General features: G+C 43.2%; 1 protein-coding gene across 2 annotated transcripts; it reads right to left on the reverse strand.

Annotated features, from left to right (window-relative positions):
* Window positions 1-7,095: 7,095 nt before the first annotated feature.
* Window positions 7,096-93,540, reverse strand: EFR3A (EFR3 homolog A). Of its 2 annotated transcripts, XM_075270094.1 has the most exons (25): window positions 93,427-93,540; window positions 90,289-90,350; window positions 67,323-67,399; window positions 65,688-65,815; window positions 63,766-63,916; window positions 60,086-60,207; window positions 59,613-59,762; window positions 53,491-53,631; window positions 46,896-46,974; window positions 44,118-44,253; window positions 39,785-39,949; window positions 33,325-33,436; window positions 28,748-28,799; window positions 26,616-26,788; window positions 23,567-23,642; window positions 22,827-22,988; window positions 22,225-22,356; window positions 22,079-22,146; window positions 15,332-15,459; window positions 13,290-13,331; window positions 12,080-12,168; window positions 11,272-11,317; window positions 9,765-9,868; window positions 9,250-9,299; window positions 7,096-8,315 (listed from the first exon to the last, which is right to left on the reverse strand). In XM_075270094.1, the coding sequence occupies exons 2-25, from the start codon at window positions 90,296-90,298 to the stop codon at window positions 8,210-8,212; spliced, it is 2,499 nt and encodes an 832-aa protein (XP_075126195.1). In that variant the 5' UTR covers window positions 90,299-90,350; window positions 93,427-93,540; the 3' UTR covers window positions 7,096-8,209. The 2 variants fall into 2 exon arrangements, with proteins under 2 accessions (XP_075126195.1, XP_075126196.1); XM_075270095.1 differs by lacking the exon at window positions 13,290-13,331.
* Between the last annotated feature and the right edge of the window lie 50,639 nt (window positions 93,541-144,179).

Here is a 144,179-nt window from a genome sequence, read left to right on the forward strand (position 1 = left end):
CTATTCTATTTTATCTATGTGGTTGGATTCAGGTGACCCCTAATCTAACCATCTATCTGTGTGGTTGTGTTCAGATGTTGGATTCGGGTGACAGACTCCCTTAAAGGCAAGAGTCGTGGGATCTAAAGTCTCCATTTTGTATATGAAAAATTTAATAGGCTATAGGTTCTTAGCTCTTATGTCTGGATGTAAACATGTCCTTGGTCGTAGCAAGTTCAATCTTACAGGTACATGTGTAGATCCAGATCACCAGCCACGTCAATGTCCACATATATATCTACTACTGAAACAAGTGTAATAAGGTGGAGGCCTAGGGGAGTTGAGGAAGAATAACAAACACTTACACTCACCTCTCCTGGGAATCTTTGCGGCATCCGGCAGCCCTATGTCTGACGTCACACGTCCTGGGATCACAGATGAGGCCAGAAGAGGACTTTGGGGATCACCGGATGCTGCAAAGAGTTAATTGGGAGGCTCTATAGGTTTTCCTAGGGGACAGTTTTAAGCAGGGTTGTATCCCCTAGTGCAAAACTCAGCTTGGTCTACATCCGATCCAACTTCTACTCACAGCCACATCCCTTCCATACAGTAACAGAATTTACATTTCCCCTTTCTCCTCCATCTGGCCCAGACCACCATGATGACTCGTCCACAACATGTCTGTCCACACAAGCTTCCCATCATTCCCTTTGTCTACCAGTGGCCCCCCACTTATTTGTCACAGCCTCCCCACACGGATTCCCTCACCTAGATGTTGACCAACTCCTACTTTTGCCATTAATGGGTTACTTTTCACCTTTAAGACTGTGGGTCGTGTCACAAATCTCATCTATTATCACTAGTGGATAGAATGAGGACTATAGAGGCGTTAGCTTTTATTGTAATCCTGTCCACCTTGTCTACCTAGTAAACGAGTTTTAGTAACCAGTGAAAGTTGCAGGATTTTTTGGCAAATCGTTAAAAATTGTTACAATATGTTTAACATAAGAAATGGGTCATTTTCTGATAAGAAATTCCCTTCAATAAGTCGACATTAAGTTACAGTGGGACTAGAGAGTATTTTTCCTCTGGATAGGAGCTGATTTACATACTTTTATTCCCATGGGGCACGGTATAACTCTATACACCCGTCGGATCTCGAAGCGCTAGGACGCCTGAAATAATTATTTTTAGAAAATTATTATTCAAAACAGAACACTTAGTCTTGTTGTCCTCCTCACCGCAACATATGGCGAGATGTCAGACATCAACCCAGCTCAGCACTGACAGACCTTGCAGGGCCCCGGGGAAGCCTGACAGATTTCAGTATGAGGGGTGAATATTAATGAATGTAACACAGGTAACTCTATTAGCTTCCAGGAACTGAATTTTGTACAATTCAAGAGTTAGATCCTATGATGTCTTTTAATGACTAGTAAACATGTGATTCCGGTTTTGCTATGTAAATTGTTCGTACCGTAGGCAGCCGTAGGCTCAAGTGACAAAACGTGTGATAAAAGGGGTCTTCCAAATAAAGTCAACAAATTACAGAACTGGTTTGGTGCATTTGTTTCTGATAGACGTTAACGTACATGAGAAAAAAGTGTGAAAAATTAAAGTACACCCAAGTAGAGGATTTGGTAGTTTGCAGGTCTGAAGCGTACAGGTGTCTGTTAATAACCAATGCCAAAGAGGAAAGACATCAGCAATGATCATAGAGAAGCAAATGCTGATTTTCATCAATCTGGGAAGGGAGATTAATCAGCAATAGAAAGCATTCAAGACAGTGGACAATCTTCCCAGGACTCTCAAGGACAGACCATGCAATGCTCAGAGAAAAGGCAAAAAAAAACAAAAAAAAAACCCCAGTGAATCTCAGACTCTACAGGCCTCAGAGCTGGTTCACACTAACGTATGTATTCCGTCCGGGGAGAGTCCACATGGAGAGTGCAACTTGCAAAGTTGTATCTGAACAAACCTCAAGACTTCTGGAACAATGTCCTTTGGACAGACGAGACCAAAGTGTAGATGTTTCGCCATAATGCACAGCGCCAACATTTGGCAAAAATCTAACCCTTTGTAGCCTCTGTCAGGCACGGTGATGGAGAGGGGATAATTTGGGCTGGTTGTGCACCTTACAGTTTTAGTTGACCATGAACTCCTGTATACTGTCGTCAATTAGAATATAATTTGAGGCCAACTATTTTGGCCGAAACTGGGTCAAGTAACAGGACGACAATCCCAAACCCAGGAGAAAATTTACAATATGGCTGAAAGAGAAAAGAACTAAGGTGTCGTAATGACCCGGTTACATTCCAAAATTCAACCCAATGAAAAGGCTGTGGCCTGTCCAACGCAACACTGTAAAGAAGAACGGACCAGTGAGAAATTGATAAACTCTTCTAGAAAACCATTACTTCAAGTCATTGCTGTAAAGATGGTTGTACAAGCTATTGAGTCATGGGGTGCACTTATGGTTCGCTCCCATTCATGAGGGGCAGCTTCAGACCCTTGTGATCATTGGAAGTTCAAGTTGACGGACCCCCAGATATCATCAATCGGCAGATTATTGGGGAAATCCACATGTGACACATCCACAACAGCTTGTGGGTGTCTTCACGTTGGTCCTGACTGGCCCCAGGAACGTCATCAGGGCAAAAAAGACTCCCAAGTCGCTGCCATAGTCTTCTTCCCATTGATTTTGTGTACATCCGGCCGGTTGAGCGTCAGACAGTAAATGAGAGCACAATAAGGAGCGGAGGCGGAGGTCTCCATTGTTTCATTGCTTTAATGCAGGTTACACAGTGAATTCATGTCATGACTTTCATATTCTAGAAAACATATAGACTCTTATAAAAGCAGCACAGCAACGGCAAGAACTCGACGGCGTCGTCTAACATCGATCATACAACGATTCATCTCAATCGATGTACAAAAATTACAGAAGAAGAAACGGGGCCTCAGAATTAAAGGAGAACTCAACCTAAAGCCTCAAATCTAGGATTCAATTTTAAGGAATTCCACCTTAAAGGGATCTTCTGGACACAGTTTTTGTCTGGAATAGTGGGAATCTTTGACCCTTAGAGACCCTACTGTGGCAGTAACCCCCCTTAGGCCCCATGGGCCGTAATCGCAGCGCTAAAGCGGCGTGAACGCATTGCGGTTCTTTCCACAGCGTTTTTAAGAGAAAGTTCACAGAGTTTTCCTCCGCGGACTTTCTCTTACCATTATATCTACGGGGAAGCCGCTGTCGTTTCCGTAGATATAATTGACATGCTGCGATTTGCAAAGTCGCAACGGCTTTGCAAATCGCAGCGTGTCCGCGCTGCGATCTTTTCCGCAAAGTGGGGATGAGATTCGCATGAATCCCTTCCACTTTGCCTGCACTGTACAGCGCCGAGATTTTTCCCGCAGTGTCTCTGCTGCGGGCAAATCGCGACGTTTACGTCCCGTGGGGCAGACAATAGCTCTAGGAAGGGGTCAGTGGGGATGCGAGGAACTCCCAGGATGCCATCTTAAAGTTGTCCTTCTGCCATATTAAGGTAAGTTCACACGGGGGGGGGGGGGACGGTACAATGGATTTTGGCACTGAGAGTGACGCGGCTCCCCGCGGCACTCTCGGGTCAAAACCCGACTGCTACGACTGTCGCGGCTTCCGACAGTCATGGCTTCCCCCTCCGGAGTAGGTTCAAATGAATGGACCTACTCTGGAGGTTGTTGCCGCCAGACGGACGTTACGGCTCAATGACGTGACGTGGATTACGCGCCATAATCCGCCCCCTTAGTGCCCGTGTGAACGAGCCCTAAATGGTATCACTGGGCAGAGTCTGAGAAAGACCCTCTTTGGGAGATTTCGACTTTTGACAGTGTTTTACACCCTAATACAAAGCGCCAAATCCCCTACAAATTAACATGACATTATAGCAGTTTAGCGCCACCACTAGAGGGAGCTCAGCGCATACTGACCATATATTGAACGCAATAAATAAAAAATAAAATAAAAATGTATGCATTAGGCTCCTGGGCTCCCTCTGGTGGTAGCAGAATCAAAACCCCCTATAAAATGCACAGAATTTTCGACCTAAACTGGACAAGTGTGGAGTGTCACTTTCAGGTCGGTTCCCTTCAGGCTTGTGGTAGAGGTCTTCTATAATTGAGCTTCAACAAAATAAATAAGAAAAAAAATACAAGGCCACAGGGGAAATATAACAGATATAAAATGTACATGACAAGAACTTCTAGTACTCCAGCAGTGAACAATAAGACAATAAGACGCAATCTGTCTACTTGGCAGTAAGCAACAGGACGGACTATTCCGCAGAGACCCCAATGGCCTGCATTACGCTGCGCAGTTATAAACTCGCGGCTGTAAAGTCGGAGCTCAGTGCAGCCGCTTGGTATTGCTAGTAGGAGGTCAAGCTTCAGCTTAGAATATCACGAAATTGTGTAAATGGTTAATACCCCTTACGGTTTTTGTTTTTACGGAAATTGCTCCCGTCACCGGACCTGTCCCCGTGGTCTCCATTGAAGTGATTTTTGATTGTCTATAGTCTACAGGGAAAATGAGACATTTCTATGGCAGCTAAAGGATCTGATTGTACAAACATCACAATAATGGAGAGTCTGTGGGCAGGTCCAGCAAGGACTCCAATTTATATGCTAGAAACCACCCGGAGATCCATATAGACTGGGGGGTTAGTGCCCGAAATGACTGTGCCACAAAAACCAAACATTTATACTTTCCTGCAAACCGGCGGACATCGCCGGTGCTCTCGGCGCATGCGCAGTTCTTCACCGGAGCCGGGAACACAAATCCCTGCTTCGCTATACATGTACCTGAAGTCCGGCGCATGCGCACTTAAGCAGAGGTGTAAGACTTTGGCGTCGGTGAAGAACTGCGCGGCGCAGGGAGTATAAAGGGTTTCAGCGGGATGGCTTTACAGAAGACCAATTTTGGACACTAAAGCCCTGGTCTTTAAGGACTTGTGGGTGGTTAAGTCTCCCAAATCCCCTTAAAAGGTCGCCTTTAAGTTAGTTCTTATCCTCCATGTGATATAAGGAAACCATTTTTTTTAATTTTTAGGTTGGAATCAGCTACATGCTACCTCACCTACTACAGTGTGGACCCCATGATGGAAAGGGTTAACACCTCATGACATTACATTAGGGATTCCATTAATATTGGGATCCCATCACCGGTGCGGGAGGATGAAGGGGCTTGGGGTAGTTTACTCATGTTTGGATGGCTGAATTTGAAGGGAGGGGTTAAGTTTAGGGGGCAGGGCTTAGAATGTTTGTTCTAGTACAGAAGTGGGGGGAGGCTCCTGCTGCAGCCGGGGGATAATGGCTGATCTCCTTGCACAAAACTATATACCTATATAGTATCAATGCCTATCGTGGCAAATCTCCTTATAGGCAATCAAGATGCCATGAAACAAAATGGCCTTCTCCATCCCACGACCTCCATTCTAGAACTAGGCCGATATTGGTTTACGGGTGAAGCGGCTCCTTGGCGTGACATAAATATATGTAACTTTATTCATAGAGAAATATCATATACAAAATAGAATTAACCCTTCCAGAAGAGCTAGAATCCATTTATAGAGTTTACGTCTAAACTTTACATGTAAAAAATAAACGTTCTAGTGGCGGCATTGCGATGCGCATGACGCGGCGGGGGAAGGGGGACAGCGCAGATTTATACTAAAGTGCAATAAAGCCCACAAGATGGCTGCCTACGTAGTCTACAGATACAGTGTGACGCCAGCTATATACACCTCTTGAAGAAGCACAGTGGTACGGTTTTCTTTTCACTGCATGTACTACACGGACATCCATATGCTAACCATCGGCCATAAAAACCTAAACCTTGGACCACCCTTTTAAACGCAAAGCTTTCCGCCCTAAGACGACAGGACTAGCGCCCGTAAAACAATAGATATTTTATTTAACAATATCATTTTATGAAATATGTAAATGACAAAGAGCTAAAAACACATGAACCACAAAAACAAAAAACCCAAAAAGTTACCGGAAAAAAAATAAAAATAAATGGTCAGAACTCAACGACAAATATTTGGTAAAGCCAAGGTACATAATTGTGCCATTTCAAGACATGGGGTTCACATACTTAATTTTTTTAACAGTCTGTAAAGACTTTGGTTTGGGGTGGGGGGGGGGGGTTAAATTAAAAAAGTTTGAAGATGAACATGAAGACGTTGTGATCCCTTGACCTCGCTTGAGAGGATAGAAGACAAAAACAAGTGCAAAAAATGGAATCTAACCCATAACCTGCTACAAAAGCAACACAAAAATGTAAAAAATCCCCCAAAAATGTGTATTAAAGCCGAGGAGGCAACCTAGACGCTCCCAGCGTGCCCGACCATTGTGACATTCGGAGAGCCATAAGAAGCCTTATACAAGTGTATGGAATAAGAAGAAGATCAGGAACAGAATATTCGCTCTTTACCTTGGCAAAAATGTTGAAATGATAAATTTTTTTATATATATTTTTTTTTTACTAAACCGTGCCTCATTTACATAATTTCCGGGACGCTGTGGCATTGGGTTACCACATACACCCTGGAAAAAATAAAATAAAAAAATAAAAAAAAAAAGCTTAAAAAAAAAAAGCTTATTAAAAAAAAAAAAAAAAAAGGGGAAAAGAAAATGTTAAACTAATTTTTGTAGGTTTAACTGCGGAAAACTCTACGGCCTGGAATAACGTCATCTGGCCCGAAGAGCAAGTATTTTCCCGACAGGAAAGGTCAACACCTCAAACCCGTATTGTGGGTGAGGCCAAATGTGCACATTCTGTCAATGGGGGAGGGAGGTAAGTGGCTGCCAGATACCCAGTGCCAATAATACACTGGGAACAAAAAGGACCCAACTGGATCAAATCCAATTGGTCTGATCAGTGTTTCCTGCTATCAGATATTCAGAAGGTCAGGTTCTTCTCCATGGCCATTTCAGAAGAGTAACAGGAAGTAGCATTTTGTACCAGTCAAGAGACACCACCCACTTAGCCGGCGGACCACAACTTTCATAGCCATGTGCCCAATTCTCTTCTGCTAGTCAAGGCCTGTAGGAAAGACCCTAACCCATTTGAACACCATGACATAACAGGAAGCTGTGCCTCATACCTGCCCCCATGACCCACCCCCTCAGACAGTAGACCACGCCCTTCATGGCCAGCTTCCTGTTACTCTTCTTCTAGCCCCACCCATGAGGCTTGAAGGAAAGTAATCCATGTGACTGGCGGGCGTGACAGTAAGCTCTGCCTGGTTCCTGTCACATGACCCACCCCCTCAGACAGCAGACCACGCCCTTCATGGCAAGCTTCCTGTTACTCTTCTTCTAGCCCCACCCATGAGGCTTGAAGGAAAGTAATCCATGTGACTGGCGGGCGTGACAGTAAGCTCTGCCTGGTTCCTGTCACATGACCCACCCCCTCAGACAGCAGACCATGCCCTTCATGGCAAGCTTCCTGTTACTCTTCTTCTAGCCCCGCCCATGAGGCTTGAAGGAAAGTAATCCCTGTGACTGGCGGGTGTGACAGGAAGCTCTGCCTAGTTCCTGTCCCATGACCCAACCCTGTCAACCAGCTGACCACAATACTCATGGCCAGCCCTGTCCTTAATAAGTGGACTTATGGGGGGAGCAGAATTCAGAGTCAAAATGTAACAGACAACCTAGGGGTGGAAACTTATCTCTTACCCATAGGAGCCATTATAATTTTGTTGAGGTGAGTGAGCAACCACTTTAAACTTCTGGTACAAGACCCAGCTGTGGCGTAACGGAAGGGAACCTTTACGGTTTAAAAGGAATCAAAGGCTACAGTGGGACGCCATCTTGTCAAGAAACAAGTAGAATGTTAAAGCTCCCAACCCACCAAGGCGGCAGAGGCTGGCACTAGAGGGGTAGATGGGCGGCGCTCGCTGCACCCCTGCTGTATTTCCTTCACTTAACCCCAATGACCCTTTGACAGTTTTAACACACATAAAAATAAAAAACTGAATCGCTCTCGGAGAACAGGTAAAAATTTTGGTATTTATAGGAAAAAGTTCAAATCTATGAGCTATTCCGATCCGCGTCCTTTGGCTACGTCACACAGTATGAAGCTTCTCCCTCATTGGTTCTTACAGCGCTGAATCTGAATACTGTAAAGCAACACAAATCCTAAAATACCATACAATACAGATGTCTGGATGGATGGAGCAGGATCTGTAGTTTAGTAGACACAGAGGTCAGGAAATTTCATCTCGTATACCGGGACGGACTGGTACTGGGCGTGTCCGGCTGTGATGGTGATTGTCCCAGATGGGCTAGGGGGCGGCCTGAAATACAGAAATACAACGTAACAGTTTATGGGACCATCTAATACCTTCTGTTCTTCTTGAACGCCGTCAGTATTGTGCAAGATAAAGGGGATACAATACTTACTTTTCCAGGGTTCAATTACAGGCAACCCCTGGATTTCAGGCTTGGATTGATGCTTGGGTTCACAAAGTGGCCCCGGCCTCCCCCCTCCTCTCCTGAGCTATATGGGTTGGCTGAATACATCATTACAATAGTAAGGCCTGCTGCATTAATAAAGGGAACTAGTAGTGAACACGGGAATGGAAATGGAGAGACTCCGGGATCGGGTGCTGGGTCTGACCACACAACCCATGGTCAGTACTAGCCTTGTATTAATGGACAGTTAAAGGGATTCTCCAGCATGTATAAAAGGTATCAACACAAAACACTTCCTAATACGTATCCTATTGAAATACAACACTGTTTACCCGATTTATTTTCAGGCCATTGACCTCAGCTGTGACATTTTGTTTGCAAGCTCTACCCCTCCCTATGAGCAGTGCAGACAGCAACGTCGGATGTGGTAGTGATTTATTATCTGTGATTTCATTTCAGGGGAGAGTGGAGAAGGCAGGGGTGCACAGAGAGTGAATCATGGGAAATGAAGGTTTGTCCACATATTCACTGCTTGTAAAGAGCAGCAAGTAAAATAAAAGGTGCACAAGGGAATAATGAGGATTTAGCACTGCCTTGGATGTATTTGCAGATCATTTTCGGAAGCTGGATAACCCCTTTAAGTGTTTCCAATGAGAATTGTGTAATACTTCATTTCACCTGCGGAGGTGCTGCATTGATATGGAACGCTTGCTGCCAGGTCACCCTTCCTGTTACAGCTGATCGCTGAGGGTCTTGGCAGTGGATTATCCCATGACCAGTTTATTGCTTTAGCGGGCCAGAATGTTGTATCATTACCTGATGGTCAGCTCCAGGATCTGCGCCAGTTTATCATGCAGCAGGTTAGCCTGGAAATAGGGAAAGAAATAGAGAATGAGAACCTGGACGTGTCATCCATCAGCCCTAGATGTCCTATTGTCCTGTAGTCTATCACTTAGGGGGTCTTCCACTGTGAATGTGGGAAGGTCGGGGAGGGATAAAGGAATTATCTGCAGCAGGTTCATGGTGGGAAATATTGTCAATGTTTAAGATTACACAGAAAAACCTTCAATGACTTTGTTCCCATCTTCTATTACAAACAAAAAATGGGGAGCCCCCCCCCCCCCCAAACCTCCTGTCCATGATCCAGGAGCTCGGCTTGGCCCATCACTGTCCTGACTTTATCGTCATTAGCTCCCTCTAGTGGTCAGAGATTAAACACTTTTACTATATGTCTATGTTAAGGAGGCCGAAGCTTTGTAGGGAATAATTTGTAGATAATTTAGGACCAATCTTAAAGTGATCGGTACAGATGATAAAACACAACGGCTCACTTTAGATTCGCACTGTGCAGCGATCTCCTCGAATGGCGCCTTCTGGAACTTCTCTATGACCTGTCGTCTCTTCTCTTTCTCCTGCTCTTCCATGCCGGTGTTGTCTGTTTGTGGGAAGGAGACCAAGAATACTCGCATTACAATGTTTTTAAAACTTTCATTTTGCATGCTTAGCAGAGGCTTACAACATTTTTTGGCTGACTTTTACATTACTTTATCGATGGGGCTATTCTATGAAGAGTCTGCTTGTGGAGATGCACATTCAGAGCTCAGTGGGCGTTCCTTATTATTATTATTTTGCACGTTCAGAGCTCAGCTGTATGCTTTGTGACTTTTGGTACAAAATGCAGCTCAAAAAGCTTTGCAGGGATATATAACCTGCTGCATGAAAATAACAAGGGAAATAATACATGGCTGCCCGAAAATGCCTCCTGCACATAAAGAAATGCGCTGCAGAAACTCCAGTCCATATAATGGGCAGATTTCCTGTCCTGAATCCAATCTGGGGATCCTAGGGTCCAGGCATCATAGTGACCTGGTGGTGCCCCTGCCTGGCTTGGACCTACAGTCCCATACTATATACAGACAGGACAGGACAGCCATGAAGAGGCCGAAACTCCTAGCAACATGTATAATAATCTATGTGTCTAGGTCTTCACACTGTATTCGGGCCAAAAAATCTGGGTAATGTAGGGACTTTCCAGACCATAATTCCCTGTGTGCAGAATGCTTAAGACGACCACATACAGGACAGTGCAAAAGTGTTAGGCAGGTGTGGGAAAATGCTGCAAAAAATGCTTTCAGAAATAGAAGGGTTAATAGTTTTTTTATGTAAAAAAAAAATAAAATAAATGAATGAAGAAAAGAGAAATGTAAATCCCATCAACATTCGATGTGACCTTTGCCCTCCATCAGTTCTTCTCGGCACTTGCAGTCAGTTTTTGGCAGGACTGGGCAGGGAGGTTGTTCCCGCCGCCATCTTGGAGGACTAAGCCCAGATCTTCTATGGATGTTGCTTGCTCCAATCCGTCTGTCTCTTCATGTCATCCCAGACAGACTGGAGGATGATGAGATCATGGCTATATCTGTGTGGGCCGGCTCATCACTTCCTGGACTCCGCCTCCAAAGGGCAAAGGTTACACCAAATATTGATGGGATTTACATTTTTCTTTTCTTCATCTTCCTTCCTTCCAAACTGGCAGTATAGCCCTAATGGTCTGTAGAATGGAAACTTCTAGAACTACATTTTCACCATCTCTGCTTGCTGGACTTGTTGCAAGACAATCTCGGATAACATTATTGTATCTGTACTGTGCACGGTGACAAGCCCTGCACCTGTGTGTGCACTACAAGACCAAGGTTTTATCTCTAGTAAAAAAAAAATGAACTTCTTATAGAATGACAGCAAGCAGAGATCATGGAAAAAAAACATGAAGAATCGATACAGAAAGAATACTGGGCCATTGAAGGAGGAGGAGGAGACAGGACAGAAGACGTCGCTTCTCACCAATCGCCTTTTTCAGGGACTCGAATGTGATCTCCTCAGTGTTGACCTGAAATACAAAGAAACACATTGGACCGGTAAGAATGGTTCAGCCTCTACTGCTATGAATGTGGCCCTTATAGGGCGTCCAGCACCACCACCGCTTACTGGAGGGCTGGTGTGTGCCAGTGTACATATATTTTACTAGACGGCTCAAAGTGCCAATGGTGACTTTCTGCATTTGTCAGCGTACTACTACTCCCAGACTGCACAGCCACTAGGTTACCTTTGCATGCATGCCATGCAGTCCTTGCTCCTCCATATTATGAGTGCACACTCCCTGTCTGCTGCTGCAGTCACCCATAGGGCTGGCACAGTCTCATTTTTGGCTATTGAAAGGGTCACTCCTTACTGGGCCTATCCCACCTTCACTAGTCATTGCCCGAGCAATAGGGTTCTAGGTGCTAGACATGCCGTAAGGTGTCCTGTTATCTCACCTGCTGTCCTTGAATCTGAACCTCCATGCCTGCCCTGACCATCTGGTAACTAGCCCCCGGCCACCATACCTGACCAGTGAACCCCGCCACCTCCTAGACACTGGGCCAAAACCAGGAACACCTCACCCAGTGATGTCCTGATCCCTTTACAGTGGTTGAAAGGGGTTTTCCGTATCCAAATCAGATTTATGATGTGTCCGAAGGTTCAGTATGAGATCTGTGGGGGCAGGAGTGAGGGGGAAGGTCTGACAACCGCCCTTGCTACAGTGTGTGTGCAGCATCACTCCTTCAAGTAATAAGAACTGCTCAAGAAGAACAGAAGACAGACAACGCACCTTGTCCTCGGTGTTGCTTCCGTTCAAGATGTCCACTTGGATAGAGATGGTGTCCACAATGCTCTTCCTTCTAGAGAGGCGATCTTCATCTATTAAGACAGAATCTATTGAGAAAGTGCTGAGACCCCGGGATTTGTCCCTAAGATCCTGAGGAGTTCCCGGCCCTGTCCTAATCTGGAGGGTCTCATTGCTCTCTGAAAGTAGCGGGGTGTCTCAGGGGTAAGATTGTCCCATAAATCTTCACATTCTCTCTAGATTATACTGCCTGGAGAGTCTGTGGTTCTATAATACACAAGTAACACTGGGTTGGCACTAGCGCTGGTTCTCCATTGTTCGGGTCCATCGGGGAAGCTGAACAATGGAGAGATGGACCACTAATACAGCGGTTACCCATGGGGCCCTGCAGGTCATATTGACTATAATGGGGTAAGTCAGGTGTCAGCTGTTTTGAAATGGAACGTGGTGGAGAAAAAAAAAAAACAAGTCCTCCACCATGGACCTCCATCAATTTTTGACGGCTTACAGCATTGGATTGACGAGGAAGAGTCTGGTGACAATTGGACTACACCAATCCCACACCCCGGACTGAAGAGGGTTGACCCAAACCCCTGGAGGCCAGTCTACAATAGGCTGACCACCGAAGGTCCAGCTTCTCCAACATTTGTCGATCATCTGCAAATGCCAAGGGAGACTATCTTGCCGTATATGCCAAAAATATCTGCAGAGCGCCCCGTACTGTGAATTCTGCGACCGAATCAGCCAAAGAAGCCAGAACCTAAAAATCTGCACCCAATTCTACCATGTGCACATACCCTTACACAGCGCCATTCGATTTAATGGCAAACCATGAAATGTATGCATGGTCCGGGTCCAAGATCTGCTGGTCTAGAAACATGGCACCCAACCCGGTTCACAGAAGGGTCCTTCGGATGAGATCCCTCTGTGATACTCAAACTCAAAACATGAAGTAAGTTTTGCACTAGTCACTGTACACACTACCGCTATCTCTAGGTTATAGACACGAATACAGTCTAAGAGTCTCCGGTTATTAGCAAGGACGTAGCTAGAGAACTAGAGAGACTAGAGAACTACACGGACGCCGAGGTCACACTACACAAGCCAGCAGCTAACACATAGTATATCTTATACAGGTTCCGGGAGGGGTAGATCACTACGTTAGGTCAGTCTAGGGGGGCTCAGCCAGCTTTACCTTTTGGACTTCTACGTAATTTTTTGACTGATGGGAAGAGGGCTACATTGAGAAGAGAAAATGGTTGGCTTTTGTTTGCTGTCAGATAGATTAGGTGGGTTAATGGCTGCGGGTTCACGGTGGAGGCCATGGTCCAAGTAGGGATGGAGATGGAGGTGGTGACTGTGACGACAACTCAGCTCTGACGTGTTTTCCTGACTCCATCTGATGACATGCGTGCTTTATGTATGACATCACTCAGGACCTACAGATTATGGCGGTAGCTTCCCGGCTGGTCCATGGCCTCCACAGTGGAGCGCAGCTATACAGTACATGATGATACCAACAAAGCACAGCCATTAACACAAGATAGTATATACATAGAGACATTGCTGTATTCACTGTCCTCATATGGAATACCCACAGGATTTGCCATAGATATACCACCTAGTTCCAAAATGGCGGTCCCCGTGATGCCCGTAGAGGAGACAACTCTATGACTTCTGAATGAGTGGAATGGTGGCCATGCAGGTGTCACCCAGCATACATGTCGCAGTACAGAGCTGCACACAAGCACCCGGTATACCATGCATCATCTGTTCTCAATAGAGAGAATGGAACAGAAAACAGCGCCATTCTCTGAGTAGTGGCCGGTCCAGGTACTGCAGATCAGCTCTCATGCACTTAAATAGGACGTACCCTGCAGTAACGCGGTTCAGTCACTACCCAAAGAACAGCGCTGTCTGCTTCCTGCTCCATTCTCTGTGCTGATTACTAGGGGTCAGACCTCACCAATCTGATATTAGTGACTTATCTTTAGGAGGGATTATTAATATTTTTAGCCCCTTTAAGTAGCAATTTTTTTTTAATTTTTTTTTTTAAATCCTCAATTTCTATAAATTCCAGGTGCCCATTATATCTCTTGCCTATGGGATGTGCAGTGGATAATCCGTCCTATGCTAACGGTTGCAGATATCTAGAGCTCAGGGCGCAGGGCTCCGGGGATGGCCGCTTGTTGTCACATTGTACATTTAGCTGGAAGGTGTCCCCTCCCTGGAGAGACACTGTATTCCTATATATATATATATATATATATATATATATATATATATATATATATATATATATATCCGTCCCTGCCGATGACATTGCCATAGCAATAAGGAGGTGGAATGACACGAGTGTGAGGGAAATGCTAAAATCAGGATTCACACAAAGACTCGCTTTTGTATATGGAAATATCAGTGTTGCAGTTCGGAGACGTGATTCCCTTTTGTTGTCTCTGGTGGAGCAAGCGATGAATTCAGAGTCACGGCCAAAAATACGACAGGAAAGAGACACTTATAGAGTATAGTATTAACCCTAGCCGTGCCTGGTCAGGGCACGTTCACACGGTGTCATTTGGCGCCGATTCTACGGTGGATTACGTCTCATAGTCGCCGCTGGAGTCCGCCCAGAATCTACTAATGCCCATTGTTCTCAAATCAGGATCTAATGTAAAAGATGTGGCGGAAATGCGGAGCGCCAAAAAATGGAGAGGAACATAAGATGGAGGACAGTCTCAAATTCCTGTTCACTTGGCGCCGTGTGAACAAACCCTTCATCGGCACAAGAATATAAAGATTTAGATTTATTATAATTAAATAATAATAATATAAAAAAAATAATAAATAATAGCAAATAATAGCAAATAATAATAATAATAATAATAATAATAATAATAATAATAATAAAATAAATAATAAAAATTAACAAAAACCAACAAATTAATAAATAATAATCTAATTAATTAATAATAAAAAAATAAATAATAAAAATGTATAACAAATAATTATTAACAACAAATTAATAACAAATAATAATCTAATAAATAATAAATTTATAACAAATAATAATAATAATAATAATAATAATAATAATAATAATAATAATAATAATATAAATAAAAAAATAATTATAAATAATAACAACAATAAAACGATAAAACACTATAATACATAAGCACCACCTCACATGGTATACGGACAGAGCTCTAGAGACAAGCATAGGAGTGGAGCACTCACCTGTCACCTGCGGCACATACGGCACTGACAACCGCTCCACGCTGTAACCGCTGCCCCCGAGGGACTCCGCTATTTTATTTGTCAGGAAGAAGACGTTCTTATCGTGCTTCTCTAAGGATTTCGGAAGACTGAATGGAAAAATGAGAGTTATATCAAATCTGTGTTATGTTAGAGGAGTCCGTAACAGCACAACGCTTTTAGGTCACGACTATCAGACACCATATAACGGTATGCACAGATACACACTTACGGTATGTGTCTACAGATGTGTCCTCCTTCACCTTAGCTCGAATTTGGTTAAGGCAGGGGTGGGCAATTAATTTTCCCATGGGGCCGCATAAGAAATTGAAACTATTCTAGAGGGCCATGTGCGCTGTGGCAAATTTAGCCCCACCCACTTGTACATTGACTCCACCCATTCTCAATCATCTTTTCATGTGCCCCCCACACAGTATAATCCTCCTACAGTCACCCGCATATTATATGTCCCCACATTATAATGTTCCCTTCCAACTGCCCCACAGTATTAAGTCCCTCTCCTGGTGTCCTAGTTTAAACTGGGGGCAACTAGAGGGGACATGAAACTGGGGCAGCTGAAAGCAGACATTAAACCGTAGGGGCAGCTGGAGGGGGACATTAAACTGGGGGCAACTAGAGTCAGACAGGTCCCCCTCCAGCTACCTCCATAATTTAATGCCCCCTCGTCCCCAGTTTAATGTCCCCCCAGTTTAAGTGCCCCCTTCATCTACCCCCAGTTTCATGTTCCCCCTCCATCTCTGCCCCAGTATAATATTTCCTCTTCCATCTCTGCCTCTAGGTTACTGAGACACAGACAGACACACACAGACACTCTCTACCCTGCATCTCACATCCCCTCCCTCCACTCTCATTACCTTAGGACACACACCACACGTCTCCATCTTGTTGCACTGTCCTGCTGGCACTAAGACACGCCTCCCTAGACACGCCTCCCTAGTCAAGCTATGCGACCCGGACTAAATGAGTCAGAGGGCCGGATATGGCCCACAGTCCTGTTTTCAAAACCATTGCAAGGCTGCAACTCACATCACCACCACTGGGTGGCAGCAAAGAGACATATATCGTATAGACATCTCCTGACTGAGTACTGCAAAATCATGTTGTTTTGACTGATCATCTCAAGACACACATATACGACGGACATATATTTGTATAAAGACTTATATCTAAAGATGGGCAAACCTCAAAAGGTTTGTTCTGTCCTGTGTTTGGGTGAACTGAACTCCCAGTTATTATACGTTGGGGTGTTCCTTCTGGCAGTATCTGGCGCTCTTCTCTGCGGTCATATATCCTGGGTCACTGATGAGGTATGTGGATGGACCTCAGAGGATGACATGACATCATGACTTTGGCATATCCATGTCACCGAAGAGGTCCAATGACAGACCCTGGGCAGATTTGCCATAGACGAGCACCAGATGGCAGCTCTGGCAATCTTCTGTGATGTCTCTGCCCGGAGGAGGAGGAAAACACGAAACACCATATACTGTAAGGAGGCCCAAAGAGGTGCAGGAAGAAGAGTATAAATGGATTTTATTTTAGTAATCTCCCCCTGTCTCAGACACTAGAGTACAACAAATTATGGATGGTGGTCATTTTAGACAAATTCCATTTTGTTCGGTGTTGTTAAAGGGATTCTATCATTAAAATCATATTTTTTCTCGATCACACGTAGGAATAGCCTTAAGAAATACAACACAACAAAAGCGGAAATTGAGCAACAACAGTCATTCTCCATCACCAGAAAGAAAATCCGACGAGGTACTAGGGGAAAACAAAAACATAAACCCTTCAGAAATAGACCCGGTCAGTCCCACCAGGAAAAAGAACAAGGGCTCCCTAAATGTATTTTCAACCTCTCCAAATATGTCCTCAGCCATGCCGAAATAGATCTCTTATCCAAAGGCCTCTCTTTCTGTCCATCACAAGCACCAAATGAGGCCGATTTATTTGTAGATCTCAATGCTTTTGCACGCAAATTAACTTTGAAGAGGCATTTCTCTATAACTAATCTGGGCAAATCTCAGAATTTGGTAAAAGATATTAATCGGGGAGATATTCTTCTATCCTCAACAAATACTGAAACCAAACCTCCTGTTATCCATACTGAGTTGAAACCAAAATCCAAGTTTCATCCTATCCATCATCGTGGTAATAACATAGAAACCTTTTACTCTATGGTAGCAGCAGATTTTAGGAAACTAAACAATAGTGAACAACCTTATCAAAAAAATCTCACACCTTCAGAAAGGCAAGCATGTAGAGCACTAATATATAATACTGAGCTAATTATACGGTCGGCAGACAAAGGGGGAGGGGTGGTTGTTCAGGATAGAGAAGATTATCTTAGTGAAGCTGAACGTATATTGTCAGATGTAAACTATTATTCTCCTCTTGCTGAGGATCCCTCAGCAAGACATACAGAGGAATATAGATCTCTCATCCAACAGGCCTATTCACAAGGCATACTAACAGATAATGAAAGAACCTTCTTAGATGTAAAGAACTCAACACCTGCACTTTTTTACCACCTTCCTAAAGTGCACAAGAGCATAATAAACCCGCCGGGTAGGCCTATCATATCAGGTCTGAATGCCTTGACCCGGAATCTCTCACATTATGTTGATTTGTTATTACAACCATATGTAGTGAATTTACCTTCATATTTAAAAGATTCAGCAATGTTAATCCGAGAATTACTTCCTTTGGAATGGAAAGAATCCTATAGATGGGCAGTTTTAGATGTCACCAGTTTATACAGTAATATATCTCATGACTTGGGTTTGACAGCAATTAATACCATTCTGAAATCTGATGATTTGCTCCCACCTATACAAAGAGAATTCATACTAAACAGCATTGAATTTATCTTGAAACGGAATGTTTTTGAATTCAACGGAAAACTCTTTATACAAAACAAAGGTACTGCGATGGGGACAAGGATGGCCCCCAGTTACGCTAACCTTTTCATGGGCATTTTTGAAAAAGAATGGATATATGGTAGCCATCGTTGGTCTAACAATCTAGTTTATTTTAAAAGATATATTGACGATCTTATCTTTATTTGGGATGGCCCGGCAGTATCCTTCGATTTATTTACCCAACATTTGAATTCTAATACCTATGGCATCCATCTATCAGGGAAATCGGACTCAAAATCAATTGAATTTTTGGATCTAGTACTAACAGGTGAAGAGGGTAAGATCTATACAAAAACACTTTTTAAGACTGTGGATTGTAATAGTCTGCTAGACTTCCATAGTCTTCACTATAGAAAGTGGAAGCAAAATGTTCCCTATGGACAGTTTTGCCGTATACGGCGAAACTGTACAAGGGATACAGATTTCCAACTTCAAAGCAACATTCTCACAGGGAGATTCCGAGAAAAAGGGTACCCTGTTAAAATGATTGAAGCTGCATACCATAGAGCAAGCGGACTCAACCAACAGGAATGTCTTGCTCCAAGACAATCCGTGAAAACTAATGAGTATGAACTGAATTTCATAACGGCCTTTAGTTCATCTCATCAACAGATCAAAGATATTATTATGAGACATTGGCCAGTCCTACAGAATGACCCTTTTCTTAAAAAGGTTCTTCCTATAAGACCCAAATTCACCTTTAGAAGGGCACGAATGCTCAAAAGTATTCTAGCGCCCAGTAAATTACGGTCATCCAATACAACCTCCGTAACAACGAATACCTCCTCCGGAGGGAGTTTCCGTTGTAACCGTAATAGATGCAAGTGCTGCAGATCAATTAGAAATAAAGTATGTGAGATTAGTAGCTTCACTACCAACGAAATTTTTAGATTAAAATACCATCTTGATTGTACTTCGTCATTTGTAATATATTTATTGGAATGCCCGTGTGGCCTCCAATATATAGGCAGAACATCTAGACAATTAAGCGAGCGTATCAACAAGCATCGCTCGAATGTCACAAACGGTTACATGAAACATAGTGTGTCGCGACATGCAGCTGAACATCACAACAAAAGCTTCAGCGGATTTTTGGTAACACCAATTGACTGGGTTCCCCCGGGTAATAGTGATAGACTGAGTAAGCTAAATAAAAAAAGAGATGTTCTGGATGTTTAAATTTAATACATTACATCCAGCGGGCCTAAATATCGCAACTGAGGATGTAAACAGATGAGTTACCTTGTATAATCCTTTTGGTCATTCTTAATGTATACTGTTAACTAAAAGGTGTATTTTTAGGGAAGGGCCTATATAATTGGTTGAAATGCATGTTTTAAACTATTTAAATTATTCAATTTATTTTTCATTTTTAATTTGTATAATAGTCAGATAGAAATTTAATGTACCAATATCGAGTATATCATGAACATGGTGGGCTATATTTATATATATATATATTTTTAGGAATGTAATCATATAGATTTTTATGTTTTCTAATTAGAATCATTTTCTAAACTTTTATGTTACGTCCTAGGCAAATATCATCACTATGAATTCTTTTAGATGACTCGTATAGCAGATTGTCCTTTTACGCATGCGCAGAAGTTCATGCGTTCCAGGTTGAACCGCATGACTTCATTTTATTTTATTTTTTATTCACATTTGCATACTTAGCTATACGACTCTTGATAGGTCGTACCACCGTTTTTTCTTAGCCCGTACTGTTGGTTTCTCTGGTGCGGGCGGAGTGCCCGTGCTCTTGTGGTGATAGAATATTCCGCCGAAAAAATTTGCACAAAGGCTCGTAACATCTAGCTAATGAGCATGCGTTCCAGCTTGGACCGCATCTTTTTCCTCCGGAAGTGGCACATGGAGCGGTACGGTTAAATAGGCCGAGGCGCTCCGGATAGAGTTTATTTCTTCCTAGCTTGAGTGAAGCTCGATTAGTGAAGGTAAGACAATATTATTGCTGGAATCTTGTTCTAATGAAATATAATAGTCACTGAACATATGGGATGTTAAGGATCTATAGTTATCTCGAGTATGAATAATATGATCAATATATAATAGTTTGTCTATGACTAATGATGTGTAATACATCACCTGAGCTTAATTCAGAATTCATATAATATACCTTGGATTTGTTTATAGGTTCTGGGTTTATAGGTAAATGATTTTCTTGCCTAATAACGTCGTGGTCTGTTGTTTTTTTCTTTGACAAGCTAATCTGTTTTTTAAATTATGTCTTTGTATATTCATGTTTTTTATACATATACTATATTTATTGTTTTTAACTAGTTACGCACTTGATAAAGGGTTCCGACCCGAAACGCGGCAACTGTTTTTGCGTTGTGCAATCTTCTTTTTGAATAAATTCCTTTGGACCTGAGAGCGCCGTCCCTTTGTTCTTCCATTGGTGCATCCTCCTGGTTTTTGACCAGTGTTATAGAGACGTGCTGCCACTCTCACTCTGACGAAGCCTAATATTGCTGAAAACGGAGTTGTGAACGGAGTCACAACCCGATCAGGTGAGAGGCCACCAGGTCCTGAGTTCTTTTCATAAACACCAGATAATTCATCTATATATTTATAATAGACCATCTACACTATAAGTGTGCTCGGTATCTCTCTATTCTCTAGCCTTAAGAAAGGCTATTCATCTCCTACCTTTAGAGGTCTTCTCTGCCCCACTGTTCGGTATAAATCCCGGTTTTCGTCTGTATGCAAATGAGTTCTCTCGCAGCACTGGGGGCGTCCTCAATGCTGCGAGAGAACTCTCCAGCGCCGCCTCCATCTTTTTCTGGAATGACCTCTCTGTGTGTCTTCTTCCGAAGATGGGTTCAAACTTCTAGGCCTCGGGCACATCGGACTGTGCATGCCCGGGCCACAAGAAAATGGTTGATTACTTACTATGTAAGCGGCCATTTTTCTTGTGGCCATGGGCATGCACAGTTGGCTCTGCCCAAGGCCTGATGGCAGGGCCGACTGCGCATGCCTACAAGACTGAAACCCAGGACGGAGGAAGACGCAGGGAGAGGGTGTTCCAGAAGAAGATGGAGGCGGCGCTGCAGATTTCTCTCGCAGCATTGGGGACGCCCCCAGTGCTGTTAGAGCGCTGGGAACCGCCCCCAGTGCTGCAAGAGAACTCATTTGCATACAGACAAAAACTGAGTTTTTTCTACCGAACAGCGGCACGAAGAAGACATCTAAAGGTAGGAGAAGAATAGACTTTTTTAAAGCTGTTCCTACAAGTGATGGAGGAAAAAAATGTCATTTTAACTACGGTATCATTTGGAATTTTCTTGTCAAACCCAACTCGGTCCGAGTCGATTCGCCCATCTCTACATATTTCCTAGAACTATCTCCACCATCAGGATATTCCTCCTCGCTCCTCCGGGATCCTCGCTAGTATTATTGATTATATTTCTACGTTTCTTCCTCCATTATGGATTTCTATACCAGGAATCACGGCCGACTCTCAGAACGGTCTCTCGTCTCCTTAAAGTAGCCCCTTCTTGGAATCGGCAGGTGGGGATATCAGATTATAGTGAGGAGACACGGCCTTCACTTTTGAGAACCTCAAGTAGTCTGTAGGTTCAAGACTGTCTTCACACCTTATTAAGTGAAGAGAGTCTAAATCTGTATGGAACGTCTTTGTTATTTAACTCCTTCACCACCATGTTTGCCCTTAAAGGGGTTGTGACAAGCAGTCGTGATAAGTTATAAGTTGGACTTTTAGGACTACGGTGCCTTCTGCCAGATAGTGACGGAGTCGCCATATTACCTGCATTTATCTCTAAATATGACTTCTGGCAAGAAATAAGGTGCGTCCATGTTCCTGGTTTCTATGACCTAAGAGGTAAAATACAGATGTTTTATTTCACATTCCCTTCATCCCGTGTACTAACGTCGTAGGTGTCAGAACGTTACCTTGCTGACATGCTGGCAAAACGCGGGAACGGCTATCATTTGGCTGAGGAAGTTGAGATACGCTGCGACCAGGGCCATGATGCTGCAACGGCTGAACATCTGCAGGTTGTCTTCGTTTGTGATCGCCATGTCCTAGGGGAAGAAGTTTCTGAGACTTGATATGGGTTTTATGTGCAGCTTTGCAGGGTGTCACTTATACAGGGTACTCAGTATGCTCCTTAGCACCCCCAAGTGGTAGCTGCAGGCGGCAGAATTTTATTATTTAGCTATGTTGATGGAGGGGATTTGGAGCTCTGTATCAAAAATGTATCTCTGAGCAATGTAAGGAAGGAATGGATAGACAAAAACTATGGACCTAGTTCCAGTTAAAGGGGTTGTCTGGTCCCAAATAGATTTTTCACAAGCCATCAGTGTGTGATCTGCAGGAGTCTGACACCTGGACATCACTCTGATCGGAATCAGCCTGTACACGTTGCCCATTCACTAGCAACTTGCAACAGCTGATCTGTGTGGGTTCCGAATGTCATCACACACTGATGACCTATACCATATATAGGTCAATCTGGACTGGAAAAAAACACAAAATAAAACCTATAACTCACCTGCAATGCAATGGCCACCCGTATGAGGTCGATCACCACTTCTTCATTGGCCAGCTCGATGGTCACCAGGGCCAGGGCTGTATAGAGAAGCTCATAGTTCTTATGGACGTTGTCCTCTTCCTTACAGCCCAGATATATGTGGCGGTATAGCTGCTGGCCATGCTGCGCACAAACAGATCGACATGTTAATACGTCCAAGGCTACATAGGAAGACATCATAAAATAAGAGACATATCTGATCTCCAGTCGTGACGTCTGAATCTCAAGCTATGCTGCAGTAATAGGAGGAGCGCGGCAGCAACGACCGCCATGCGGCAGAGGATCAAGGGAATTGCAGAGTCACTTGGATAGCATCGGCACTGCCCGTCCACTGCACAACACATGGGCGTGTGTGGTCCCGGTGTCCATGTGGATAAGTCATCAGGATCATCATCCTTTAATCTGTGACTTATTGTTATTGATTTTTTGCATTTTTTGTGTGCCCCCTCTAAGTAGACCTTTGGGGGCGCTGCGTCACGGTGACTCCCATGTGATCAGGAGAGCAGGGTTAGTAATAAATGGCCCCTGTCTCCTCTATAGGAGCTCTGCCCCCCCAGTTCTGCAGCTGCCTTATACAGCAAGGGTGCACAGGTCCTTGGATCCCTTAAAGGGGATGTTTTTTTTTAAATTTAGGCTCCACCAAAGCGAGACAGACTTCAGTTCTAGGGTCCCTATGCAGTTTTTGTAGGCGTATCGCTCACCTTTTTCACAAAGTTCACATCCTGTCTGCTGATCTTCTCGCGTTTAATCTTAAGGTCGGCAACATCTGGGATTATTCTGCAAGTGTAAAAAAATATAGAAAAATTAAAAAAGCAAATCAATAAATGAAAGTGATTCAATAGCTGGCACCTCCACACCCTTAAAGGGGTTCTACCATTAAAATCATTTATTTTCTCGTTGACACGTAGGAATAGCAGGCGGTCAAACTTCTTAGGCCTCGGGCAGAGCAGACTATGCATGTCCGCGGCCACAAGAAAAATGGCCGCTTACACAGTAAGTAAGCGGCCATTTTCTTGTGGCCCGGTGGGCATGCGCAGTTGGCTCTGCCTGAGGGCTAGAAGTTTGACGGGCTGCGCCGGAAGACGACGTCCCTGAAGAAGGTGGAGGCGGCGCTGGAGAGTTCTCTCACAGCATTGGGGACGCCCCAGTGCTTTTTGAGTGCTGAGGCCCGCCCCCAGTGCTGCGAGAGAACTCATTTACATACTGATGAAAACTGGGATTTATACCATACGGTGGCGCGGAGAAGACATCTAAGGGTAGGAGATGAATAGCCATGTGTCAACGAGAAAAAAATAGATTTTAATGGTAGAATCCCTTTAAAGGGCTTGTCCAGGAAATAAAGAACTGTGGCAGTAGACCGCAGATGGTGAAGCACAAACCCCATACTCTCCTATTCCCAGTGCTATGGTATCTCCCAAGACATGACTCCTCCGATTGGTCTCAAAGGACACATACGGTGAGGACTTCCACAAGGACAAGTCCTTAGGCGCCGCTGGTCTGGTCCAGTGAAGGGAGGGGGACACCAGAGAACCGGGGACAGAATAGCAGGAGTTTTCTTTTATGTTTCCCCTTCCCCGGCTTCCTGCCCCAGTTCTTTATTTCCTGGACAACCCCTTTAACCAAACCCGAATTTCTCATGAAACCAATTCAATACAACACGGTGAAAGGCTTGCAAAATTCATGCTAGGTTGCAATACACAATGCAGCCACAGGGTGGCCACACCTAGCATACACGATTGGATATCCTATATAGCATAGGCAGCCCATCACACTGTGACCTAATATCACAGAAAGCCGCTCATCCTGGGCCACAGCGCTACTAACAAAGGTGCAGACTCGCCGCCGGGGTTTGTAGCTGAGCTCATCAGTAATTCATGGCGCCCGGAGAACATGAAGTTCTGCGTCTCAGGGGGAGTCACCAGCCCCCTATAAAATATTAGCTGGTAATTATAACCATGTTTAGTAATTACGCTGCATTTTCAATCTTCAGGGATGAAGCTGTCACCATAATTATAAGCCGCGTTTCCATCGCTGAGTATTCGCGGGGCGAAGCATTTCTCATGAAATAAAAATACAATTATGTCCTTAATTAAGTCAATAATGGAAGCGAAAAAAGCGTCTGCGGCAAAATGAAATATTCAGGGGGGGCCGGAAATAAAAAGCGTTCCTGGTCTGTAAAGTACAAGACGGCGATGGGTGTAAGGGTCTGCGGGGAGGCTGCAGGATGGGTGAGTGTCATCCAAAGGATAGAGGGGAACCTGCTCGTGGTAGGGGTCCGACTACTGCCTGGGGAACAACTGCTGGGACCCCCATAGGACATGGGAACAGGGATCCTGGAGCTGTGCGAGTGTATACGGACAGATGACGTTCTGTACTTCCTCGGGGTCCTGCATTCTGTGGGGGTCCCAGCAGTCAGACCCCCCCTTGTCCCTATCCTATGCACAAGATATACACTCACCGGCCACTTTATTAGGTACACCTGTCCAACTGCTCGTTAACACTTAATTTCTAATCAGCCAATCACATGGCGGCAACTCAGTGCATTTAGGCATGTAGACATGGTCAAGACAATCTCCTGCAGTTCAAACCGAGCATCAGTATGGGGAAGAAAGGTGATTTGAGTGCCTTTGAACGTGGCATGGTTGTTGGTGCCAGAAGGGCTGGTCTGAGTATTTCAGAAACTGCTGATCTACTGGGATTTTCACGCACAACCATCTCTAGGGTTTACAGAGAATGGTCCGAAAAAGAAAAAACATCCAGTGAGCGGCAGTTCTGTGGGCGGAAATGCGTTGTTGATGCCAGAGGTCAGAGGAGACTGGCCAGACTGGTTCGAGCTGATAGAAAGGCAACAGTGACTCAAATAGCCACCCGTTACAACCAAGGTAGCCAGAAGAGCATCTCTGAACGCCGCACAGTACCTCGAACTTTGAGGCAGATGGGCTACAGCAGCAGAAGACCACACCGGGTGCCACTCCTTTCAGCTAAGAACAGGAAACTGAGGCTACAATTTGCACAAGCTCATCGAAATTGGACAATTGAAGATTGGAAAAACGTTGCCTGGTCTGATGAGTCTCGATTTCTGCTGCGACATTCGGATGGTAGGGTCAGAATTTGGCGTCAACAACATGAAAGCATGGATCCATCCTGCCTTGTATCGGTAACGGTTCAGGCTGGTGGTGGTGGTGTCATGGTGTGGGGAATATTTTCTTGGCACTCTTTGGGCCCCTTGGTACCAATTGAGCATCGTTGCAACGCCAAAGCCTACCTGAGTATTGTTGCTGACCATGTCCATCCCTTTATGACCACAATGTACCCAACATCTGATGGCTACTTTCAGCAGGATAATGCAATGCCATGTCATAAAGCTGGAATCATCTCAGACTGGTTTCTTGAACATGACAATGAGTTCACTGTACTCCAATGGCCTCCACAGTCACCAGATCTCAATCCAATAGAGGAGCATCTTTGGGATGTGGTGGAACGGGAGATTCGCATCATGGATGTGCAGCCGACAAATCTGCGACTGCAACTGTGTGATGCCATCATGTCAATATGGACCAAAATCTCTGAGGAATGCTTCCAGCACCTTGTTGTATCTATGCCACGAAGAATTGAGGCAGTTCTGAAGGCAAAAGGGGGTCCAACCCGTTACTAGCATGGTGTACCTAATAAAGTGGCCGGTGAGTGTAAGTGCTAGTAGGAATATCCCCGCAGGCAGAAGGTTACGTACGTCACTGTGCAGACAAGTACCTGATGCCGCGCAGTTTCGCTCTGTTGTCATGGCGATCTATAAGGTTGTGCAATATTTCAAGAACGAGCTGACGCAGCTCCGAGTCCTCCATGAGGGAGGGAGACAGGAGGGGATCCAAGAACGGGGGAGGAAGGGCGGCTGCGATGGTCTTTGCCTTGTAACCTGAAGTCACCTGGAAAGGAAAAAAAGCAAGAAAGTTACAAAAACGAAGAAGGACGGGATTAGGGGATTAGCTATAAACCTGCGAGTGCGCACCTGGCACGTTCCAAGGAGCGGACAGGGACATCAATGCTTACAAAGGGTAAGCTGCAAGTGTCATGGATAGGAAGGATGGACAGAAGGAAGACTTATAGCGTTTGACGTGTATGCAGGGCCGGCGTCAGCGCACAGCATAGTCGGGCAAGTGCCGGGGCCCACAGAGCCTCTAGGGGCCCCCGGCACTTTCCTGCCCCAGCACTTGCCTGTCCCGATTTCAGCACATCGGCGTCCGACGGATGCCGATGTGCTGAATACATAGACGATTAAAGCAGGAACTGTGAGCGCAGCTCCTGCTTTAAAGTTGCGGCCCGGCTTGCGTGTGTAGGCGCGATGATGTCATCACATCGCGCTTACACACGCACGCCGGGCCGCGGCTTTAAAGCAGGAGCTGCGCTCACAGTTCCTGCTTTAATCGCTATGTGACTGGAGTGAGAGAGCGGAGAGAGGAGCGTCGGGGGAACGATGGAAGGTGAGTGTGAGTGTTTGTTTTGTATTATGTTAAGGTGGAACATAATGAAGGGGGCCCATGAAACTGGGGGGCAAATGAAGGGGAGGGAACGGCATGACACTGGGGAAGATGAAGGGGGTGGGGGGAGAACGGCATGACACTGGGGCAGATGAAGGGGGGGAGAACGGCATGACACTGGGGCAGATGAAGGGGGGAGAACGGCATGAAACTGGGGACAGAGATGGAGGGGGCCCAATGAAACTGGGGGGGCAAATGAAGGGGAGGGGGGGAACGGCATGACACTGGGGAAGATGAAGGGGGTGGGGGGAGAACGGCATGACACTGGGGCAGATGAAGGGGGGGAGAACGGCATGACACTGGGGCAGATGAAGGGGGGAGAACGGCATGAAACTGGGGACAGAGAAGGAGGGGGCCCAATGAAACTGGGGGGCAAATGAAGGGGAGGGGGGGAACGGCATGACACTGGAGAAGATGAAGGGGGTGGGGGGAGAACGGCATGACACTGGGGACAGAGATGGAGGGGGCCTAATGAAACTGGGGGGGGGGGCAAATGAAGGGGAGGGGGGAACGGCATGACACTGGGGCAGATGAAGGGGGGGAGAACGGCATGACACTGGGGCAGATGAAGGGGGGAAAACGGCATGAAACTGGGGACAGAGAAGGAGGAGGGCCCAATGAAACTGGGGGTCAAATGAAGGGGAGGGGGGGAATGGCATGACACTGGGGACAGAGATGGAGGGGGCCCAATGAAACTGGGGGGGCAAATGAAGGGGAGGGGGAATGGCATGACACTGGGGACAGAGATGGAGGGGGCCCAATGAAACTGGGGGGGCAAATGAAGGGGAGGGGGGAATGGCATGACACTGGGGCAGATGGGGGGGGTGGAACAGCATGACACTGGGGCAGAGACGGGGGACGTGAAACTGTGGGCAGATGAAGGGGGAGAATGTGATGAAACTGGGGACAGAGATGGAGGGGGGGACATGAAACTGGGGGCAGAGGAAGGGTGTATATGAAACATATATATATATATATGAACATATATATGAGAGATGGAGGGGGGCATATCATTTACGGGTGACTGTAGGAGGAGCCAAATTTGCCGCTGCGCGCAGAGCGCGCCGCACATTTTTCCCCTCTTTCTATTCTTTAAAAGTTGGGAGGTATGACGTTGGTGACGTCACTCGCTTCATCTGCCACGCACAGTGTCTCGACTCCCCCGCCTCCTTTACAAGGGGCCCCACTGAGGCTCTGTCGCCCAAGGGCGCATAAAAACCTGGAGCCGGCCCTGCGTGTATGTATTGGTTTCTGCAGATCAGCGGGGACGCCTAGGACCCTCGCTGACCAGAGAAAGCCTCGGCTTCGCGGTTGCAAATCACGGCCGGTGGATTTAGGGGCACGTACCATCAGTAGGGATCGCAGCAGCATGATCTGGATTCTCTTTGTTCCCAAATCCCTACAAGAAAAAACAAAACATCACAAGTGAAGGAAGACGACAATAGAAATCCGGAGAAGGCTCATCATAAAGGCGGAATCTTCCGGGCGCATCACTATAGGTGGGCTTACCTGCCACCAAACGAGACCCCAAGGACTATTATACCCCATTATCACCCACCCAACGCCCGCCCATACCCACAGGTACCACACAAGAACGAAGACACCCCAAGGACTATTGTACCCCCCACCCTATTCCCTTGAATGAGTCGAGTCCCAGTGGTCGGACCCCCAGCAATATAACACCTACCCCCATCGTGTGTATAGAGGACAAGCGTCTGTCATGGCGCAAACCCTTAAAGGGTCAATAGGAGGTTTAGGATAGGAATAGGAATCAATAGGAATAGAGGAAAAATCCTAATCCCGGATTATCAGATAGTATGGAATAGCGGAAATACCTAAACCCGGATTATCAGATAGTATGGAATAGAGGACAAATCCTAATCCCAGATTTTCAGATAGTATGGAATAGAAGAAAAATCCTAATCCCGGATTATCAGATACTATGGAATAGAGGAAAACCCTAATCCTGGATTATCAGATAGTATGGAATAGAAGAAAAATCCTAATCCCGGATTATCAGATACTATGGAATAGAGGAAAACCCTAATCCTGGATTATCAGATAGTATGGAATAGAAGAAAAAACCTAATCCCGGATTATCAGATAGTATGGAATAGAGGACAAACCCTAATCCTGGATTATCAAATAATATGGTAGAGGAAAAATCCTAATCTTGAATTACAAAATAGGCTTACCTGCCACCAAACGAGACCCCAAGGACTATTATACCCCATTATCACCCACCCAACGCCCGCCCATACCCACAGGTCCCAAACAAGAACGAAGACACCCCAAGGACTATTTTACCCCCCGCCCCAGTGATCAGACCCCCAGCAATATAACACCTACCCCCATCGTATGTATAGAGGACAAGCGTCTGTCATGGCGCAAACCCTTAAAGGGTCAATTAGAGGTTTGCTGTATTTAAAGGGGTTTTCTGGGACTTTCCCGTTGATGGGGGTGGGGTCCAACACCCAGGATCCGCACCGATCAGCTGAATAGAGCTGAGCTGCAATACCAAGCCCAACCACTAGGCTACGTATAGCGCTGTAGTTGGTAGTAAATCACGAGGGCGCTGTGCTCACCCAACTGCTGCCGCCTCTTCACGCAGCTGATGGGTGAGGGGCCGGAGTGTCAGACCCCGCCCATGACATATGGCCGGGCCCTATAGGCGGAGTCATTTTACATTCTGGAATATTCTCTAGAATCGCTGCGCGCTCCGTTCCTCTTCCTGTGCTCTCTCGCAGCGCTCTCTGACCCGTCCCCCGGAGCGAGGCGCCGCAGCAGCTGAGGGGAGACTTTCCCTCCCCAACAATGACCGTTTCCTCGGCACTGGTTTGGAGAATTCTGTGTTACCGTGGTAACTCGTGACTGTTGTCATGGTAACAGACAGCGGTATATTCTACTTCTCATCGGCGGATTCTTTACCGCTGACTCCCCCCCCTCCCCCCCCCCTCCCCCCACATTCTGTACGGAGAAAAGTCAGGCAGCAAGGAGTTTGCGTCCGTGCGGCGTGAAGGACAACGCGGCGCAACCCGAGGAGGCCAAGTCCGTCTCGCTGTCTGATGTTATCGCCGTGCAGGTAGATCGGGCGCGTGTACTGACAAGACGTAGCGTGTGCGGCGAGACCGCGCAAGAGAGAGAATATAAGAACAGTCGCCTCAATCTCCGCAACGTCACCAGGGAGGCGAGACCAAAAAGATGGAGGCAACTCCTACTATGAGAATACAGCATGGAGGACAAAGCCTAATACCGAATTATCAGATCGTATGGAATAGAAGAAAAATCCTAATCCCAGATTATAGGATAGTATGGAATAGAGGATAAACCATAATCCCAGATTATCAGATAGTATGGAATAGAGGAAATCCCTAATCCCAGATTATCAGATAGTATGGAATAGAGGAAATCCCTAATCCCGGATTATCAGATAGTATGGAATAGAGGAAAACCCTAATCCCGGATTATCAGATAGTATGTAATTGAGGAAAACCCTAATCCCAGGTTATTGGATAGTATGGAATAGAGGAAAACCCTAATCCTGGATTATCAGATAGTATGTAATTGAGGAAAACCCTAATCCCAGGTTATTGGATAGTATGGAATAGAGGAAAACCCTAATCCTGGATTATCAGATAGTATGTAATTGAGGAAAACCCTAATCCCAGGTTATTGGATAGTATGGAATGGAGGAAAAACCCTAATCCCAGAATATCAGATAGTATGGAATAGAGGAAAACCCTAATCCCAGATTATCAGATAGTATGGAATGGAGGAAAAACCCTAATCCAGGATTATGAGATAATCTGGGATTAGGGTTTTCTTCTATTCCATACTATCTCATAATCCTGGATTAGGATTTTTCTTCTATTCCATACTATCTGATAATCTGGGATTAGGGTTTTCTTCTATTCCATACTATCAGATATTATGGAATAGAAGAAAAATCCTAATCCCGGATTATCAGATAGTATGAAATAGAAGAAAACCCTAACCCTGGAATATCAGATAGTATGGAATAGAGGAAAACCCTAATCTCAGGTTATCGGATAGCATGGAATGGAGTTCAAACCCTAATCCCAGATTATCAGATAGCATGGCATAGAGGAAAAATCCTAATCCTGGATTATCAGATAGTATGTAATAGAGGAAAACCCTAATCCCAGGTTATTGGATAGTATGGAATGGAGGAAAAACCCTAATCCCAGACTATCAGATAGTATGGAATAGAGGAAAACCCTAATCCCAGATTATCACATAGTATTGAATAGAGGAAAACCCTAATCCCAGATTATCAAATAATATGGTATAGAGGAAAAATTCTATTCCAGGATTACAATATAGTCTGCTATTATATTTTATATCCTAGATTATCAGAGTGTAATTGTAATCTCAAATTATCAGATCGTCCTGTAATAAGAAAACTGTTTTATCATATACTGAGGAAAAATCATAGACCTAGATTAGCAGATCAGTCAAGGATTAAGGTGAAATCCTAACCGGATTATCCTAATCTAAAGGTTATCAAACAGTCCAGAACTAAAGAATAATCCTAATCCCATATTATATAATAGTCTGGAACTTAAAAGAGAAAAGTCCTACTCCCAAATGATCAGATAATTCAGAACTATGGAAAAATCCTAATCCCGAACTATAAACATTCTATTATAACAATCTAAATCCCATATTATCAGATAAAAATACTAATACTAGAGTATCACAGGCTGTAGGTCTGTACTGAGAAAAAAAAAAAAAAGTCTTAATCCCAGATTAGCAGATAGTCTGGTGTGGAGATAAAAATTTAACACTGGAATTATCAAATGGCCCGATACTAATTTCAGATGATCAAACAGTCACGTACGAAAGAAAAATCCCAATCCCATATTATACAATAATCCCATTCTAAGGAAAAATCCCAATCCCATATTATACAATAATCCCATTCGAAGGGAAAATCCTAATCCCATATTATACAATAATCCCATTCTAAGGAAAAATCCCAATCTCATATACAATAATCCCATTCTAAAGAAAAATCCTAATCCCATATTATACAATAATCCCATTCTAAGGAAAAATCCCAATCACATATTATACAATAATCCCATTCTAAAGAAAAATCCTAATCCCATATTATACAATAATTCAGTTCTAAGGAAAAATCCTAATCCCATATTATACAATAATCCCATTCTAAGGAAAAATCCCAATCCCATATTACAAGACAGTCCCCACTACTAGTGGCCGAGTCAAGACAAGAACTAGTCACGACATTGCACCTGTTGCGGATTTGCGTTGAGTTCTCTGGTCATCGCTGGGCCCTGGGCCTATGTCGGAGCCCCCACCCCAATAGTTCTGTAGCCTTAACACTGTAATGGGTGGGGTGAGGTCTACTAACATGTTCTGGGTGACGCAGGTTCACCGTGTGGCACTATTACACCTCGCCTGACCATAGTGATTGATACTAGGGGTCAGCGGCCCCCCCCCCCCCCCCCCAGTGGTCAGACGCTTATTACCTAGGACAGACCCCTTTAAGAGGGCAATAGTATCACATGATCAGCTCTGCTACATCGGGTGACCTCGGCCCAGATCTGTCTGAGAGAAGAGACCTTTACATGGAGGCAATGACGGCCGGCCCATGGACACATCAGACGGATTCTGGATTTTCACATGACGCACGAAAAGGTGAAACTCAAGTGGAAATGTCAACAAGGGACAGAAATCCGTCCGGACAGGAGAGATTATATTTTTTGTCTGAGTTTAACTTGGGCTGTGTAGACGAGAAGGACGGCCCCGGCCCGAGCCAACTAACACTATGGGCATAGGCAATGAGCCCTGGGAAACGTGCAAATAAGGAAGCAACTCTAGTGCCACCTAGAGGCAGGGCCATGTCAATGAATCTCCGATCCACACACATCACTCACCCCAACTGGCTGGTATCGAGCGTGTGCGAAGACCCGAAAACTGGCACTTTGCCCATGATGAACATCATAATCTCAGATCGCTGGTAATCCGGTAAATTACTGCCAAAGAAACCTGGAAAAAAAAAATATATTTTTTTTTTTTTAAATTCCCAAAATATTTATTCACTAGCTGGTACCCGCGACTTCGTCTGCGGTGATTGTAGCAGTGGGTATATACAGGTGCGGGTTAGGTTTTCGTACTGTGTATAAGGTCTGGGATATGAAATGTAACTTTGTATCTTGTTGTTGCTGTAATTCTGAGAATACATGAGCCTTTTGTGTTGCAGTTACTTTGTATTTGAGCTGCTATATATACGGTGTTGTGAGAAACTTTACATAGTGACTTTGGGACAGAAGTATTTGAAGTTAACCCTTTCCCGCCGATGGCATTTTTTGATTTTCGTTTTTGACTCCCCTCCTTCTAAACCCCATAACTTTTTTATTTCTCCGCTCCCAGAGCCATATGAGGTCTTAATTTTTCCTGGGACAAATTTTTCTTCATGATGCCACCATTATTTATTCTATATAATGTACTGGGAAGCAGGGAAAAAATTCAGAATGGGGTGGATTTCAAGAAAAAATGCATTTCTGCGACTTTCTTCCGGGCTTTGGTTTTACGGTGTTCACTGTGCAACCAAAATGACATGTCCCCTGTATTCTGTGTTTCGTTACGATTCCGGGGATACCAAATGTATATGGTTTTAGTTACATTTTGACCCCTTAAAAACAAATCCAAAACTGTTAAAAAATTTTTTTTTGAAAAGTCGCCATATTCCGACAGCCGTAACTTTTTTATACGTGCGTGTACGGGGATGCATAGGGCGTCTTTTTTTGTGGGACTGGGTGTACTTTGTATTTCTACCATGTTCGGGAAATGTTATTGCTTTGATCACTTTTTATTCAAATTTTTATCAGAATCAAAACAGTGAAAAAACGGCGGTTTGGCACTTTTGACCATTTTTCCCGCTACGGCGTTTACCGAACAGGAAAAATATTTGTATAGCTTTGTAGAGCGGGCGATTTCGGACGCGCGGATACCTAACATGTATGTATTTCACAGTTTTTAACTACTTTTATATGTGTTCTAGGGAAAGGGGGGTGATTTGAATTTTTAATCCTTTTTTTTTTGTTTTTAATATTTTTTTTTACTTTTTTTAAACTTTTTTTTTTGCATTTATTAGACCGCCTAGGGGTATTGACATGGGTGGGCGGTGTCGCGGATTGTCAGAGTGGTGGGGGCAAACATGGCTGCTCCGGAGCGTTATAGAGCGCCTCCTGGAGTATCGTTAAGGTGAGGGGCAAAGTGGTAAAGTATATGTATATGTGATTGTGTGGGGTTAGGGGCGAGGCTGGAGAGGGCAATATGAATTTTGTGGCTTGCTATGGTCCAAAGTGTGTGAGATTGCAGAGATGGTGGTGTGAGTTTGGGTTTTGTGGGGGTCCTGGCACAAACGTATGTGCGCTATTGTGATGAAAAGTAGCCTATTGCGCAATGGGGTGTATTAACTATGTTTGTGGAAAATTTCAGCCAAATCGGTGGAGCGGTTTTTGCGTGATTGACCGCCAAACATCCGAACATCCAAAGGGTCCTGGGGAAAACGTATGTGCGCTATTGTGACGAAAAGTAGCCTATTGCGCAATCGAGTGTAGGGACTATGTTTGTGGAAAATTTCAGCCAAATCGGGGTCCAAAGTGTGTGAGATTGCAGAGATAGTGGTGTGAGTTTGGGTTTTGTGGGGGTCCTGGGAAAAACGTATGTGCGCTATTGTGACAAAAAGTAGCCTATTAATTAATTGGGTGTATTAACTATGTTTGTGGAAAATTTCAGCCAAATCGGTGGAGCGGTATTTCCGTGATTGAGGAACAAACATCCAAACCCACAAACTTTCACATTTATAATATTAATAGGATATAATTTTTGCAGAGAAGTCTTCTAAGGGTTAAAATATAAGAACATGCCCTTGTATACACCAGGGTTAAAGGGATCACCCAATTAAAGACACATCCCCTATTAATTTGTCAGAACAATGGGGTGGGGGGAGGGAACAATCACTAGCGATCATGAGAATGGGGGATTGAAAGTCCCATGGAGGACGCATGGGAAACCTTCAGACCACCGGTTGCCTGATCAGTTGGGGATACGGAGGTCGGACCCTCGACAATGGGACTCTTACTCCCTACTTTGTGGGGAGGAGGTTTTTAAAGGGATCCTATCATTGGATTCCCTTTTTTTCTGGCTAACACGTAGGAATAGCCTTAAGAAAGTCTATTCTTCTCCTACCTTTAGATGTCTTCTCCGCGCCGCCGTTCGGTACAAATACCGTTTTTCTTCGGAATGCAAATGAGTTATTTCGCAGCACTAGGGGCGGTCCTCAGCACTCAAACAGCAGTGGGGGCGTCGCCAATGCTGCAAAGGAAACTTTCCAGCGGCAGCTCCATCTTCTTCTGTAACGCCCTCTCCTTGTGTCTTCTTCCGTCCTGGGTTTCAATCTTCTAGGCCTCGGGCACAGCCAACTGTGCATGCCCATGGCCACAAAAAAATGGCCGCTTACACCAGTTTACTGCATGCGCAGTCGGCTCTGCCCAAGGCCCGAGGCCTAGGAGATTGAAACCCAAGACGAAAGAAGACACAGGGAGAGGGCATTCCAGAAAAAAATGGAGGCAGCGCTGGAGAGTTCTCTTGCATCATTGGGGACGCTCCCAGTGCTGTTTGAGTGCTGGGGGCCGCCCCTAGTGCTGCAAGATAACTAATTTGCATATATAAGAAAACCCGGATTTCTACCAAACGGCGGTGCGGAGAAGACATCTAAAGGTAGGAGAAGAATAGTCTTTCTTAAGGCTCTTCCTATGTGTCAGAGAGAAAATAAAGGGAATCCAGTGATATGATCCCTTTAAGGCTCTGTACATAGCATAGTGGCTGTGCTTGGTATTGCAGTTCAACTCCATTCAGTTCCACGACTGAGCAGCTACTGTATCATGTGACAGACGAACGTGATGTCATCAGCACAGGGCAGACATGGCAGTGTACGAGAGAGCTGTGGACTCTCCAAACAGCTGATCGGCTGGGGTCCCGGGTGTCAGACACCCACCAATCATATATTGATGATCTGCCCTAAGAAAACGGCATCAAAATAAAGTTTCGGATAATCCTTTTAGTTTTCACGTGAGACTGAATGAGTTCCTATGGGATGCGGCGCTGAGTGACTATAGACATTGTATCTGATAGTGACAGCGCTGGTGAAAGGCTGGGGACTCCGGCACTGCGCTGCCACTCTGCCCGACACAGGAGGTAACGTACTGACATTAGATGTCACTGTTGTATCTACTTACAACCAGGCCACAGAATAATCCAGATATCAACTATTAAAGCCTGCGATATTACAGCAGGTAAGAGATTACCACATCCATTATTATACCCGCATTTTTAGTTTTTAATTTTTCACCGGCTCAATCTGAAAATTTAATTACCAATTTATTCTCTAAATCAGAAACTTCTCAGAAATGCAAAGTCTATAAAAACATCAATTACAAAAACAGCAAAAAGGTGCTGAGCCGACAAAACGGGTCACCGGGAACGAGGAAGAACAGAGAAGAACAACAGAAATCATATAGAGGGGTAATAAAATACCGAATACAACAATATTCAATAGGAGGGATCAACAACCCCACAGACCAGCTGAGGAAAGCCGCAGCATCTACAGGGAGCATTATGTCAAGAGGCCTGTCGGCAGCAGAGTCCTATACAATTCTTGTACATATGAGTAGTATTATAGTAGTTATATTCTTGTACATAGGAGTAGTATTATAGTAGTAATATTCTTGTACATAGGAGTAGTATTATAGTAGTTATATTCTTGTACATAGGAGTAGTATTATAGTAGTTATATTCTTGTACATAGGAGTAGTATTATAGTAGTTATATTCTTGTACATAGGAGTAGTATTATAGTAGTTATATTCTTGTACATAGGAGTAGTATTATAGTATTATATTCTTGTACATAGGAGTAGTATTATAGTAGTTATATTCTTGTACATAGGAGTAGTATTATAGTAGTTATATTCTTGTACATAGGAGTAGTATTATAGTATTATATTCTTGTACATAGGAGTAGTATTATAGTAGTTATATTCTTGTACATAGGAGTAGTATTATAGTAGTTATATTCTTGTACATAGGAGTAGTATTATAGTATTATATTCTTGTACATAGGAGTAGTATTATAGTAGTTATATTCTTGTACATAGGAGTAGTATTATAGTAGTTATATTCTTGTACATAGGAGCAGTATTATAGTAGTTTTATTCTTGTACATAGGAGTAGTATTATAGTAGTTTTATTCTTGTACATAGTAGTAGTATTATAGTAGTTATATTCTTGTACATAGGAGCAGTATTATAGTAGTTATATTCTTGTACATAGGAGTAGTATTATAGTAGTTATATTCTTGTACATAGGAGCAGTATTATAGTAGTTTTATTCTTGTACATAGGAGTAGTATTATAGTAGTTATATTCTTGTACATAGGAGGTAGTATTATAGTAGTTATATTCTTGTACACAAGAGTAGTATTATAGTAGTTATATTCTTGTACATAGGAGTAGTATTATAGTAGTTATATTCTTGTATATAGGAGTAGTATTATAGTAGTTATATTCTTGTACATAGGAGGTAGTATTATAGTAGTTATATTCTTGTACACATGAGTAGTATTATAGTAGTTATATTCTTGTACATAGGAGTAGTATTATAGTATTTATATTCTTGTACATAGGAGTAGTATTATAGTAGTTATATTCTTGTACATAGGAGGTAGTATTATAGTAGTTATATTCTTGTACACATGAGTAGTATTATAGTAGTTATATTCTTGTACATAGGAGTAGTATTATAGTAGTTATATTCTTGTACATAGGAGGTAGTATTATAGTAGTTATATTCTTGTACACATGAGTAGTATTATAGTAGTTATATTCTTGTACATAGGAGTAGTATTATAATAGTTATATTCTTGTACATAGGAGCAGTATTATAGTAGTTATATTCTTGTACATATGAGGTAGTATAATAGTAGTTATATTCTTGTATATAGGAGTAGTATTATAGTAGTTATATTCTTGTACATAGGAGGTAGTATTATAGTAGTTATATTCTTGTACATAGGAGCAGTATTATCGTAGTTATATTCTTGTACATAGGAGTAGTATTATAGTAGTTATATTCTTGTACATAGGAGGTAGTATTATAGTAGTTATATTCTTGTACATAGGAGTAGTATTATAGTAGTTATATTCTTGTACATAGGAGCAGTATTATAGTAGTTATATTCTTGTACATAGGAGTAGTATTATAGTAGTTATATTCTTGTACATAGGAGGTAGTATTATAGTAGTTATATTCTTGTACACATGAGTAGTATTATAGTAGTTATATTCTTGTACATAGGAGTAGTATTATAGTAGTTATATTCTTGTACATAGGAGCAGTATTATAGTAGTTATATTCTTGTACATAGGAGCAGTATTATAGTAGTTATATTCTTGTACATAGGAGGTAGTATAATAGTAGTTATATTCTTGTATATAGGAGTAGTATTATAGTAGTTATATTCTTGTACATAGGAGGTAGTATTATAGTAGTTATATTCTTGTACATAGTAGTATTATAGTAGATATATTCTTGTACACATGAGCAGTATTATAGTAGTTATATTCTTGTACATAGGAGGTAGTATTATAGTAGTTATATTCTTGTACATAGGAGGTAGTATTATAGTAGTTATATTCTTGTACATAGCAGTAGTATTATAGTAGTTATATTCTTGTACATAGGAGTAGTATAATAGTAGTTATATTCTTGTACATAGGAGGTAGTATTATAGTAGTTATATTCTTGTATATAGGAGTAGTATTATAGTAGTTATATTCTTGTACATAGGAGCAGTATTATAGTAGTTCTATTCTTGTACATAGGAGGTAGTATTATAGTAGTTATATTCTTGTACATAGGAGTAGTATTATAGTAGTTATATTCTTGTACATAGGAGCAGTATTATAGTAGTTATATTCTTGTACATAGGAGTAGTATTATAGTAGTTATATTCTTGTACATAGGAGGTAGTATTATAGTAGTTATATTCTTGTACACATGAGTAGTATTATAGTAGTTATATTCTTGTACATAGGAGTAGTATTATAGTAGTTATATTCTTGTACATAGGAGCAGTATTATAGTAGTTATATTCTTGTACATAGGAGCAGTATTATAGTAGTTATATTCTTGCACATAGGAGTAGTATTATAGTAGTTATATTCTTATCAATAGGGGACAGTATTGTAGTTACAATGTTGTTATTATTGGCTTTTAAGACAAATTTCAAGGAAAAATAAGTGAAACATTAAAAATTAGAAACGGAACTTTACCAATTGTCTGAATGATAGCATTCTGGACAATGCGCTCATCACTTTCTTTAGAGCTGGATGTGAGGACAGCGCTGCCTGCAGAACTTCTACGATCCCCTAGCTCAAAGTCAACACTCAGTGTCAGATGCTTTAAAAGCGTGTTGAACACCTCCAGTACTGTGGGACCTAGGAGAAAGAAAAAGAAGAGATAATGTAATGTATGTACACAGTGACTGTACCAGCAGAATAGTGAGCGCAGCTCTGGAGTATAATACAGGATGTAACTCAGGATCAGTACAGGATAAGTAATGTAATGTATGTACACGGTTGGTTTATCAAGACAGGATCAGAAGATAAGTGATAGTGAAATTATTCTTTAAAGGGAGTCTATCAGACCCTAAATGTCTTGCAAACTAATAATTGTGACACGTATGGGCCTTTCACAGAGGCAGAAACATACTTTTTGGCCACAAACCATTGAAGAATAAAAATCTTATTTAGGGAAATGTAATTCAGTCTTGAAGTGCTCTGGAGGCGGGGTCTGATTTTCCAGATTTCTGTCCCGCTCCCAGTGCAATTTCAACTTGATTTACATATCCATAAAAAGCGGAAACATCTCTGCATTACTCCATCGTTTTGATGCCACAGAGATAGACTTTTACTCCTATTAAAAGGACCCTACATGGCAAGACTATTGGTTTGGGATAAATTTTGGACTTGAAAAAACTTCTTATAAAAAGATTTTAACTTTTGTGTTGCAAAAGAAAAAAAAAACGAAAAAAAAAAACGAAAAAAAAAAAAAAACCACCTCGAAATATTGCTAAGAAAGAGAAAAAAAAAACAACAACATGTTAGTAGGCAATATAGCAGAGGTACCTTGGAGGTATAGAGAGCCTGCGGTCTGGGTACTGGGTATACACAGGCAGGTAACATATCCGATACACCATCTTGTATAGAAAGACATAAAGGAGGAGGAACAAGAACACACAACACAATGTCCCCGACTTCTGAACATGACACCTAAATCACCGGGAGCAGCTGCTATTTTTATCTAACTACACAGCGCCTTGTTAACTTCAGGGGAAAATAAGGAGCGAGGACACAAAGTGACAAGTCCAAAAATAAGAGCACTGAACACTGGAGATAGGTTATAGAGAAAGCCTCGATTCTTCTCTACCCTCATCCTGCCAAACACAGGGTCATGACCTTGTGACAATCCACTTCTACCAATGTAAAATCTTAATCAGTCTTGTAGGATTTCCGGAAAGTTGGACACCAACCTTAAGCAGATCACAGCCCCGCCAAGCTCTACTTCCTGGTCCCAAACAGACAATCACTCGTCGGTACTTTGTGTCGAGAGGGATGAATAAGTAAAGACTGGCAGAAGGACCCAGGAAGTGTCGGAAGAGGAGCAGGGTGAAGAGTATGATTTCCTTTATTTTTTAACTTATTTTGAGCATTTTGTAAAAACAGGGGAGAACCTTTTAAAAAGGCCAAATGTAAGGCCAATTTGGGACACTAAATCATGCACAAGAACTTGGCTCATAAGGTTCAGTTTCCCTACAGCATTCCCGCAGGTGAAATGAAGTATTACAGTGTGCCCAATTAAATTAATGTGATTGTGACGTATGGAGGGATCATGTCCTCCAAAAGGGGTTGCATTTTAACCCTCACTGTTGACCAATAGCTCAAGTTCTCAATTACACCACACAGGACAGGTCCTCTATATACTACACCACACAGGAGAGATCCTCTATATACCACACCACACAGGAAAGGTCCTCTATATACTACACCACACAGGACAGCTCCTCTATATACTACACCACACAGGACAGATCCTCTATATACTACACCACACAGGACAGATCCTCTATATACTACACCACACAGGAGAGACCCTCTATATACTACACCACACAGGAGAGATCCTCTATATACTACACCGCACAGGACAGGTCCTCTATATACTACACCAAACAGGACAGGTCCTCTATATACTACACCACACAGGACAGATCCTCTATATACTACACCACACAGGACAGCTCCTCTATATACTACACCACACAGGAAAGATCCTCTATATACTACACCACACAGGACAGATCCTCTATATACTACACCGCACAGGACAGATCCTCTATATACTACACCACACAGGACAGATCCTCTATATACTACACCACACAGGAGAGACCCTCTATATACTACACCACACAGGAGAGATCCTCTATATACTACACCGCACAGGACAGGTCCTCTATATACTACACCAAACAGGACAGGTCCTCTATATACTACACCACACAGGACAGATCCTCTATATACTACACCACACAGGACAGCTCCTCTATATACTACACCACACAGGAAAGATCCTCTATATACTACACCACACAGGACAGATCCTCTATATACTACACCGCACAGGACAGGTCCTCTATATACTACACCGCACAGGACAGGTCCTCTATATACTACACCACACAGGACAGATCCTCTATATACTACACCACACAGGACAGGTCCTCTATATACTACACCACACAGGACAGGTCCTCTATATACTACACCAAACAGGACAGGTCCTCTATATACTACACCACACAGGACAGATCCTCTATATACTACACCACACAGGACAGCTCCTCTATATACTACACCACACAGGACAGGTCCTCTATATACTACACCACACAGGACAGATCCTCTATATACTACACCACACAGGACAGGTCCTCTATATACTACACCACACAGGAGAGATCCTCTATATACTACACCGCACAGGACATGTCCTCTATATACTACACCACACAGGACATGTCCTCTATATACTACACCACACAGGACAGGTCCTCTATATACTACACCACACAGGACAGGTCCTCTATATACTACACCACACAGGAGAGATCCTCTATATACTACACCACACAGGAGAGATCCTCTATATACTACACCACACAGGACAGGTCCTCTATATACTACACCACACAGGACAGACCCTCTATATACTACACCACACAGGACAGGTCCTCTATATACTACACCACACAGGACAGATCCTCTATATACTACACCACACAGGAGAGACCCTCTATATACTACACCACACAGGACAGATCCTCTATATACTACACCACACAGGACAGATCCTCTATATACTACACCACACAGGACAGGTCCTCTATATACTACACCACACAGGACAGATCCTCTATATACTACACCACACAGGAGAGACCCTCTATATACTACACCACACAGGACAGGTCCTCTATATACTACACCACACAGGACAGATCCTCTATATACTACACCACACAGGACAGGCCCTCTATATACTACACCACACAGGACAGGTCCTCTATATACTACACCACACAGGACACACCCTCTATATACTACACCACACAGGACAGGTCCTCTATATACTACACCACACAGGACAGATCCTCTATATACTACACCACACAGGAGAGACCCTCTATATACTACACCACACAGGACAGATCCTCTATATACTACACCACACAGGAGAGACCCTCTATATACTACACCACACAGGACAGATCCTCTATATACTACACCACACAGGACAGGTCCTCTATATACTACACCACACAGGACAGGTCCTCTATATACTACACCACACAGGACACACCCTCTATATACTACACCACACAGGACAGGTCCTCTATATACTACACCACACAGGACAGATCCTCTATATACTACACCACACAGGAGAGACCCTCTATATACTACACCACACAGGACAGATCCTCTATATACTACACCACACAGGACAGATCCTCTATATACTACACCACACAGGACAGGTCCTCTATATACTACACCACACAGGAGAGATCCTCTATATACTACACCACACAGGAGAGATCCTCTATATACTACACCACACAGGACAGGTCCTCTATATACTACACCACACAGGACAGGTCCTCTATATACTACACCACACAGGACACATCCTCTATATACTACACCACACAGGACAGATCCTCTATATACTACACCACACAGGACAGGTCCTCTATATACTACACCACACAGGACAGGTCCTCTATATACTACACCACACAGGAGAGATCCTCTATATACTACACCACACAGGACAGGTCCTCTATATACTACACCACACAGGACAGATCCTCTATATACTACACCTAAACAGGTGTTTTGTGTTGCACTGTGGGATATATGAGATGCTTTTGGGGAAGGTGTTTTGAACTACATTTTTGTATATGGCGTTTGTGAGATAGAAACAAGTAAATGACAGGACTATAAATTCACATGCAAGCATTAGGCTATTTTTTTTTTTTACCAATAGACCCTTTAGCAGCAATGGCTACGGCCTCCAGAAGAACCTGCACGATTCCAGCTCGTATACGAGGAGAATCCCTCTTGTGCAAATCAAGGTGCCCGAGAATCTGCTGGATCACATGGTGAGAATACTGCGCCTATAAATGAAAGAAAACAGAGTTAAATATATCATAATCAGTAGGGGGCGTACACCTTCGGTAGAACATATGGAATCAAGAAGAAGAATCATAAAGATAGATAACTCCAACCAGTACCGTACCTCAAACTCCGAACGTCTGTGGAGCCTTTACAGCTGCCATACTTTCCTCCTTCCTCAGTATACTCCTACTAAAAACATCCCCCCCCCCGTTACTCTAATGGTATTTATCAATATTAGATGAAATTGCAAACTATTACTACAGGACCCATGCAGATACTTGCAAGATGTCATACGGTTGTATCAGCTGCTGCAACCTTACAGCTAGCAGAGGCTGCTGTGATCACAGGTCTTTATTGAATATCATATGGTTGCCTCGGCTGCTGTAATAACACAGGTAGTACAGTGTTGGCCAAAAGTATTGGCACCCCTGCAATACTGTCAGATAATACTCAGTTTCTTCCAGATAATGATTGCAATCACAAACTCTTTGGTATTATTTTCTTCATTTAATTTGTCTTCAATGGAAAACCACAAAAAGAATTGTCAAAAAGCCAAATTAGATATAATTCCACACCAAACATAAAAAAAGGGGGTGGACAAAAGTATTGGCACTGTTTGAAAAATCATGTGATGCTTCTCTAATTTGTGTAAGTAACAGCACCTGTTACTTACCTGAGGCACCTAACAGGTGGTGGCAATAACTAAATCATACTTGCAGCCAGTTGAAATGGATTAAAGTTGACTCCACCTCTGTCCTGTGTCCTTGTGTGACCACATTGAGCATGGAGAAAAGAAAGAAGACTAAAGAACTGTCTGAGGACTTGAGAAGTAAAATTGTGAGGAAGCCTGAGCAATCTCAAGGCTACAAGTCCATCTCCAAAGACCAGAATGTTCCTGTGTCTACCGTGCGCAGTGTCAGTAAGAAGTGTAAAGCCCATGGCACTGTGGCTAACCTCCCTAGATGTGGACGCAAAAGAAACATTGACCAGAGATTTCACCGCAAGATTGTGCGGATGGCGGATAAAGAACCTCGACTAACATCCAAACAAGTCCAAGCTGCCCTGCAGTCCGAGGGTACAACAGTGTCACCCCGTACTATCCAGTGTCAGCGTCTGAATGAGAAGGGACTGTATGGTAGGAGACCCAGGAAGACCCCACTTCTTACCCACAGACAGAAGCCAGGCTGGAGTTTGCCAAAACTTACCTGAGAAAGCCAAAACCGTTCTGGAAGAATGTTCTCTGGTCAGAGGAGACAAAAGTAGGAAAAGGCCTCAACATAGAGATTACAGGAAAAAAGAGGCCTTCAAAGAGAAGAAGACGCCCCCTACAGTCAGACATGGCGGAGGTCCCTGATGGTTTGGGGTTGCTTTGCTGCCTCTGGCACTGGACTGCTTGACCGTGTGCATGGCATTATGAAGTCTGAAGACGACCAACACATTGTGCAGCATCATGTAGGGCCCAGTGTGAGAAAGCGGGGTCTCCTTCAGAGGTCAGGGCTCTTCCAGCAGGACAAGGACCCAAAACACACTTCAGGTCAGCACTAGAAAATGGTGGTGAGAGAAAGCCCTGGAGACTTGTAAAGTGGCAGCAATGAGTCCAGCCCTGAATCCCATAGGACACCTGTGGGGGAGGGGGAGAGATCTCTTGGTGGCAGTTTGGAGAAGGCCCCCTTCACATCTCAGGGGGGACCGCGAGCAGTTTGCCAAAGAAGAAGGGTCTAAGATTCCAGCAGAGCCTTGTAAGAAACTCATTGCTGGTTAGCGGAAGCGGTTGTGCGCAGTTACTGTGTCTAAAAGGTTGTGCTACCAAGTATTAGGCTGAGGGGACCAATACTTCTGTCCGGCCCATTTGTGGAGATTTGTGTAAAATGATCAATGATGTGACTTTTTTTTTTTCATTCTCTTTTGTGTTTTTTCATTGCAAGCAAAATAAATGAAGATATTACCAAAGAGTTTGTGCTTGTAATCATTATCTGGGGGACACCGAGGATTATCTGACAGGACTGCAGGGGGGCCAATACTTTTGGCCAACACTGTAGCAGAGGCTGCTGTGATCACAGGTCTTTATTCGATATCAGACATACAAGCCATCTGCAATCCCCTGCTTAGGTCAGATGCTATTTTAATTATATTTCCCGGCCATAAAGTCTGAATTTAATAAGACCTGGTTGGTCCTGAATATAAAGCCTAGTTAATCGCTTACAGTCACATCACGTACTGTATATAGTAACTCTTGTTATATTTTATCACAGCTTTTAGTTTAGCAGCTATTTCACACTGGTCTCTAGTCTTCCATTTCAGTATTACAATGCTGACTTATCCCACATTGCAGATACAAATCAAACATCATCTACTGTATAATATAGATGGCTTTTGACTTCTACAAGGAGACTCTGACCTGCCAGCTAGCCGTGTGCGACTAGCTACTCTGACTAATAAGCTATGTGCCTATGGCGGAGGGAAACAGCCAGCCTGCAGCTCATTAACCCCGACATGGTCCTCGCTATGTGTACACAGCAATTCACAGAAAAACCAAGAACAACAACAAATATAAACCTCTCTAAGGTTCAGTCAGAATATACAAAAACATAGCGGAGTGATGTCAGCGCGGCTTCTAATACACATGAATGGAGGCACGCACCTGAATGGAATACATGATGACCTTAAAGCAGGACACTGCAAACTCATTGGACTCCCACAGCTTGTGATGGTCTAAGTGCCTACAAAATGAAGAAAAACAGACATTTATATCATGTGGTTCGTCTGTCCGGGCATGATGGGAGACAATCTATGGGCTAAATGCAAGAGCAGGAAATGTATCATTACAACAACGTAGGTCTGCCATTCTGGAATCAGGCTAGGGCTACACGGCAACATTGGGCGTCGCATAAGATCGCCGGGTCACCCTGAATGGAGCCGAACCGTGACCCCAGGATTGCCGCAAGTCCCAAAAAGATTGGACAGTGCTCAATTTTTTTTTGAGACTAGACGTTACGGTTGCTGCTTCCTTTGGGGTCGCGGTGCAACTCCATTTATGTCCAAAGTTGCCACTGAGCCCTGGACTTAAAGCTGAGGGTCAACCAGTATAGTTATATAAGGGTAAGTCACAGAATCCACCTGCAAAAAAAAGGTTCCCATTCACTTCAATGGGAGCCGCTTGCTTTTTTTTCCCATTAGCGTTTTTTTTTCAGCTAGCGAGAAAAAGAAGCGACATACCGTATCTTCCCGCGGATTTCACGGCGGAGTCAGCTACGGCGTCCTTGGCTCGAGACTCACATTCACATGGCGCAAAAGGTTTTAATAGCACCCGAATGGGTTTAACTCCAAGCTTCCCCATTACTAAGCGGATTATCCATTTAGGATGCCCTGTAGCTGTCACAAAGGAGACCGACCAAAAAAGGACAACTCCAAGACATTTTTTTTATTTTTTTTTATTTTACAGCTCCTGGGCCAACCCTGTAATGTTAAAATATTCGGTGTGGGAACGCCAAATTTCTTACTGCCTTATAGAAAGTCATAAAATTAAAAAAAAAAAAAAAAAAAAAAAAAAAGTACAAAAAAATAAAATAAAAAATTAAATAAAATTAAAAAAAAAAAATTAAAAAAAAAAAAACACCTGTTCCCAGATTTAGGACGGAAAAATAAAATAAAAAATAATTATAATAATTAATAATTTCTCAATAATTAATACTTAAATCATCATTTTTAATTATTTTATACTAATAATTATGATTGATAATTGATAATAATAATAATAAATAATAATAATAATAATAATAATAATACAAACTAATTTATAGGCAACTTATCAAAATAAAACTTCACACAGTCACATCAAAGACAAAATAAAGTAAAAAATTAAAAACAATCAATCAGGTTATCGCTGCTAAAACGCAGAAAAGTAAAAGTGAATAATAACAATAGCCGGTTTTTAAGAGGTTAAATTAATCGGCACAGCATTGTGGAGCCATGTTGAAGAGATAACGGCGAGAGCGGGTGAATATTCAATTTGGATGAAAGGGTTTGTGAACTATTCGGCTTTGGGTGGTGAATATACAGTGTGCGCACATACATTGTCTCGGTCATCTTTTTGGGACTTTTTGACATTCTCTCGGCCGCCGCTCTCCTGCCCTTCTCTAATGAGTTGCAGCGATGTTCCCAGAGCCGGGCTTTGTGTCTGCGGAGTAATGATGGAGCGGCTTATCTGTAACTTAATTAAGTGGCCTGGTAACTGTACGGCAGAGAGGCTCCGGAGCAGAAATCTGCATGCTTCCCACGGGGAGCCGGAATCTCATTACACGTCAACAAAACAAGCTGCTCCGGCCGCGGTCTAGGTACAATGTACAGGGCGACTATCCCTGACCCCGGTCTAGGTAAGGTGAAGAATAAAACGAAGCTCGAAACACCGGAATCAAAAAATAATTGACACGCACCGCAACATCCCTGCAGCAACAGTGGGAAAGATGGTGGCCAAGACGGACCAATGGATGGTGGATGTCAAGCTTAGGCCGGACAGGATTCCATATAGGATACATCAGCACATGATATTATTCGGACCACGAAACGTATAAATTAGGCTTCAGTGGGCGACGACTTTACAGATGCGGCGACGGCGGTTTAACTTCAGGTGAATGTTCCCCATGGAAATTAAAGGACAGGAAAATACCAAGGGAGGGGGGAGGACGGGGCGACATTTAGATCAATAAGACGCGGACAATACGTCCCGCGGGACCTGATCAATAACCGAACCAGACACAGCGTCTGCCAATTACTTCCCGTTTTACAGCTTAACGTGACATGAACTAGAATCTACCAGTCATTACCGGGGAAAGCTGAACAGGGGATACAACGCTGGAATATTTTGAAGAATTGTATCCCCTGACCCCAGCGGGCTTAATAAGTCTCCACACACCTATATGGTGGTCTCTCCCTAAGGAGTGACAATATCCCCTGAAACATATAGTCCATAGTAAGATCCCACTCAGTCTCCTTCCCCCTCTGGCAGCTATAAATAAAAAGACTGGTTCACTTGAAAACCAACATCTGCATTGGAAAGAGTTAGGAGGGCCCCATACAAATTAGATGGTCAGTAGTAACTGCGGATATATCTAAAGTGCAGGGCCAGCTTCTTGTCTAGGGGCGCTATATATTGGAGGCATAACCTCACTAAAACAAGTACTGTCTGTCAATAGGGTCAACTGTAGTTTGCAGGGTGTTCCTCCCAAAAAAAAAAAATATAGGAGAAGCTTTCTCATGCAGCAAGCTGCCTCCCAGCACCAGACCAATTCTCTGTTTGATTCTCAGTTTACTTGTATTTGTTTTACATTTCTAATATAGAGCAGATCAGATTTTTTTTTTTTACCATCATGTCCCGTATACAGAGACTATCTATAGTAAACAGACGTTGTGCGCCGCGACCGTGAGCCGATGACATCCGAGGGTTCACCGCGAGTTCCTACGACACATACGGAAGAGAAGCTGCTGTGGGATTTCAGTGCTGAGACGATGGGTGATCTCCCACAAAGAGGCGGCTAATGGCCGGGACGCTAAGTATCTCAAATCACCACATTAGCAGGGACAGTGTGAACGGCAGCAAACAGATTTGCCTAATAGTCTTGAAGGCACGCTGCCAAAAAACATTTGTGGATTCCCAGGGAGACCTGAGAAGCAGAAGTGTCATTAGACAGAAGGAAATGTTATCACAGTCTAAGGCGGGCCAAGGAGCAAAGTATTCTGCCGGAACAAGAGAATTATCTATACCTATGGGGTGATACGGTGGCCTTGCAGCGCTGGAGTCCTGGGTTCGAATCCCACCAGGAACAACATCTGCAAGGAGTTTGTATGTTCTCCCTGAGCTTGCGTGTCTACAAAGGCATACTGATAGGAAAAAAAAAAAATTACGGCCTGTGTAAGGACATAACCTACTGAATATATTCATATAGGCCAAATAAATAGGCCCATTTTATTAAGCGCCTGGAAAACCCCTTTAACATGGCACCTGATCTGCAGACATCATGTTATAGAGCAAGAAGAGCGGAGTAGATTGATATGCAATTATATAGGAAAATATTCAGGATTACTCTGCTTTTTGGTGCCCAGTGGGCCGTCTTACTTTTTGTAGGACTGCCCACTGGACCCCTAAGCAAAGAAGAAGAAGAAATAAGAGCTACACTGAATCTTTCTCTATAAACCTATATATCAATCTGCTCAGTTCTTTCTGCTGGCAGATAAGACTCCCTATTAATCAGATCAAAAAGCTTTATTGGCACGCCCGAATAGATATTTGGCATTGCCAAAGCTAGTAAAGTAGGGGGGGGGGGGGGGTTGGATTCGGGTGGGTGAGTGGTGGGTATGGGGGGGTGGTTTGGGGTATAACAGTCCATGGAGTCTCGTCTTCCTCTTAGTTGGTGACCGCTATATGGGGAGGTGGGGTGGAGCGGTTGGTTTGGGGTATAACAGTCCATGGAGTCTCATCTTCCTCTTCGTTGGTGACCGCTATATGGGGGGGGGGGGGGGGGCGGGTGTATTGGGATAAATATAACAGTCCGTGGAGTCTCATCTTCCTCTTATTTGGTGACAGCTGGACACGTATTGGGCAGCGATCTCCACAGTGGCCTCTTCTTCTCCCAGTAGGATGTAGAGTTTCCTCTTCTCGTCTGGGATGTGGGCAGAGAGTCTTTGGTAGTAGACGGCCCTCACAGCTGAGTATTTGGTGCAGTGTAGCAGGAAGTGGGTCTCGTCTTCTAGGGCCCCCTGGTCACAGTGCTGGCACAGTCTCTTCTCCCGTGGCTTGTACGTCTGCCTGTATCGCCCCGTCTCTATCTGTAGGTTGTGGGCGCTCAGTCTGTACCGGCTCAGGGTCTGTCTGTGTTTGGGGTGGCGTATTCTCTCCTATTAAAGGGTTTTCTGGCTTCACAAACTTTTTTTCCATACTGATAGATATGTGATCTGTGGGTGTCTGAAAACACGGACCCTGCACAGATCAGCTGTTGCAGCAGTCTACGGATCGCGGAAGTTGCTAGCGGACAGGCCACATGTGCAGCACCTCTCCTATTCAATTCATAGGAACGGCTCAGCAGCCCCGTCCACTGTACAGTGGTGGATCCAGGGAACTGCAAGTAATTGAAACGGCGCACATGCTGCCAACTTCACAGCTGATCTGTGCAGGGTCCGGGTGCTGAAACCTGCCAGATCACATACTGATGACCTTCTCCTTTCGATAGCTCCATATTACGTAAAACAGATTTGGGGCCTTGAAATGCGACAGGTTCCCTTTAAGATGCGGCATCGTCAGAGCCTCGGGTTCACGTTAGTCCCATCTAACAAAGAAAAACTGAAGTGTCCTAATAAAACGGTAGTGCGGCGGAGACGTCTCTGTACTTACACAGAGCTCGTTCTGTAAAGCCCGGACCATTCATGCAGGACTAAAAGCTATGTATTAACGGCTAAGAAGTAAGCGCCCCCCCCCCCCTCCCCAAAACCCACTACACTACCATCAGCGAGCACACAGGCTATTAAAATATTGAGATGTGCTAGTGAAAGGAAACAGGTATTTTGCACTAATTGGCTATAAGGGCATGAATCAGGAGGCTACACGAGAGCGGGAATAATGGGCAGGTAATTAGAATGCGGCTTCGTTACTGGCAGGGCGCAGATTCTGGAGTTGGCTTCCAGCTGTGAAGCACTAACATAGTATAATAGCAGACAATACCCTCCCCTCTAATTAATGGCCTCAAAAACCAAGCCGGGAGAAAAGAAAAAACATATCACGTGAAGCAAAGAAAAAAAAACACGTCTGAGGAGGAAGAGGCCGACTTATAGAAAACCAACAAGATGGGATTTAAAGAGACCATTCATGGGGGGGAAAGTTTGGGGGTTCCTCACGACAAGGGGTGGTACTGCATGTACTCGAGTATAAGCCGAACTGAATAGAAGCAGAGGCCTCTAATTTTAACACAAAAAACGGGAAAACTTATTGACTCGAGTATAAGCCTGTCTGGTCATGTGCATTACAGCTTAGTACCTCCATGGGCCGCATAGTAGTAGCATTTAACCCCATCATGTCTCTCACATTAACCCCCTGTGTGCCTCACATAAGAGTTACTGATATGTGGGACATATGGAGGTAATAATTAGGTATCTTCACAATTAAGGTCCTTCATTAGTCCCCTCATGTGTCTCACACATTAGTAACCCTTATATGGGGCACACAGGGGTTAATAGGAGGGACATGATGGGGTTAACTGCTATTAATGTGAGGCACATGGAGTTACTGAAACTAAATGAATAACCCCAAATGTCTGACAATATTAGGAATAGTCACCCCAGCAGGTCCCTGTGCATTACTGTCACGTTACTGACAGACATCTTCTATAAGACACAATGAATCCTGGCCACTGACTTATCTGCAGGTGTTACATTCTAGTGGCTGCAGGACCTTTGATGACATCACAGTCTCGTGACCTACATGACAAGCCAATCACAGAGCAGTAGCACTAAAGGACCTCCCCCTTCATGTAATTTATGCAGATCCAAGTTTCTGTGCTCTGTGGACCCAGACTCGAGTATAAGCCGAGGGGGGGGGGGGGCATTCTCATCATAAAGACTGTGCTGAAAAAGTCGGCTTATACTTGAGTATATATGGTATATTTATTTTGCTTACTTACATAGCGCCAACCTATACTGCAGCGCTTTGCAGAAATTGTCAATCACTTTCTATGGTTATGTCTGGTGTGTGGGAGGAAGTTGGAGGAAACCCGCCAAACATTGGGTGACTATACAAACACCATGTAGATGTTGTCCTCGGTAGGATTAAAACTCAGGACTCCACAGTGGTATCGGTGCTAACCACTGAGCCAGCGTACTGCCCAATGAATGGAGGCGGCCATCTTGTAGTGAGCAACAAGGGGTCATTCAAATTCCTGCAGGTGGGTGAGCGATGCAGTCTCTGCAGGACTTACCAAGCGCAGTGCGGTACATTACCGTAAACCAGGGATTACCGTAAAGCCCATGTCGCTATGAGGCAGTATAGGGGTTAGTGTTTACTTCCCTGGTGGTCTAGAGCCGGCACATGTATTATGACTCGCCGTACAGATCCCTCTAAGATCTCGCAGTATACTATATAGGCAACATCTGGGTGATTTTAATTTTTTCAAACAGGGGTGTAGAGTGACATACGCTTCTGAGTTGTTCTACCACCGGTTTATAAACCCATAGAAGTCCTGTATAATACTCACGCAAACACTGGTCGGACGGCATTATTCATGTTTCCATAAGCGGCTCTGCCCAGAAGTTCCCTGAAGCAGTTTTCGGCCAAGACAGCGGGGTTCTCCTCCTTATCGCCGACCACGGAGGGGGAGGCAGGTGGAGCCATGCGACTGGTGAAAAACGGAGGAGAACAAGTGCCTTACTTACAGGAGATGGGTGACAAACAAATAGGGAGGAGGAGGAGGGGGAGGAGTGTAACGTAAGGAAAAATAATAAAGTCTACACTGATGAATTAATGTGCATAGAAGCAGATAAGTTATATGGTGCTGACATCTGCAGTGTTATATCAGTCTGAACAGTCACCATGAGAAGCCTCCAAAGTACATGAGTGGATCCATCTTCTCACAGTTTTCACATATATTAACACCAAGGGAAAGCAAGGAGACTTAAAAGGAAGCCAAGATACAAGAATACATTACTGATCCTGAGTTACATCCTGTATTATACTCCAGAGCTGCACTCACTATCATGTATACAGTGACTGTACCAGCAGAATAGTGAGCGCAGCTCTGGAGTATAATACAGGATAAGTAATGTAATGTATGTACACAGTGACTGTACCAGCAGAATAGTGAGCGCAGCTCTGGAGTATAATACAGGATAAGTAATGTAATGTATGTACACAGTGACTGTACCAGCAGAATAGTGAGCGCAGCTCTGGAGTATAATACAGGATAAGTAATGTAATGTAATGTACTTCTGTCACCACAGTGCATTTTTCAGGCCATTCCCCCGGTATCCTCACTCACGTTCTCCTCATTTGAAGTCCATGCTATCAGACTTTTCCGCCCACTCTCCTTACGTGTAGCTGTGATCTACCGCCCACCTGGCTCACCCTACCAATTTCTGGATCACTTTGCTTCTTGGCTTCCCCACTTTTTATCCAGTGACATTCCAATCCTCATCATGGGTGACTTTAACATCCCTATTGACACCCCCCACTCCCCGGCTGCCTCACAGTTTCTCTCATTAACCACTTCTCTTGGTCTTTCACAATGTTCTTCTTCTGCCACACATGTAGGTGGAAACACGATTGATCTTGTCTTCCATCGACTCCTCACAGTTTCTAAATTTACTAACTCTGCTCTGCCCCTCTCTGATCATAACCTTCTGTCTCTCACCATCAGTGCCCTCTCCCCTTCACAAGATACACCTACCCAACACACATATAGGAACTTGCGTACTATCGACACCCAGCACCTCTTAGATACTCTACCATCCTCTCTGTCCCCCATCTCCTCAATCTCCTGTCCCAATCTGGCCACCAGTCACTATAATGAAACCCTTAAAAATGCATTGGATGAGGTGGCTCCCCCCTCCACTCGTAAAGTCCCACGTAGGAGGCAGCAGCCCTGGCACACGCCACAAACACGATTTCTTCAGCGCTGCTCTAGGTGTGCCGAACGTCTCTGGAGAAAATCACGCTCACCTGCAGATTTCCTCCACTTCAAGTTTATGCTTAAAACATATAGCTCTGCCCTTTACCTCGCCAAACAAGACTATTTCACCGCCCTCATCTCTTCTCTCTCCAGCAATCCTAAAAGGCTTTTTGAAACTTTTCACTCCTTACTCACACCCAAGGTGCAGACGCCATTCACAGACCTTAGTGCTGATGACCTGGCCACGTATTTCCATGCTAAAATTGATAAGATCCGTCAGGAAATCACTGCCCAAGCCGCAGGTGGCATTGATCCCACCACCTACCATAGCAAGGATCCCCTCACCAACCGCACTTCAGACTGTCCATTCTCATCTTTTGAACCTGTTACAGAAGAGGAAGTCTCCCAACTACTTTCTTCATCTCACCCTACAACCTGCAGCAGTGACCCCTTCCCCTCACACCTTCTCCAATCTCTGTCGCCTGCTGTCACTACTTACCTTACTAAAATATTTAACCTCTCTCTCTCTTCTGGAATCTTCCCATCCTCCTTCAAGCATGCTGTTATAACCCCACTATTGAAAAAACCCTCCCTGGACCCATCCTGTGCTGCTAACTATCGACCCGTCTCTAACCTCCCCTTCATCTCTAAACTCTTGGAACGCCTGGTCTATTCTCGTTTAATCCGCTATCTCTCTGCTAACTCTCTGCTTGACCCCTTACAATCTGGCTTCCGCGCTCTGCACTCTACTGAAACGGCTCTCACAAAAGTCTCCAATGATCTCCTAATGGCTAAATCCAATGGCGACTTCTCTCTTCTTATTCTTCTGGACCTCTCTGCAGCTTTTGACACTGTTGACCATCATCTCCTCCTCAATAGGCTCCGCTCAGTTGGTCTCAATGACACGGCGCTCTCCTGGTTCTCCTCTTATCTCTCAGACCGCACCTTCAGTGTATCATTTGCGGGCTCTGTTTCCTCCCCTCTTTCCCTTGCTGTTGGGGTTCCTCAGGGCTCGGTCCTAGGCCCCCTGCTCTTCTCTCTCTACACAGCCCCCATTGGACAAACCATTGCCAGATTTGGCTTCAGGTACCATCTTTATGCTGATGACACCCAATTATACACATCTTCCCGTGACATCACCCCTGCACTCATACAGAACACCAGTGACTGTCTCTCTGCTGTCTCAAATATCATGTCCTCTCTCTATCTGAAACTAAATCTCTCCAAGACTGAACTACTACTGTTTCCACCATCTAATAGATCTGTCCCTGATATATCCATTGCAGTCTCAGGCCTTACTATAACTCCTAGGCAGCAGGCCCGCTGCCTTGGGGTTATGTTTGACGCAGACCTTTCCTTCACCCCTCATGTTGAATCACTCGCACGTTCATGTCACCTCCACCTCAAAAACATCTCCAGAATACACCCTTTCCTTACCAGAGATACACTAAAGACACTTATTGTCTCTCTGATTCATTCTCGCCTTGACTACTGTAACTCCTTACTAATCGGTCTTCCCCTCACTAAACTCTCCCCTCTACAATCTATTCTGAATGCAGCGGCCAGGCTCATCTATCAGGCTAGACGTTACAGCAATGCCTCCCGTCTGTGCCAGTCACTACACTGGCTGCCTATTCATTATAGAATAAAATATAAAGTTATCCCCCTCCCCCACAAGGCTCTCCATAATGCCGCACCTCCCTACATTTCCTCCCTCATCTCTGTCTCCCGCCCAACCCGTGCTCTCCGCTCACTCAATGACCTAACACTTACATCCTCTATTATCAGAACCTCCCCCGCTCGTATACAAGACTTCTCCCGAGCTGCACCACTTCTCTGGAATGCTCTACCCCGGACAATAAGATTAACTCCCAATTTCTACAGTTTCAAACGCAAACTAAAGACGCATCTTTTCAGACAAGCCTATCACAATGTCTAACGTAAACCCTTAACCGTCCTCTGTCCCCGCTCCCACATTACCCCACATGATATGATGTCATCTCAGGATAACTTTATAGGTCCAAGCTCCATCCACATGTTACAGGACACAACTGGTGACGGCTCATAAGGTTTTATGTTTGTGTAATGACAGTCACCTCTATTACAGAAGTGTCTGACCCCTGTATAAGCAATATCGCCCCTGCTACCTCTTGTGTCACCCCCCCCCACCTCATAGATTGTAAGCTCTTGCGAGCAGGGCCCTCAGTCCCATTGTGTGAAATGATTCTCTTTGTAATGTATCTGTCTGTATTTTAACCCTACAAATTGTACAGCGCTGCGGAATATGTTGGCGCTATATAAATAAAATGTATTATTATTATTATTATGTACACAGTGACTGCACCAGCAGAATAGTGAGCGCAGCTCTGGAGTATAATACAGGATAAGTAATGTAATGTATGTACACAGTGACTGTACCAGCAGAATAGTGAGCGCAGCTCTGGAGTATAATACAGGATAAGTAATGTAATGTATGTACACAGTGACTGTACCAGCAGAATAGTGAGCGCAGCTCTGGAGTATAACACAGGATACGTAACGTAATGTACGTACACAGTGACTGCACCAGCAGAATAGTGAGCGCAGCTCCGGAGTATAATACAGGATAAGTAATGTAATGTATGTACACAGTGACTGTACCAGCAGAATAGTGAGCGCAGCTCTGGAGTATAATACAGGATAAGTAATGTAATGTATGTACACAGTGACCAGCAGAATAGTGAGTGCAGCTCTGGAGTATAATACAGGATAAGTAATGTAATGTATGTACACAGTGACTGCACCAGCAGAGTAGTGAGCGCAGCTCTGGAGTATAATACAGGATAAGTAATGTAATGTATGTACACAGTGACTGCACCAGCAGAATAGTGAGCGCAGCTCTGGAGTATAATACAGGATAAGTAATGTAATGTATGTACACAGTGACTGCACCAGCAGAATAGTGAGCGCAGCTCTGGAGTATAATACAGGATAAGTAATGTAATGTATGTACACAGTGACCAGCAGAATAGTGAGTGCAGCTCTGGAGTATAATACAGGATAAGTAATGTAATGTATGTACACAGTGACTGCACCAGCAGAGTAGTGAGCGCAGCTCTGGAGTATAATACAGGATAAGTAATGTAATGTATGTACACAGTGACTGCACCAGCAGAATAGTGAGTGCAGCTCTGGAGTATAATACAGGATAAGTAATGTAATGTATGTACACAGTGACTGCACCAGCAGAATAGTGAGCGCAGCTCTGGAGTATAATACAGGATAAGTAATGTAATGTATGTACACAGTGACTGCACCAGCAGAATAGTGAGCGCAGCTCTGGAGTATAATACAGGATAAGTAATGTAATGTATGTACACAGTGACCAGCAGAATAGTGAGCGCAGCTCTGGAGTATAATACAGGATAAGTAATGTAATGTATGTACACAGTGACCAGCAGAATAGTGAGCGCAGCTCTGGAGTATAATACAGGATAAGTAATGTAATGTATGTACACAGTGACTGCACCAGCAGAATAGTGAGCGCAGCTCTGGAGTATAATACAGGATAAGTAATGTAATGTATGTACACAGTGACTGCACCAGCAGAATAGTGAGCGCAGCTCTGGAGTATAATACAGGATAAGTAATGTAATGTATGTACACAGTGACCAGCAGAATAGTGAGCGCAGCTCTGGAGTATAATACAGGATAAGTAATGTAATGTATGTACACAGTGACCAGCAGAATAGTGAGCGCAGCTCTGGAGTATAATACAGGATAAGTAATGTAATGTAAGTACACAGTGACTGCACCAGCAGAATAGTGAGCGCAGCTCTGGAGTATAATACAGGATAAGTAATGTAATGTATGTACACAGTGACTGCACCAGCAGAATAGTGAGCGCAGCTCTGGAGTATAATACAGGATAAGTAATGTAATGTATGTACACAGTGACTGCACCAGCAGAATAGTGAGCGCAGCTCTGGAGTATAATACAGGATAAGTAATGTAATGTATGTACACAGTGACCAGCAGAATAGTGAGCGCAGCTCTGGAGTATAATACAGGATAAGTAATGTAATGTATGTACACAGTGACCAGCAGAATAGTGAGCGCAGCTCTGGAGTATAATACAGGATAAGTAATGTAATGTATGTACACAGTGACTGCACCAGCAGAATAGTGAGCGCAGCTCTGGAGTATAATACAGGATAAGTAATGTAATGTATGTACACAGTGACTGCACCAGCAGAATAGTGAGCGCAGCTCTGGAGTATAATACAGGATAAGTAATGTAATGTATGTACACAGTGACCAGCAGAATAGTGAGCGCAGCTCTGGAGTATAATACAGGATAAGTAATGTAATGTATGTACACAGTGACCAGCAGAATAGTGAGCGCAGCTCTGGAGTATAATACAGGATAAGTAATGTAATGTAAGTACACAGTGACTGCACCAGCAGAATAGTGAGCGCAGCTCTGGAGTATAATACAGGATAAGTAATGTAATGTATGTACACAGTGACTGCACCAGCAGAATAGTGAGCGCAGCTCTGGAGTATAATACAGAATGTAACTCAGGATCACTGCAGTACAGGACTGGAGGGGCTGGAGTGTCTCACTCGGATTCTTCTTTGGGGTTATCTATCTATCTATCTATCTATCTATCTATCTATCTATCTATCTATCTATCTATCTATCTATCTATCTCCTCTATGTGTTCACATACCTTTCATTGTCCTCTATCTTCTGCATATTAAACAATAAAGATGGAACGATCTTATCCATGTGCTGGGGCTCCCATATCGTGGCTCGAAGTTCATCATTTACAGTTTTACGGACGACGCCTTGGATACCGCGGATTCCTGCAATTCTTATTCTAGAAGAAGGAGACATAAAAATAAAATTAGGAGATAATGGACGAGGACTACATGCACACGTCAAGCAGGGGTACATGCATTGCATTTCTCAGTAAAGACCGGGGCTAGATTGCTAAACTCCCTGCACTATATGCAAACCACTTGAACCAGACAGCACACATGCACAAGAGCTTGACCTGGCCACAGCCACATGTGTGCGAGCTCAACCCAAACACGGCTGCGGCCACACTCACGTGCCAGACAGACCTGCATCCACGCACAAAAGATATTGCTTTGGCCATACCCACATCACCACATCCTCCTCCACCCCCTACCCACTTACTCCGTTTGCACTTCTGGATCACTGTGACACGAATGACACATGGCGCTGAATCTGGATACAAAAAAATCGTAGCGTCTGTGATAAGATGGCGTGTCTTCTTCTATGTTTGCAAACTTGACAAACTGAAAAAAAAAAAAGTAAGAAATACAGAGAGGAACATGAAGAAACAGTCCACCAGTACTTTCTGTAGCAGCTTTTTGGAACATAAAGGAAGGTAGTACTACCCATGTCATGATCATTTACAGGAGAACACAGGAAGGCAGTACTATCTGTACCTGCATTACTTACACGAATAAACAGAAGAGCAGCACAGTCTGTAACTACTTACTGGAATAGAAAGGAAGGCAGTCGGTACAGATAGTACTGCTGTTCTCTTTCTTCTTGTAAATAATCTATGTACAGAAATTACCACCTCCCTGTCTCTTCCTGTAATTATTGTAAATGGACAGTATTGCTTTTAGGATTCCTCTCTGTAAGTGCCGTAGGTCCAGATAGTACTGTTTTCCTCTGCATTCCTGAAAGAGTTGTAGGTCCAGATAGAACTGTTATCCGGTCTCCTCCTGTAAATGATACTGTAGGTACAGATACTGAGCGAGACTTGGAGAAAGCCCTATCTGTACCTACGGTTTTATGATTATTTACAGGAAGAGACTTGAAGACAGTACTATCTGTACCTATGGTATTACAATCAATTACAGGAAGAGACATTGAGACAGTGCTATTTGTACCTACGGTTTTATGGTTATTTACAGGAAGAGACTTGGAGACAGTACTATCTGTACCTGCATCGAAAAGGGAGGCAGCACTATCAGTAACTACAACACTTACTGTGAGAGACATGGAGACAGTACTATCTGTACCTACAGTTTTATGATCATTTCCAGGAAGGCACATGGAGACAGTACTATCTGTACCTACTGTTTTATGATTATTTATAGGAAGAGACATGGAGACAGTACTATCTGTACCCACGGTTTTATGATTATTTACAGAGAGACTTGGAGACTGTACTATCTGTACCTGCATCGAAAAGGAAGGCAGCACTATCAGTAACTACAACACTTACTGTGTGAGACATGGAAACAGCACTATCTGTACCTATGGTGTTATAATCATTTACAGGAAGAGACATGGAGACGGTACTATCTGTAGCTGCATGGAAAAGGGAGGCAGCACTATCAGTAACTACAACACTTACTGTGTGAAACATGGAGACAGCACTATCTGTACCTACAGTTTTTTGATCATTTATAGGAAGAGACGTGGAGACAGTACTATCTGTACTTGCAGAGAAAAGTGAAGCTGCACTAACAGTAACTACAACACTTACTGTGTGAGACATGAAGACAGCACTATCTGTACCTGCAGTATTATAATCATTTCCAGGAAGAGACTTGACAGTTCTATCAGTACCTGAGTGACGTACTGAGTGAGTCCTAGAGAAAGCACTAAGTGGCGTAGTTCTCGATAGTGCCGTCTCCCTTTCCTCTGTAGGTACAGATAGTAAGGTCTCCATGCCTCGGTCTGTGCAGGATCTTGGTGAGGTGTCCTAGATGTTTTTGTAATGAATATTCCACCAGAACATGGCGCACGGCCGCGGTTGTAAATCAGTAAAAGCATCAATTCTAACAATATACAAAGAAAAACCTAATAACATGGTAATCACCGTGACGAATGTGTCGCGCACACAGCACGGGCGCCGTAAACACAATGGATTTTTTTCATATATTTTTGCTTTACTGAGGAAATGAATATTATCCCGCGCTTATTTTCATTTGCAGATAAAAACAGATAAAACAATTTTTTTATTTTTTTTTTATCCCAGTACCTCAATCCGGCGCCTTAAACAGAGAAATAGGGGCTTAAAAATAGCTCTGGGAACGATTAAAGAGATAACATCAAATAGCGCTGTGGTTGCCAAGAGGACAACATTCTTGACCTAGTTTTTGCGAGATGAGTATTTTATGAATATTTTACTGATAGCAATATAAGGAGTCTAAATAAAGAGCCGGTTCTCTGCTGGAGATTTTTGACAGTGAAGCGTATCAATTTACCAGAGCACGGGGAAAAAAAGAGAGAAATTTTTTTTTTAAAAAAATACATCTTTTAAGCCGAGGAGTCGCAAATGTCTTATCTAAATCTGTCGATCTCAACAGAAAAATACTATATTTTTATATAAATTTTGCACAAAAAATCTCCACATTCCACCAACGTGTACGTGGCGGTGTTATTCTAAAGATTATATTTATATCGTCTCTATAACGTTCCAATGCATTTAAAATTAAAAATATAGCAAATATGCAAATAGTCTTCATTTAAAGGGATTCTACCATTAAAATCACAATTTTTCTCGATCACATGTAGGAATGGCCTTCTTCTCCTACCTTTAGATGTCTTCTCCGCACTGCCGTTCAGTAGGAATCCCGTTTTTCGTCTGTATGCAAATGGTTTCTTTCGCAGAACTGGGGGCGGGCCCAACACCGTGAGAGAAATTTCCAGCGACGCCTCCATCTTCTTCAGGAATGGCCTCTCTGGAGTTGGGTTCAAACTTCTAGGCCTCGGGCAGAGCTGACTGCACATGCCCACAAACCACAAGAAAATGGCCGCTTACTTACTGTGTAAGCAGCCATTTTTCTTATGGCCACGGGCATGCGCAGTCAGCTCTGCCTGAGCCCTAGAAGGCTAAAACCCAGGACGGAAGAGAGGCCATGCCTGAAGAAGATGGAGGTGTCGCTGCAGATTTCTCTCGCAGCATTGGGGACGCCCCCAGTGCTGCAAGAGAACTCATTTGCATACAGATGGAAACCATAATTTCTACCGAACGGCGGCGCAGAGAAGACATCTAAAGGTAGGAGAAGAATAGGCTTTCTTAAGGCGATCCCTACGTGTGACAGAGAAAAAATGTGATTTTAATGGTAGAATCCCTTTAAAGAGGGGCTTTCATGTCCTCTGACATCGGTGGTATTATATAACGCTAGAGAGCAGTCTCCTTTCCGGAGATATTGGCTTTGACACAGATCTCTCTCCACTGTCAGAAGGGCGGGCCTTATAACGTGGCGTCATCATGACGCCCCCATGACACTACTGTCCCATAGCCTAGTACTCAGGGGTGGTGTTCCTCACTGTCCCGTAATGACGCTGAGGTTTAAGGTCCGCCCTTCTGACAGTGGAGGGATATCAGTGCCGAAACTAACAGCACCTATATCTCTGGCCCTGGGGGGGCATATTGGCAAAGCTAACGGTGCTTTATAGCGGTATATAATACCCTCAATGTCAGAGGACGTGAAAGATCATCTTCGGTAACACTAGGGAAGGGGATATATTAATAACCTATTCACTACAGTGTTGTAATACATCTGAGCTTGGCAAAAAATAAATCTTGTTGAAAAGGGTTCTCCGGGTCCTTGATACTGATCAACTCCATCCACCCCGTCAGATGGCGTTCTTACCCCTGTGACCCCCATTGATCAGCCGATCAAAAAAACAGGTTTCGGTCAAGAACAGCGCCATACATAGTATAGTGGCTGTGCTTGGTATTACAACTCCATCCTATTCATTTGAATGGCACGGAGCCATAGCATGACACGATAGACTAGTAATGGTCTAATAGAAGACGAACACAAAAAGGTGTCCAATACTGTGTAACCAATGCTATAAAATACCGCGGCACAAGTACTCACAGAGTTCGTTCCATACACTTGCAGCTTCGGTTCTCCTGACTCCAGTAGTTTCGCGACCATGTGTAGAAAGCTTTCCACGAAGGGTTTGATGCTCTGAGAGTGACACGCCATGAGGAGCTGGTCCAAGGCCTCCATAGCAATGAACACATTGCTAGAAAATGAGGAAGACAATGGTTATTATTATATGGTCCAGGGTTCCTGTCTAGGGCTGACTGCGTTTCGGCCTCTATTGCGGCGAGGAATACGGAATGGTATTATATATCAGTCAAGGCTACAAAACCATTCCTGATACTATTCACATTTTTATGTCTTTTGTAGGGTTAAGTGATCAGGATTGAAAAAGATCAGATCCCGATCAAGCAAATTTCACGATCGGGATCGGCTGTAAAATGATCGGAAATCGGATTTTGAAATCTCAAGATCGGCTCAACCCTAAAAGTGACTTTTCCGATAGAGAAGCATTGACTGGGGTTGAGTGATCGGGATCAGAAAAGATCGGATCCTGATCGGCTATCGAGCAAATTTCACGATCGGGATCGGCTGGAAAATGATCGGAAATCGGATTTTAAAATCGATCCTGAAATCTCAAGATCGGCTCAGCCCTAGTCTTTTGTTGCTTTTCTATCTCATTGGTCGCCATCAGATAACCCCTAAGCCTCGGGTCGCACGTCTAAGGTTGGCATTCGCTTGCAGGAGGCGTAGCTCTCGCACACGAGCGGCGACAAGCGGCGAGGCGCTGCCGGCAGCCACTCATTTTCTATTTTTTTTTTCCCGGGAGAATGATGAGGATTTCCCCTCGCTGTGATAGAGGTGAATTTCCATAAAATACATTACGGGGTTGTTTCCTCGCGCGGCAGCTATTGTGTTCGCCTTTTATGTTGTTATTTTTCACTGTGAAGTGTGAATGTGGGTGAATGAGAGCGCGCCAGGGGGTGGGAGGCGCTCCCGGGCGTCACGAGGAGATCCACTACACTAAATCGGAAACAAAGACAAAATTCGACAGATATACAAAACCTTCTCTGTCCTTTAGGTTGAGCGCTTCTTTGCTCCAAGGTCGGTCGGATTTACTTATTACCTATTTTTTTTGCAGAGGGCAGTGGGAGGTAGACAAGTCACGGCAGCCATTTTTGGAAAGGTGGAGTCACTATTTTGTCAGTCACCCGGCCTTTATAGAGACTTATAGCCCCTGCTGTCTATTCCTCTGTCTCCTAAATGTAAAGGGATTCTCCAAGACCTAAGCATATTGGATCCGGACTGACTACCCATGATAGGTCTCGATGGGTGGGGATCCAACACCCAGACCCAAAATCAATCAGCTGATCAGGCTGACAAAAGCCGTATAAAAAGTATACGCCGATACCTATTCAAGCGTATGTGAGAAACGCCACTGCTATGGTGTAAGTCTCCATACACTGTATACAGCTAGTGGCTCTGTATACAGTTGGTGGCGCTGGGGAACAAGTCATTTGAATAGGAACAAATACATTGTAGCCAAATCAAGCGATCAGTGCAGAGTCCAGATGTCAGATCGCCTCCGATCAAATACAGATAAGTTGTCCAGTTACAGTGAGATCACAGGATACAAGTTAGGCCTCTCATGTAAGAACACGATATACACGGTCAGTCTTCTATCCATCCAGGACAGATCTGCCAACTAAACCATGAAAAATAAATAAAGCTCCTAACACATCTACAGCCGCCACTGCAGGGATGAGACTGTGTCATGGACCTGGTCCTTTCTTCAACCAGGGTTTATACATTTCCTGAGAAACTTCACCGATAGACTGAAAATTAGACCCTCAATGCAAAAGCAGTGCGAGCCCTCACATCAAGGGTTAACCAAGACATCATGCTGAGTGATAGAAGACATCATGTCTGTGATGGAAAAAATAAAAAAGTGAACACAAATGAGCATCACTCACCCATAACGGTGTCTGACAACATCTCTGCTCAGTCTCTCTGCTAGGTAAGCGCCAATCCGATCCAGTTTTTCAGGGGCCGACACGGCATAAAATGTGAGTTTTTCCATATCAGCTTTGACAAGTCCATCCTGCAAAAATAACAGAGAAAACCTGAAATAATTCACAACAGAACGTACAGAGATCTAGTGCAGAGTAATCCCGAAAAGCCTTACCTGGTCATAGGGTAATAGAAGTTATAAACATGTATATATAGGAGCAGTATTATAGTAGTTATATTCCTGTACATAGGAGCAGTATTGTAGTAGTTATATTCTTGTACATAGGGGGCAGTTTATAGTAGTTATATTCTTGTACATAGGGGCAGTATTATAGTAGTTATATTCTTGTACATAGGAGGTAGTATTATAGTAGTTATATTCTTGTACATAGGAGCAGTATTGTAGTAGTTATATTCTTGTACATAGGGGGCAGTATTATAGTAGTTATATTCTTGTACATACGAGCAGTATTATAGTAGTTATATTCTTGTACATAGGGGGCAGTATTATAGTAGTTATATTCTTGTACATAGGAGGTAGTATTATAGTAGTTATATTCTTGTATATAGGAGGTAGTATTATAGTAGTTATATTCTTGTACATAGGAGTAGTATTATAGTAGTTATATTCTTGTACATAGGAGCAGTATTATAGTAGTTATATTCTTGAATATAGGAGGTAGTATTATAGTAGTTATATTCTTGTACATAGGAGTAGTATTATAGTAGTTATATTCTTGTACATAGGAGCAGTATTGTAGTAGTTATATTCTTGTACATAGGAGGTAGTATTATAGTAGTTATATTCTTGTATATAGGAGGTAGTATAATAGTAGTTATATTCTTGTACATAGGAGCAGTATTGTAGTAGTTATATTCTTGTACATAGGGGGCAGTATTATAGTAGTTATATTCTTGTACATAGGAGCAGTATTATAGTAGTTATATTCTTGTACATAGGAGCAGTATTATAGTAGTTATATTCTTGTACATAGGAGCAGTATTATAGTAGTTATATTATTATACATAGGAGCAGTATTATAGTAGTTATATTCTTGTACATAGGAGGTAGTATTATAGTAGTTATATTCTTGTACATAGGAGTAGTATTATAGTAGTTATATTCTTGTACATAGGAGGTAGTATTATAGTAGTTATATTCTTGTACATAGGAGTAGTATTATAGTAGTTATATTCTTGTACATAGGAGTAGTATTATAGTAGTTATATTCTTGTACATAGGAGTAGTATTATAGTAGTTATATTCTTGTACATAGGAGCAGTATTATAGTAGTTATATTCTTGTACATAGGAGCAGTATTATAGTAGTTATATTCTTGTACATAGGAGCAGTATTATAGTAGTTATATTCTTGTACATAGGAGCAGTATTATAGTAGTTATATTCTTGTACATAGGAGCAGTATTATAGTAGTTATATTCTTGTACATAGGAGCAGTATTATAGTAGTTATATTCTTGTACATAGGAGCAGTATTATAGAGGATATATTATGTGATTATCTGGATGACTTCCTACACCAGGAATCTTATTTAATCTGAAGATACAGGTGTCAGACAGCTAAACCTCTAGAACTTACTTTGGGGTCTTCAGGAAAGATATTATCCACCAGACGTTTGTATCGAGGCCGTAAAGCTCCACAACAGCCACAGACACCTAAGAAACAAAAGTGAATATCAATAATGTGCTGTACACAGATCCTGACCATTATAAAACACAAACACATCAGGGTTCAGAGTAAGACCGTAAGTCCATAGTACACATGCTAAAGTCCATTTCAGACAGCAATGCTCCCTCGAAGAACTTCCTGCTCCTTTGCTATTAATAAATGTTCACAGCACTTACACAGACTTCAGAAGGAGTGTAACACACAATACACAGGCTTCCTATGGACGGGCTCTCGGCTTTAGATCTAAGACCTTCCATAGGGATGACTGATCCCCTCTTCATTGAAGTCCTTTACGGTCCTAAGGGCTCAAACAATTTGTCTACTCGTTCTCTAGGATATATGGAGTCAGACATGGTGAGCTTTTTGTCTTAAAGAGGCCGCACCGTGGTAGGGTAGTACGAAACGGTGCTCCGACGTTCAATTCTTGGCCCCATTTGCAAACTTTTAACCACACTGGAGACCATTTTGGCCGCCATCTGGAGCGCTGCCTACCATTTACTGCATTTACTGTTGGAAAATCCCCCCCGATACTTTCTGTTCTGGGAGGGAGGGACCTAAAACAAGTCTGTGTAGTAGTAAGAGGAAGTCTACTGTATAGTAGGTATCATTTCAAAATGGTGATCACCCAAGTTGTTGCAACCTCAACAAAAGCTCCATGCACATGGCCGAGTGTGTCCGTCGCATTGCAAATAGATCAGGTCATTGGAACAGGACAGATCAGAAGCCCCATAGAGGTGAATGCAATCAGATGACACTCGGATAAGTGCATTTCACTGCAAACTGGACCCCACATTGGGTGCACACTCGGCCTGACAGAAGTAGAGCTGGAATACAGAGAATCTCATCCTTATTGGATTGCGTGCGCCGTCCTGCGGTAGAAGTAGGCTGCAATTTATACCGACAAGCATTGACTACAACTCTAACCCCGGCCTTACAAGAGTAGGGCCGCTTAAGTGGTTTCCCACTAATCCGGTGTCCCCTATATAGGACTGTCTATACGTTATCAGAGGAGAGGTGCGGTGGGCGCGCTGGATCAGGGATACGACTCGATTCCCTTTCTAGTTCCTGTGCGGTTTCAGAAAGTATCTGTCAATCTCTATCAAAGCGAGCAGAGGAACGTGCCCTAGAAACGTCTGTAGGTTTTAAGATTATTCTGTCAGGGAGGAAAAACAACAAGAATTTGGAAATGCAGCCCAGTTTTGAGGCTGGCAGGTTCAGCCGCCGACGCCAGATTCTTCCCTCCTTTGAATTTACATTTCTACATTCATTAAGGTGCAGCGTTAATGGAGATTTATTATTTAGTGAAGCAGCGGGTGCGGAGGAGCGCGGTAAGTTTACATCAACAAATAATTCAGAGCCTCCGCACAAACCTTAAATAACCTTCAACGGCTAAGAAAAATCACTGAAGAATAGATGTTTTTTTTTTTTTACTAAATTTTACCATTTCGGGTTGAAAGTTAAGGAAAGATTTTCTATTAAGTTTATTCTATTTTAAAATTTATTTTTTAAACTTTTTTTTGTTACATTTTTGCAGACATTTGACACTTGCCCACCCAAGACGGAGACAGTCCGGATATAGGTGGGGCTGTGAAGTCGGAGGCGGGGCCTGTGACTGTCTCTGGTTTCTAAATAAAGTTATTATACAAATATGGATACTATTTAAGGATTCCCTGTATGTAAATTGTAATGTTTCTGGAGGTTACAGTTGTGGAGTTCGCCCTTCTGGTCCTCAGCTGCGTCATGTGACCAACACTCTGGCTCTCCAAGTGGCACAATATCTTGAGTGTCAATTCTATTGCTTTTTTTTTTTTTTTTTTTTTTTTTAAAACTTTTTTGTAAAAGTAAGGTGTGTAAGGGCTCCGACCCGCGAGCAGCACAGGAAAGAAGGGGGACGCTAAGCTCTGCTTACTTCTAAGAAATTCTACTCTACTACTAAGAAAGTCTGCAAGTCCTGCCCCCCCCAAAATCCTAGAGAAAACCAGCGAGTCCTGCACCCCCCTCAACTCCTAGAGAAAGCCTGCGAGTCCTACACCCCTCGCTCCAAATCCTAGAGAAAGCCTGCGAGTCTTGCTCCCCTTCCCCAAGTCCTAGAGAAAGCCTGCGAGTCCTGCAACCCCCCATCAACTCCTAGAGAAAGCCTGCGAGTCCTGCAACCCCCTCACCCAATTCCTAGAGAAAGCCTACGAGTCCGGCACCCCCCAACTCCTAGAGAAAGCCTACGAGTCCTGCACCGCTTAACTCCTAGAGAAAGCCTGTGAGTCTTGCATCCCCCCCCCCAATTCCAAGAGAAAGCCTACGATTTCTGCACCCCCTCTCAACTCCTAGACAAAGCCTGTGAGTCCTGCACCCTCCAACTCATAGAGAAACATACAAATCCTTCATTCCCCCAACCCATCTATGCATGGGTGGGCTAAGCAGGACTCCTAGTCTCTATGCATGGGTGGATGAAGCAGGACTCACGGGCTAAGTACCACTTGTGGGCTCTTTTTATGCATGTGTGGGCTAAGTAGGACTTTATGCATGATTAAGGGAAGTAAGACTGAAATACTTTCTTAGGCTAAGGCCCTACATTACGGAAACGCAGCTTTTGGTGTTGCAGATTTCGCTGCGGTTTTTTGAGCCAAAGCCAAGAGTGGATTGAGCAGACAGTAGAAGTATAAGAACTTCCTAGACATTTCCCATTCCTTTAAAAAAACGTAGTAAAATCTGCAACAACAAAAAAAAATATACATATATACATTTCCACAACGTGGGGCCTCAGCCTTAAGGAGACTTGATCACCATCTTCCCTCCATGTTTTGCGCTCTAAGCTAGGACCACACAGGACACCGGAGAAGACTCTGAATAATTAAAACGCAAAACTCCATTATGAATCCGTAACACCCGCCAGAGAAGAGACGGGGAGAGCAGCGCACCCGTCACGCATCACCCCTTGATTTTTACTCATCAGTTTGGCCAATGACCCATAGTACGATTGCATCTAAGGTTTCTGCGTTTTCCCTCCCGCTGCCGTCCTAGCGGCGAGAAACCTTTCATCCCTTTCTACGTCTCTCCTAGGTTTCTCTATATTCCAATTCTTCTCTAAGTAGCACTTGTGGCAGGCGGGATAATAGCATGATCTCCATGTTGACGCTCGGCGCTTTGTACTAGGATGCAGTTCATTAGACCATGCAGCTTCCGAACAGATTATCCGTCTGAATAACACGAGATGATCTGCAGAGATTGTGATTCATGACTGCAGGTGGAAATTAATCACCTGAAAGGAATAACATGCGGGGAAGATCAGTGGCTCTGAATATTTTAATATGTATTAAGACGTGAACCATCTGATTTCCGCTGCGCCGACTGGGTCGTGCATTTAGAGCTGGAGAGGCTCCCGACTCCGGGGAAATCTGAAATGTTCAAGTAAAATTAAGGGAAAAATTATAGGATGAAAGAAAGAAAGGATTGGAGGAAATATGGTTTGTAATGTTTACATAAAAGAGAAAGTTCTGGGGTAAATCCGTGTTACTGGCTATAATTAAAGGGATTCTATCATTAAAACTCTATTTTTTGTCCCCAACACGTAGGAATAGCCTTAAGTAAGGCTATTCCTCTACTACCTTTAGATGTATTCTGTGTGCCGCCGTTCGGTAGAAATCCTGGTTTTGGTCGGTATGTAAATGAGTCCTCTCGCAGCACTGGGGGCGGGGCTCCAGCGCTCAAACAGCAGTGGGGGTGTCCTCAGTGCTGCGAGAGAACTCTCCAGCGTGTATCCATCTTCGTGTCTTCTTCCGGCAGTGGCTTCAGACTTCTAGGCCTCAGACTGCCGACTGCGCATGCCTGCCGGTCACAAGAAGATGGCCTCTTACAATACTGTGTAAGCGGCCATTTTCTTGTTGCCGGCGGGCATGCACAGTCCGTTTTGCCCAAGGCCCGAGGCCTAAAAGTTTGAAGCCAGCGCCGGAAGAAGACACGAAGAGAGCCTGTTCCTGAAGAAAGGGGCGGCATGGGAGAGGTCTCTCACAGCATTGAGGACACCCCCACTGCTGTTTGAGCCCCGAAGCACCGCCCCCAGTGCTGCGAGAGAACTCATTTGCATACCGACAAAAACCAGGATTTCTACCGAATGGCGGGGCGGAGAAGACATCTAAAGGTAGAAGAAGAAATCTAAAGGTAGGAGAAGAATAGCCTTTCTTAAGGCTAATCCTATGTGTTAGGGACAAAAAAAAAAATTGAGTTTTAACGATGGGATCCCTTTAACTAATAGTGGGAAGAAAACCAGGGCTGTAGAGTCAGAGGTGGTGGAGTCGTAGTCAGAAATTTAATTTAATTTATTTTTATTTTTTTTAAGTAGTAAAGTTCTCCTAATTTATTAAAAATCTAGTGATGGAAAAGTAAATATGTAACAAACGTTCCATCTAATTATATCACTTCTGAGTCCAATGATTGGCTGCAGTGGTCACCTGACAAGATCATCAAACCGGAGGCCGCCTCAGGTTCCGAACCAAAGAAAAAAAAACGGTTAGCTGCGACTGGAATGGGCCAAATGAACGGGCCTAGTCGGGAGGAGGGAGTGTCTTCAGGCCGAATCGCGAGGCGACTTGACCTGAAAGAATGAGCATCTCGCTTGTTCTTTGATTTCAAAGGGAGCCGTCTCTTTGGTTAGGATTTTGAGGCGGATATAACCTCAAAATCCTATCCAAAAAAACCCCGTGTGAACTTACGCTTACTCTTTGCATAAAAAAGGGGTACAATGGCCATGCAAATTTTGAGTGAATGGGCCCTATCGATCCTTCTGCCATTTGTGCCGGGCGCTTTTTCTGATGCCAACGTTCCCTACGAACAAACCGCAGAGAGCCTGGTGTCTACAGGATATGGCAGCAGCTGCACTTGTCATATAGAAGGACAACATGGCAGCACGGTTTTGTTTTTTTGCCGGTGAACTGTACCAGTCTTTTAAAAAAAAAAAAAACCCTCGACCTTTGCACAACCCAGACAAGGAGACATTGTTAAGATGACAACAGATGGCAACAAGACGACGTCTCAAATGAACAACTGGAAGAACAAATAGAACAGCGGTCTCTGGAGGAGTTAGTCACCTGCGCTCTCCGCCGCGGAAAATAAACGTCGCCAGCTGATGTTATCATTTCCCAATCTCCGAGCATGAAATGAAATGATCACCGGTATCAAAAAAAGTTAATAAATAAAAGAGGGCGATGAAGAACGTCACGGAGATCGGATGGCTCATCTACATACTTACCCAAGCAGGTAAGAAGACGAGGCTCCCAGGCAGGATTGTAGTCGTAAGTGTCCTCGCTCTCCTCGCCCTGCACTTGTGAGTAGCCCTGCATGGTGGAGAGTCTACAAGGAACTTCTGATGGTCGCCTCGCGTTCAGGTCGGCACCTGCTGGAGGTTGTCAATCCTCCGAGAGCCCCAGACGATTAATTACTATGCCAACCAGAGCGAGCAGGTAATAACACGGTGACATCAGCGGCCACCGTACACCTGGATACCCAGCAGATCAGATTCTGCCAACAATACAGCCCCGGCGGCCACACGATCCAGCATGGAAACTTCTGTCATCTCCGAGAGACGTCGTCCCCGTGTCCGATCAGATAAGTGACTATTCTGGAAACCTATTAAGCGCCAAGTGTTAATTTTATTAGCAAAATTAAATTAGTCTCTATTAGGCGGTTGTTAATGTTTTGCACGGTGCGTCCAGGAGTTGTTCATCGTCAGGGTAGAAAATGGCGTAAAATTATTGTCAAGTGTCTCCACCTGCAACCCCAGCACGAGCGGAAAGACGCGGGTTACCTAATGGGAAGGTTTCCATTGCCGGTTACGACCAGCAATAGCAAGACCATTTAACTCCCTATTAACCAAGAATTTTTGGCTTTTCCATTTTCGATTTTTACGGTTCAGTCGGCATTGGGACTAATTTTGGGTGCAAAAAAAAAAGTTACCGAATCCGGCTTCAAAGTCAAGTGATTACCTTATATACTCGAGTATAAGCCGACCAGAACATAAGCCGAGGCCCCTAATTTTACCGCAAAAAACTGGGAGAACTTATTGACTCGAGTATAAGCCGAGGGGGGAAATGCAGCAGCTACTGGAAAATTCCAAAAATTAAAATGGTCGGAGTTTTTGGGTGCAGTAGGTGCTGGGGAAGGGGAGGGGGTGTTTTGGTTGTCTGTCTGCCCCTTCCCTGAGCTTGAGGACTGTTTTTTTCCCCCCACTTAGAATTCAGCCTGGCTGACTATAGGGTATCTGCAGTGCTCCTATTAACCCCTTCCCGACGGAACAGGAGCACTGCAGATCCCCTATATTCAGTACACCGGGCACATTCAGACAAAGGGATACCTAATGTGTATGTGTCTCACAGTCATGTTCTACTTTTTTTTTTTTTTTTTTTTTTGCTGACTCGAGTATAAGCCGAGGAGGGCTTTTTCAGCACAAAAACTGTGCTGAAAAATTCGGCTTATACTCGAGTATATACGGTATATTATAGAAGAATTAATATTGTATAGATGAGGGGATATAGTCACTCCATAAGAAGAGAACCACCATTAAGGTGTGTGAAGTCTTATTAAGCCACTGTGCAAAGGAACATGGGAAGAATATGCAAATCTGACTTCCATGATGTAATTAGGATGTCAGTGCCTCAAGTATGCACATCAATAGAGGGCGCTGACTTCTAACCTCTGCCAGATCAGTCCTCTGCGCCAAGCTGATGAGATGCAAATACATCAAAACAGCGGTCCGTGGCTGAGAAGACTGTATCTGGTATAATCCCAACATCATTGCAAACAAAGGCTTCTGAGAAGGTCGGCATGATGTTAAAGGGGGCGCCCTCTATAGGTTTGTTTGACTGAGACTGTCTTCCTAATTACATCATGGAAGACAGACTTGCACATTCTCAGTCAGCACCCTCTATTGGTGTGCATGCCTGAGGCACTGACATCCTAATTACATCATGGAAGTCAGATTTGCATATTCTTCCCATGTTCTATTGTATAACTGGTTACAGATTTACTTTCAGAGGGTCGATGGCTAGATTTTTAACACATTGGAGGATTTTTCTTCTGACGGACCGTGACCGTGAGCCATTTATGAAGAAGTCGGAGTCGGAGCAGGATTCAGGCTGTAGAAAAACAGGAGTGGGAGTTGGTGGTTCGGCCTACAGTTAACAAGCCATATGGGGGCTTGTTTTCTATGGGATAAATTGTACTTTCTGATAACCATTTATTATTCTGTACAATGTATCAGGAAGATCAAATTAAAATTCAGAAGGAGCTAGAATTAAAAAAAAATATATATTATATATATATATATATATATATATATATATATATATATATATATATTTTTTTTTTTTTTGAAATATATCTGCCCATGACAAGTAGAGTACGGCACTGGATCGGATCCTACCTCCGTGTGTTCACACGGTCGACTCATTTTTTGGGAGTCTAAGAGTGTAGGATCCCACCTTAAGGAGGTCACCTTGTTGGGGCAGGTACAAGGCTTCCTACTGTTTGATCACCAAGAACCTCAGTATAGCAGTAATACTATTATCTCTTTTCTTTATATGTGTCGACGATCCACCTATATTCAGCAAATTGTTGCCGTCGATGGTTCGCCTGCTCCGGCATTTCGGCAGCTCTCAAGCTGTCCTGCTGCTGAACTTGATCCTTGCGCTGTGCCTGTGACTGTTCCGACATCTCAGCAGCTCGCTGAGTGTGTTGTTGGTATCGATGATCCCCCTGAGCACACTTACTCACTACCCACCGGGCAGCAACGTTGAGATTTATGCAAACATTGACCAAATTTAAAACTAAAATAGAAGCCGATGGGTCCAATTGTTACGCGGAATCGTCAATATTTGTGCAGAGTAATGAACGTCGTAGCCGAAATTTTTTCCATGGTAATTGCTGTTTAGTTCAGGCCACGCGTTGCGGAAACGTTGTGCATTCCGGTTCAGTTTTTGCTGAGCTTTTTTTGAACCAAAGCCAAAAGCGTCTTCAAAAGGAATGAGAAATATAAATAAAGCATTGGACTCCTCTTCTGAGAAATCCACTCCAAAAAAGAAAGAAAGAAGCTTTTCCGAAACGCGAGTCCTTAGCGTAAAGGTTCTGTCTGTCAGGTTACAAAAGGCAAACCATGGAGGTTACAAAAATAATAAACAATGGTCGTCTTCAGCCCTATTCACAACTGCGTTCAGGTTTCCGTTTGGAGATGTGTATAGGGACTTACTGTTCCTCCGCCGTTCCGACACTTCCTGGTTGAATTCAAGACACAGGAAATGATCGTGCGACAGATCACTGGACGAAACGGTGATTGGCTTCAGCCGGCCATAGCCCTAGTGCAGTGATGGCGAACCTTTTAGAGACCGAGTGCCCAAACTGCAACCCAAAACCCACAAAATTTTCGCGGAGTGCCAACACGACAATATAGACTTAATACTATGCGGATCCACAATTGCGGACAGTTACTGACCAAAAATTACAGTCATGTGGGGCTTTACAGAGCTTTCAATAATACAAACAACGTTGTACTGAAATGTAAAGGTCTCGGCATTTGGTACTTTGAACAATTAATTTTCACTATTTACATCGCACAGGATCTGTTTTATAGTTACCGTGTAATATTCTTACATCCTGTACTAATATCACGTCTGCTATAAAACAGATACTGTGTGATATAAATAGTGAGGGGACCCCAGACAGTATTATATGCTCTGCAGTGGGCCCACCACACAATATTATATTCTCCACAGTACCACAGTAGCCCCCCAGTGTTATATGCTCCGCAGTAGGTGTCCCCCCCCCCCACAGGATTATATGCTCCACAGTGGCATCCACACACAGTATTGTGTGCTTATAAATAGCCCCCCCCAAGTATTATATGCTCTTTAGTACACCCCCCAGTATTATAAGCCCCCCCAGTATTATAAGCCCCCTCAGTATTATACACTCCCCCCAGTATTATACACTCCCCCCAGTATTATAAGCCCCCTCAGTATTATACACTCCCCCCAGTATTATAAGCCCCCTCAGTATTATACACTCCCCCCAGTATTATACACTCCCCCCAGTATTATACACTCCCCCCAGTATTATACACCCCACCCAGTATTATAAGCCCCCCCAGTATTATACACTCCCCCCAGTATTATACACTCCCCCCAGTATTATACACCCCACCCAGTATTATAAGCCCCCCCAGTATTATACACTCCCCCCCAGTATCATACACCCCACCAAGTATTATAAGCGCTCCCCCCAACATCATATACACAGTGAGCCACTCTCATACTCACCCCTGAAGAGCCGCCGGCATCCACCTTCTGGTCACTGGCGGCGCTGATGACGTCATCGCGCCCGCGTCGTGGCAGAGGTCAAACTCTGCAGCCAGTGTAGGCCGCGGTCGCGCGATCCGCGGCCTACCCTGACAGCTTTCAGCTGTATGTGCATTTGCACATACAACTGAAGGCAGTGATCGCTCATCAACGGGGAATCCTGTACCGGACTCCCTGTTGGTGAGCGATCCGGGCGACCGCACGCGTGCCAGCATGGAGGGCTCTGCGTGCCCTCTCTGGCACGCGTGCCATAGGTTCGCCATCACTGCCCTAGTGGTATTTCCAGGAAAAGGAGACCTGGGAAGCATCGGAACGGGAGTGGTAGAGGAGCAGTAAGGGTAAGTTCACACGGGGCATTTTGAGGCCATATCCGCCTCAAAATCCTGACCAAAAAGATGGCTCCCATTGAAATCAATGTGAGACAGTCAGTTCTTTTTTCCGGGAGCCGTTTGTTCCGGCTCCCAGAAAAAAGAACGGACATGATCATTCTTCAAATCGCAAATCCGTCTGAAGACACTCCCTGCTGACTAGGCCCATTCATTGGGCCTAATCCGGAGCGGAGAGCGCGACTGGATGAGAGTGCACTTCACTGGCATCCAGTCACAGCTACCCGGATTTTGGTCCGGAACCTGAGACGGTCTCAGGTTCCAAAAAACCCTGTGTGAACTTACCCTAAACCAAGTACTGCTGCTTTGGGTCTCTTTTGGGAATTTGCTGTCACCATAACACTGTTTTAAAGGGAACATGCATTGATCTAAAGGGATCTACCTTCCAAAAGGAAGCACTAGAGAAAGACTTCCTTTAGTCATCAAGGAGAACTTATTTGCACATTTTTCCAAACCTTTGGGAAAACATTTTTATCAGTCGTTCAAGCCCGTAAGTGCTTTAAAAATTCTTATTAAGGGATTGGCTTTACTCATATCAGCACCCTGATTTCCAGATCCATCAGATACCCCACAGAACGTACTAAAACGCCGTCTACACGGTTGTGGTGTCCATCATTTTGGCAGGAAAAGTGCCGTAAACTGTAAGCCATAAGCTACAATGGAGCCTCGACATATGCAAACAGGATTCACAGTGATCAGGTCCAAGTCCGACATCTCCCCGCCTTGGCAAACGGCCATTTATACAAGGGGGAGGCGGCCAGTGACGGCTCAATTCCTCCTAGCACTGGGCATAAAGTGTAGAACTATATACAGCTATTCCATAGGACTCGAGTCCAAACCCTACAGTGGGATTAGGACGGAGAATACATTCACACACAGCAGGATGATTTGCAGAATTTTTTTATGTATTTTAAAGCCATACATGATCTTGCACTGAACATAGTCACATGATCCGGTCCGATTTTTTTTTGCATTTTTTATTTCGTCTAAATTGCACTTGTCTCGGCGTCACATTTTTTATTCTGCCTCTGCGGCTAAATGATCATGTCGGAGTCGGGCGGCTGATATGAGCTTTGCTTCCAAGTCAGCCGGCTGTCATTGGATTTACAGTGGATAAATTATTGCCTGGTAAAAGCCACAGAGGCTAAATGATCAATATAAATGCAGGCAGGCAGCGCTATAAACAAGGTCACTTCAATGCCGCGATATGGCACTAACCTGAAATACATCCTCTAAGCTGCCCGGGGAGAAAGGTGCGAGATCCGGCCTACAAAACAAAGCCTCATGCAGAATGACAGGCGAGCGCTTCTATGGGGACGCCTGTCACCGTGCACACCGCAAAACTTTATGGTTGGAGATAGAGGTTTCTTGTTATTGTCAGAACAAAAATGGGAGGCGTTCAGAGTGATGTACGAGCGACACCGGAGAATTCAGGACAAGAGAGCCGGGATTATTTATTTATGTTAAAATTTTCATATATATATATATATATATATATATATATATATATATATATATATATATATTATTATTAAAAAAAAATTTTTTGGGGGGGTGTATTTTATTTTTACTTGGGGTGGGGGGTCTAGATAGATAGTTTAAGGTCATCTGAATCACTCAGTGTTTTCCCCTTGTGAATCCCTGTTGACAACTGTTGCTTTGCTTTTATGCAAATGAGTTGTTTGAAGCAATGGCAGCACCCTTGTTACTCCAAAGAGTTAAACAGAACACCCTTATTGCTGAATTAGATCATCTGCATTCACACAAATGGAGATATCTTGGCAATGGAGGCAAAGAGTCACAAGGGGAAGTAATTGAATGATTCAGGTGACAGTAACCTATCTATCTGCAGGGCTGGGGTGATATACTGGGTCTGGTGACACTAACCTATCTATCTGCAGGGCTGGGGTGATATACTGGTACTGGTGACACTAACCTATCTATCTGCAGGGCTGGGGTGATATACTGGTACTGGTGACAGTAACCTATCTATCTGCAGGGCTGGGGTGATATGCTGAGTCTGGTGACACCATCCCTTTAAGCCCAGTGGGTGGTCGGGGACATTGATGTGCAGAGAAGAATGGTGAGGGAGATGGAAACTTCTCAGGATCAGTGAGGGTCCATCGGTGTTTGGATGGGAATGGTGTGTGAAGATTGAAAGCACAGGAAATTAAAAAAAATATATATATATATATATATATATATATATATATATATATTTATTATTTTATTTTTTAATCCATGGACTTTGAATGTCCAATTACCATACATGAGGCGAAGTTTGGGGTATTTATGTGAAGCCAAGAAGAGGTCAAACTACAGGTCATTACCTTTAGCAACAAGGCCAATCATCTAACATAAAAAAAAAAAAACTCTACGCGGCGACTCGTTCTTGCAGGTTTCACAACAATCTTTCCTCTCTGGGGATGTTTCGTAGGAATGGAAACGTTGCCTACGATTGTCAGATCGTATTAGGTTATAGGGCTCCCGTGAGAACAAGGCCAATGTCACGAGACATCTACACTGGAGAAAAAAAACAAGCAAAAACATAAAAATATCCCCCAGCAGTCTGCGTGTTTTACCGACACTTCGCAGTTTGCAGCGTTGGTACTTTGTGGCGCTTAGACTGATCTTTAGAGGTGTCGGGTCTTAAAGGACCACTGTTTGCCTAAATCAACAAAGTGAATAGAAGAAATTGTGTGACACTTGTTAGACAAAAATGCTTCTTTCTCTGCTAAGCCGACTTGCACTCTGGAATCTCTGCTATACATGTACCAAGACTGATTGCAGGTCACATGACTCCAATGACGTCTATGGAGAGAAAGAGGGGAGAAGTGATCTGGAGCGAATGGAGAAGGAGGCGTAGGCTGATGCTGCAGCTACATAAGCGCTTTCTATCACAGCCCAAGTACTTTATTCATATCAGGACTTCCCTACCCGCAGCAGATTTTCCTCTACCATGGATGGTTGACCATTGGGAAGGTTCTCTTCTCTCCACAACGAAAGTATGGAGCACGGTCAGTGACCACTGGGTTCTTGGCCTCCTCCCTTATCAAAGTGCACCTCCATTAATAAAACCACTTGTCGTAAATGAATAGTACAAGGAAAAAGAAAAATCTTTGTAATATATCTCATTAAAGAATAATGCTTTCTTCTCCATTTATCAATTCTCTCTCAGACTCAATAACAACCATATCCAGCCTCATGCACAGAAGTCTATGGACAAGGGAGTGTTGAGGAGAAGGATGCTGAGCACAACTAGTAATTAAAGGGGTTGTCCAGTTTCCACAAATAAATGGTGAAAAGTTCTACAATTTTCCAATACGTTTTCCTTATCAATTCCTCGCGGTTTTCAAGATCTCTCCTTGTAGTGATTCATTGTTTACTTCCAATCATGGTCATGTGACGTAACGGACTTGTGACGGATAGGTTAGTGTCCGTTGTTAACTAGGGTTGAGCGATCGTGTTTGGAAAAGATCGGCTTCCGATCGGCGATCGAGAAAATTTCACGATTGCGATCAGAATTCCGAACACGATCTTTTTAGGTGGGATCGAGATCGGTGATTATTTCCCACAATGCTTTGCTACTGGCCAAGCATTGTGGGAAAAGCTAACAATGTTATCCTTCACACCGAGTATACGCTCCACTCATTCTGAGCGGAGTGTATATCAGTGTGAAGGCTCCGCTGCGGTTCCATAGGAATGAATGGAAGCAGCCAGCACACCCCCTGCGTGCCGGCTGCGTCCATTCATTCTAATGGGAGACTAGCTAACATCTCTAGTAGCTACTTACCTGCAGAGATGGCTGGTCTGGTGCCCGGTGCTCTTGGTCTTCTTCTCCTCGCTGCCCCCGCCTCCCAAGTTAGTGTTAAAGAGCTAGGAAGAAGGTGGGGCTTGTGGCTTAAGAGAGTGTGGGTGGGTACAGGGTGGGGAAATGTCACGTCTCCCCGCCCTGTACCCGGCCACAATCTCCTAAGCAACAAGCCCCGCCTTCTCCCTAGCTCTTTAACACTAACCTGGGAGGCGGAGGCAGCGAGGCGAAGAAGAACAAGAGCACCGGGCATCAGACCAGCCATCTCTGCAGGTAAGTGGACACCAGGGGGGGCTAAGTAGCCAGAGGATTAAAAAAAAAAAAATCCTCTGGCTACTTAGTGATTAAAAAAAATCATTACACAACGTGGATTCTAACAATTAAAGCGTTCAATTGTTAGATTCCATGCTGTATAGTGAATAGGATCGTTTTTAAAATCCGATCTCCGATTAGTAAAAAAAAAAAAAAAAATCCCACTGACTTGCATTGGGATCGGAATTGGGATCGAATGAAAAATGATCAGAAATCGGATTTCAAAATCGATCCTGAAAAGTTAAGATCGGCTCAACCCCATCGTTAACATTTTGTGACGGATGGTAGCAATGGACACTAACAACCCCTTACCTTACCAGATATAAGCTGTAAGTGACTCAGCCGAATTAATGGAGAAGAAAGCATTTTGCATTAATAAGATATGTTTCAATGTTTCTTCTAGCCTCCTACAATATTCATTTATGAAAAGTTATTTTAGAATGGGGAAGGGGGATTTGGGTTTGTGGCGTGCACTCTTTAACCGGTTCTAGATTGTCCAACGACTACACACATCTGGCGCTCCATGAAATGGTGCAACTGCAAAACCATAGAGCCGGCTGTAACCACAGCTAGACCTCCCATAGAGAAAGCAGGGATGGGTTATTACTGTCCCTGCCTTCCCAATCTCTATGGGGGCCGACAAGATGTGACAAGTCCTGAAGTGGTTCAGAATGTTGGTGGTTGCAGTCACGGCCTTGTCCTATGCGCAGGTTCTCTGAATACACGCGTTTCTCCTAGTCTCTCGCATGAGACGAGCCTCCGTTCGCTCCCACCTCTCGTGTACAGGCTGACAATGTATTGGTGAATTGGAGCAGTTGCTGCTCGGAGCGGGAGATTACCCAATGTGGGGTTGCGAACAGCTTGGCGGAGTTATTCCAGCCAATCCGGTGTCTCTGTCCATATAGCGAATATATTCCTGTGCGGGATCTGGCGTAGTTCAGTCTCTATAGCCAAAAGGCATCGACCGGCACATAATGAAGAGCCGATAAGGAGGAGACGACGGCTGCTTAGGATCCTGGACGGAAGAGCTGATCAATGCCCGGGATAGGTTTTCTGGCCGCAGTGTAGAAATAGAGAACCGGCCTGTCAATAGTCATTAGGATTGGCTTCGATTGACGCAAATAAAAATGTAATGAAAGTTGGGGAAGAGGGGGAGGGGGGAGGGAACATTCCTGCAACATGTGCAGCGCTTTCGGGGGACAGCAGGTACTGCAATGCTTACAGGCGGTATGTGCACGGCTATGGAAGCCGTCGTCCTGTGACTACCTCCCGACCTCGGGAACTGAAGGGTCTGATGGGTCCTAGAGGACCCAGATTAACACTGTAGTATATAGGCTGTATACCTCCTGTAACTGGGGCGAATATGGCCGAAATCAAAAAACGCAATTACCGGTAATTGGGAATCTTATCTCGATTACTATTATTTTAAGCCACGCCTCTTATTAAAAGCCACACCCCCTATGGACCGATTACAATAATGGACAAACAGGTTGTAGCCTGGGGCACAATAAGGGCTATTCAGGACGCCAAACCCTCAGCCCAAATCATCCATTGGCCCCTTACTGTGTAAGCAACCACAAGAAAATGGCCGCTTACACAGCTTACTGTGTAAGTGGCCATATTTTTGTGGCCCGGGCATTTGCCGTCGGCTCTGCCCGAGGCCTAGAAAATTGAAACCCAGGATGGAAGAAGACACAGGGAGAGGGCGTACCAGAAGACGATGGAGAGTTGCCGTAGCAGTGCTGTTTGAGGGCTGGGGCCCGCCCCCAGTGCTGCGAGAGAACTCATTTGCATACCGATGAAAACCGGGATTTCCACCGAACGGCAGCGCTGAGAAGACATCTAAAAGTAGGAGAAGAATCGCCTTTCTTAAGGCTATTCCTACGTGTTAGTCAGCAAAAAAGGTATCCAATGATAGGATCGCTTTAAAGGGGAGGAGCATAAAGGGAGTCACACTCCGCCCCCACCAGGGTATACAGATGATACAATAGCCTGCGGCCTGTCTCCAGCAGCGCCAGGCAGTTCGTGGAGACGTTGCAGGAGCCTTGGAATAGCTCCGGCGCCGCGATATACTAGGTGGAGATTTTCTTGGAGTATCTCGGCAGCTTTTCTAATTATCACATTACTTGAGAACGCCGGCACTTCATGGATCTGAAAATTAGTCAGGCAACACTTTCATTGGCGAAAAAAAAAAAGCCCCCACGCGTTTGTAATCTTCTGCAAATTAGGACAGGCAAGTTTAACCAGTTTAAGCATCCACAAAACACAAGGCCGGCAGCAATTACAGGCTCCGAACCAAAAAAAATAAAAAAAGACACAAAAAAATAAAAAATTTTCAAAGTCAAACAAGGTGGACCGCCGAAACAGAAAAGCTGCGGCTCATTAAAGCGTCGCTTTACAGCAGAACGCTCCCTGTTTCTAAGGTAACTGAATTAAAGTCTGGCGTCTGATCCCAGGACGTGGCTTCATTGTCACACAGGAGACGCAGGACTCCCAAAAAAGAAAACCAAATTTATATATAAACGTGCTGTGCAAAGGTTTTAGGCGGATGTAGGGAAAAATGCCACAAGGTAAAACGGTTTTCAGAAATAGAAGGGTTAATAGTTAACATTTAATTACCAAAATGAATGAAGAGAAATGTAAATCTCATCAATATTTTGTATAACCTTTGCCCTTTGGAGGCGGAGTCCTGGAAGTGATGATCCGGCCCCCACAGAGCCCTGATCTCATCATCATCCAGTCTGTCTGGGATGACAAGAAGAGACAGACGGATTGGGGCAAGCAACATCCACAGAAGATCTGGGCTTAGGTCTCCAAGATGGCGGCGGGAACAACCTCCCTGCCCAGTTCTGCTGGAAATGTTCTACAAGTGCAGAGAAGAACTGATGGAAGGCAAAGGGCAAAGGTCACACCGAATACTGATTTAGATTCCAATGACATCACGATGAACCCTACAACACAGAGGTCATAGCGGCTTCTAAAATGAAGCAGACAGATCAGATTTCTGTTTTCACCTTCCAACTCTCAGATTGTGGAGCAGATTCTCCTCTACGTTCTGTGTCCTGTCTATGGGAGACACTATAGCAAATAGGTTCCACCCACCAGCTCAGGGAGAACCAAGGAGAAGAGTGGAAAACTGCTATAAATGCTGAATATTAAATCACAGTATAACCGCCAGAAATATTGTTACACCTCATGTACACACACCGTACTATTGATTTATGCAACGTCTGCTTAAAGCCTAGGTCCGCTTTCTTAAAGGGATCCTATCATTAAGACGCAATTTTTTGTCCCTAACACGTCAGAATAGCCTTAAGAAAGGCTATTCTTCTCCTACCTTTAGATGTCTGCTCCGCGGCGCCGTTCGGTAGAAATTCTGGTTTTCGTTGGTAAGCAAATGAGTTCTCTCGCAGCACTGGGGGCGGACCTCAATGCTCAAACAGCTTCGGGGGGCGTCCCCAATGCTGTGAGAGAACTCTCCAGCGCCGTATCCATCTTCTTCAGGAACGGTCTCTCTGCGCGTCCTCTTCCAGTGCTGGCTTCAAACTTCTAGGCCTCGGGCAGCAGACTGCGCATGCCTGCTAGCCACAAGAAGATGGCCGCTTACAATACTGTGTAAGCGGCCATTTTCTTGTGGCCGGCGCACATGCGCAGTCGGCTTTGCCTAGGCCTAGAAGTTTGAAGCCAGCACCAGAAGAAGACCCGTTCCTGAAGAATATGGAGGCGTCGCTGGAGAGTTCTCTCGCAGCATTGGGGACACCCCCAGTGCTGTTTGAGCGCTGAGGCCCGCCCCCCAGTGCTGCGAGAGAACTCATATGCATACTGACGAGAACCAGCATTTCTACCAAACGGCGCCGCGGAGAAGAGATCTAAAGGTAGGAGAAGAATAGTCTTTCTTAAAGCTATTCCGACATGTTACGGACAAAAAAAAATTGAGTTTTAATGATAGGATCCCTTTAAAGGGAGTCTGTCACCAAAACCCAGTCCCGCAGACTGGTGGGTTAGGATCACCTGTATCAGCGTTTTCTCCCTTATGAATTTCTGCCTATGCTGCTGTTTTTTCAATATGCAAATTAGATACCTCTTTATAGCAATAGAAACACCCGTGTTGCTCAAAGAGCTTATTTGCATATTGACAAAAACAACGGTATCTCATCGCAGCCATTCCGCTGCGGTTATTCGTGTGCAATGTGTGGATGGGATTTGCTAGAATTTGCAAGGACTGTACAACGCTGTGGGTTTTGCTGCGGCGTTTCTGCCATACGGGGGCCCCGGCTTAGCCCTCAAATTGCAGGAAAGCTGGAACGAAAATACAACAAGCAACAGACACATCACACAAGGAAACTGCAACGTCTGAAATTCTACAAGACAACTGCCCTGATACACTGTTACGGCAATAGTTAAGTCGATGTCGACGGAATTGGCAGCCTTGGAAAATGACAGCTTTACATATGCAAAACCCTGGGCCGCTCGCTCGCCCGTCTCGGCCTCTATTGATTGAGCCTGAGTAAAAGTGGCACTTGGAAGTGAATTAGTGGCCGCACACACGAGAGCGCCGCTCCGGAGCAGCAGTTCATTTCGCACTTTTAGGCTCTAATCCTATTAAGCGTCGCTTTTCTCGGTGATATTTAAAGGCTGCGGCTTTGCGGCCGTACACCCGGGTAATAAGCAGAGAGTCGGGTTGTGAAGACCGTGCAGTGAGAAGTGTTAGCAGAGCCGGCCGCACCGCGTGGCGGTATTATAGCCATCTGACCCGGCTTGGGTGGACTGGATCACCGTCCCTTTAAACAGAATCAATATAGGATGTCCTATGCTTGGGCTTGGGCCACATCAGACGGGGTATATACCGTACGACCGCCATCATAGTGATGGACAGGCACATAGGAGTCCGTATCACAATGTGCAGCTTCTAAACAAGGACACGGGGGATTTAATCCTCTTATAGGAAGGAAAAATAAATCTAGTTCACCATATGGTGCCAGGAATATCACAGACGCCAGATAGACGCTATTGTTCCCTCGGCTGCTTTTGTTCTGCTCGATATAAAGGGGATGGTCAGACGTTACCCGCGCCCCCTCCAAAAAAAAAACTGCGGAAAAATTGATATTTACATGTTTCCAAGCCGTAGAGACGGTTGCTGCGCCTGGGGTGGCGCACTTATTGATTTTAGCCATGCCTTTGTATTTCTACCTCTTTTACCGGGGCCAGGGTGGTGCTCTTAAAGGGATCCTCTGCCTTGGACCACTCCTTTTATTCAGCCTATGACCATGGGCCACGTTTTTCATGACACTGACCCACTATGGACCCATACAGATCAGCAGTGAGCCCGGGATTCAGGGCAGGTTTTGTGCAGCTTTGTGGCCAGGGCTCTCTCGATGACGTGAATGGGTTAATGGAGACCAGGCACATGCACCCAATCCTGAATGGTAACCTGATCATCACAGTGATCAATGGGGGAACCAAACCGCAAGGGATCAACTCCCCAGCAGCGCCACCACAGGCTAAATGAAGCATTGCATGGCTCGCTCTGATCTCATAATGCATTAATGTGTTGGGTCATCCAGGTCAGGACAGACTTTTTATCAATGACCTACCAATAAGTGACAGGGCTCCCGCTGATCAGCTCTTTGTTAGGTCTCCAGCAAGCTCCAGTCAGTTCTGTGGGATGTCCCGTGTAGTTTCACATCAGCCGCTCCCCAGCTAGGGTCATGTAGCCTATATAGGGGGCGCTGCCTTTACCTCGCTCCAATGATCCCTGTGCCAGCCCCAGATTGCCGCTATCGGAGACTTGGCCTCATTCCGGACAGATTGGGCTACACCAAGACCAGAAACCATAAAGAGCCAAAAACCTCGTCCTCTGCAGGCAGCGCTTGTTCTACAACCTCTAGGAATGAACTTCTCACAGACAAGCAGGGAGAGCGCAACACATTCATCACACAGGGTACGTTCCTCCGAACCAATCCCCCCCCCCCCCCGCGCCATGGATCACCGCCGTCATTCCAGCAGGTCATGTGGCCGACAACCTTCACTGCACCGCAGGCCCCTGTAAGTGAGGAGAATCCCTCCAGGACCCTCGCACATCTCATATCACACTGCTTGTAGCTATCATCTGTTTCTCGTACCAACAAAGTCACATTCATCGGTCACATAGTGAAGCAGCAGCTCAGTCCCATTCAACTGATACCAGTCAGGTGACCAATTACTATAGGCGCGACAGAACGCCAAGGCACCAGATTAGGCCCGAACAAGTCAGTCGCGGAATGCTAGCTCATCTCACGACTTCTATCTGCTACTAGCTAGAGGAATAAAGAAGCGAGCGGCTCACATTGGGGGAGCAGTTTTGGCAGACCGATTTTGAGGCGGATTTTGCCTCAAAATCTGCTACCAAAAACCTCTGTGTGAACATTCCCTTAGACTGCATTCACATCAAAATAGGTCACAATGAAAACACAAAACCTATATATCACAGCTCTATCATATACCCCTATACTGTATATCACAGCTCTATCATATAACCCTATATATCACAGAGCTCAGCTTCTCTCCTCTATCATATAACCCTATATATCACACAGCTCAGCTTCTTTCCTCTATCATATAACCCTATATATCACAGAGCTCAGCTTCTCTCCTCTATCATATAACCCTATATATCACACAGCTCAGCTTCTTTCCTCTATCATATACCCCTATATATCACACAGCTCAGCTTCTTTCCTCTATCATATAACCCTATATATCACAGAGCTCAGCTTCTCTCCTCTATCATATAACCCTATATATTACAGAGCTCTGCTTCTTTCCTCTATCATATATCCCTATATATCACAGAGCTCAGCTTCTCTCCTCTATCATATAACCCTATATATTAGAGCTCAGCTTCTTTCCTCTATCCTATACCCCTATATATCACACAGCTCAGCTTCTTTCCTCTATCATATAACCCTATATATCACAGAGCTCAGCTTCTCTCCTCTATCATATAACCCTATATATCACAGAGCTCAGCTTCTCTCCTCTATCATATAACCCTATATATCACAGAGCTCTGCTTCTTTCCTCTATCATATACCCCTATATATCACACAGCTCAGCTTCTTTCCTCTATCATATAACCCTATATATCACAGAGCTCAGCTTCTCTCCTCTATCATATAACCCTATATATCACAGAGCTCAGCTTCTCTCCTCTATCATATAACCCTACAGCCATGGCCAAAACTTTTGAGAATGACACAAATCTTCTATTGTCACATGATCTGCTCCCTCTGGTTTTTATGTGTGTTTGTCAGATGTGTTTATCACATACAGAAATAGAATTGCAATCATATTCTGAGTAACAAAAGCTTATAGTGACAGTTAGAATGAGTTAATGCAGCGTTGCAATATTTGCAGTGTTGACCCTTCTTCTTCAGGACCTCTGCAATTCTCCCTGGCATGCTCTCAATCAACTTCTGGACCAAATCCTGACTGATAGCAGTCCATTCTTGCACAATCAATGCTTGCATTTTGTCAGAATTTGTAGGTTTTTGTTTGTCCACCCGTCTCTTGATGATTGACCACAAGTTCTCAATGGGATTAAGATCTGGGGAGTTTGCAGGCCATGGACCCAAAATCTCTATGTTTTGTTCCCTGAGCCATTTAGTTATCACCTTTGCTTTATGGCAAGGTGCTCCATCATGCTGGAAAAGGCATTGTTGATGGCCAAACTGCTCTTGGACGGTTGGGAGAAGTTGATCTTGGAGGACATTCTGGTCCCATTCTTTATTCATGGCTGTGTTTTTAGGCAAGACTGTGAGAGAGCCGATTCCCTTGGCTGAGAAGCAACCCCACACATGAATGGTTTCAGGATGCTTTACAGTTGGCATGAGACAAGACTGGTGGTAGCGCTCACCTCGTCTTCTCCCAATAAGCTGTTTTCCAGATGTCCCAAACAATCGAAAAGGGGATTCATCAGAGAAAATGACTTTACCCCAGTCCTCAGCAGTCCACTCCCGGTACCTTTTGCAGAATATCAGTCTGTCCCTGATATTTTTTCTGGAGAGAAGTGGCTTCTTTGCTGCCCTCCTTGAGACCAGGCCTTGCTCCAAGAGTCTCCGCCTCACAGTGCGTGCAGATGCACTCACACCTGCCTGCTGCCATTCCTGAGCAAGCTCTGCACTGCTGATTGCCCGATCCCGCAGCTGAAACACTTTTAAGAGACGTTCCTGGTGCTTTCTGGTCTTTCTTGGGCGCCCTGGAGCCTTTTTGCCAACAATGGAACCTCTCTCCTTGAAGTTCTTGATGATGCGATAGATTGTTGACTGAGGTGCAATCTTTCTAGCTGCGATACTCTTCCCTGTTAGGCCATTTTTGTGCAGTGTAATGATGACTGCACGTGTTTCTTTAGAGATAACCATGGTTAACAGAAGAGAAACAATGATGCCAAGCACCAGCCTCCTTTTATAGTGTCCAGTGGTGTCATTCTTACTTAATCATGACAGATTGATCTCCAGCCCTGTCCTCATCAACACCCACACCTGTGTTACTGGAGCAATCACTGAAACAATGTTAGCTGGTCCTTTTAAGGCAGGGCTGCAATGATGTTGAAATGTGTTTTGGGGGATAAAGTTCATTTTCTAGGCAAATATTGACTTTGAAAGTAATTGCTGTTAAGCTGATCACTCTTTATAACATTCTGGAGTATATGCAAATTGCCATTAGAAAAACTGAAGTAGTAGACTTTGTAAAAATTAATATTTGTATTATTCTCAAAACTTTTGGCCATGACTGTATATATCACAGAGCTCAGCTTCTCTCCTCTATTATATAACACTATATATCACACAGCTCAGCTTCTCTCCTCTCACCTATAAACCTATTCCTCCAAGTTGTTATGATACAGACGGTCATTTACAGCTGTATTTCTCTCTCTTATAGATCAGCGAGACTCCTATATCCATCCATGTAATACATACAAGACAAGAGATGGCCATAGCGGGACTTCTTCCCTCCATGTAAGTAACACAATAATAAGGTGATCATCCTACCTGCAGGCATCTTATATCTCTGAAGACTCGGCCCTGACTCAGGAGACGGGGAAGCTTTAACCCTGTAGCAGATGAAAGAAGCAAACACTGGTCAATGCTGAAATACTCTGTGCTGTTCAATTGCCAATACAAAGCCATTACACATTTATACAACAGAGATTCTCTAAGCACACACCATTGATGTGTACGTGTTATGTACGCAGATGTATTATCCACACACGTTACATGTAGATACAGCATATTAGTCACACTTGTATGTTATATAGTTGTTCAAGTGCATACTTATATACTACATATTATATACATTGATATGTTATCCAAGTGCTTGTAGGATACACGTACATGTTATATGAGGATATGTAATAATAACCAAATGCAGATTACTTGTACAGGTTACATGTAGATCTGTCATACAATTTACATGTAGATTATATGCACTTGTATCTTACATGTGTAACATATATAATATAAATATGTTATACATAGACAGGTTGTTCACATATTAGTATGTTGGTGTGTCATTGGTTATCTACATATATCCGTAATACGAGGAAATGTTACACGCGGTTATAGGGCCAAACAACTAAGGGGCCAAATTGGAATATGGTATAATTAGTGATAACCCTAGTAATGAGGAAGAAACTGATCCCAACCTCATAATACCTGTGTGTGACATCACTGTAAGTACTTACTTATGTTGTGATGTCACAGTGATCTTTATCTGTGTCTAGTATTATTATCCCTGTACTGTGACATCACTGTGTGTATTATCCCTGTACTGTGACATCACTGTGTGTATTATCCTGTACTGTGACATCACTGTGTGTATTATCCTGTACTGTGACATCACTGTGTGTATTATCCTGTACTGTGACATCACTGTGTGTATTATCCTGTACTGTGACATCACTGTGTGTATTATCCTGTACTGTGACATCACTGTGTGTATTATCCTGTACTGTGACATCACTGTGTGTATTATCCTGTACTGTGACATCACTGTGTGTATTATCCCTGTACTGTGACATCACTGTGTGTATTATCCTGTACTGTGACATCACTGTGTGTATTATCCTGTACTGTGACATCACTGTGTGTATTATCTCTGTACTGTGACATCACTGTGTGTATTATCTCTGTACTGTGACATCACTGTGTGTATTATCCTGTACTGTGACATCACTGTGTGTATTATCCTGTACTGTGACATCACTGTGTGTATTATCCCTGTACTGTGACATCACTGTGTGTATTATCCCTGTACTGTGACATCACTGTGTGTATTATCCTGTACTGTGACATCACTGTGTGTATTATCCTGTACTGTGACATCACTGTGTGTATTATCTCTGTACTGTGACATCACTGTGTGTATTATCCCTGTACTGTGACATCACTGTGTGTATTATCCCTGTACTGTGACATCACTGTGTGTATTATCTCTGTACTGTGACATCACTGTGTGTATTATCCCTGTACTGTGACATCACTGTGTGTATTATCTCTGTACTGTGACATCACTGTCTGTATTATCCTGTACTGTGACATCACTGTCTGTATTATCCTGTACTGTGACATCACTGTGTGTATTATCCTGTACTGTGACATCACTGTGTGTATTATCCTGTACTGTGACATCACTGTGTGTATTATCCTGTACTGTGACATCACTGTGTGTATTATCCTGTACTGTGACATCACTGTGTGTATTATCCTGTACTGTGACATCACTGTGTGTATTATCCCTGTACTGTGACATCACTGTGTGTATTATCCCTGTACTGTGACATCACTGTGTGTATTATCCCTGTACTGTGACATCACTGTGTGTATTATCTCTGTACTGTGACATCACTGTGTGTATTATCTCTGTACTGTGACATCACTGTGTGTATTATCCTGTACTGTGACATCACTGTGTGTATTATCCTGTACTGTGACATCACTGTGTGTATTATCCTGTACTGTGACATCACTGTGTGTATTATCCTGTACTGTGACATCACTGTGTGTATTATCCTGTACTGTGACATCACTGTGTGTATTATCCTGTACTGTGACATCACTGTGTGTATTATCTCTGTACTGTGACATCACTGTGTGTATTATCCTGTACTGTGACATCACTGTGTGTATTATCCTGTACTGTGACATCACTGTGTGTATTATCCTGTACTGTGACATCACTGTGTGTATTATCCTGTACTGTGACATCACTGTGTGTATTATCCTGTACTGTGACATCACTGTGTGTATTATCCTGTACTGTGACATCACTGTGTGTATTATCCTGTACTGTGACATCACTGTGTGTATTATCCCTGTACTGTGACATCACTGTGTGTATTATCCCTGTACTGTGACATCACTGTGTGTATTATCTCTGTACTGTGACATCACTGTGTGTATTATCTCTGTACTGTGACATCACTGTGTGTATTATCCTGTACTGTGACATCACTGTGTGTATTATCCTGTACTGTGACATCACTGTGTGTATTATCCTGTACTGTGACATCACTGTGTGTATTATCCCTGTACTGTGACATCACTGTGTGTATTATCTCTGTACTGTGACATCACTGTGTATTATCCCTGTACTGTGACATCACTGTGTGTATTATCCCTGTACTGTGACATCACTGTGTGTATTATCTCTGTACTGTGACATCACTGTGTGTATTATCTCTGTACTGTGACATCACTGTGTGTATTATCCTGTACTGTGACATCACTGTGTGTATTATCCCTGTACTGTGACATCACTGTGTGTATTATCTCTGTACTGTGACATCACTGTGTGTGTTATGGCAGAGTGTGGCCCTTGTACAGGTTTTGCTGTGGGGCCCCACCCCCATGGTTACTTGTCAGGTCCCTGTCAGACATGTCATACTGTTCCCATGTATATTACATGTATGTGTTATATGTCACACTAGTATGTTCCATACACTTGCTATAATGTTCCATGCAGACATGTCATACTAGTCCCATGTGTAATATGTAGATTATTACATGCCTTGTACTCTGCCACTGACCCTGCACTGATGATGTGACCAGTCTCTGGCTCTTTACAGGGATATAAGAGGACAGTCTCCCCTGACACAGCTGACCCCGCCCCCCGGACTGCTGATGACGTACCTGCCCGGTGACACACGGCCCCGCCGGTCACTCCGGATACCGAGCAAAGACAACAAATCCCGGAACTCGCAGGAGATCAGAGGATAAACGCCACAATACTTCCCTGCCGCGTCCGGCCACGCCCATCATATCCCGCTCACAGCCAATCGTCACAGTGAAGTGATATCTCCACCAATCACAGCGCGGCTTACAACTATCCTCGGCTCGGCCGCACATGAGTGACGTGATCTGATTGGCTTCTGCCAATGTTATGCCATAGAAACGTGTGTCGGTATGTGACCTAAGTCTAATCCTGATTACAAGGGGGAAAACTGACATTATATTACACGTACTGAGCGGTCTGCCTGTACCACAGTGGCGGCCATGTTTCCGGAGACTGGATGGCAATGGTTTATTAGGCTAGGAGCTTTGCAGGGGATTCCTATAGAGGAGTCTGTGGTTTTGTGGTGCAGATGACACGCTCCTCTTTATACAGCTGATCTGTGGGGGTCCTCCACTGATCACATGACCCATTCCAAGGATAGGTCATCAATATGTAAGTCCTGGACATCCCTGCAAAAGGAGTGTCCCCGAAACGTTTTGCAACTTTTAACTTTTTGCACAGTAATGCCGCGGATTGGCTGCAGAAAAAAAATGCAGAATTTTACTGTCACTGCATAGTGGATGGGGATTCTAACAAATGCCATCCACACACTGCGGATACGCTGCGATTTCCAAAACCGTTGCAACTTTGGAAATCGCAGCCTGTCAGTTATATTTACGTAAACGCCGGCAGTTTCCCTATAGGTGAAAAGGTCTATGGGAAAAACCTGAAATGCGTTGCAGTTGTGGTTTTTCCCGCAGCACTTTTTTTTTTTATTGCGGCCGCTATGTAGGGACTTAGCGTAAGGACACATGTTGCGGAAACGCAGCTGTTTTTGTTGCAGATTTTGCAAAGCCAAGATTGGCTCCACAAGGCGTGGAAAATGTATAGGAAGTTCTTATACTGGACTCCAAAAAACACAGTAAGGCTGCCGTCACATGGAGTAACCGCTCCGCTCATTCTGACACGTAAACGCGTGTCTGAGTGAGCGGAGCAAAACGGAATCCCATTGACTTCAATGGGTTCTGTCTTACGCGCATATCACATTGAAAGCAATAGGTAAAAAAAAGCCTCCCATTAGCGTAAGATAGAACCCATTGAAGTCAATGGGATTCTGTTTTACTCCGCTCACTCAGACACGTGTTTACATGTCAGAATGAGCGGAGCGGTTACTCCGTGTGAAGGCAGCCTAAAATCTGCGTTTCCGCAACGTGGGGCCTTAGTCTAAAGGAGAGTCTTGATATTAACTATTAATGATCTTTTGCTGCAGCTTCATCTTTTAGTACCAAACACAGCGCTACATACTTGGGATTGCAGATAAGTCCTTACATTTGAGCTGTGAACAGGCGTTGTGACACACAGCCAGTGACGGAGAAGTGGTGCGTACCCTATAGCACTACTGTCGTTTCGAGCCGCTGTACTGTGGGGTCGGAATCTTAACAATTAGGGGTAGTTCACACGGAGTAAACTGGGGTGTATTTTGGCATGTAATTTTAGGGTTACTTCACACGTAAATAACATGTGGCTTATTTTGGCACCAGAAAAAGAAGCTTCCTAATTAGGAAGCTTTTTTTGGACCTCGCCAAGCTTTTTTTGGAGCTTTTTTTGGGGGGGGGGTAAAAACAGCTTTAAAAAAAAGCCAGACTCTTTTCCCCTCCTGTAAAGTGAATGGGCTGAAAACCATCGCTTATTTTTGCAAAAAAACGCGTGGTTTTCACCTCCCATTCACTTCTATTGCTTTCTTCAGGCGGAAAACGCCTAAAGAAAGGTCATGTCGCTTCTTTTTCTCTGCTAGCAGTCTCCATAGACTAACTTTGTATGGAGGGGGATTATGACGTGGATTCCGCTGTCAAAATCCTCCTCCATGTCCCCGTGTGAACTAGCCCTTACACGTGTAAAATAAGACTCCCATTGACTTCAATGACATTTTTTTACACATGTAAAAAAAACACGCCAAAATACACGTCAAAACATGTCAAAATACACGTGTAAAATGTCATTGACGTCATTGGGAGTCTTATTTTAGGGTGCATTCACACTACGGATACGGTGACTGAATGTGAAAACACATTCAGAATCAGCGCGTACAAAGCAGATCCCATTCATTTCAATGGGAGCCGGCATACGAGCGCTCCCCATTGAAATGAATGGGCTGCTTTTTTCTCTACGAGCGCACCTATTGAAGTGAATTGGAAGTGCCGGCGTATATGGCTCGGAATGAGCCGAGCGCCGGGCCCCTTCACACGGCGAGCCGTACACGCGAGCGCTTCCCATTCACTTCAATGGGAGCGCTCGTAGAGAAAAAAGCAGCCCATTCATTTCAATGGGGAGCTCTTGTATGCCGGCTCCCATTGAAATGAATGGGATCTGCTTTGTACGCGCTGATTCTGAACATGTTTTCACATTCAGAATCAGTCACCATATCCGTAGTGTGAATGCACCCTTACATGTGTAAAATTACACGCCAAAATACATGCTGGTTTACTCCATGTGAACTACCCCTAAGATGACCTATACTAAACATTAATCCTTATAGAGCACCTTTCATGTCCTCAGAGATGTGCGGTATTATATCCTGCGCTGACAGTCAGTTTCTCCAGAACTCGTCTGGGTACTGGAGATGTCAGTACTGTTGGTTTCAGCACCAATATCTTTCCACTGTCAGAAGGCAGGGCCTTAGGCTTAGTTCATATGGAGTTTTTAGTCAGGATTTTGAGGCCATATTCGTTTCACCGGAAGCTACACCCATTCGTTGGGCCTAATCCGGAGCGGAGTGCGCGGCTGGATTCTGTTGCAGTGCACTGGCTTTCAGTCACAACTACCCGGTTTTTGGACCAGAACCTGAGGCGGCCTCCAGCATCTGATAGACCCCCTAGTGAATCCTGACTGGGCCCGTCTGAGTTCTTACATGGTTTCCATTGCTTGATGGTAATTTCTTGTTGTCAGATCTGACAGAACTCCCAACGGCAGCCGGTCAGACCTGTAGTCTAGCCACATTAACCAGCCATTCCTCCTGTGTTAGTTTCCGCAGTAATGAGCCCCTCAGGTATCATATTCAATCTCAGTTAATAGCACAACAATCCCGTATATTGTTCGCTGCTCCTCCGCGTCGTCTCCTCTGCTCTTCCTCTATAAATCATGCGGTTTAGTGCGCTGTTCACACTGCTGAGTTAAGACCCTTAAGAGTAGGATGGTGACACAGATTTATACTCCGCTCCACATCCCGCTATGCTCTTCTATCCATCTTTCTGATCAAACATTTTGGGAACGTTGATGAATAGACATAAAACACGAGCAAATAAACATAAGATCCCAGGGAAGAAGAAGCTCCGGCCTGTGGGAATCCCGCACTCCACCACATCAGGGGCACAAGCAGAATTTTTGGTGGGCTGGGCCACACGGTGGCTCAGTGATTAGCACTGCAGCCTTGCAGCGCTGGGTCCTGGTGTTCAAATCCTGCCAAGGGCAAAAAAACATCTGCAAGGAGTTTGTATGTTCTCCCCGTGTTTGCATGGATTTCCATCTCAAATTCCAAAGACATACTGATAGGGAAAAATGTACATTGTGAGCTCTATGTGGGGCTCACAATCTACATTAAAAAAAAAAAAAAAAAAAGAATTTTTGGTGGTCTCGGATAATGAAGAGGTTAAAAGTGTTTTCCCATATAATACCTCTTATGCCCTATCTATAGACTGGGATCTATATAATATGGGATTAGGATTAGACTACTGCGGGTGCACTGGGGGTACAGGGCGGGGAGACGTGAGTGAGTACCTGCCCACACTCCCCTAAACCACAAGCCCCGCCTTCTCCCAGCATCTGTAACACTAGGCTAGGGAGGCGGGGGCGCTCACGGCGCTCTGAAGGCATGTCAATGAGAGAGGAGAGGACCGAGAAGAACGGGCAGCGGATCTGTGCAGGTAAGTTGAGCGATCGGGATCGGAATTCTGTTTCCGATCTTTTTTAGGTGGGATCGGAACCCAATGACGATCATGAAATTTACTTGATCGCCGTTCGGGATCCGATCTTTTCTGATCTCAATCACTCAACCCTATACTCTATCTATCTATCAATCTGTCTATCTATCTATCTATCTATCTATCTATCTATCTATCTATCTATCTCCTATCTATCTCCTATCTATCTCTATCTATCTATCTATCTCCTATCTATCTATCTATCTATCTATCTATCTATCTATCTCCTATCTATCTATCTATCTATCTATCTATCTATCTATCTCCTATCTATCTATCTAACTATCTATCTCCTATCTATCTATCTCCTATCTATCTATCTCTCTCCTATCTATCTATCTCTCTCCTATCTATCTCTCTCCTATCTATCTCTCTATCTATATATATATCTACTATCTATCTCCTATCTATCTATCTCCTATCTATCTATCTCTCCTATCTATCTCCTATCTATCTATCTATCTATCTATCTATCTATCTCCTATCTATCTATCTATCTATCTATCTATCTCCTATCTATCTATCTATCTATCTATCTATCTATCTATCTATCTATCTATCTCCTATCTATCTATCTATCTATCTATCTATCTATCTCCTATCTATCTATCTCCTATCTATCTATCTACTATCTACTATCTATCTATCTCCTATCTATCTATCTATCTATCTATCTATCTATCTATCTATCTATCTATCTATCTATCTATCTATCTATCTCCTATCTATCTATCTGTCTATCTATCTCCTATCTATCTATCTATCTATCTATCTTCATAAATCACACTCTGATATCCTACATACTATATCACTACAGTTGATGTCCTTACATTATTTGGACTCTTGTCTTCTCCTTCATGTCTCCTCTCCTTTGTCCGGCTTTTATCACTTATCACATATCCATGATCTTGTCTTCCATCTTGTACAGCGGTTTTTCTCTCCAGCATCATCTCTTGACCTTCTTTTGCACCTACATCTGATATTTTGGCCTTCACTTTTACCCGCCATGGGATTTGTTCCTTTGACCTCCCATTGACATTGCCTCTTACATTTGTTTCTAATTTCCTCCTTGTCTTTCCTTCTTTTGTAAGCCCGTTGGGACCTCTAGACAAGGGCAAGTATCCGTTCATCTATTCTAGCCATTGTCAGGCATTTCTGAGGTTTTACACATCGATCTGCACTTTTAGCTACAGATGTGTCAGCCTTTACCTTGGCTGTAAATTCGTTTGCCATTTAATGCGATATTGTAATGTTCTATCAAAGTCCATGACAGGCTGTAACTCACAATACAACCACTAGGTGGCCTCCCATAGACATATATAGGTAAGACAGCATATTGCTGTGTATTGCAGAATCTTATTGTTTTATAAAAGCTGACCATCTCATGACACACATCTCTGGAAATGTCCAGTCATGAGGAAAGGTAAGGAAGGAGACATCTGCATGCGGAATATTCTCTGATCAATAAGTAATTGTGTCTCTCATTTTCCCAGGTGTATCTTCCCATGGGCAGTCTTTGGTATGGAGCTGGAGAGCTGTTCTATGTTCTCAGCTGCCTCCCCCCTGCTGCTCCACCACCTCCCCTCTCACAGCATGTGTATCACCCACAGGCAGGCAGACTGCAGCTACATCCCCCTCCTCCCTCTCCTCTTCTCTCTTATGTTGCTCTGTTTTGGGAGACTAGATTTTTCTTCCCATTTACAGGGAAAGGAAAACCGGCTCCTGGAAAGGGAAGAAGATGCCATGTGGACAAGAGGGTGGTTGCACTGTTTAAACCTCCCTTTACTGATCCTGGCCAGCACAGCCCTGACTGTAACCAATGAGTATTTCTATCATTAAAGCGGGGCTCAAGGTGTAATAGGTGAGTATAGAGCTCAACACCCACCACTCTTAGGAAAATGGATTCCGCGCGTGAACCTACCACACGGCTAGCCATGATTGGATGGATGACTGGATTAGGCCCGAATGAATGGACCTAACCGGGTAGGGAGTCTCGCACCGCCGCAAGATAGGGCATGTCACTTCCTTTTTCCGCCTCTAGCTAGTGGAAAAAAAAGAAGCAAGCGGGTCCTATTGAAGTCAATGCGAGACGTTTTTGGCAGTGGATTTTGAGGCGGACTGCTCACTCCCTCTCTGCTAGTGGTGCTGCTGTTGGATCGCTGTAATGTGCGCATGCGCCAGAACAGGGAAAAAAGGGGGTGTCCTAAGAGCAGTGATTATTGAGAAGCCTACTCACCACTCCCTCCATGGACAATCTAGCAGGGTAGGGCCTGGCCTGGGCAGCGCCACACCTCCCATGAGGCGACCTGAAGTGACCGCTTCAGGCGGCGCTATGCCGGGGCCCCAGGGGAGGGGCGTCATTTTTGCTGACCTAAGCCAGTCCAGGACAAGCGAGCACCGGGAAGCGAGCGGTGGATTGGGGCGGCCCTGTGGACGCAGCGCTGCTCCAGCGGCCACCCCTCACGCTTAGCAGAGAGCAGGTCCTCTCCCTGCCTGCTCTCTGCCTGCTAACGATGCCCCGCCCCCTCCGCTCGGCCCCACCCCCTCGGCCCCCTCCTCCCGGGGGGTGGGTCTTCTTTCTGACATCTGCCTCAGGTGGCACAAACCCTAGGTTCACCCCTGGGCCTGGGGCATTCTAGTATGTGGGGGCAATGAACTGTGAAGGGGATGGGGGCATTATAATAAGTGATTACAGGGAGCAATATACTGGGAAGCTGGAGGAATCAAGGCATGTTAGGTCTGGGGTAACTATATTGTTTGAGGATGGGGGGGCATTATAGTCTAGCCACAAGAGGGCATTATATAGTGCATGGCGGACATTATACTAAGGGGGCTTAATACTGTGTGGGGGCACCAAGGAAATTATTATAGTGTTGTGGGGGCACTAAAAAGGCATTATACTGCGTGTGGGGAGTTTGCCCCCACATAAATCCTTTGTATACCCCTGCCAAGATATATTACAAAGCCACATCAGCTGCATTCATATTATGTCTATATCCATCCTTATACTAGCCCTGCTCATAAGATGCAAATTCAGTGCCGATCCCCCGATAGAATATCAGCAGATATTCAGACGTGCCCATATCCCAAGCTACTCATCCTCTAAGTTACACGTAATTCCTATATACCCATATGACTACCCCTAATATACGCCCAGACTGTAACCTGCCGTCCTGTTCTGCGTTCACCTCTCCTGTACAGAGCACCGCTGCATGCGGCAGCTCGGAGGTGCCGCCCCTGCCCGCTGCCGCTCCACATTCACTGCTATATAAAGAATCACATGTAAATAATTAAACAGAATTTTCTTTCTCCCGAGCCGGAGAATTCTTAATGCACAGAACTAATTGTATGTGATGCTCGGCGCTTCGGCTTTGATTTTCCATATCTTTCATCTCGGCCTGTTCTGCAATTTATAGAATAAAGCTGTAGGTATACGGGGGCTTCATTAAAAGCGAGCGCTCTGAAAGCTGAAGCCTATTTGGTACTTTTGAGCTTCCATCACTTGTAGTTAAAGAATCACATTCATCGCCTGCTGCTTCCGAAATAATGAATTAGCAAAAAGCTACGTCTGTCACAAGAGGCGACACTCTCGCTAGTCATCCCTCAGAGATTTCACACTCTCTGCTTGCTGGCATTTAGAGGGAAGCTGCATTGTATAGTTCCAAAAATCTGTGCTGGTCATGTGATGGCAATAAAGGGTTACAAGACTGCACTGTAACAAGCCATACAGCTGTGGCATCACAGACTAGGACAGATTTGCCTTCCTAAAGGTTCCTATAGAGTAGCGTGTTAGCGTCATATTCATTGGTCAAATGGCCAGTTTGTGGCTCAGTCCCATTCAAGTGAAAGAAGCTGAACTGCAATACCAAACACGGCCACTATCCTATCCTATCCTACATGTAAAAGTTTGGATGTTTGTTCCACAATCACGCAAAAGCAGTTGAACAGATTTGAATGACATTTGGCACATAGATAGATTGTAACCTCGATTAACACATCGGCTACTCTTTATCCCAGTAAATGACATGGCTTCACGACTGTTATGAATTTATGTTCACATACTACACTCACCGGCCACTTTATTAGGTACACCTGTCCAACTGCTCGTTAACACTTAATTTCTAATTAGCCAATCACATGGCGGCAACTCAGTGCATTTAGGCATGTAGACATGGTCAAGACAATCTCCTGCAGTTCAAACCGAGCATCAGTATGGGGAAGAAAGGTGATTTGAGTGCCTTTGAACGTTGCATGGTTGTTGGTGCCAGAAGGGCTGGTCTGACTATTTCAGAAACTGCTGATCTACTGGGATTTTCACGCACAACCATCTCTAGGGTTTACAGAGAATGGTCCGAAAAAGAAAAAACATCCAGTGAGCGGCAGTTCTGTGGGCGGAAATGCGTTGTTGATGCCAGAGGTCAGAGGAGAATGGCCAGACTGGTTCGAGCTGATAGAAAGGCAACAGTGACTCAAATAGCCACCCGTTACAACCAAGGTAGCCAGAAGAGCATCTCTGAACGCCGCACAGTACGTCCAACTTTGAGGCTACAGATGGGCTACAGCAGCAGAAGACCACACCGGGTGCCACTCCTTTCAGCTAAGAACAGGAAACTGAGGCTACAATTTGCACAAGCTCATCGAAATTGGATAATTGAAGATTGGAAAAACGTTGCCTGGTCTGATGAGTCTGGATTTCTGCTGCGACATTCGGATGGTAGGGTCAGAATTTGGCGTCAACAACATGAAAGCATGGATCCATCCTGCCTTGTATCAACGGTTCAGGCTGGTGGTGGTGGTGTCATGGTGTGGGGAATATTTTCTTGGCACTCTTTGGGCCCCTTGGTACCAATTGAGCATCGTTGCAACGCCAAAGCCTACCTGAGTATTGTTGCTGACCATGTCCATCCCTTTATGACCACAATGTACCCAACATCTGATGGCTACTTTCAGCAGGATAATGCAATGCCATGTCATAAAGCTGGAATCATCTCAGACTGGTTTCTTGAACATGACAATGAGTTCACTGTACTCCAATGGCCTCCACAGTCACCAGATCTCAATCCAATAGAGCATCTTTGGGATGTGGTGGAACGGGAGATTCGCATCATGGATGTGCAGCCGACAAATCTGCGGCAACTGTGTGATGCCATCATGTCAATATGGACCAAAATATCTGAGGAATGCTTCCAGCACCTTGTTGAATCTATGCCACGAAGAATTGAGGCAGTTCTGAAGGCAAAAGGGGGTCCAACCCGTTACTAGCATGGTGTACCTAATAAAGTGGCCGGTGAGTGTATATTACACTGCTCCTGCAGCAGCTTATCTCAGGTTCTGATAAAGCCAGCTCTGTTATCTCTCTATGTAAACACTCAGCTAACCCTCAGACCATTGTCTACAAGCATTTGCATATTATCTGATCTGCTCCAGGCAGTGCTGACACACTGGATGAGAAAACACCTTTAATCCAAATTACTACTTTTAAACATACCGGGAAAAAGAAAATCAAAGTTGTCGCAAAATTCTAAAACAATAAGAGCTATGAAGGAAGCCAGAGGTCACAGACTTCTCCTCAAGCAGAGCTGAGGGGGATCATCGACACCAACAACACGCTCATTATATGGCGTCCCAGTGAGCTGCTGAGATGTCAGAACAATCACAGACACAGTGTGAGGAATGATTTCAGCAGCAGGACAGCTTAAGAGCTGCCGAAATGCCGGAGCAGGCAAACCATCGACGGCACCAATTTGCTGAATATAGGCGGATCATGAATGCCAACAACACGCAGACGAAGTAGCGGGCAGAGGCTAGTATATTATGTAGCACTGCGCTCGGTATGCAGTACTCATCCAAATGCTGCAGTCTCTTCAGACATCTCAATATTGAATAGGGCCTCAATTCTATAATCCCGAAAACCCTTTTAATGCTCTGCGCTGTACTATTGTGTCACGCTGAGTGTATAGTTAGTGCTCAGAGCCGTAATAGTGCAGCGTTGTACTGCCACAGGAGCTGTGTCTGCACCAAGACTAGTCTACCTGCAGAGTTTTAGGCCCTTTAACTTAGTTCAGCCTTGTACTAGCAGAGATTTGTTGGTCCTTTGGGTGAGTTGAGCCTTTAAACAGCAGAGATTTAGCTTTTGTCCCTTGGGGTGACTAGAGCCATGCAGCAGCAGTGTTTTATTTTTTGGCCCTTGGGGTGAGCCCTAAAACATTAATTTTCAGGCCCTTGGGCTGGAGCCCTAAAAATTGAGATGAGACCTCCTGGGGGGGGGGGGGGAGAGATAATGGAAATATTTTTTTTATATAAAAAAAAAATTCACATTCAGAAGTAGGGGCTGGGGTTGTAGGAGGAGGAGGAAGAATAAATTGTTTGCTGACTGAATCTCTCCAGTACCTGGGCTCTGGAGTGGATACCCAGCTGGTTATCCACGTCCTCACCCATGTCCCCTGCTGCTGCTAGCAGCCCCTCTCCAGTACCTGGACTGTGGACTAGACACCCAGCTGGGTATGCACGTCCTCGCCCACGTCCCCTGCTGCTACTGACAAGGGACACTGCTAGCAGCCCCTCTCCAGTACCTGGTCTGTGGAGTGGATATACAGCTGGGTATGCACGTCCTCGCGCACGTCCCCTGCTGCTACTGACGAGAGGCAATGTTGGCTGCCCCTCTCCAGTACCTGGACTGTAGACTGGATACCCAGCGGAATATCCACGTCCTCGCCCACGTCCCCTGCTGCTACTGACGAGAGGCAATGCTGGCTGCCCCTCTCCAGTACCTGGACTGTGGACTGGATACCCAGCGGAATATCCACGTCCTCGCCCACATCCTCTGCTGCTATGCTGCATGATGTATTAAGCTCTGAGCTGTTATTTCCTGCCTAACCAAAGCTATGAAAGCACTTTATCAACCTCAGAACAAGCTCTCCCTATCACTCCAACACTGAAATGACAGGAATAGGGCGGCGGCCGTTCTTATGAATGGGAGGTCACATGTTTTCGGCAGCCAATGAGTTTTTAAAAATTTTTTCACTGCCTCCGTTGTCTTAGTTCCTGTCCCACCTGCCCTGCACAGTTATTGGTGCAAAAAACGCGCCAGAGAAGGTGGGAGGGGACACAAATTTTTACTGCATATGCGGCTTTGTATTCGATTGTGAATGAATACATTGAACGCCATGATATTCGATCGAACGGCGTTCGCTCATCTCTATTTCGGAAACTGTTCTACATTTTGTGGCCCAGTTTGTTGGCCCGCACATGGGAATTCACAGTCGTGTGTACGGGTCCATAGAAAAGAACGAGTTAGTGTGCTGTCCGTGAAAGACATGGTCCCTGAGCCTGATGGTGGTCGGAGCGCCCTTGATGTTAGTGCAAGATAGAGGATTCAGAAGACAATGCTGAACAGTGCAACAACAATTTAGTTTAGTTTAGGTTGCCCTTTAAGACTCAGCAGCTCGTGCAGTTCCCGTGCCAGTTGAATGACATGAACGTTGGGCCAAGGTGAAACCACATCATGGCAACTTCCTTAGCTGTATACCCTGCACTCACTTAATGTGGTATATACATCAGTCAGGAAGGCAGAGACAGTGAAAAAGCCTTCTGTTTGGGATGCTGTCACTGACAGCCGACATCCTTCTCCTGCAGCTGCACAACCTCTTGCAGGTGATAACTGTACCGGGACGCACAGGTATGCACGGGCAGAGTCGCACACCGACCACCCAGATATAGAAAGAGAATAGACGGATGGGAAACAATTGCCATGAATAATTATTAGAATAATAATGATATTAGTTATGTTTGTATGCATCTCAGTTTGAGCGCTTCATCCTTTGAGGTTTTATATGTGCAAATAAAAACCTGAAAATGAACAGCGAAAACCCGAGAGCAAAAATCTGAAAGTAAAAATAGCTCTGACAATCCGCAGCGAGCTGCTCAAGCGAACATAAAGCGTCTGTGAACAGGAATATACTTCACAAATACAATTGTGTCCTTTTCTGACAGAAAATATCATCTAAACAGCAGGTAAAATTTAATCCTCCGGAGGACGAGCGGTGCGATGCCATAAACCGCAGTCGCGATGCAAGGTCACAGAGAGGTCATTAGTAAGCCATACAGAGCAGGAACTTCACTTCATTAGTTTTGGAAAATGTTATTACCGGGAAACTCAGGCGGCTGAACTTTGCGGGGTGACGGCTTCTAGCGGAAAGTCGGATGTTAATTACAATGGCAGGACACGGCATGGAGGAGCATAACCATGGACTCCGCACTAGACACCCTGTACTGCTGGTATCTTTCTTATACCTTATACTTACTTTTTATGTTTGCATTTCACACAGATGCTTATTATAATCCTCTAAATCATCATATAACTACTATAATACTGCTCCACATGAACAAGAAAACTACTGTAATACTGCTCCTATGTAGAAAAATATAACTACTTTAATACTGCCCCCTATGTACAAGAATATAACTACTATAATACTGGCCCCTATGTACAAGAATATAACTACTATAATACTGCTCCTATGTACAAGAATATAACTACTATAATACTACTCCTATGTACAAGAATATAACTACTATAATTCTGCTCCTATGTACAAGAATATAACTACTATAATACTACTCCTATGTACAAGAATATAACTACTATAATACTGCCCCCTATGTACAAGAATATAACTACTATAATACTGCTCCTATGTACAAGAATATAAATACTATAATACTGCCCCTATGTACAAGAATATAACTACTATAATACTGCCCCCTATGTACAAGAATATAACTACTATAATATTGCTCCTATGTACAAGAGTATAACTACTATAATACTACTCCTATGTACAAGAATATAACTACTATAATACTGCTCCTATGCACAAGAATATAACTACTATAATACTACTCCTATGTACAAGAATATAATTACTATAATACTGCTCCTATGTACAAGAATATAACTACTATAATACTGCTCCTATGTACAAGAATATAACTACTATAATACTACCCCTATGTACAAGAATATAACTACTATAATACTGCCCCCTATGTACAAGAATATAACTACTATAATACTGCTCCTATGTACAAGAATATAACTACTATAATACTACTCCTATGTACAAGAATATAACTACTATAATACTGCCCTCTATGTACAAGAATATAACTACTATAATACTGCTCCTATGTTCAAGAATATAACTACTATAATACTACCTCCTATGTACAAGAATATAACTACTATAATACTACCTCCTATGTACAAGAATATAACTACTATAATACTACCCCTATGTACAAGAATATAACTACTATAATACTACCTCCTATATACAAGAATAAAACTACTATAATACTGCTCCTATGTACAAGAATATAACTACTATAATACTACCCCTATGTACAAGAATATAACTACCATAATACTACCTCCTATATACAAGAATATAACTACTATAATACTGCTCCTATGTACAAGAAGATTTCTGCTATAATACTACCCCTATGTACAAGAATATAACTTCTATAATACTGCTCCTATGTTCAAGAATATAACTACTATAATACTACCTCCTATGTACAAGAATATAACTACTATAATACTACCTCCTATATACAAGAATATAACTACTATAATACTGCTCCTATGTACAAGAATATAACTACTATAATACTACCCCTATGTACAAGAATATAACTACTATAATACTACCTCCTATATACAAGAATATAACTACTATAATACTGCTCCTATGTACAAAAATATTTCTGCTATAATACTACCCCTATGTACAAGAATATAACTACTATAATATTGCTCCTATGTACAAGAGTATAACTACTATAATACTACTCCTATGTACAAGAATATAACTACTATAATACTGCTCCTATGCACAAGAATATAACTACTATAATACTGCTCCTATGCACAAGAATATAACTACTATAATACTACTCCTATGTACAAGAATATAATTACTATAATACTGCTCCTATGTACAAGAATATAACTACTATAATACTACCCCTATGTACAAGAATATAACTACTATAATACTGCTCCTATGTACAAGAATATAACTACTATAATACTACTCCTATGTACAAGAATATAACTACTATAATACTGCCCTCTATGTACAAGAATATAACTACTATAATACTGCTCCTATGTTCAAGAATATAACTACTATAATACTACCTCCTATGTACAAGAATATAACTACTATAATACTACTCCTATGTACAAGAATATAACTACTATAATACTACCCCTATGTACAAGAATATAACTACCATAATACTACCTCCTATATACAAGAATATAACTACTATAATACTACTCCTATGTACAAGAATATAACTACTATAATACTGCTCCTATGTACAAGAAGATTTCTGCTATAATACTACCCCTATGTACAAGAATATAACTTCTATAATACTGCTCCTATGTTTAAGAATATAACTACTATAATACTACCTCCTATGTACAAGAATATAACTACTATAATACTACCTCCTATATACAAGAATATAACTACTATAATACTGCTCCTATGTACAAGAATATAACTACTATAATACTACCCCTATGTACAAGAATATAACTACTATAATACTACCTCCTATATACAAGAATATAACTACTATAATACTGCTCCTATGTACAAGAATATTTCTGCTATAATACTACCCCTATGTACAAGAATATAACTACTATAATACTGCCCCTATGTACAAGGATATAACTACTATAATACTGCTCCTATGTACAAGAGTATAACTACTATAATACTGCTCCTATGTACAAGAATATAACTACTATAATACTACCTCCTATGTACAAGAATATAACTACTATAATACTACTCCTATGTACAAGAATATAACTACTATAATACTACTCCTATGTACAAGAATATAACTACTATAATACTACTCCTATGTACAAGAATATAACTACTATAATACTACTCCTATGTACAAGAATATAACTACTATAATACTACCTCCTATGTACAAGAATATAACTACTATAATACTACCTCCTATATACAAGAATATAACTACTATAATACTGCTCCTATGTACAAGAATATAACTACTATAATACTACCCCTATGTACAAGAATATAACTACTATAATACTACCTCCTATATACAAGAATATAACTACTATAATACTACTCCTATGTACAAGAATATTTCTGCTATAATACTGTCCTATGTACAATAATATATCTACTATAATACTGGTCTATGTACAAGAATATAACTACTATAATACTGTCCTATGTACAATAATATAACTACTATAATACTACTCCCATGTACAAGAATATAACTACTATAATACTACTCCTATGTACAAGAATATAAATACTATAATACTACTCCTATGTACAAGAATATAACTACTATAATACTACCTCCTATGTACAAGAATATAACTACTATAATACTACTCCTATGTACAAGAATATAACTACTATAATACTGCCCCTATGTACAAGGATATAACTACTATAATACTACCTCCTATGTACAAGAATATAACTACTATAATACTGCCCCTATGTACAAGGATATAACTACTATAATACTGCTCCTATGTACAAGAATATAACTACTATAATACTACTCCTATGTACAAGAATATAACTACTATAATACTACTCCTATGTACAAGAATATAACTACTATAATACTACCTCCTATGTACAAGAATATGAGTACTATAATACTACTCCTATGTACAAGAATATAACTACTATAATACTACCTCCTATGTACAAGAATATAACTACTATAATACTGCTCCTATGTACAAGAATATAACTACTATAATACTGCTCCTATGTACAAGAATATAACTACTATAATACTACCTCCTATGTACAAGAATATAACTACTATAATACTACTCCTATGTACAAGAATATAACTACTATAATACTACCTCCTATGTACAAGAATATAACTACTATAATACTGCTCCTATGTACAAGAATATAACTACTATAATACTGCTCCTATGTACAAGAATATAACTACTATAATACTGCTCCTATGTACAAGAATATAACTACTATAATACTACCTCCTATGTACAAGATTATAACTACTATAATACTACCCCTATGTACAAGAATATAACTACTATAATACTGCTCCTATGTACAAGAATATAACTACTATAATACTGGTCTCTCTACAAGGACATAACTACTATAATACTGCTGCTATATACAAAAATATATTGATCCGTGATCATATCTCACTATACAAACACCTAAAGAACATCTGCAAACAGAAGCAGCTGTGGTTGAAAGTCAAAGCTTGACTTTTGTTTGCAGTACCACCATTGGTAATATCATTGTGCAGTCCAATCCTAGTGATTTTCACTGATTCTAGTGCCCTTAAACGTACATTCTATTCTGCAATAATTTGTAGGACCAGAGTTTGGGGGAGGGGGGGGGGGGGTTGCTACAATTAGACAGTGCACTTCTGTTTTTTGCGTCAAGCTTTGACTTACAACTTGTAAAATATTGCTTAGTTTTGCGTAAGACCTGTGCTAATTTAATGATATTTAAATTTTGCTTTAAATTCTAAAGAATTCTGAATGCAGCTGTGTAGGTGACTGGAGTATAAGTTAAGATGTAATCTGCTGCCAATAAAAAATAAATTAAATAAAATAAAATTTATTACATTTAAAATAAATTAATTCCAATAAGATTTATTAAATTTAAAATAAATGAAATCAAATATTTTCCAATGTTTAACAAAGTTGTTTTCAGAATGAACCTTTGGATTAGTGATTTACTTTACGTTAAACTGTTACTTTACATACCACAGAATTCTGAATGCAGATCTGATAGTGACTGGAATATAAGTCATGATTTGTTTTAAGGTATATGTACAATAGTACAATACGTGCTTGCAACATTACACAACAGTCTAAGTAACAGTATAAGATTATAATATACAATTGTCGAAGGACCATCTATGCGTTTTAACTTTGGAAGTATCCTTAATGCAGCTTTGGAAGTGACTAGAGTATGTTATGCAAAAGAAAATCGGTTCAAGATAACTAAGGAAAGTATTTCAATATATCTCAAGCAAATATAATGATTTGCTTTAAAATGACTGCTTTATGTGCAACGGCAATCTAAACGCAGCTTTAGATGTGACCAGAGCATTAGACATTATGTAACGAGATCAGAGCACTTATCACCCAGCGATCAGTGTGGACTTAACCTGTGAAATTACTCTTTGCCTGAAGTAAGGACGTCCATTACCGTTTCTTAAAGTTTCCCTTGCTGTCGCTGGCGTCTTCCGTATGTAGAGCGGATGTGTCGGGAGTTCAGAGGGAAGAGTCTTTTTCTTTAGATAATTTATCACACAGACAAAGTGAACCTTCACGACACAAATACCTTTCCTAGAACATGCTGTGTGTACGGCAGAGGTGTCACAGACCCCCATTTCCATATCCGCCAAAAATAGCTTTTAATTATTCCCTTCCATTTCCAGTGAGAAGAAGAAATTTTTTTCACAGGCGCTGATTACGAGAAGATTACCTGTTACCCGTGGCCGTCTCCTCGCTCAACGCACGCCCGGTCATTTTATTTTTCAGTGTCACTTTGGGAAAATTAAAGGTTACGTCCTGCATTGTCTGTTTCTGGTGAGCGCCTACAATAGGGTATAAATAGGAAACACATTAGATGTTTTAAAAAGGACCTTTCACCACCTCCGCCAACTCTGTGCTGTAATAAAACCTGCTCTACTGATTTCCACACTGTCAGAATTTTTTCTCCAGCCCACACCGTTCCTGAGCAATCAGTGCAGTTAGATTTGGTACCTGATAGACTAACTAGTATCCCTGGTGTCAAGTGGGTGGAGTCAGGAAGGAGCAGAGCACAGGGAGCTGTCACTGTCCAATGAGCCTCCTGCCTGACTCCACCCACTTGGCATAAGAGAGCTTAAAGGGATCCTATCATTTAAATTCAATTTTTCTGCCTACTACATAGGAATAGGCTTAAAAAAGGCTATTCATCTCCTACCTTTAGATGTCTTCTCCGTGCCGCCGTTCCGTAGAAATATCAGTTTTTCGACGGTATGCAAATGAGTTCTCTCGCAGCACTGGGGGCGTCCCCAATGCTGCGAGAGAAATCTCCAGTGCCGCCTCCATTTTTTTCAGGAACGGGTCTTCTTCCGGCGCTGGCTTCAAACTTCTAGGCCTCGGGCCTAGGGCAAAGCCAACTGCACATGCCTGCCGGCCACAAGAAAATGGCCGCTTACACAGTATTGTAAGCGGCCATTTTCTTGTGGCCAGCAGGCATGCGCAGTTAGCTGCCCGAGGCCTAGAAGTTTGAAGCCAACCCCGCGAAGAAGACCCGTTACTGAAGAAGATGGAGGCAGTGCTGGAGAGTTCTCTCACAGCATTGGGAACGCCCCCAGCTCTGTTTGAGCGCTGGGGCCCGCCCCCAGTGCTGCGAGAGAACTCATTTGCATAACGGTGAAAACCAGGATTTCTATGGAACGGCAGTGCGGAGAAGACAACTAAAGGTAGGAGAAGAATAGCCTTCCTTAGGGATATTCCTACATGATAGGCTGAAAAAATTGAGTTTAAATGATAGGATCCCTTTAAATAGGCCTATCAGGCACCAAACTAACAGCACTTATTGCTCAGGAATGGTGGGGGCTATAAAAAAATCTTGTGCTAGAATCAGTGTAACAATGTTATTATTAAATACAGTGCACTGGAGTTGGTCAAGGTCGTCTATAATGGTGGAGACAAAAAATACAGTTGTTGTGGGGTTCTCAAAAAGAGGGGTCGAGCCCCGGTTTGCCTTATGCCTTTTGCTAACAGATATTGTACTGGCGTTACATCACCACATGGTGTATCGCTATACAATGAAGTCAATGGGTGGCTTTTTTTTCAGTGTTGAAATTCCATACCAAATTCCTCACCATTTTCTTCCATGTGAGTGGACACTCAAGAATTCGGTGTAGGGATGAGGTAGGGGCCCCGGACGAAAGATTGCAACGGGCCCACAAGACTTTAGTCATTCCACTGCACACAGGAAATAATAAGATTTGTAGTAATTGTAAGCTTTGGCTGCTAGGACATCTGAAGTGTCCCCTTTAGCAAGACTGATCAGCTGATCCAGCTTCTTTGCTGTTGCACTAGATAGGGCTGGAAGCAGCTCTGCTATTGATCAAGTACATGCTTTTACAGGAGCAGAGCGTCCCTGTAACCCCTTTAATTCTGGACAGAATTGTGGATTAGTAGGGGCGGCTTTAGGGGTCAGCAACCTGTGCAGTCACATATCAGTCATATGTGACTGCACAGGTTGCTGACCCCTAAAGCCGCCCCTACTAATCCACAATTCTGTCCAGAATTAAAGGGGTTACAGGGACGCTCTGCTCCTGTAAAAGCATGTACTTGATCAATAGCAGAGCTGCTTCCAGCCCTATCTAGTGCAACAGCAAAGAAGCTGGATCAGCTGATCAGTGTGAGGTCCCGGTGTCAGAACCCCCGCAATAGGATACTCATCAATAGGATAGGTCACCAGTATTAAAAACACCTAGGGGTGGTTCAGCTGCTGCTTAGACATCCAAGAATCCTGATGAGAACTGGAAACAAGTATTTAGTGTCCCTATAGCGCCCTCACAGGACAAATGTATCATTACAAAGCACTTATTTAAATCAATGTGCTGTATAAGCAATACATGGATATACCTAGTGCTAATAAGTGGGAGACATTTTTATTAAATGCTCAGATTTCTGCATGCAGCTCTGGATGTCACTGGAGTATAAAATGCTGATCTAACTATTACTGATATATGGCTGGTCAGGTAATGGAGGGGGTGGACATCTCACTCAGACTACTAAGGTGGGTGAGATGAGAAAACTCCAGCAGGAATGTTTGTTCTTAACAGACAACTTTTGTCTGCTGAGCAGTTTGGTAAATGCTCAGTATGGGGCTGGATTTTTAGGAATGGCAGGTAGGTTGGCAGTGAGACCTGTCATTCCACCCCCCTCCAGTCCACAGTTTGGGGATGTTCCGGCAGCAACTCAGCTGCAGAGAGTCTGCTCATTAAGGGAGCTTAAGAAGCCAGCTCCAGCAGCAACACTTTGGTAAGAGTTTGACTGGAGAGACAAAGAAAGAGGTCATATTTTTGGGGCTGTGTCCTGAGTGATTCAACTGGCTTTTGGATTTCTGTTATTCTAGGTGAGGTAACCTATTCTATGTTTAGTTAAAGCCCAGCCGGGCAGAGATTTATTTTTGTATTTTGTTGCTGCACTACGTTTTTGAGTGAAAATAAACTCTACCTTTGTTTTGGACAAAAGAAAGTGGACTTGTGTGTCTATACCACCCCACCTAGCAACCCCAGACCCTGACATTCTAATGGGAGACTAGCTAACATCTCTAGTAACTACTTACCTGCAGAGACGGCTGGTCTGGTGCCCGGTGTTCTCGATCTTCTTCGCCTCGCTGGCCACGCCTCCCAGGTTAGTGTTTAAAGAGCTAGGAAGAAGGCTGGGCTTGTGGCTTAGGAGAGTGTGGGCAGGTACAGGGCAGGGAGAGGTGACGTCTCCCCTCCCAGTACCCGCCCACACTCTCCTAACCTGGGAGGCAGGGGGCAGCGAGGCAAAGAAGAATGAGAACACCGGGCACCAGAACAGCCATCTCTGCAGGTAAGTGGACACCAGGGGGGACTAAGTAGCCAGAGGATTAAAAAAAAATCCTCTGGCTAAAAAAAATCACTACACAGCCTGGATTCTAACAATTAAAACATTCAATCGTTAGATTCCATGCTGTATAGTGAATAGGATTGTTTTTAAAATCCGATCTCCGATTAGTAAAAAATTCCCATTGACTTGAATTGGGATCGAGATCGGGTTCGAATGAAAAATGATCGGAAATCGGATTTTAAAATCGATCCTGAAAAGTCAAGATCGGCTCAACCCTAGTCCCAACCCCCATTTATAAGGGAAGAAATCCCACTTATCAAACCTGCCAGGGCACACCGTGAACCATTTCCGGTGACTACCTCTTGAAGCTCATCAAGAGAAAGCCAAGAGTGTGCAAAGCAGGAATCAAAGCAAAAGGAACCGAGAATATAAGACAGATTTTCAGTTGTGTCACACTTTTTGGTAAGTATATAATTCCACATGTGTTACTTCATAGTTTTGATGCCTTCAGTGTGAATCTACAACTGTCATAGTCATGGAAATACAGAAAACTCTTTAAATATATATATAGACACACTATGTATAAATATATATACAGTATGTATCATAGCATGTGTCACGGTGTGATAAATGAGGTCTATTTAGAGACCCAAATGAATCTTCTATATTCAGAGCTAGAGGTGATATAAATACATTTTTCACACAATTCTTGTATCAAGTCTGGAGTGCGGCGGTTCATCTTCTTTGTTACCCATATGTTATATATTGAGAATAGATGATATAAGTAGGTCGTTGTGGGAAGTAAATATATGGCAGTACGTTCTTAACTTAGTCATCTCCTGGTGGAATTATCTGCAGATCCTTTTTAGTATAGAACCTGAAAAACTGGACATTGCTTTAGGGAATTGATTGCTCATTCATGAACTAGAGTGAGCTTAGATATAAGGCAGCAGGAACCGTGTAAGTGTTATAAAGTGCAAATAATCAACCGGGTCACTATTAATGAGATGCTGTAAGATCAATGCTATCTTGTTTAATTGCAGCAAATGTTTTCCCTGCCAATACACAATCCCCAGTGACCAACATGTGTGCAGATCATTAACGATTCCGCCTACAACTGATGTGGATGAATCATCACTGCAACATTACTACAAATGTTACATCCAAAGTTCATGTACAAGCATATAACTAGTGTAATACTACCTCGAATGTGCAAGAATATAACTACTAAAATACTGCTCCTATGTACAAGAATATAACTACTATAATACTACTCCTATGTACAAGAATATAACTACTATAATACTACCTCCTATGTACAAGAATATAACTACTTTAATACTACTCCTATGTACAAGAATATAACTACTATAATACTACTCCTATGTACAAGAATATAACTACTATAATACTACTCCTATGTACAAGAATATAACTACTATAATACTATCTCCTATGTACAAGAATATAACTACTATAATACTACTCCTATGTGAACGAATATAACTACTATAATGCTACCTCCTATGTACAAGAATATAACCACTATAATACTACTCCTATGTACAAGAATATAACTACTATAATACTACTCCTATGTGAACGAATATAACTACTATAATGCTACCCCCTATGTACAAGAATATAACCACTATAATACTATTCCTATGTACAAGAATATAACTACTATAATACTACTCCTATGTACAAGAATATAACTACTATAATACTATCTCCTATGTACAAGAATATAACTACTATAATACTACTCCTATGTGAACGAATATAACTACTATAATGCTACCTCCTATGTACAAGAATATAACCACTATAATACTACTCCTATGTACAAGAATATAACTACTATAATACTACTCCTATGTGAACGAATATAACTACTATAATGCTACCCCCTATGTACAAGAATATAACCACTATAATACTATTCCTATGTACAAGAATATAACTACTATAATACTACTCCTATGTACAAGAATATAACTACTATAATACTACCTCCTATGTACAAGAATATAACTACTATAATACTACTCCTATGTACAAGAATATAACTACTATAATACTACTCCTATGTACAAGAATATAACTACTATAATACTACTCCTATGTACAAGAATATAACTACTATAATACTACTCCTATGTACAAGAATATAACTACTATAATACTACTCCTATGTACAAGAATATAACTACTATAATACTACCTCCTATGTACAAGAATATAACTACTATAATACTACTCCTATGTACAAGAATATAACTACTATAATACTACTCCTATGTACAAGAATATAACTACTATAATACTATCTCCTATGTACAAGAATATAACTACTATAATACTACTCCTATGTACAAGAATATAACTACTATAATACTGCTCCTATGTACAAGAATATAACTACTATAATACTACCTCCTATGTACAAGAATATAACTACTATAATACTACTCCTATGTACAAGAATATAACTACTATAATACTATCTCCTATGTACAAGAATATAACTACTATAATACTACCTCCTATATACAAGAATATAACTACTATAATACTACCTCCTATGTACAAGAATATAACTATTATAATACTGCCCCCTATGTACTAGAATATAACTGTTATAATACTACCTCCTATGTACAAGAATATAACTACTATAATACTATCTCCTATGTACAAGAATATAACTACTATAATACTACTCCTATGTACAAGAATATAACTACTATAATACTGCTCCTATGTACAAGAATATAACTACTATAATACTACTCCTATATACAAGAATATAACTACTATAATACTACCTCCTATGTACAAGAATATAACTACTATAATACTACTCCTATGTACAAGAATATAACTACTATAATACTACCCCTATGTACAAGAATATAACTACTATAATACTACTCCTATGTACAAGAATATAACTACTATAATACTATCTCCTATGTACAAGAATATAACTACTATAATACTACCTCCTATGTACAAGAATATAACTACTATAATACTACCTCCTATGTACAAGAATATAACTATTATAATACTGCCCCCTATGTACTAGAATATAACTGCTATAATACTACCTCCGATGTACAAGAATATAACTACTACAATACTGCTCCTATGTACAAGAATATAACTACTATAATACTACTCCTATGTACAAGAATATAACTATTATAATACTGCTCCTATGTAGAAGACTATAACTCCTTACCTTACGCCTTCTACAGTACATACATGAAATCCTGCATCATACACTACATAGTCTACAGTGTTTCCCCCATTCTTTACCCTGCTCCTGTTTTTCCCCACTGTCTATTTTGTATAAATGCAAAAATTGTCTAGATCTATCAGAATAATAACCCACAAGGAGCTGAATGACTATAGAATATGAGATGATGATCAGATCCCAATTATACATAGAATGAGGCCTAGAGATCGGATTATTTGACAGTAACTGTATCTAGCAGTACAATGTACTGATGTCTAGTACAGTATAATAGTGTATATTACCTATAAATTATACCGCAATAATTCCTGGGTAAACAGATGACTGATCCCTCAAATTATGTCTTCACTTTCCTTAGAACTTATCCATAACATGCCGTATGTTAGTGAGTGAGCAGCACGGTATAAATTCAGAGAGCGTCATGTCTGAGTGCACGGAGCGTGTGCGGCTCCTCGCAGTTATTGTAATTATAACGCACACACCACTTGTGAAGTATTGTGCAGCCCGGTGTAGAGCAGAGCCGGATAATTACTGGGCTAATCCTAATTAAACACAAGATGCAATTGATCATGGCATTAAGCTCTCGTCTCATACGCTGACATTTTGTAGCTGGAGATTGTTAAAGACTGAAAAAGGCAAATGCCAAGAGTTTGGGGAGGGGGAAGGGCACAAGGATTGTACGTGGTGACAGCAAAAAACATAAAATAGCAATCTAAAAAAAGATACATTCTTGTCTCAGATGGTTTTTTAAGGTTGCGTTCACATGATCCGGCTACTACATGGGCCCTGAACCTGCTCACCACCCAATGGCAAAGCTCCCTAGCTCTCGCACACTTGATGAGCAGTACGTAGGACATTGCAGCGAACTACTGAACACTATTGAGGCAAATAAAGCACTTAGTAACATAGAAAACTTACCACATCAGCAGCACCATAGAGGACATTATAGAGAAGTGCTGAACAGTATTGATGTGAATGGAGTACTTGGTAAGATAAAAAACTTACCACATCAGCAGCACCATAGAGGACATTATAGAGAAGTGCTGAACAGTATTGATGTGAATGGAGTACTTGGTAAGATAAAAAACTTACCACATCAGCAGCACCATAGAGGACATTATAGAGGAGTATTAAACAGTATTGATGTGAATGGAGTACTTGGTAAGATAAAAAACGTACCACATCAGCAGCACCATAGAGGACATTATAGAGAAGTACTGAACAGTATTGATGTGAATGGAGTACTTGGTAAGATAAAAAAAAACTTACCACATCAGCAGCACCATAGAGGACATTATAGAGAAGTGCTTAACAATATTGATGTGAATGGAGTACTTGGTAAGATTAAAAACTTACCACATCAGCAGCACCATAGAGGACATTATAGAGAAGTGCTGAACAATATTGATGTGAATGGAGTACTTGGTAAGATAAAAAACTTACCACATCAGCAGCATCATAGAAAACATTATAAAGAAGTACTGAACAGTATTGATGTGAATGGAGTACTTGGTGAGATAGAAAGCTTACCACATCAGCAGCACCATAGAGGACATTATAGAGAAGTGCTGAACAATATTGATGTGAATGGAGTACTTGGTAAGATAGAACACTTATTATTAGCTTCATCGTCCTGTCTCTCACTTGTCTCCTCCCCTCTATAATCTTATATGGACAGCTGTAATCTGATATCTCTGTGGATTGATGGTCCATCTTGGGAGGCCAAGATGAATTCAGCAGAGTTTTCAGAATGAGTGAAGGGTTTAGCAAGGAAGTGTAGAAGGAGGGAAGGAGCCTGGTAACTGGAGAAAGTAGCATTTTTTTCTGATGAGATCTCTTATTTTACCTTACACTATTGAATTTTAGTTACAGACCATTTAAGTCTAAATTTGGACTGTTTTATTTTATGGGGTCACCTATAAATTTAACGGCAAAGCATGGCTGATTTTTATATGGTCGCTTATAAAAAGACCCGCCATACAATGCACAACAAAGCTGATTTTTATATGGCCGCTTATAATCACCATACAATGCATAGGACACCTGATTTTATTTGGCCACATAAGTACACCCACCTTGCAACGCAAAGAAAGGCGGATTTTTATATGGTCACTCTAAATATAACCGCCATACAATACACAGCTAATTTTGAAATGGTCTCTTAGTTTTGCCAATTGAAAGGACATTAATGGTCTGTGTCCTTTTTACCAATTCAGTTTTTGATGGCGGATTTCAAAGACAAAAGGTGTCATGATGGCGGTGATCATTACAGATTCTCTAAGACATGTGGTGGGAAGGAAATCAATATCAATCAGAGGGATAAGGAGGAGAACATGGGGAGCTGCGGCAGGGACAGCGGGCTGCAGGGGCTGAAATCACAAATGAAGGATGTAGGAGGCCGAGGTGCACAGTGATTCATCCGCAGCCATCAAGAGGGCCTGTTAGTTACCTGGGGAGGTTTGTTCTACTGAAACTCAATATCATTAAGAAAGAGATGAAAACTGCAAAAACTCCAAATCACTCATTAACAAAGAAAATACTGCACCAAGTAAGTTCTGTATGGTATCCTGCAAGATGAGATACGGCAGGACATGGAGGTATATACAGGCTCTGTATGGTATATAGCAGTACATTTACCACAGATGTTACACCTGTAGTCTGGATACAAGATGAGATACGGCAGGACATGGAGGTATATACAGGCTCTGTATGGTATATAGCAGTACATTTACCACACATGTTACACCTGTAGTCTGGATACAAGATGAGATACAGCAGGACATGGAGGTATATACAGGCTGTGTATGGTATATAGCAGTACATTTACCACACATGTTACACCTGTAGTCTGTATACAAGATGAGATACGGCAGGACATGGAGGTATATACAGGCTCTGTATGGTATATAGCAGTACATTTACCACACGTTACACCTGTAGTCTGGATACAAGATGAGATACGGCAGGACATGGAGGTATATACAGGCTCTGTATGGTATATAGCAGTACATTTACCACAGATGTTACACCTGTAGTCTGGATACTAGATGAGATATGGCAGGACATGGCGGTATATACAGGCTCTGTATGGTATATAGCAGTACATTTACCACAGATGTTACACCTGTAGTCTGGATACAAGATGAGATACGGCAGGACATGGAGGTATATACAGGCTCTGTATGGTATATAGCAGTACATTTACCACAGATGTTACAGGCCTGTAGTCTGGATACAAGATGAGATACAGCAGGACATGGAGGTATATACAGGCTCTGTATGGTATATAGCAGTACATTTACCACAGATGTTACACCTGTAGTCTGGATACAAGATGAGATACGGCAGGACATGGAGGTATATACAGGCTGTGTATGGTATATAGCAGTACATTTACCACAGATGTTACACCTGTAGTCTGGATACAAGATGAGATACGGCAGGACATGGAGGTATATACAGGCTCTGTATGGTATATAGCAGTACATTTACCACAGATGTTACACCTGTAGTCTGGATACAAGATGAGATACGGCAGGACATGGAGGTATATACAGGCTCTGTATGGTATATAGCAGTACATTTACCACAGATGTTACACTTGTAGTCTGGATACAAGATGAGATACGGCAGGACATGGAGGTATATACAGGCTCTGTATGGTATATAGCAGTACATTTACCTGTAGTTCTTGCATACTTGTAGGTAGTGACGTCCCAACTGGTCCCTTAAATGGTGGATTGGTAATAAATCTGGTGATTGGGCAGGACCAGGACGTGGTGTAATCTGGTGGAGACTTTCCTGGTTAACCCTTCTGTGTGTGGGTATCCCGCTGATACCAGTTGTCCACCCTGCCATGAGAGATAACACAAGTGGCCGCCATATGTCCTGTACATATCACTGAGCTGTTTGTGTCCTGGTATCACTACTGGGGGTGACTGAAGGTCTTATGTGATGTCTCCCACATCATCACACCAGCAGGGGGCAGAATGTCGCTTCACAGCAAAGACTGGATTGTAGCGTCACCATGAGACCTCCATCCACCCCAACCATCATTGGGTTTCAAACAGCACTTGAATGACAATGTGATTCCAAACTGTAGCACACCCTGATTCCCGCAGAGGGGTCTCCACACTCCTTCTCTCGGCCCTGCACCCGGATATAAGTAAAGTCTCCCCATTCATTTGACTTAATTCCTACAAAGAAACAAACTTTCTATACAAGACCAATCTCCATGTATCCGTCTCAGACGTACGCGCCAATCTTCTGTCTGATGCGGCTTTGTCTGTGCAGTAATGATGTGGTCGCCTCGCTCTGCCGGAGTCTCGGGATGAATTTGTGATATAAGAGGCGCTCGCTTACCCTGCCATGTCATCCTTGTTACAGACAATTTTGGGCAGACTCCACTTATAATGGGTCAACAGTCCTAAGTACTAAAGTGCCGCATTATACAATGTGAACACTTTGCTCTACGCGCTGCCCTAGTGTTCTAGTGGTTTAAAGCTGCAATTCCGAGATGTTTTTACAGATTGATGACTCTGACAATAAAACGTCATACAAAATACACTGCAGATGCCATGTCTGATACTTGTCTAATAAGACAGATGATTAAGGAGTGGGGTTGAGCCAATCTTAAGATTTCAGGATCGTTTTTAAAATCCGATTTTCGATCATTTTCCAGCCGATCCCGATCGTGAAATTTGCTCGATCGTCGATCGGGATCCGATCTTTCCTGATCGCGATCGCTCAACCCCAATTTTAGCTTTTCCCACAATGATTCGCCAGTAGCCAAGCATTGTGGGAACTAACCTCCGACCTCGATCCCGCCGGACAAGATCGGAATCGCGATCGTGAAATTTACTCGAACGCCGATCGGAATTCGATCCTTTCCGATCCCGATCGCTCAACCCTATTAAGGGGTTGTATAGTTTTGGAAAAAAAATGGAAAACAGCGCCCCTCCTGTCCATAGGTTGTGTTTGGTAATGCATTTCAGGTCAATTGAAGTAAATGGGGCTAAGCTGTAATACCACATGCAACCAGTTGCCTATGTGGCACTGTTTTTGGCAGAAAGCAGCCATAATTTCACAAATGGGAATTTTTTTAATTCTATTAAATGTGTTATAGCCAAAAAATAAATTTTGTTATTTATCATTGCTAAAAAAATGCTGCATATCAATTTGCATAAAATCGGATGGCTCAATCTGTAGCCCCTTTCTCTGCTCTCCTGAATGCTGATATCTGTACAACCGAATGAAATAAATATAAGAAAAGTTAGTTCTATAAACTTTCTGGCAAGCCGAGGGACGGCTCGAGACGAAGCTGTCTGATGGATTGAACATAGAATGGCATCCTGCAGCTTGCAATGCATTGTTATTAGAGATGAGCGAACAGTAAAATGTTCGAGGTTCGATATTCATTTCGAGTAGCCCCTCAATATTCGACTACTCGAATCGAATATCGAACCCTAATATAGTCTATGGGGGGAAAATGCTCGTTTCAGGGGTAGGCAATGTTCGATCAAATTATACTTACCAAGTCCACTAGTGAGGGTCGGGCTGGATCCTCCGAGAAGTCTTCTCCCTGCGCAGCGTCCCCGCGGCGTCTTCCGGCTCTTCATTCACTCTGCCAGGCATCGGGCCTGGGCAGAGCCGACTGCGCATACCCGCACTACAAGCAGACATGCGCAGTCGGCTCTACCCAGGCCCGATGCCTGGCAGAGTGAATGAAGAGACGGAAGACGCCGCGGGGAAGCTGCACGGAGAAGACTTCTAAAGGTAGGAGAAGAACCAGCGTTGATTGGCCGACTGTATAGCATTCGGCCAATCAATGCTGGTTCTAAATCGAACTTTTCCATTCGAATAGCGAGTGGTACTCAATCGAGTACGAGTATTTCGAATACCGTAGTATCTACTCGATCAAATACCTACTCACTCATCTCTAATTGTTATACATGTAAGCTGCTGAAGGGTTAAAATTATTAATAAAAAACAAATACAAAAATACGATTTAGCCCAATATATAACAATTCGATCATATAATAATCCCAACGTACCCGTAGACTTTAACCCCTTACTCTCACAACTAATATTGGCCTTTCTGATGCAGCAATGTTCTTTATACCCTTTCCTACCCACCTTCAAAAAGTTACCCCTTTCTTATGTTTCTATGAATGTAACAATATGAGGTCTGGTTATTGCAACATTAATAATGCGGAGGCCCTATTAAAGGGGGGCATCGTACTGTGAGAGGTCACATTGAGGGTGAGCATTATCCTGTGGAGCCCACAATAAGGAGCCATTATATTGTAGGGCCATAAGAGAACATTATACTATGTGGTTACCATTAGGAGACATAGAGAGCGCTATACTGGGTGAAGGGAAATGGATGGGAATGGTCACAGCCAAAGTGGGAGTGGCCAGGGCTGGAGGTGGTACTTATAATACCTAAATTCACCAGGGGGACAGATTTTGTCCCTCTTTCAGTCCTATAAAGGTTGGAAGGGTCTGTTATAAATTTAGGATTTGAGCCCCCATGACCACATCCCTCCCGACACCTCTGTCGGTGACTTTTTGCCGCCCACCGAGAGCCGAACAATGACAGAACGCAATTTTTGCTTTTAGCGGCCACTCTGGAGCGCGCCGGTAACGGAGAGTAATTTGACTCTTATTTGAATACATCGCTCGCAAGAGCCGAAATGCAATTATCTGTAAATAACTTGATAATCAACCTTTTGTGCTTAAACAAGCCATTTGTGCGGGAGCGGAGCGTTTAAGTGCAGGCGCACATTTATCTTGTGTACATTGACTTGACAGATCATCCATTATAAATTACACATGTTAAGTGTGCTTTAATAAGCCGCCGTATAGACTGAAGTCATCGGGTCACACACAGAGCGCGGGTTTGCTGCTCTCGTAAAATTGACAAACAACCTTTTTTCCCGGGCGCGATCTATCATCTTACGTCGGCGCTGATTTACGTGTACAGGATGGGATTTGTTTCTCAATCGATACATTGTAACTAATCAACTATGCAATGAAACGTTGTGGCAGTCTTGGCTTCCCGGATTGGAGCACCGTATCTACAGAGTATCTAAACTGCAGCAAATGTATACGTGTTAACAGTGAACCCTCACCCTATATCCCATTATATGGAATGTCCAGGAATTTAAAGGGGATGTCTATGATTTTGGTTTATGGCTAGGGTTGAGCCGATCTTGAGATTTAAGGATTGTTTTTAAAATTTCGATTTTCGATCATTTTCCAGCCAATCCCGATCGTGAAATTTGCTCGATTGCTGATCGGGATCTGATCTTTCCTGATCCTGATCGTTCAACCCCATTGTTAGCTTTTCCCACAATGATTCGCCAGTAGCCAAGCATTGTGGGAACTAACCTCCAACCTCGATCCCGCTGGAAAAGATCGGGATCGGAAATCCGATCGCAATTGTGAAATTTACTCGAACACCGATCGGATTCCGATCCTTTCCGATCCTGATCACTCAACCCCATTAGGGGTTGTCTAATTTTGGGAAAAAAATGTAAATTTGCTTGATTGCCGATCGGGATCCGATCTTTCCAGAACCTGATCGCTCAACCCTACACTACATTTAGTGTATATCAGGGTTGAGCCGATCTTGAGATTTCAGGATCATTTTTAAAATCCGATTTTCGATAATTTTCCAGCCGATCCCGATCGTGAAATTTGCTCGATTGCCGATCGGGATCCGATCTTTCCTGATCCCGATCGCTCAACCCCAATGTTAGCTTTTCCCACAATGATTCGCCAGTAGCCAAGCATTGTGGGAACTAACCTCCGACCTCGATCCCGCTGGATAAGATCGGGATCGGATCGCCGATCGGATTCCGATCCTTTCCGATCCTGATCGCTCAACCCTATTAAAGGGTTGTATAGTTTTGGGGAAAAAAATGTAAATTTGCTCGATTGCCAATCGGGATCCGATCTTTCCTGATCTTGATTGCTCAACCTTACACTACATTTAGTGTATATTAGGGCTGAGCCGATCTTGAGATTTCAGGGTCGTCTTTAAAATCCGATTTTCGATCATTTTCCAGTCGATCCCGATCGCTCAATCCTATTTATGGCCATAAATATATATTATCGGTGGGGGACCAATGGCTAGACACTTCATGGATCATCTGTCCGATGCCTGTGCTACATAATGCATTGAGCTGGAAGCAGATAGCTTACAAGGTTCACACCCGCGCTTGGGTTTCCATTCTTCCGGTCCGCTTGGGGATTATAATAGGATTTGTCCGGTTTCCCGAATTGAAACCAAGCGCTGGTGTGAACCGAGCCTGAGCTAACATTGACCTCAATGGGAACAAGGCTACATTAACGGTGCCAGGCCACTACACAGGACACATAGGCATCGGCCTCCTAGTCCATACACTAACTGTTGAACCCTATACTATGGTTTCTCTATGGATGGGGTCCCTATGGGCTGTAGGTTACTGCCTACTTGGCTAATAGACCCCCATATGTATCATCACTAACAGGGCTTATATCTTTGGAAAGGCTGAACAGTTGTAGACAAGCAAAACACCAAACCGCTGGTGACAGCGCCGATCAGATGATGGATGTCATTGGGATTTTTAGACCTGGTCACTGGTCCTCTTTAAGGAGTTAAATCCCTTTAAAGAATACATGAATATATTATTAACCTTTCTGACAGATTTGATATGAATGTATGGATTTTACATGAATTTGGTGCCGCTTGATACCTAGTGAGACTATTAGATCGGGCTGTACCGGCTGCTGATATGATGGACGAGCTCTGCCGGGGATCCTTTGATTTCTCTTAGGAAACTCTTGAGAATTGACAATGTGACGGGGATGACATTTAGTGTCACAAGTGACAATTTACTGATGTCAGATGATAAAGTCTTTGTTATCTTGTTCTTTATCAGGCGATGGGCTCTGCTCCGATGAATGTCACGTAACGCTTGTTAACGTTCGTCCTCCTCGTCTCACGTCTCATTAGAAAGAAGATTTCTGTTTGTAATGAAAAAGTTCTGGAACGGCAAAGACGTAAGAGAAAATCTGATTTAGCTCATTCGTAGCCATTAATATAGCAATGCACCTTATAGAATCAGTCTATAGCCTAGATCTGTACAGTGATGGAGTGCATGGATCTCTGGCAAGACCCTTTGGGCTTACAGCTATTCTCTCTGATTCCACATACAAATGCACACTTGGCTGAGTGTGCATATATCAAAGGATCTGAAATCCAGCATGCCCGATCCTTTATCCCACTGACATATGTTGTGGCCAAAGAGTTGGCATACCAACATACTCGTTAGATTGATGGAGAGCTATGCCCGAAATCAACGTCTTCATCTAACTTTGCTGTTACGTATATGGGCGATGTTATTTCTGCTACTCGCATCTCCTCTGATAACAGGATGCCATTTGATCCTAATGGGCTATTCAAGTTTGTATATACCGTATGTACTCGAGTATAAGCCGACCCCCCTAATTTTACCACAATAAACTGGGAAAACTTATTGACTCAAGTATAAGCCTAGGGGGGAAATGCAGCAGCTACTGGAGATGCAGCAGGGTTCAGCACACAGTCAGCTCTGCTACATTTGAGATGCAACAGGGCTCAGCACACAGTCAGCTCTGCTGTATCTGAGGAGTAGCAGAGCAGCATCAACTCTGCTATACCTGAGAAGGACCACAATGGAGACTTCTGTGGACCGATCTTAACTCCGCCTCCTCACAGACGAGCCTCCGGCAGAGCCAGTGTTGATTGGCCGAATACTGTACACTGTATGACATTCGGCCAATCAACGCTGGTCAATGCATTCCTATGGGAAAAAGTCAGCTCCCGCATTATTAGTGGCATAATACAGGTACTTGGGCTTGTTAGATGCCCCCAGACATGCTTCCCCTGCTGTCCCAGTTGCATGGCAGAGGTGTTGGCATCATTTCCTGAGGTGTCATAGTGGACTTGGTGACTCTCCTGAGTTGAAGAGTGGTTTCCCCTGAAACTAAGCATTTTTCCCCATAGACTATAATGGGGTTCGATATTCGTTCGAATAATCGAATATTGAGGGGCTATTCGAATCGAGTACCGAATATTCCACTGTTCGCTCATCTCTAGTCATGACACTTCGACCCAGTAGAGGTGAGGCAAGGAGTAGAAGTGTTTGTTATTTTCATTCACCTTCCCTGGGCACTTCTGGTACGTGCTGAGCAAGTTTGGCTCTCGACGAACTGAAGGGCCACGCTTAAGGTTTGCCCATCTGTAGTTCTGGGATCTCCTGTTTCCCACCCCTAGTCTGGTGTCTATGTCCCTAGTTCCAGCTTCTGGTCCATTTTTGGTGTCCGGGTTCCGATCTATACCTGGTGCTAGGACTCAATCACTAATTTCTTAGGATGCTTCTACATGGTGTGTTCTGTACAATGTTTGGGCTTCTTATGCCCACTCCCTGGCTCCATAGTTGCACCAGTTTGCCTGACCCTGGTTCCCATCTGACTATGATCATCCTCGTTGGACAACGTCCTAGACATTCCTCTGCACCATGAAATATTATAGCACGTTTACCCTCCGCCCTATATAAGTGGTTATATTTGGAGCCATTACAACTACGCTACATACTCCGCTCTGCTACATCGGTGTGTGTTCATAGCATGTTACACAATAGGGCGCTGACTTTTTCCATGCTACATGACCTGTACAAGATATTATCCACGCACTGTCCATCTTACCAGCTGCATTAACCACTTCTGGCTTTCCCTTTGGTCTTAATCGGCACAAGATAACTTCATACAGCACTACCTCATCTACGCCGGACCATTATGTAGACGCCATACTTGTTCTAATCGTATTCCCCGACACATTAAACAGCAAATTGTCATTCACTTACAAATCCAATGTCCTAAATGTGGCAGCCATGGGGAACTCAGAAAGATACAGTGAAAATGATGAAGTCCCAATGGGTGAGCTTAAGATGGCAAATCAGATCATGTATCCATTAGCCGAGCGAGGCGTCTTAGCCGGACTCATTATCTCTAGGTTAAGTAAGTTTATGTAAAAGCGGATTACCTCTAAGTAACGGAGATTCTTCAGTAAGCTAATGGAGGGCGATTTCTGAAAAAGTACCGTCACCATGAGAGGCAGGACGGTCAGATCTCTTCACTTCAAGGACTGAACGTTGCAGAGAATTTAGATACAGTAAGAGCCGCATCAACCCCGTCCTCTTTGCCTTGCTTTGCCCATTCCCATCCATGTCTCTTTGTGCCCCCACACAATATAAAACCCCAATAATGGCTCTGACATGGTATCATGCCCCCTTGTGGTCGATACACTGTATAATGTCCCCTTGAAATCCCTAAGGTGTATTGCCCCCCATTATGACACCACATTAGGATATTCCTCAAAAATAGTCCCAGACCAATACTCCACCACATAGTAGGCGCATTTTGGACCGAACCCAGAATCATCTATAGTAGAGAATATGTTTCCATTACACCAGAATCCAGCGACAACGCGCTTTAGACCAATCCGACCAACGCCTGGCATTGTGCAGCTGCTTCACCTTGGAGCAAATTCTTGAGCCGCTGTCAATTCAAGAGCTGACTTTTTACAACTATTTCTGAGTACCGAGGATTGAGGATTGTTTATGTAAGACTTGATGGTTCTGCTCTGTGAGGTTACATTGTCTACGATTTGTACGGCTCCATTCCCACGGAGTAACGTGACGCGCATTCAGACACGTATACACGTGTCAGAGTGTGAGTGCTCAAAACAGATCCCATTCACTTCAATGGGTGCCAGGTCACAGGCGCTACACATTGAAATCAATGGGTTAAAAAGCCTCCCATTGATTTCACTGTGTGGCGCCCATAAGCCGGCACACATTGAAGTGAATGGGATCTGTTTTGAGCGCTCAGACTCTGACATGTGTATACGTGTCCGAATGCGCGGCGCGTTACTCCGTGGGAACGGAGCCTACCTGTTATTAATTCTAGCCAGTTAGAATGGATAGGGCTAGTTCACACGTAGTTACTTGGTCTGGATTTTGACGCGGGAAGCTGCGTCAGAATCCAGACCAAAATGCACCTGCCGCGGCTAGCAGTGACTGTCGCGGCTCCGACAGTCGTGGCTTTCCGCTCCGGACTAGGATCAAATAAACAGGCCTAGTTCGGAGGGATTGTCTTGACGTGGACCCGGCGGCAGATTCTGCCGCGGAATCCGCGTCAAAATAGGGCAGTTTGCCTCTTTTTTCCACGAGCAGCAAAATACCACTCGTGGAAAAAGGAAATGACTGGCTCCCATTGTATTTGCATCAAAATCTGGACCAAATAACTATGTGTGAACTATCCCTTAGGGTCCATTCACAATGAGTTTTTTGTTGAGGAAAAAATCAAGTTCAGGAATTAGGAAATGTTTTTTTCCTCCAGCAGTGTGTGGACCTTGAAAAAACCGCTAGCAGTTTTTCCATGTGGTTTTTGCAAATTCCACAACAAAATCCATGTCCAAATCCGCGACGTGGATTTTCCACCTCCCATTGACTACGTTGGTTTTTGCAGGCGGAATCCATAGAATTCTATGGGGAGGCGTTTTTGTCACATGGATTCTGAAACAGATTCAGCACCAAAATCCTCTGTGCGAATGGACCCTTAAGGTGGAACCCTATGACAGTATTGGAGTAATAGTTGGCCCATTTGCCCTTTCGACAAGATTTTAGAGGTCTCTGAGGGAATTCTAAGATCAGACACTGACGTTGGACATTGATAGAGCCTGGCTCACCTTCTCCGTACCACTTCATCCCTTGGGTGTTGGATGGGGTTAAGGACGGTCACACCAAATTCCCCCAACCATGTCTTTATGAATCTTGCTTTGTGTACTGGGGCACGGTCATTCTGGACACCCATGCCATGAAGCTCATGGTGGACAAGGTTTTGTACGGCTGTTGATGCAGAAGTTTGGACTCTGCAGTTATGGAGTTGGAGACTTTTCTGCTCTCTTCTCCTCATTACTCATTGGCGCCCCCACTCTGTGGTGTGAATATATCCATATACTTCATAGCTGAATTACTGCACTTCTTTGCACTTTTCAATAATTGAGAATTGAGGCTGAATGATACTGGCCTGACACTTTCTCCCAGATATTGTACTTTGGCCATATTGCGTCGATCTTGCACCACTCTATATAAGACGCTGTGACTAATTATAATATCAATCTCTCGTATAGCTAAGACAATCATTTACCCATCAAAGAGACTGTATTACACGAGGACTGAACCTGAGACCTCATAAACCGGGGCGATGAGCCGTGAAGTTTATGAGATTTATGTAAAACTCTGCAATTTACTCATTGAGATAAGAGAATCTATAAGCTGCTGGTCGCACCGCCGCCAAATCCTTCCACTTAATAACCATATTAAAGATGATATAGATTGGTTCTTTAAACTAAATGTCCACGTCTTATCATGTCATTTTCAGTAATACATCATTATGGTGTTATAGAGCTCCATTTTAGTGATACAGGGCTGCAAACCCCCTGCAGAGACCCCAAATTACATTATAAAATCAAGCTACCTGCCGCCACCACTAGGGGGAGCTTAACTCATTATTACATACAGTTTATACACTGCATAATAGTACACTATGCACCTGAGCTCCCTCTAGAGGTGGCAGAAGTGCAGGGGATTTGGAGCTCTGCATCAGGACATTATAGCACTCTCCAAATCAGCACAAAATAGTAACAAAAAAAAGGGGTTATCAAAGACTCAATAAAGATGAATGATTTCTTCCAAGAACAGCACCACACATATCCACAGGTTTGTGTGTGGTAGTGCAGCTCAGCCCCATTCACTTTAATGAAGCTGAGATGCAATACCAGACACAACCCATGGGCAGGAGTGGTGCTGTTTCAAAAGGAAAGCAGCTATATTTGTCTGATCCTGTGAATTAAAAATCTCTATACTCTAGTTACATCCAGAGCTGTATGCAAATTTTTAGCTTCTGCAGGAATTAGCTGTCATTATGCAATGTTCTACACTGCAATGCATGCTGGGTATGTTCCTCTTATATCGCCTTACGTGACAGTGGGATTTTTACTTTCTAGTTTCTTATATTCACCTGTACTATTCATTTACACTGGAGGTACGAGTTTAGTTGTTTTCAACAAATTTCCTGTATGCGGGCTCAACCACTGCACCCTGATGTTGCATTTTTGTTTGCAAATTTTTTGTAGACTTTTTCCTACATCAATGTAAAAATAAGCAAGTTTGTACAAAAAGATAAAAATTTAAAACTTTTGAAAGCAGGTCTATTCGTTCCCCTGTATACGTACAATAAGATTATATACTTACCTTTGTGGTTTGAGCCATATTCCTTCAATTTAGAAGGGATCTTTCATCAACTCCAACTCATTCCATCCTATAATAGGTGGTGTTCCACTGATTCGGGCGCAGTTGGAATTTTTTCTCTAGCCCCCACCATTCCTGAGCAATTAGTGCTGTTAATTTCAGCATGGGTTGTTATCATATGTGCAGTCGGGGGCTGGAGCAGGTAGTCTGGGACCGCCCACCTGAAAGTAGAAAGTCTAATTAGTATATTAGTTGCTGAAACTAAGAACGCTGATTGCTCAGGATTGGTGGGGGCTAGAGGAAGAATTCCAACTATGCCGGAATCAGTGAAGCGGCGCCTATTGAACAGATGAAACAGTTTGAGTTGATAGGTTTGTTGGAATTTCCTTTTAATTTTTTTAAAATGTAGATTGTGAGCCCCATAGAGGGATCACAATGTACATTTTTTTCCCCCTATCAGTATGTCTTTGTAGAATGGGAGGAAATCCATGCAATCACAGGGAGAACATACAAACTCCTTGCAGATGTTGTTCCTGGTGGAATTCGAACCCAGGACTCCAGCACTGCAAGGCTGCAGTGCTAACCACTGAGACACCGTGTTGCACCAATTTTTTAAATTTATGTTTTTGGTGCCCCAGTTTTTGTATCTCAGTGCCCAAGGTTGTACCACTTCCTCATATATTTGTGACTAGAGTCAGAGACGTGGCCTGCTTCTATGACTTTGCTCATGGTGATGTCCATATAGTCAATGGAACACCTGTAGGCCCGGGAAGACTACAATTATAATTGGTAGTTCTACCACACATGCTCATGAGCCGTCATGGCCATTATCATCAGTATTGTTGAGCGATCGGGATCGGAAAAGATCGGATTCCGATCGGTGAGTGAGTAAATTTCACGATCACAATCGAAATTCCGATCCTGATCTTTTTGAGCAGGATCGAGGTTGGAGGTTATCTCAAGATCGGCTCAACCCTGAAAGTGACTTTTCCCATAGAGAAGCATTGCCTAGGGTTAATGGATCTGAAAAGATTGAATTCCGATTGGCCATCAAGCAAATTTCACGATCGCAATCGGCATCGGCTGGAAAATGATCGGAAATCTGATTTTAAAATCGATCCTGAAATATCAAGATCGGCTCAACCCTAGTCTCTACATGAAACCTCTTTATCACTTTTTGGGAACTTTTCATTTATTCTAAGATTTTTCAGTGAATATTTTTTGGAATATTTTGATATTTTTTGAAGTTGAAAAAGAATTGAAGAGCCAACATGGAGAAGAAATGATGAATTTCAGAACATGAATATCCAACACTAGGTCAATGTAAGAGGAGAAATGTGAGACCTCTGTCCCCCACCCAATGTCCTCCTCGCTGCTGGGAACACCTGATATATGCAGGCAAGGGATTATTTGCATTTGCTAATTTTCAATAAAAAAAAGATTCCCACTATAAAAAATTTACAACTAATGAGAAAAATGATTAATTTTCACTCATCGCCATGAGCTAATTATTCATTTGTGAGTTTGCGGCCTGCGAGGCTGTGATTCTGAATTTAAAGCAATTTGCACATTGTATGTCCCCAGGCTTTTATAATGTTACCTACGCTGTATCCGAGCCGCTGCGGCGCATATCAATAAGGTGATAGGTACATAATGAACTGTTAGGCTGCATTCACACGGAGTAAACGCTGGCGTTTTTTGTGTGTTTTTTGCACATAGCGCCGCGTTTACGCCACGTAGCGTCGCGTTAACGCCGCGTATACGCCGCGTTAACGCCGCGCTATTTAGCGGTGGCGTTGCCCGGCGTTAACGCGGCGTATACGCGGCGTTAACGCGACGCTACGCGGCGCTATGTGCAAAAAACACACAAAAAACGCCAGCGTTTACTCCGTGTGAATGCAGCCTTACATTGCGTTATAGGATTATATTTAAGGAAGAAACCTACATATATTAGTGTGATTAGTGCTCTAAAATGAATTACTACTCGCTAAACAGCGTTACTTCTCCAGGTCTTAAAAAAAGCTGCAAGGAAATTTTCCCCTAAAACGAAATATTTAAATTACACTAAAAATATTTTATAGGTTTTAGAAGTTGATTATAGATTAGTAATAAAACCACTGTGTACATTATATAATATAATATCATAATATCTGCAGGTGAGTAATAAATATATAAAGTGCTGGGCAATAATACTTATATCCCTAAATCAATTATTCCGTGATTACAGTATATTCAGTAAAAATGAACAAAAGCACTAAAACACTGCACCATTTCCAAAATTAAAAATACTTTACAACTGTTCCCAACAGGCAAGAATATAACCACTATAATACTGCTCCTATGTACAAGAATATAACTACTATAATACTACCTCCTATGTACAAGAATATAACTACTATAATACTGCTCCTATGTACAAGAATATAACTACTATAATACTACCTCCTATGTACAAGAATATAACTACTATAATACTGCTCCTATGTACAAGAATATAACTACTATAATACTGCTCCTATGTACAAGAATATACCTACTATAATACTGCTCCTATGTACAAGAATATAACTACTATAATACTACTCCTATGTACAAGAATATAACTACTATAATACTACCTCCTATGTACAAGAATATAACTACTATAATACTGCTCCTATGTACAAGAATATAACTACTATAATACTGCTCCTATGTACAAGAATATACCTACTATAATACTGCTCCTATGTACAAGAATATAACTACTATAATACTACCTCCTATGTACAAGAATATAACTACTATAATACTGCTCCTATGTACAAGAATATAACTACTATAATACTGCCTCCTATGTACAAGAACATAACTACTATAATACTGCTCCTATGTACAAGAATATACCTACTATAATACTGCTCCTATGTACAAGAATATAACTACTATAATACTGCGCCTATGTACAAGAATATAACTACTATAATACTGCTCCTATGTACAAGAATATAACTACTATAATACTGCCTCCTATGTACAAGAATATAACTACTATAATACTACTCCTATGTACAAGAATATAAATACTATAATACTACTCCTATGTACAAGAATATAACTACTATAATACTACTCCTATGTACAAGAATATAACTACTATAATACTGCTCCTATGTACAAGGATATAACTACTATAATACTACTCCTATGTACAAGAATATAACTACTATAATACTACTCCTATGTACAAGAATATAACTACTATAATACTACTCCTATGTACAAGAATATAACTACTATAATACTACTCCTATGTACAAGAATATAACTACTATAATACTGCTCCTATGTACAAGAATATAACTACCATAATACTGCTCCTATGTACAAGGATATAACTACTATAATACTACTCCTATGTACAAGAATATAACTACTATAATACTACTCCTATGTACAAGAATATAACTACTATAATACTACTCCTATGTACAAGAATATAACTATTATAATACTGCTCCCATGTACAAGAATATAACTACTATAATACTACTCCTATGTACAAGAATATAACTACTATAATACTGCCCCCTATGTACAAGAATATAACTACTATAATACTGCTCCTATGTACAAGAATATAACTACTATAATACTGCTCCTACGTACAAGAATATAACTACTATAATACTACTCCTATGTACAAGAATATAACTACTATAATACTGCGCCTATGTACAAGAATATAACTACTATAATACTACTGCTATGTACAAGAATATAACTACTATAATACTACTCCTATGTACAAGAATATAACTACTATAATACTGCCCCTATGTACAAGAATATAACTATTATAATACTCCTACTATGTACAAGAATATAACTACTATAATACTACCTCATATGTAGAAGAATATAACTACTATAATACTGCTCCTATGTACAAGAATATAACTACTATAATACTACTCCTATGTACAAGAATATAACTACTATAATACTACTCCTATGTACAAGAATATAACTACTATAATACTACTCCTATGTACAAGAATATAACTATTATAATACTGCTCCCATGTACAAGAATATAACTACTATAATACTACTCCTATGTACAAGAATATAACTACTATAATACTGCCCCCTATGTACAAGAATATAACTACTATAATACTGCTCCCATGTACAAGAATATAACTACTATAATACTGCTCCTATGTACAAGAATATAACTACTATAATACTGCTCCTACGTACAAGAATATAACTACTATAATACTACTCCTATGTACAAGAATATAACTACTATAATACTGCGCCTATGTACAAGAATATAACTACTATAATACTACTCCTATGTACAAGAATATAACTACTATAATACTGCGCCTATGTACAAGAATATAACTACTATAATACTACTCCTATGTACAAGAACATAACTACTATAAAACTACTCCTATATACAAGAATATAACTACTATAATACTACTCCTATGTACAAGAATACAACTACTATAATACTACTGCTATGTACAAGAATATAACTACTATAATACTACTCCTATGTACAAGAATATAACTACTATAATACTGCGCCTATGTACAAGAATATAACTACTATAATACTACTCCTATGTACAAGAATATAACTACTATAATACTGCGCCTATGTACAAGAATATAACTACTATAATACTACTCCTATGTACAAGAACATAACTACTATAAAACTACTCCTATATACAAGAATATAACTACTATAATACTACTCCTATGTACAAGAATATAACTACTATAATACTACCTCCTAGCTGTGAGGACGTGTTTTTGTAGCTCTCCTGAGGCTCCTGATGTCTGGAGATAGCCCAGGGCGGGGCCGCCCTGGGTGGGGAAGTTCCCCTGCCAAGGCCCAGGCTCCAAGGCCTTCTCTGGGAAGCAATTCCCAGACAACTAAAAAAATGGATGGAAATCCTAAAGTCCCCAGTAATGGGAATCGTGTCCAGTGTGTCAGCAGTCCTAGTGCAGCAAGCCAAGATGGGAAGAAAGTTGTAAAGGAAGAAGTAACGGAAGCAAGCAGTAGTACGGTGCAACAACCAAGCAAAATGGTTGAATGTAAGGAGCAAACTTTGCAGCCTGTGCAGACTCCATTGCAGGTTGCAGGTGTCCAGTCCACCCCACCCTCCTGCAGACAGAGGAGAACATCCCTGGAGAAGCAGACCATGCAGGAGAACATGCAGCAGTCTGTATTGGTACGGTCTGAGCGGACAAGATCTGGAAGCGGTAACTACAAAAATGTAGTGAAGGCAGTGGAGGAGATCAAAGGGAGACCAGCGGGGAAGCTTCAAGGTACCAGCAGTACAGTCACTGGAAATAAACTGGGACATAGTCCCCAGTCTGGACATTGTGGGCCCATGGCAGTGACAACAGCCGTAGCATGTCAGAAATCACAGGCTACACCAACCAGAAGCCATACTGGGGGTAACCAACCTGCAAAGCTCTCCAACAATGCACAGACTGTCACAGCTACTGAGCGAGCACCAGAACTGCGCCTGGCAGATGAGATACCAGCACTGGTCAAGCGACTGGAGACATTGAAGGCCAGTAAAATATATCTGCAGAGACAGATTGAATGTGCGTATAATCTAAAAAAGTCTGCATGCCCTGAGAAACTGGTGTTACTGGACAGGAAGCTGAGCGCACTGGCGAAAGAGCTCGCCGAGAACGTACGGGAGACCGAGACTGTACTGGAGCAAATGGGACCGGTGGGAGAATCATACAGAAACCAGCAGCGGTTCCAGGAATACCAGAAGTCACCATCACCTTGTGCTAAAGCTGGGTCTGAACCCTCTCAAGGTGGCAGCCAGCAGTCCCATGTAAAACCAGTTCTGCAGCCAGCAAGTTTCCCTTTTAAGGAAGGGAATTTGTACGGGAAAGCGACCAGTGTTCAGCAACAGCAAAAACCTGCAGCAATTCTCAGCAAGGCACCACAAGTCCCAGCAACCAGCACTTTGCAACCAGGTCATGGACCCCTGCCTAATGGTAATGAAGTAGCAGCTGTGCAGACACCACAAGTCCCAGGAGACAAGTCATTGCAGCAGGACTATGGACTCTTACCTGAAGGTACTGGGGGAGTAACATATTTGGGGTTACAGGTTGTGGACTCTGTTGTGCAGGACTCTGCTGCCGCTGACTGTAGTGGTAATATGGACTCTGCTATGCAGGACTCTGCTGCCGCTGACTATAATACTAATGTGGACTCTGCTGTGCAGGACTCTGCTGCCGCTGATTGTCTGACTAATGTGCCTGATATTATGGATATTCCTGTATGTGATAACGGCCCAGCAGGGGAAGGTGTTTCTGGGGGGGATCCTTCACTATCTATGGCGTCAGACCCCTCTGCAGTCCAGTCTCTGGAGTCTGGTGATATTGCTGACATAGAGGTTGATGGTGGGGCGGACACAGGACAGTCCAGTGTGCAGGACTTTCCCCCTCTGGATACTCGCACAGTAGCAGAACCACATGGTACAGGTGCTCAGCAGCCCACACAGCGCCCACAAACACGCCAAGATGGCGGATCCGGCCGTACCTCCTCAGGGAATGCCTGGAGCCGCGGTGCTCCATCTTTTGCATCAAACTCCAATTATACAGGCCAGGCTTTCAGGAGGAGGAATGTAGTCAGGTTTAGGCACGGAGGTGCCAAGGAGGATCTGCCGGATAGGAGGTTTGTGGTCCGAGAGCTCCTATGTACCCAGATGGGCTTTGTGCCGACTGATATCCTGGCCGTCATAAACCTTCCTGACCGCCAGGGGTATGATGTTAGTTTTAAGCTGATGTCTGATCTGGACCGGTTCTGGGCCAATCTCACCAGGTTGAGAGATACGGAAGGTTGGGATAAGTTCAGTTTCATCCCCATCTCTAGGCCAGATACAGCCTCTGTCACAATTGTATTTTGGAATGAAGCCGTTCCCCCTCAGGATATTGTCATCTGGCTCAGGAGGCATTGTGACCTCATGTCCGATCTTAGTAAGAACAGGGATGAAGACGGGGTCTGGACCGGTGGGTGGAGGGTCCTGGTGAAGTTGCGTCAGCAGAACAACATAACCCAACATCTGCCCAATTCGTTCTTTATAGGCCGAGAAAAAGGGATCTGCTTCTATGCGGGTCAGCCTCGCCGGTGCTTCAAGTGTGGGAAGGCCGGCCATGTGGCCAGTGTATGCTCCATGGTAAAGTGTAGCCTATGTAATGAAATGGGCCACGTGAGTGCCACATGCCAAAGCATTAGGTGTAACCTGTGCGGTCGGATCGGTCACCCCCACAGAGATTGTCCTGATGCCTGGCATAACATCTGTAAGGATAGCCCTGATGAGGACTTGCTGGCAGCGGCTGATGACATACAGGAGGAGGAGGAGGCGCTATTGTCAGGGTCAGTAGTCACGGAGGCGGAGCCTCAACCACATACAGGTGATACCACCCAAGACCAGGCCGAGTCAGGTCCCATTGAGACGACCATGGAGGTTGTCGAGCAGGTTGTACAACCCTCAGTGGTCGTCTCTTCTCCTGCCCGATCATCCAACAATAATAAAAGGAGGAAGAAGGATAAAGCCAGCCGTAAGCCTGAGGGTGAGTGGACCACGGTAGAAAAGCCCACAAAGATGAGAGTAAGTAGTGCAGGCGAGGTCACTGCAACGGGGAATAGATTTAGTGTCCTATCAGAGTCAGACGGAGAAGCAGAACTAGACAGAGAACTCTCACGAATGATGGCGGAGTATGAGGATGAACCAGAGGGCGATCCTCCCAATAAGAGGAGACCCCACCGAGATGAGGGGCAGTCCGAATCAGACATGGAAACAGCTGGTCACCAGGACACCTCTGACTCTGATCTATGACAATGGGGCCCATCTCTCTGTTTCTCATATTCCTAGTTGTTCTGATGGCAGGTTTCTATCTTAAAGTTATCTCTAGTAATGTGAATAGCATCCGAGCAAGGAGGACAAGACACGCAGTGTATGAACATCTGAGATATCTTGATGCCGATGTCTATTTCTTACAAGAAACCCGTTTAAATACTTTAGGACTAATACGAGAAGCAGAGAGAGAATGGAAATCTGGCCCGTCCTTCTGGTCTCTGGCTGTGGAGCCTTATGCCGGGGTTTCTATACTGTTTAACACCCCTGATGTCACCATACACAGATTCACTGAGGTTCTGATGGGGAGGTGCCTGGTTTTAGAAGTTACCATCCGAGGCAGAAGGCTCCGACTCATTAATATCTATGGTCCACCGCAGTCGGTGATTGAAAGGGCACGTCTGTTTGATGAAGTCAAGCAGTACTTGTTTACATCTGTTCCGGTAGTCATGGCAGGGGACTTCAATGCCACCATGTCATCCAGTGACAGACCTACTGGTCGGCCTCTCACCAGGGACTGCAAGGTCTTAAGCAGAATTATTTCACAGGCTGGTCTGTCTGATGTGTTTACTGAGGGTGGTAGGAAACCAAAATTCACTTACTCCTGCGCTGGTAGATGCAGTCGGATAGACTTAGCTCTGGTCAGTCCCGCTGAGCATGTTAGTGAGAAAAGTGAAAAGACAGTCCCTTATTCTGACCATCTGGCTTTGTATTTTTGCTTGGGCTCCACAAAACGCCCTGATATTGGGAGAGGCCTATGGAAGCTCAATTCCAGCCTCTTGGACGATGACTGTGTCCGGAGTTGTGTCCACTCTCTATTTCAGAACCAGCTTGAGAGAGTGGTGTTTTATGACAACATGGCAGACTGGTGGGAGGATGTCAAGGAGGAGATCAGATCCCTCTTAAGGAGACTGTCAGTTAAGAAGGGGAAGAGTAAATATAGCCAGTATCTCAGGCTGCGGAAAGAATTAGAGTCACTCTATTCGGCGGGCGGGGATAACCAACAGAAGATTGACCGGCTGAAATCTGAGATCAGTCAGTATCAGTACCGCAGGTATACATCCCTGGTTCTTGAACGGGATTATGGGTCCTTAGGGGCTCCGGATCCTTTTGAGAATTGCAGGGAGCGGGTGGCAAATAAATCGGTCACAGGTCTCACTGACTCCCAGGGTGTGTTACAGGAGTCTCGGGAGGGTATCCTGGGGGTGGTGAGAACTTACTATGCTGACTTGTTTCAGAAGAAGGTTTTGGATAGAGAGAAGGTGGCTCAATTCTTGGAGGCAACTCCAGGTCCTGATACTAATGATTTGGACTTTTCTCCTTTGACAGCAGAGTTAACAGTGGAGGAGGTGAAAGAGGCCATAGATAAGTTACATCTGAAGAAGGCACCAGGTCCAGATGGGATTACAGCTGAGTTCTATAAGAAATTCCGAGACCTCTTGGCACCAATTCTCGTGGATGTATACAAAACTAGTCTAGAAAACCACCTGATGCCTCCATCCATGAGAGTGTCCTCCCTGATCCTGCTGTCTAAAGGTAAAGAGCCTAGTGACATCAAGAACTGGAGGCCGATTGCCCTCTTGAATGTCGATAGGAAGATTCTTGCAAAAATTCTGTTCTCTAGATTAGTTTGTTTGTCCCCGGCACTGTTGGCAGGCTCACAGTTTGGCACAGTTAAAGGGCGGAACATCTCTGGAGCAGTTATCTCGATAAGGGAGATGTTTGAGAGATGTAAAGCTCTGAGGTGTGGGAGATATGTTGTGAGTCTTGACCAGGCTAAGGCCTTTGACAGAGTAGACCATGAGTATCTATGGGCGACTTTGACAAAGTACGGTATTCCGGGACAATTTGTGGATTGGCTGAGAACTTTGTACCGTGAGGCGGAGAGCTTTCCTCTGATTAATGGTTGGCAGGGTGATGCTTTCAGGGTTGAGGCAGGGGTGAGACAAGGTTGCCCACTGAGTCCATTACTGTATGTGTTTGCCATAGACCCGTTTCTTAGGTCACTGCAGGAGTGTGATTTTCAGGGGGCGCCGGTCCCCCACTGCTTGCCCCTGAGAGTTGTTGCCTACGCGGATGATGTGACTGTGGTGATATCTGAGCCTCGTGAGGTGGAGATGTTGTCTGCGGCCATCAGAAGTTACTCAGAGGCCTCCGGGTCTCTTGTCAACCTTGAGAAGAGTCAAGCTCTCTGGACGGGTCATACTGGTCCTACATTTGATCTGCCGCAGTTTGCCCAGGCCTCCTCCTATATTAAGATCCTTGGGGTGAAATTCGGGAGGGATGATAATTGCAGACTAAATTGGGAAGAAAAGTTGGAATCCGGAAATGCAAAGGTTCAGCGATGGAAGAACTGGAGGCTGACCTATAGAGAAAGGGTTAAAATGTTGAAGACTTACCTGGTCCCTGTCTTCTTGTACGTCTCTGTTGTCTTTCCTTTGCCAGAATCTTTCTCCGCTAGGCTCTTTAGCCTGTTCTTCCAACTTTTGTGGGGGAACAGGTTGAACCCAGTAAAAAGAGGGATAACCTACCTACAGAGGAGAGAGGGTGGGCTGGATATGTTAAATCCAAGGGTGTTTTTTGACTCCATGTTTCTAAAAGTAAATTTTGGTTGCCTGGACTCAGATAACAGCTCCCTGTGGGTAAATAGTATCAGGGACTGGATATTGCCTTTTGCAGAATCCTGGGTGCGAGGCGGCAGCCTTAAGAGGGGTCGATCGACTCGTGACTACCTCCCCCAGTATCTGGACTATGGCATAAGGTGCCTAAAAAAATGGGGTATTGAAAAGACCTATCTGGTGAGTAAGACCAGGAGAGATCTATACACCAGGGTATGTAAGACCTTCTATTGTCTCCAGCCGGCATTGAGGGACTGTACATCTATAACCCTGCAGGATAGTCTGAGGCTCCTCACTGGTCTGAGGCTCCCTGCAAAGTTCTTTGACATTGCCTGGCTATCTCTGCATGGGAAACTTTTTGTAAGAGGCAACCTAAAACATCTCAGTGTGACAGATCGGGCATGTCCATTGGGTTGCCAGCAGGAGGAGACCATGGCACATTTTATATCAGAGTGCGGGGGAGGGCGAAAGATCTGGCAGGAAATATCCCGGAGGCTGAAAATTCCCCGATTACAATCACTCAAATACCCCGAAATCATATATGGCATCCCAACTAATATAGGTGACATTAACCGGGAGACCCTGTATATTATTATTACTGTCATCAAATATTATCACTGGCATACGAGGACCCAGGTGTCCCTACACAGAGAGCCCTTCCGTCATGTGACCGCTGTCACATATATCATGTCTGAACTGAGGTGGATAAAGTCTCTGGAGGTCAGAAAAAAGTCTGATAATGTAAAATTGTGGAGAAATGTATATATCGATTGCTGAATATTCTGATAACACTGCAAATAAGTCTGTTCATTTATTTATGGATTTATTTATTTTTCCCCCCTCTTTATCCTGCCAGCAATGGACTCTTAAGTTAAAGTGATTCTCATTTTTGTTATCTGACAGACATGTCTGATTTATGTTATATTATTATTATTATTATTATTATTAATTAGTTATTAATTCTGCTGGAATGTAATGTATTTTTGTTTTGTTTTTACTAATAAAAATTACCTCCTATGTACAAGAATATAACTTCTATAATACTACTCCTATGTACAAGAATATAACTACTATAATACTACTCCTATGTACAAGAATATAACTACTATAATACCACCTCCTATGTACAAGGATATAACTACTATATTACCACCTCCTATGTATAAGAATATAACTACTATAATACTACTCCTATGTACAAGAATATAACTACTATAATACCACCTCCTATGTAAAATACCGCGCGTTTTTTTGCGCAAAAAAACGCGCGGGTTTGCGCAAAAAACCGCGCGGTTTTCTGCAAAAAACCGCGCAGTTTTCGCCTGCAGTTTCTATAGCACATATAGGAAAAAAAAACCCTAGCGAAAACCGCTAGCGAAAACCGCGTCAAAAACCTCGTCAAAAACCGCGTGGAATGCAAAAAACAGCGTCAAAAAAACTCCCCGAGGTTTTTTACCTCGCACAAATAAGCTAGGCGGTTTTCACGTGTGAACTGACCCTAATACTACTCCTATGTACAAGAATATAACTACTATAATACTGCCCCTATGTACAAGAATATAACTATTATAATACTCCTACTATGTACAAGAATATAACTACTATAATACTACCTCATATGTAGAAGAATATAACTACTATAATACTGCTCCTATGTACAAGAATATAACTACTATAATACTACTCCTATGTACAAGAATATAACTACTATAATATTACCTCCTATGTACAAAAATATAACTACTATAATACCACCTCCTATGTACAAGGATATAACTACTATATTACCACCTCCTATGTATAAGAATATAACTACTATAATACTACTCCTATGTACAAGAATATAACTACTATAATACCACCTCC

This window comes from Leptodactylus fuscus, chromosome 4, assembly GCF_031893055.1.
Source record: "Leptodactylus fuscus isolate aLepFus1 chromosome 4, aLepFus1.hap2, whole genome shotgun sequence".
Classification (NCBI taxonomy): Eukaryota; Metazoa; Chordata; class Amphibia; order Anura; family Leptodactylidae; genus Leptodactylus; species Leptodactylus fuscus.

Excerpts from the sequence above, each read along its gene's own strand:
- EFR3A (XM_075270094.1), bottom strand. Across the intron at positions 12,169-13,289 it reads ATTACGTAGAAGTCCAAAAG|ATGAAGATCGCCTCTCTAGA; the intron begins GTAAAGCTGGCT and ends CTGTCTTAATAG. Across the intron at positions 9,300-9,764 it reads CTGCACAGTGCGAATCTAAA|GCTAACCTGCTGCATGATAA; the intron begins GTGAGCCGTTGT and ends CCCTATTTCCAG.